The sequence below is a fragment of the Mesoplodon densirostris genome, chromosome 2 (genome assembly GCF_025265405.1).
Source record: "Mesoplodon densirostris isolate mMesDen1 chromosome 2, mMesDen1 primary haplotype, whole genome shotgun sequence".
Classification (NCBI taxonomy): domain Eukaryota; kingdom Metazoa; phylum Chordata; class Mammalia; order Artiodactyla; family Ziphiidae; genus Mesoplodon; species Mesoplodon densirostris.
In genome coordinates this window covers 863,214-971,826 of record NC_082662.1, presented here as the reverse complement: position 1 = coordinate 971,826, position 108,613 = coordinate 863,214, and the positions used below count along the sequence as shown (strand labels likewise).

The 108,613-nt window shown below is 53.7% G+C and overlaps 5 protein-coding genes across 5 annotated transcripts; 3 read left to right on the top strand and 2 right to left on the bottom strand.

Moving 5' to 3' along the window:
- Positions 1 to 2,317: 2,317 nt before the first annotated feature.
- Positions 2,318 to 12,170, bottom strand: GABRD (gamma-aminobutyric acid type A receptor subunit delta). The gene is made up of 9 exons (XM_060079329.1): positions 12,103 to 12,170; positions 6,508 to 6,620; positions 6,127 to 6,194; positions 5,812 to 6,032; positions 4,565 to 4,647; positions 4,033 to 4,170; positions 3,266 to 3,421; positions 2,835 to 3,046; positions 2,318 to 2,602 (listed from the first exon to the last, which is right to left on the bottom strand). The coding sequence occupies exons 1-9, from the start codon at positions 12,168 to 12,170 to the stop codon at positions 2,318 to 2,320; spliced, it is 1,344 nt and encodes a 447-aa protein (XP_059935312.1).
- On the top strand, positions 12,169 to 12,796 carry LOC132484674 (cuticle collagen 2C-like). Its single transcript, XM_060091530.1, has 2 exons — positions 12,169 to 12,452; positions 12,526 to 12,796. The coding sequence occupies exons 1-2, from the start codon at positions 12,169 to 12,171 to the stop codon at positions 12,794 to 12,796; spliced, it is 555 nt and encodes a 184-aa protein (XP_059947513.1).
- A 12,376-nt stretch (positions 12,797 to 25,172) lies between these two features.
- CFAP74 (cilia and flagella associated protein 74) lies at positions 25,173 to 101,039 on the top strand. Its single transcript, XM_060079318.1, is given in 40 exon segments — positions 25,173 to 25,239; positions 49,243 to 49,325; positions 50,162 to 50,246; positions 50,329 to 50,469; positions 50,757 to 50,866; positions 51,022 to 51,044; positions 51,689 to 51,759; positions 55,021 to 55,167; positions 56,216 to 56,326; positions 56,665 to 56,767; positions 57,183 to 57,340; positions 58,274 to 58,451; positions 59,499 to 59,681; positions 60,700 to 60,873; positions 61,192 to 61,310; positions 65,044 to 65,110; positions 65,506 to 65,595; positions 72,751 to 72,915; positions 73,983 to 74,145; positions 80,234 to 80,304; positions 80,708 to 80,830; positions 85,528 to 85,649; positions 87,918 to 88,046; positions 88,261 to 88,348; positions 88,812 to 88,985; positions 89,720 to 89,853; positions 94,319 to 94,595; positions 95,676 to 95,774; positions 96,542 to 96,681; positions 97,332 to 97,466; positions 97,623 to 97,732; positions 97,861 to 97,916; positions 98,026 to 98,145; positions 98,403 to 98,558; positions 99,227 to 99,353; positions 99,480 to 99,634; positions 99,889 to 100,025; positions 100,237 to 100,393; positions 100,607 to 100,741; positions 100,938 to 101,039. Coding segments are annotated over 39 exon segments (4,899 nt in total). The 5' UTR covers positions 25,173 to 25,239; positions 49,243 to 49,261.
- Positions 101,040 to 104,263: 3,224 nt separating this feature from the next.
- Positions 104,264 to 105,207, top strand: TMEM52 (transmembrane protein 52). Its single transcript, XM_060079309.1, has 2 exons — positions 104,264 to 104,729; positions 104,839 to 105,207. The coding sequence occupies exons 1-2, from the start codon at positions 104,264 to 104,266 to the stop codon at positions 105,015 to 105,017; spliced, it is 645 nt and encodes a 214-aa protein (XP_059935292.1). The 3' UTR covers positions 105,018 to 105,207.
- A 729-nt stretch (positions 105,208 to 105,936) lies between these two features.
- CALML6 (calmodulin like 6) lies at positions 105,937 to 106,897 on the bottom strand. The gene is given in 5 exon segments (XM_060079294.1): positions 105,937 to 105,983; positions 106,058 to 106,158; positions 106,235 to 106,379; positions 106,482 to 106,851; positions 106,853 to 106,897. Coding segments are annotated over 5 exon segments (708 nt in total).
- Positions 106,898 to 108,613: the final 1,716 nt, after the last annotated feature.

Below are 108,613 nucleotides of genomic sequence, written 5' to 3'. Positions count from 1 at the left end.
GGTCAGTGCTGGTCCTCCCCCTGCTGCAGGGGACGGAAGGTACCTGGGGCCCTGTCCCCTCCAGCCTTGGGGAAGAAGCTGTCCCAGGCTCAGGGAAGCATTTAGGAGTCTACGTGGGCAACACATGCATCCCGGCCTCCACAGGAGAACACAGACAAGGAAGCTGCCATCCCTGCTGGAATGAGGCGCGTCCAGAGCCCAGGCCACCTCCCCACCCGGCCACCTGGCCCAGGTGCCCCGGCTCAGGAAACGCTGCCACCCCTGCCCAAGCCAGCTCCTCTCAGCTGCAAACCTTGATCCGCCCTGGCCTTCAATCTGCTCGTGTCATCAGCACCGGAATAGAACTCGCATTTAAAGAGCATCAGCCCTTCCCGTCCCTCTCCTGGCCCTGTAAACATGTGGGCAGAAATAGCAGCCTGCAGGCTAGAGGGAGTGATTGTGGTTGCAGAATCAAGCGAAGGCTCCTGCCCGGGCGGGCGGGCCTCACTGCGTGGGTGCCCGAGGCAGTCACAAAGCCCAGCTTTAAATAGCTCCCTGTGGGTACGCGCAGCAGGAGGGCAGCCTGTGAGCCGGAAGGCGGCGGGGAGAGGCGGCCCCGGGGTGGCCAGGGTCCTGGCAGCGGAGGAGGGTCGGCTCGCTGGCTTCTGGACCCAGGTGAGCACAGCAGTTCCGGGAACCTTGAACCCACCCGCGCATCCGCCAGAGGCCCCGGTGCAAGGCAGGCCTAAGGGCAGGACCCTGGGTGCCAGGGGCAGGGGTGCTGTGGGTGGTCTCGGGCCCAGCCCAGTAGCTTCAGGACGCCATCGGGGCCTGGAGGTTCCATCCCCGGGCCACTCTCCATGTTCCAGGAGGAGGGAGCAGTGATGCTGCTGGAGACACACAGGCCAGAGGGCGCCCATCTGGGAAGGGGAGAAAGAGGCGTCACTGTCCTCATTGTCAGAGCTGGCCAGGCATGGCCTGGGGCCCTGGCAGACCCAGATCCAGACTCTGCTGCGTCTCGGCCACCCGCTTTCTGCTGCTCCCACGTCAGTCACTCTGGAGCCCGGAGGCCCCGCTACGTGGTCGGTCCTGCCCCCTGGGATGAGCCTGCCCAGCCCTGCAGCCTAGTCCTTTAGAGCAGGGGCCCAAGGGGCAGCCCGACACAAGGAGGCGTCCTCAGGAGGTAAGGGGGCTTCGAGCTCGAGGTGTGAGCCCTGGGTGGGACACAGGCCTCGGACACGGCTGCTCGCGTGGGGGGCCGCTGGGCCCTGCAGCCCTGGCTGGACCGACCACCTGGCCTCAGGGGTCACTCTGCCAGCTAAGCCCTGCAGTGGGTGAGCATCCCCAGCGCCTGCTCCCATGGCCTGGGGACAGGGCACACCCTGGACAGGTGGCCCAGCAGGGCACACTTTCTGATTCCCACAAAGTCACCGTCACGCGCCCCTCGAGGTGGTTTGCGGGGGCACCTCAGGGCCAGCGGGGTCGTGGCCTGGCTGCCACCTGATCACAGCAGGGCACTGGGCCTGGCATCCCCGACCCAGCTCAGCTGCACAGCTGCCCCTCTAGTCGCCTCTGTCCCCTCTGAGTGTGAGGACCTGCGCTGCTCTGGTGCAGGGTGACCTGGGCCCCTTGCTGGGAGCTGCGACCCTGTCACCCTGTGACACCACCCTGTGGTGGCAGCAGACGTGGGAGGGGGCTGGGTGTTCACGGGGACTTGGTGGTCTCTGTTCTCCCATCACCATGTACAGAAGGCACTGAGATGGCACCGCCAGCCGTGCACCCAAGGGACTGGGAGTGAGTGACTCTTCCAGCCCCAGCGCCTCCCCCCAGCCCCTCTGTCCTCAAGGCTCGGTCCCCAAGTCCCTCTGCCCTGAGCCCGTCGAGCTAGTGGGAGGACAGCCTTCCAGGCTCCAGCAGAGGAGGTCACAGTGAATTTAAGCAGCGGCCAAAGGCTCCGTTTTATTTCATGCTGGGACCAAAGGCCTTCCCGCTTTCTCACCGAGAAGATGAGCACCTTCCACGCCCGGCCTCCTCCCCCTCCGTGGTCCAAACCCACAGAGCTAAGTCCCAGAATCAGGATCCTTTTCAGAGTCAGACGCAAAGCTCCCTGGGGCCTGGTGCCTGCCTGGCTCCCGGGTCAGGAGGCTGGGCTGCTGGGCCGTCTTCCGTAGACCAGGGGTCCGGGTGAGGGTGGGGACAGAGCCTGGGGGTGCTGAGCGAGGCTGAGGCCTTCCTCTCCTTCTATGTGGCCCGTGGTCCTCCCCCCTGTGAAACACGCAGAGCCCCCCGGGGGTCCTTCCCCCAGGAGGTCCCGGGCATGGGACCCGCGAAGCCGGCCTCACATGGTGTACGCGGCCCAGTAGATGACGTTGACAGCGGCGAAGGCCGCGGGGAACACGGCACGGGCGTAGATGTCAATGGTGTCCGCGTCGATGGGCTTGAAAAGCGCACGGAAGCCCCCCTGGGCCCCCTGTTTCTTCGTCTCCTCTGTCTCCACCTCCACCGACCTGTAGGAACCCATGAGGTTCCCAGGCACGCGGCACTGCCGGCGGGACGCGGCCAGCTCCTGGGTGACGCCCGCGGCCGAAAGGGAGAAGAACACGATGGCATTCTTCACGTCCATCTGCGTGGTGGGGGGGAGGGCTGAGTGGCTGGAGCGCGAGGGCAGGACCCCCGGCCCAGGCCAGCGGCTCTGTCCTCAGAGCAGGCGGCAGAGGGTCCCAGGTTGAGCACAGGAAAAAGTGCCCCCTGCCCCGCCGGCAATGCTGACCCTTCCTGGTGCTGGGCGGGGGCACTGTCCTTCGTCCTGAACATGGGAGGCCCCCACCCCCACCCACCCCCACTCCCAGCCTCACCTCGACCCTCTGCTCCTTGACCTTGACCTTGGCCTTTTGCTTCTTCCGGTAGTCAGCGTTGAAGTGGGCGAAGGCGTACTCCACCAGGGCGGCAAACACAAAGACGTAGCAGATCCAGAAGTACACGTCCAGCGCCTTGATGGCCGATGCCCGCGGGAGGGAGGAGCGGGCACTGACCATCAGTGTGGTCATGGTCAGCACTGTGGTGATGCCTGGGGGGAACAGGTGGTGCCGTTACTGGAACCCCACCCCAACCTGGGTGCAGGTCAGGCTCCTCTCACCAGGCCCGGCCTGGCTGGCCACTGCCCCAGGACAGTGGGCCCGAGGGACTGCAAGGCAAGGCCTGTGCTCAGGACAAAGGGGGTTAGGGCCCTGCTCCCAGACTCCCTCCTTCCACCAGCTCCCTCGGGGGAGAGGCCAGGGCCCCGTACCTAGAGACACCCTGGCGGGCACTGCTGCCTGGCTAATCCAGAAGGAGACCCAGGACATGGCGACCAGAAGGATGGAGGGCATGTAGGACTGGATGATGTAGACACCCCGGTTCCTCCGGAGGTGGACGTGCAGGCTGAGCCGGGGGAACTGGCCGGCTGCCGGAGACCCCCGTTAGCACCAGGCCCACCACCCAGGGCAGTGCTCGGGGAGAGGGACGCTGAGCGGGAACTGGGGCCACTGCCAGCCTCCAAAGAGAGGAAGACCCTTGTCCCCACCTCCCCCCACAGCCTGATGGGTCAGGAGAGGGGCCGGCCCTGCGGCAGGGCCACCAGAGGAGGGAGAGGAGAAAGATTCCAGCCTTGCTGCTGGGCCAGTGGGCCCCTCCCAGAGCGCAGTGCACCCCTCTCCTGCCCTGCTTGTGCACAGCCCAGCTCGAGGAAAGAGCCAGCCTGGGCTCGCTGGCTCCGATGACCGGGCAGCAGGGGCGGGAGGGGCCAGGAGACAACACAGGCTTGGCCCTGGAGCCCCCCGGCACCCCTCAAACCCCGGGAAGCAATGAAGAAGTGAGGAGTAAGGCAGAGGAAACCTGATCCGGGCCCGCACTAGGGCTCATCCCGAGTGGCTCGGCCAGGCACAGCCTGCGCCGACCAGCGGTTTTCCAGTTGCAGCCTCCGGGGGCCCTCAGGGCCGGCTAGTGGCTCTGCGGAAAGCACTAGAAAACCACCAGCGGGGCTCACAAGGAAGAGGCCATGAGAGGCCGCGTTACCCGATTTGAAGTTCATCAGCTCTGTGGTGAAGCGGTAGCTGGTGATGGTGAACTGGGCCAGCTGCAGCCTGTCCAGCCCGTGGATCTGACCCTGGTTTTCGGACCAGTAGTAGACGATGTCCTCGGATGAGTAGCCGTCTGCAGGAGAGCTCACATGGGCCGCAGAGCCTGGCGCCCCCTCCCCAGCCCCTGGCAGCCCCCGCAAGACTGCCCTGCCTGTGCTGGGAGCCCGATACACAGAGGCAGGGAGCAAGGAGGCCTGGGACCATGCCTGGCACCTCGGAAAGGTGGGCAAGGCCAGATGAGCTGGCCAAAGGGCACGTCACCCTTGCCAGGGTGACCCGCAGGGGCCGCCATGCTGGCCCAGTGACACAGGCACGTGTCTTGTCTGGGCTCCAGGGCCGGCGGTCCTGGGCAGGGTGCTGACCCGCAGCAGGAGGGCCGGGTTGCTCGGGCCTTCCGGCCCCCTCTCCCTTCTCTTCCTTCTGTTTCTGCCCCCGCCCGCCCTGCCCCCGCGCTGGCCCACACTCACAGCTTTCCAGGTGCAGCATGCACTCCTGCTCGTCCATGGGGTACTTGGCCAGGTCCATGTCGCAGGCCACCGTGGAGGTGATTCTGCCCAGACAACACACTGGTGGGTCCCCAGGATGAGGCCAGCCCCCGGCAGCCGGCGTCTCTCTGGCCCAGCATGGCAGAGACGCTCCTGCACCCAGCCAGCACGGCCTCCTCACGGGGCGGCGGCAGGCTGCCTTTGGTCTTGCCCGCAAGCTGCTGGTATTTGGGTGGAAACTGGAAACTGTGGCCACTTTACAGATATCTGTGAGTCTTTCTTCAGGGATCAAGAACCAGATTTCATTCACTTTCCTCGTCCTTCAGAACAGCTGGCTGGCTAAGCCGGGCCAAGAAGGCAGGTCCAGCCTGAGCCCCCTGGTCTGCCCCTGGGGATGGCCTCTAGGCGTCCCCACTGACCATGCAGCCTGGGAAAAGGCTGGTGTTACCACGCGTGCTGATTTTCCAAGAGAATTTAGATTCTTATGTAAATCTCCTGATCTTTAAAGTGCTGGCAATTAAGTCCACTTTTAAAAGGCATGTGTCAGAAAACACACATTCACACAAATACATGTACACGTGTGTTCACAGCAGCACAGCTCACAACAGTCAAATGTGGAACCAGCACAGCTGTCCATCCATGGAGGAGCAGACACACAAAACGGGTGTATCCATGCAATGGAATGTCACTCTGCCATAAAAAGGCAGGACATTCTGATAAATGTCACAACATAGATGAATCTGGAAAACACTATACTAAGTGAAAAAAAGCAGACTCAAAAGGTCACGTAGCGTATGATTACTTTTGGGTGAAATGTGCTGAATAGGCAAATCCATGAAGATAGAAAGCAGATTGGCAGTTTGCAGAGCTGGAGAGGGGAGATGGGGAGTGACTGCTAATGGGCGCGGGGTCTGCTTTCGGGCGAAATGTATTGCAAGTGGGTAGAGGTGGTGTTTGCACAACATAGGGAGTGTGCTAAGTATCACGGAATTGTTCACCTTTAAATGCTTGATTTGATGTTATGTGAACTTCACCTCAATTTAAAAAGACAAGGGCACGCGTTAGCCGAATAGCGGCCTCTGCTGGCTTCCGGCCAGCAACCTCTGCTTCCTGCGCAGCTGCTGGTTGCCGGGGGATATAAATACCACTACCCCCCACCCCCCCATCCCCCCAGCTCCCAGCGGTGCGCTCCGTGGGGGGTGGGCGGGCAGGCAGCCGGCTGGGCTCACCGGATGCTATAGAGAATCACCCCATCGGGCTGCAGCCGGATGAGCTTGTTCTCCACCGTCACGTCGTGGAACCAGGCGGACTTGGCGTTCACGATGAAGGTGTCTGGGAGCCACAGCTTGTCCACGAAGCGGCTGTCCAGGCCCAGAGTCTCGTTGGTGTGGTTGTAGGACAGCCTGCTGTCGCGCCAGCTCTGATGCAGAAACACCGTCATGGTGTACTCCTGCAGGGGGGGACGCGGAGGCCCGGCCATCAGCCCCTCCGCTCGCTCCTGGGGGCACGTGGCCGGGGGCGGGGCGGAGGCCGGTGGGACCTACCATGTTCGCCTCAGAGATGTGGTCGATGCTGGCCACCTCGATGGCGAGTGCCACGTTCACGGGGGGGCCTGCGAGGAAGGAGCCAGGCCCGAGGCAGGTGGGGCTGAGGCCAGGCCCCAGCACCCCCGGCCGCTTAGCCAGGCCAGCGAATGCCCCAGAAGGCGGGACAGGGAACAGCCAGGGGCTTTGCAGGGGAGGCTGTCTTGGTGCAGACCAGCCTGAGGCCTGAGCAGATCCACCTTCCTAGCCGTTTCCCTGGGGGCTGGTGCAGGAGCTCGGGCATGCCCCTCAGGGGAGTGGCCTCTGCACCAGCCCAGAGCCAAGCAGGGCTCACACCCACACTGGACCCAGGGTCTGCCCTAGCCCGACGGCCACTCTCACCTCCGATGCCAGGCCGGAAGTTGCGGGCGTAGCCCTCTATCAAACCGTCCAGGTTGGGGAGCCAGGATATTTCCAGGTTGGAGCCGACATAGTCGCCAATGTCATTCATTGCCCTGGAAACGCAAGGCCCTCTGGTCACAGGCAGGGTGCCAGGGACAGAGCCTGTCCTGGGCACCTAGGCCAGGGGTGGACAGGGGGGAGGCCCTGCAGGCTGGACCTGACCAGTCCCAGGAACTCACGCCGGACACAGGGAGCCCCCGGGAGGTGCAGAACCCAGGACTCCTGGACCTCTTCCACTGGCCTCTATGCTCAGCTTACACCCCACCCACTCGGCCCTGAGGGAGGCCACCCAGGTCAGGCAGAGGCCCCCGGCTCCCTCCATAACCACCCAGCATCCCCACCCCTGGGGTGGGGCCGCACGGGGACCCACCAACACAGGCGTCTCGTGGCCCGCACACTCCGACTGCTGGAAGTCCCCCAGTGGCTCTGCCTGCCCCCCTCCTTCTGCTAGCCCTCTGGGAAACAGCGCCTCCAAATTCATGTCCACCCAGAACCCCAGAATGGAACCTTATTGGGAGACAGATGTCATCAGTTAAGATGAAGTCACGCTAGACTAGGGTGGGCCCTAAATCCATGACTGGGGTCCTTAGAAGAAAAGGAAATGGACACACAGGGAGAAGCCATGTGACCACAGAGGCAGGGATTGGAGTGATGCGGCCAGAAGCTGAGGGGCACCAGGGACTCCAGCAGCACCAGAGGCGGGAGAGAGGCGTGACCCTGCCGACACCTTGGCTTCAGACTTCTGGCCTCCAGAATTACGAGAGAATAAATCCCCCTGTTTTAAGTCCCCCAGTTTGTGGTCGCTTGTTACAGCAGCCCCGGGAACCTCACACGCCCTTGCTCCTCCAGCCCACGGTGCGGGGGGGGGTGCATTTCTCCTAAACCTGACAGCAGGGAATGAGGAGGGACTTTCAGAAGGAGCCTTCTTGTTTTTCTCTGAATCATCGCTGTCCCCAGTGGGCAGAGAAGGCCTCCAGGGCACCTGGGGCCCGAGCCCGTCCAGAGCCCGCAGGGGAGACAATGCGCCAGGGTGTGGATGCAGAGCAGTGGGGAGCTCTGAGGCCACTCCTTCCTCTCCCCGGAGTCAGGCGTGGCCGCGTGCCCCGGCGCCCCACTCTGGGCCATTTTGGCCACCGCGACGAGACCGCTGACCCCTCTGGGCTCCGGCGGTGTTGCTGTTGGCCACCCCTCCCTTCCCCTCCCCTCCGGACGTGGGACCGGCTGCCGCTGAGCCTGTCAGCGCAGCCTCTGTGTCCCACCCCCGACCAGCCCCCACTTGGGCCACCGCAGACCACATCCCCCTCCGCCCGTGGCCCCAGCCCCCTGCCTGCTTCCAGCTGCTAGTGCTCCCTGACTCCTGCCCCCCAGCCTCTCCCCTTAGACGCCTGCTTGACCCTGCAGACCCTCTGCCATCTGTCCCCACCTCTTGCTCCAGTGCTAACTCTGACCCCCCCCATGTCCCCACGCTGATTCCCCCCACCTCCACTGAACCCCCATCCCTCTCCTGGCCCTGCCCCGGGCCCCTGAAGGAAGCTGTCCTGATCACGCATTTATGCATCCACGCGTCCATCTGGCTAGTGTGACCCTTGGTGCCGCCCTGTTCCAGAGATGTGACTGAGCCGGGCAAGGACAGTCGCGGCCCAGGCCCATGCAGAGGTCAGTGTCTGCAAGGGGTGGCAAAGCAAGGGGCTTTGAGCATGAAGACGGTCACAGGAAGGGGAGGTCAGGAGCCCTCTGGCTGGGGAGAAAGGGACAGCCTCCCCGAGAAAGTGACATCAGAGCCCAAAGAGAGAGAAAGTGAGTCTGGGGCGAGGCAAGAGGCAGGAGGCAGGCGAGGGCTCCACGCGGTGGGGTCTGGGAGGGGCCTGCAGGGCGGTGGCAGGCATGGGGCAGAGAGTGCGGAGGGGGCGACCATGGGGCTCATCCAGGGTCAAGGGGAAACCGGCACTCCGAACAAGGAGCTGCTCGATTAATTAGATTAAACCTGGTTGCCTGTGAGGGAGGCGCATGGGAAGTGTCCTGAGGGAATAGTGGGGATAAACTGGGGGCCATCATGGAGGTTGGGGGGATGATGGGCTGGACGGGCCATGGAGACAGAAAGGGGCCTGGTCCAGACCGAGGGAGGGTCAGTGACGGAGGGGCCGGGAGCAAGTTCTGCCGCTGAGTTGGTGGGGCTAGGCAACCAGCTGGACTGGCCCCGGGATGCTGTCCTCTCAGGGGGTTCAAGAAGGCCTCGGGGCCGCCGGGGCTTGGGAAGCGCCAGCAAGGGCACCTGGGCCCCTTGTCTGCTCCACGAACCGGCCCACGAGGAAGGCTGAACGTGACCCAGGAGGTCCTCAGCCAGTGAGACCTGCAAAACCAGCTCTCCCCGTAAGCCCGCGGGGTCCCTCCAGGTGAAGGCTGGGTGGGGCGTGTGGACAGGGCAGGTGCTTTGGTAACAAAGTAAAAGAAGGAATTAAATGAAGCCCTGGCCCCAAGTCAAGCACAATTAAAAATGCAAACGGAGTTCACCCTGAAGGTCAGACGCAAAGGGATTGGAATGAGGCTTTATTTTTGGACCGGCCCAGCGGCTGGCCTGCTTGGAGCCAGGCCGTCAAGAGACACCACCCTTCCCCGCCTTGGGCTGGTGGCACAGGTGAGCACACCTGTCCTGGGCCAGGGCCTCACACCTGCTCAGGGGCACAGAGGCAAGGTCAAGGGCAGCGCCCACCGTGAAGCTCGCCTGAAAGTGTCAGGACACTGGTGGGTTCTCAGCTCTGCCGTCTCCAAGGGTGAGAAGGGAACAGGCTCCTGCGGTGCCACATCTCACGTGGAACAAGGTGGCCGTTTCTGCAGCTGTGAAGGGATGCGGGGGCCGGAGTGCCCTGGAGGCGGGGCTACATGGTGCTCTGGGTCCTGGAGGGCCCTACCCTCCTCCACTGGTTCAGGTAGAGTCAGTGGGGCAGGCGGGGTACCTGGTCCATGGGGGGCTCTGCATGGGGTCAGAATGTGGGGACTCTGACCCGCGTCCCGGGAGGGAGCGTCTAACTCCTCTGATGGCCCTGGAAGCCGGTGGTGGCCTAGGGTTGGGGTTTCATTAGAGGAACAGAAGCTCAGAGACACACCAGGCTCAAGCTCGTGGGACAAAGCAGGTGCCGTGAAATCACAGGCAGCTTCCGCCCTCCCGGGGCTGCTCCTGGGTGCCATCAGGCCCCCCCGCCCTCTCCTGGCCCCCCTGAGAGAAGCCCCACCCCTGTCACTTGCCTGTGCCCCTGGGGATGGAAAGGGAAGGTGGGTGTAGCTGAGCAAGGCAGCAGGCACCACCCCCAGGATCCTCCCACCCCCCCAACCCCCACCCCCGACCCTGCGCACACGAAGCCCACGGATCCCTGACAGCTCTGCTTTTAGAGCAGCCGCTGCAGCGCTGGCACCTCAGTTACCAAGGCGAACACCACGACGATCGCGCTCACGGGAGGTGAGGGCGAGGCAGGAGACGCGGGCACAGCTTCTCCAGGGAGACGGAGGTGCAAGCAGCCCGGGAAGGCCACCCACTCGGGTAGGCAGCCGGCGAGCTTGGGTGGCCGCTGCGTGAGCGGATCTTCAGACTCAGGGAAGCGTGGCCTTGACCCAACCCACAAATGCTGCACGGCTCACTCCCTTCTTATCCCACCAGGAGCCCCGGGATCTGGGCTGAGGGGCAGCAACAGAGAGGCCCTTCCATGAGCCCCAGTGCCCCCTCACACCGCCCCGGGGTGGGGACGAGGGAAAGGAAGGCACTGTTCCCCTGGTTTCTGAGCTGAGGGATGCAGAGCAGATGGGAAAGGAGGCCCCGAAGGCCCCCAGAGCCCAGAGGCTCTCGTCCCAACCGGGGCCTCAGCCTTCCTACACAGGCAGACAGGCTCACCCCTGGCCCAGCAACCCAGGAGCCAGATGGGGTAGGAGTTCAAAACACTGCAGATTTTAGAAAGGCAATATAATGCACTCATGGACTTGGGGAGGGGTGTGACTGGAGAATTTTCCAGCAGGAAATGTATAAATATGCCTCATGAGTAGCGTGAATACAGACAAAACAAGCAAGGCAGGCTTTGCCGCCAACTGAGTGTTGGTGTCAGACTTGGACTAAGACTTGGGGTTCAGAGCAACTTGGATTTCAGAACTGCGGTTTGCAGCTGTGGGCCTGAGCCAGCAGCTGACCCCCGGCCCCCAGCACCCCCCTCCACAGCCACACCTCAACGCTTTGCCTTTTCTGGGACCGTGAAGCAGGAAGAGGAGAGAGGAGAACGGCCCATTGGGCTTGATAAAGAACAAGGCCCCGGGACAGGGGCCACATCGGCACTGCCTGTGACTTTGACACGACAGCCAGGTCTACAACCAAAGCCAGACCTTCCTGGCTCTGCCCTCCACCCACCAACGAGTAAGCTCTGACCACACACACACAGAGCCGTGTTACGTGTTGTCCGAGTGACTACAGCCCAAACACGGGCCAGTGTTCAACGATGTCTGGCTTTTAAAGTCTTCGACATCAGTTGGTTGACCACAAAGTCTGGAATGCTGGGCGGGGGGCGGGCAGGGAGAGATGTTTTTGCTCTGCTTTTTCCTGCAGCCCCGGCACCAAGATGATTTTCAAAAAGGCCCTTCACAACTCCTATGGCAGGTAGCCAGACTCAGTGCTCGGGATGCTGGGCAACCCGGGGCCCACATCAAGTCCAGTCTGCAGAGACGCGAAAAGCAAGCTGGGACCATCCTGGCCCCTGGGAGCCAGAGGGAGGGGGCCTCAGCACAGGGACCTTTCTTCTTAGCCTCTGCCTTCACTGGGGAAGACAGGGCACCTCATCCCCTCTCCTGACAGTTAAAAAGAAATCCGGAGTCTGTCCCCTGCCAGGGGCACCTGGCTCCCCCACTCGCATACCCTGGAGTCGGATGGCATTAGAAATGGTCCCAGAAGGGAGGTCGACAACCACACCTGCCATGAGGACGCGCCTTCGTGTCCACCCCAGGCTGCTAAAGGCAACGGAAGCTGGTGCCCGAGGAAGGGGAGCCGCCTCCTCTCCCGTGTTCTCCGGACCCCTCCTTTCTTCCTGCCTGAAGCTGGGGCCCTGCTGAGAGCTCTGACCGCGTCTGGAAGGGCACCAGCAGCCAGGGATCGGCCAAGTGCCGGCTGGGGCGAGGAACCCGAGCTCAGCAGGCGAGCCCGGGCACCGGGGGAACTGCGAGAGGCTCTGACGCCCTCGACCGGCCCTGCGGCGCGGGTTCAGCACCGGGACGGCGGACAGCACCAGGGCGGCGGGGCTGCCAGAACCTAGAACATCGCCGCTGCCCGCGCCCAAGGGCATCTCCGTGGCGAGTTTGGAGAGGAGGGCCCGCGCGGGAGACGGGGTGGGGGAGTCATGGGGGGATGGGGGACAGACACGGTGGGAGCCTGTGGGTGCGGGCAGACGCGGGCCCCTTAAGAGCAGGGGTTCGCACGGGGCTCCATCCCGGCAGCCGGGGCTTGGCCGGCGCGGGACTCCCCACCGAGGGCGGACCCGGCGCAGCGCGGACCCGGCGCTCGCTCACCTGGTGCCGCGGTGCTGCTGCGCGCAGAGCAGCAGAAGCGGGGGCAGCAGCCAGGCCAGTGCGTCCATGGCCTCGGCCGGCTGGGCGCTGGGCCGGGGGCGGCGCCGGGGTCCGGCCGGTCGCGGGAGCTCGAGAAGTTGCTTAGCCGGCGGCGGCGGCGGCGGCGGCACAAGAGGGCGGGAGCGGGAGGGCGCGCGGCGCGGGCGCGAGGGCGGACGGAGCGGCGAGCCCGGAGCCGCCCCGCCCCGCGCCGCGCGGCACGGCCCCCTCCCGCCCCCCCCTCCAGCTCCGGCCGCCTCGCCTGCAGCTCCCCTCCCGCCTCCGCCAGACCCCCGCGCCCCCGGCCGGAGGTCCGGCACTGCCCGTCCCAGCGCCGCTGCCCTTGCCGGCCGTAAAGGGTCCCTCCGCGCGTCTATCCGGGAGGCGACTCAGGCGCAGGACCCGCATGGACGCGGCCTCTAGCTGCCGGCCAGGCGCCTGCGGACCGACGGGCGCGGCAGAACCTCGTCCCTGGAGCGGAGTCTGCGATGGGCTGTTTGTGGGGGTCACGGGTCCTCGGGAGCTGGTTCGCGGGGAGGAGGGTGCCAGCGCCCCAGAAGCCTTCAGCTTCTACCGGGCGAGACGCCCCCCCAGCACCGGCAGCTCCTTCCAAGACCCTGGCGCTTGCGCCTCGCCTCCGTCGGGTGGGCGGTGACGGGGCGCAGTGACTTCTCTGCCTGGCGGGTCAGGCTCCATCACACCTGACCGCAGGCCGACGGCTGGGCTCTGACGAGATGACACCCGTACCTCACCCCACCGCCACCCCCAGCGAACCGCCAAGAAAGCCAAGGTCTCCGCATTCTCTACTGTGACTCTTCTGAACATAAAACTCTACACAGTTTCCAAAAAAAAAGCTGACCACAAACTCTTCTCGTTTGGTCTCATTCATTCACTTCTGGACTCAGTACCAGTTCACGACCGAAAGTGAACGTCTCATGAAAACACTAAAAAATGGGCAAACTGGTCCTGGAGTGGGTTGAGTCCTGTGCGTGACTGTTGACACTGGCCAGAGCAGTTGCGGGGCGGGGGATGGGGAGTGTAGAAAGGGCTTTCCTGGGGCTTCCCTGGTGGCGCAGTGGTTAAGAATCCACCTGCCAATGCGGGCGACACGGGTTCGAGCCCTGGTCCGGGAAAATCCCACATGCTGCGGAGCAACTAGGCCCGCGAGCCACAACTACTGAGCCTGTGCTCTAGAGCCCACGAGCCACAGCTACTGAGCCCACGTGCCACAACTACTGAAGCCTGTGTGCCTAGAGCCCGTGCTCCGTAACAAGAGAAGCCACCGCAATGAGAAGTCCGCACACCACAACGAAGAGTAGCCCCCGCTCGCCGCAACTAGAGAGAAAGCCCGCGTGCAGCAACGAAGACCCAACGCAGCCATAAATAAATAAATAAATAAATTTACTAAAAAAAAGAAAAGAAAAGAAAGAAAGGGCTTTGCTGCTGGGAATTTCTAGCCCAATCCTGAGGGCCACGGATCAAGGGGGCTGGGTCTCAGCCTTCTTTCCTAAAGCCAGCAATGAGCTCTAAGACAGTCAGGCAGGTCCCAGCAAAAATGCCCCCTGGAGGGTCCCCCGGCCCCTCGGGTGCGTCCTCTGGGTACTTGGAAGCACTGCCCTGCTGTGTGTGTGTGAGCGTGTGCTCTGGACGTGTCTCTGGACACATTCCCACTTGTCCCCCTGTGCAGGCTTGATCGGAGGTTGAGGAGTTAACCGACATGAACGTGCGGAGAGCGGGGCCTGGCCCAGAGTGAGGGCCCTGAGCCTCACGAGGGTCGTTTTCATTATTCCTCTGCTAGATTGGGATCTAGTCTGTCTGCTCCTTTAGAGCAGCCCTCGTGTCTAACAGCCTCTGGTGTACGATAGATGCTTAATAAATGCAGGAAAATTTAGGCTCAGAGTCGCCCAAAGCCAGCACAGCTGGTGCGGTCAGACCCCCCAGCGTTCAGGAACACACACAGCGCTCGCTCTCCTGTCTTTCAGGCCCAAGCTTTGGTCTCTGTGCTGGTCCAGGCTCCAGCGCTTTCTCTGGGTTCACTGTCACACTCTTTTCTTGGATCTGAGAAGATCCAGGTGCTGATAGCCTCTGAGAAATATTGCTGACCTTGAATCACTTGATTCAGTTAGTTCAGGGTGAACCAGATTATTGCTATTTTCTACACTCTCATCTATTATCTGAGTCGTAACATTAATACTGAGGTTTCACTGGAGAACTCCCATGCAGGCATCTCAGCCGTAGCCCTGGGTGCTGGGGGCCATCGAATCACCTTTTCTTCCTCAAGCCCTGGAGAGAAGCACATTTCAAAGCCAGGACAGAGAAAGAGGCAAAGCAGCGACCTGCACACCCATGGGACCTGTGATACTGCCTGTCCTTCACAGCTCCTCTAGGATGCCCGGCTGTTCACTGACCTTAAATCAAAAAGCTTCATTTCTTCCCCAGAGTCTGCAAGTTTTATTTTGTTCTATTTTGTTGCTAATTGGCTTCAGTTTGGATCTCAAGAATGGGCATTTTCATTTTTCCTTCCTCGAGTTTTTTGAGAATTAGCTTGTCGCAATCCTGAACCTTGGTTGCATCCCACTGACGTGTGTCACTAGTCAGTCTCCTGGTCCTCATCTTCCGCTCCACCCAGACAAGCTCCAGCCGTCCCAGGATGGGGGAAGCCTATGCGGGGCAGCCCCACCAAAAGTCCACTTCTCCCCTCCCTTTGATAATTCAGGAAATGCCCCCAGAGTCAGAGCTCTGGGTACCAATCCCAGTCCTGCTCCTAACTGGCTGTGTGGCCTCAGGGAAGTGATTTCTCCTGACTTTGTTTTATTCATTTGCCAAAGGAGAGGCTGAGTACTGATGGGTTTCCTGGGTACTGGAAGTCCACAAGGCTGAACCCCATTACAGAGAACCTCAATGGGCTGTCTTCACTGAAAACAACAGTCTAACTTGTCGGTGCTCAGGGTCCCCCCTCCTGTGGAAAATAGTGTAGGTTATTCCCCATCTTTATTCCACTCCTGTGATTTTTTTGGGGGGAAGGCAGAACCCCACCCTCCAAGTGTGACTTTGCTGAAACTTTCCAAATCAATCAGATGAAGGGCCTCTGTCCATTTCAGGTGAGGTCTGTGCTCTTCTCCCAGATACCTGACAGCCCCACCCCCTTGGCCTGGCACTGAGAGCACGGGACAGGGGACCTGGTGCCAGAGCCTGGGGACAGGGATGAACAGGAAGCCCGAAATTCCACCCTGAGGCGTTTGGTCCCTGTAGGTCTACTTAACTCGTCCACTCGCTCGCCTTCCTCTTATTTCACAGGTAACACGACTTCTCCGGCGGATGATCCATGCAGAGCCCTCTGGTTACGGGCTCAGGGCAGCGGCTGCTGTACCTTCCTCCTGTTTAGTGCAGGAAGACATTATGCTCTCCCCGTGTGGCACTGAGCAGGGCCATCGCACATTTAGCCCTGGAAGGTACGGTCACTCTACTTCTGTGGTTGCCCCCCAGAGTCACCAACTCAGCACTTCCCTGGGCAACAGTGCCCTAGGTAGCACCTAGGGAGCTGCAAGGTGTGGTTGGTGAGTGTACTCGACTACTGAGATAATCAGCCTGCTGTCTTTTTTGCCTGTTTCTTTTGGGTAATGCTTTGCCGCATGCTCAGCATAGGGGAAGGGATGGCACCGAGTCCAAAGCTTGGGCTGAGAGCTGGCCCGAATCCATTGCAGCAGCAGGATGGGCCCCAGGAGGTACAGGTGAGTCACAGGGACCCAGGAGGGGAAACTGCACCAGCTAATTTTAAAATCCCTGCTTGATATATTTGTGAGGTTCTTTTATTATTTTCCTGGGAAAATGCACCAAACAGAAAATGGCAGCGACACAGAAAAATTTTCTTGAGCTTATTAGAGTGTAATTATTAATCCCATGATTTCCAGATGGAATCCATTCATTTGGAGAAGCAGAGGCAACTTAGCAGAAAGGATCACATGCAAAATCCCTGCAGCAGGCTGAGATCAACCGTCTACTCAAACAAAGGATACGCTGGAAACGGGGCTGCGCTTCGAGGCTGTTTTTGGTAATCAAGGCCCTGAGAACTAATAAACACCCGAACTTGTCCACTTAGAGAATTTTTTCTCCATGAGGTAAATAGACGTCCAAGTACAATTGCTCACGTGTAATGAGGAGAAGACAGAATTCTATTCTCGTATTTTATGTTTTTTAAAGTGGCAATTTGAATTCTTTCATGTGATGGAAAATGCTAAACACAGATTAACATACTTAACAAAGGGCTGCCTATCAAGTGAAAAAGACTCCTTTAGGTGCCAGCGTGACTGAATTGACTGACGTGAAAGTCCTGAAGGGGCTGCTGGCAGAGGGTCCCCATGGTGGCCGGGCGGCCCTGCTCCCCGGACTCTGTGAGGAAGGTGACCGTGGCTCCCCGAGACTCTCTCTGGTCTGATGAGCTGATCCTCTGGGCAGGATGCTGGAGAAATAAAAGCAGGAGATTTGCTGTAATCTTTTTCACATTCAATATTTGGATACTTTGATTAAACTTCCTTAAGAAAGGCCCCGACACAGGTCGATATTCATTTAACCAATATTTATGGAATTATTCATCGTACTCTGTGCCAAGTACTGGTCTAGACATTGGGCATGAATAAGATATAAAAGGTTCCCGTCCCCAGTGGCCTCAACTTCTAGGAGGAAGAACCTGGACAATCAGTGGGTAAACAAACAAAAGAGACCATTTCAAGTGTAATCTCAGCAAGATAACAATCATGGGGGATATCTGTGGGGACGGGCACTGTACACAGGGTGGGTGGGAAGACCTCTGTGAGGGGCAACATCTGAGCTGAGGTTTGGATTCTATTCTATCGCTTCTGGAGGAAAAGCCAGCCCCACCAAGAGCCAGGTAAGTGTTCAGGGCAGAGAACGGAATGTGCAAAGGCCCTGAGGCAGGAGTGAACTGGCCAGTCCAGACAGGAGCAAGGCCAGGCCAGAGTGGCTGCGAGGGAGGGAGGGAGGGAGGGAGGGCAGCAGAGTGAGGCAGGCAGAAGCCAGGTCACGTGTGGTCCAGTAGGGGCGGACTGATGTCTATGTTCAGCTTATTTTTAATTAATTAATTAATTGGCTGTGTTGGGTCTTCGTTGCTGCACACAGGCTTTCTCTAGTTGCGGCGAGTGGGGCTACTCTTCTTCGCGGTGCACAGGCTTCTCATTGCGGTGGCTTCTCTTGCTGCGGAGCACGGGCTCTAGGTGCACGGGCTTCAGTAGTTGCAGCATGTGGGCTCAGTAGTTGTGGCACACGGGTTTAGCTGCTCCACGGCATGTGGGATCTTCCTGGACCAGGGCTCGAACCCGTGTCCCCTGCTTTGGCAGGCGGATTCTTAACCACTGTGCCACCAGGGAAGCCCAGGGTCAGCTTATTTTTAATGAGCTTTATTGAAATACAGTTTACATACAATAAAATTCACTAATTTAACTATACAATTTGATGGCTTTGATATACATGGAGCGTTGTGTAACCACCACTGAAATCACGACATTGCCCATTTGCTCCACCTTAAAAGTTCCCTCCTGCCCCTTTGCAGTCACCCGAGGAGGTGACTGCACCCCAGCCCTGGGCCCAGATGACCACAGGTGTCTGCTTCCTGTCCCTACAGTTTTGCCTTTTCTGGACTCCCACAGGGTGATGCTGGTGCAGACGCCTTCTCACTTCCCACCCAGTGACCCCTGCCTCCTGCTGCAGCCTCCCGGCCACACGTGCTCTGCCCTTCAAGACTTGCTCCAACACGTTCAGGTCGACAAGGTTTGGGTTAGTTTTCTCCTCTTTCCTTCATTTTCAAATTCCTTTGTCTCTGGTTTGTCACAAGAAGCTGGTTGACATTTCTTCATTGCTCTGTAGGGAAAGTGTGTCTTTTCTCTGGGAGTTTTGAAGAGCTTTTCTTTGCTTCTCATTTTGATTAATTTGATTAGTATGAGTCTTGTTGTAATTGTCTTGTATTTATTCTGCTTGAGGTTTGTTGAGCATCAAGGGTCTGTGGGCTTACAGTTTTCATCAAATTTAGAAGATTTGCAGCCGCTTTCACGTGCGTTTCAGCCTCCTCTGGCTCCTCAAGGCATTAAACCCCACATCCCAAGAGAAAGCTCCTCGTAACCTCTCCCTGTCACAGGCTCGGGTTTGGCCCCGTTGCTCAGCCGCCCCTCTCCATGGCCGGGTCGAGGTGGTCACTCTTGCAAGTCCTTGGCGTTTAGCCCCTTCCTCTCCTCCCAGGCTCACGTGTACCCGATGAGGCTGCAACTTACCCCTAGTCACCAGCCTGGCAGCCAGGGGAGGCGTGGGACAGTTGCTGAGCAGGGCCCTGTTGTCTTGCTGGGGAGACCTCCACGGTGTCCTTCCAGATGCGGGGAGTGCCGGCTCCCCTTAGGGAGACGCGAGCCACCTTTCCCGCCTCTGAAGTTTCAGAGCAGCCTGGGAAGTCACAAACCCTGGGGCCTCCACCCAGATATCCCGCCCTATGAGTCAAGATTTCCCACCTGCCCTTGGCCCCAGAACCTGCCCTTGGCCCCCGGACCTGCCCTTGAACCCAGGACTCTGACCTTGGCCCCTGGACCTGCCCTTGGTCCCAGGACCTGATCTTGGCACAGCAAAGCTACCTTGGCTTGGACTCCAACACCTCTGAATCTCAGCATCTCTAGTCTGTCCTCGTCCTGCTTCCATCACCTCCTTTTCTCCACAGAAGGAGGTAAGAGCCTCTTTATAAACTACCAAGCAGCTCTGGCCTTCACTCTTAGTCTTTTGGGGTTTTTTTTTTCTTTTTCATTATTTTTAATTTGAGAAGTTCTTTTCTGTCAAATAATACAATTATGTGTTATAATCATTATGGTTTAGATACCGTTTTACTTTCACTTTGAAATTTTTTGTTGAGGTATGATTGACATACGTACATATTTCAGGTGTGCAACATAATGATTCCATGTCTGTATATACAGTAGACCCTTGAACGACGTGGGGCTCGGAAATCCCGGGTTAACTTACAGCTGCCCCACCTCAGCCACGGCTCCGCGGTCCTGTAGTACTGGAGTGCAGGTATTTGTTGAAAACAATCCATGCATAAGTGGGCCAAGCACTTCAGACCTACGTTGTTGAAGAGTCGCCTGTATTGCAGAATGATCCCCACAGTAACCTAGGTAACCGCCATCACCACATAGTTATGGGAGTTGTTTCCTTCTGATGAGAACTTCAAAGACCTACTCTCTTAGCAGCTTCCACATATGCACCACGGTGTTATTGACTATAGTCACCGTGCTGTGCATCACATCCCCACAACTTATTTCTTTTATAAGTAGGAGTCTGTACCTTTTGATTCTTTTTATGCATTTCACCCACCCCCCACCCCCCTGCCTCTGGAAACCACCAGTCTGTTCTCTGTATCTATGAGTTTGGATTTTTTGTTGGCTTGCTTCTTTGTCTTTTGTTGTTGTTTGCTTTTTGTTTTGTTTTTGGGGGTTTTTTATTGTTGTTGGTGGGGGGGGTTTCTGTTTTTTTGTTTTTTTGGTTTTTTTTAGCTACCACACGTGAGATTATACACTATTTGTCTTTCTCTGTCTGACTTATTTCACTTAGCATAATGCCCTCAAGGCTCATCCATGTTGTCACAAATGGCAAGATTTCACTTTTTAAAACAATTTTTAGGGCTTCCCTGGTGGCGTGGTGGTTGAGAGTCCGCCTGCCGATGCGGACACGGGTTCGTGCCCTGGTCTGGAAGGATCCCACGTGCCGCGGAGCGGCTAGGCCCGTGAGCCATGGCCGCTGAGCCTGCGCGTCCGGAGCCTGTGCTCCGCAACGGGAGAGGCCACAACAGTGAGAGGCTCGCGTACCGCAAAAAAAAGAAAAAAAAAATTATTATTTATTTTATTATTTATTTGTTTATTTTTGGCTGAGTTGGGTCTTTGTTGCTGCACACGGGCTTTCTCTAGTTGCAGTGAGTGGGAGTTACTCTCCATTGTGGTGCGTGGGCTTCTCGTTGCGGCGGCTTCCCTTGTTGCGGAGCACGGGCTCTAGGCACACGGGCTCAGTAGTTGTGGCTCGCGGGCTCTAGAGCGCAGGCTCAGTAGTTGTGGCGCACGGGCTTAGTTGCTCTGCGGCATGTGGGATCTTCCCAGACCAGGGCCCGAACCCATGTGCCCTGCATTGGCAGGCGGATTCTTAACCACTGTGCCACCAGGGAAGCCCCCCCATCACATCTTCTTTATCCATTCATCCACTGATGGACACTTAGGTTGGTTCCATGTCTTGGCTCTTGTGAATAATGCTGCAGTGAACGTGGGGGTGCAGCTATCTTTTTGGGTTAGTGTTTTCATTTTCTTTGGATAAATATCCAGAAGTGGAATTGCTGGATCACATGGTAGTTCTATTTTTAATCTTTTGAGGAAACTCCATATTGGTTTCCACAGCAGCTGTTTCAATTTACATTCCCACCAACAGTGCACGAGGGTTCCCTATTCTCCACATCTTAGGCAACGCGTGTTATTGCTTGTCTTTTTGATAATAGTCATTCTAACAGGTGTGAGGTGATATTGTGGTTTTGATTTGCATTTCCATGATTATTAGTGATGTTGAGCATCTTTTCATGTGCCTATTGTGTGTCTTCTTTGAAAAACGTCTATTCAGATCCTCTGCCCAGTTTTTAATTGGATTGTTTGGGGTTCTTTTTCCTACTGAGTTGTATGAGTTCTTTATATATTTTGGGTTATTAACCCCTTATCAAATGTATGATTTACAAATAGTTTTTCCTGTTCCATAGGTTGCCTTTTCATTTTGTGGACAGTTTGCTTTGCTGTGCAGAGGCTTTTTAGTTTGATGTAGCCCCATTTGTTTAATTTTGCTTTTGTTGCCTTTGCTTTTGGTGTCAACACACTTAGCTTCAATTGTTGGTTAAGTGTCTCCAGCTTTTCCTACCCCCTCAATGCAACTCAGTAACAGCCAGATCATTGTACTGTTGCCCCCCACAAACACACACGCTCCTCAATCATTGTACCAGCCACCTTCTCCCAATTTGTTATTGGTGGAAGTTTACCAGCAGACTGCCACCTTGTACCGGGCATCCACATATTACCCAGGATGGGATCCTCCTTGCCAGCTGGACAGTGAATGATCAGGTTACAAATCCCCATCATGCCATCTGCTTTCTGAGACCATTCCTGGTACCAGCTGTGTCCATCTGGGTCCTCCCGTAAGCAGACCTTGAGAGGGAATTAGGAATGCAAAAGATTTATCGGAGGCTCATGCCTATGAAAGATCAAGGGGAGGAAGTGGGACTGGGCCGAGGAGGCCTTCATTCCGCAGTCCTGATCTGACCCCTGTGGATGGAAAGGGGGGAAGCAAGACCGAGCAGGAGAACTTAACTCTAATGTAAACCTGACGAGGTTGTGGCCAACGCAGAGGGGGTATGGAAGGGCTCTGGAGCAGAGGCTGTGCATTAGAGAGTCCCATGTCGGGGGAGCTGGTCGGGCCCAAACGCCAGCCAGAGAGGGAGTGGGATCAGCTCAAACACTGTCCAACTACAGCACTGCAGCTGGAGGTGGGTCGCCAGCTGCCACTCTTCACAGCTACATGCAACTCCTTTCTGGAAGGGAGATCAGAGGGGTGCTCCCCCATGGCTGCTAGGAAGTTCTCAGAATAGTAACTTAGTACCCTAGCATCCTCCAAAGATGACCGATGAGGATTCTACGTTTAGAATGAACTCATGGATATTAACATATTTGATGTGCTTCAATCCTTTGTAAATAGTTACTTTTCTTTTCTTTTTTGGCCTTGGCTTGCGGCCGGATCTCCCCTACACTTAGATACTCAAAATTGTCCCTGGGCTTCCCTGGTGGCACAGTGGTTGAGAGTCCGCCTGCCGATGCAGGGGACACGGGTTCGTGCCCCGGTCCGGGAGGATCCCACATGCCGCGGACCAGCTGGGCCCGTGAGCCATGGCCGCTGAGCCTGCGCGTCCGGAGCCTGTTGCTCCAAAATGGGAGAGGCCACAACAGTGGGAGGCCCGCGTACCGCAAAAAAAAAAAAAAAAACAAAAAACAAAAAAAACTGTCCCTACTTTGACCAGAGGGAGCCCTGCAAGGTGGCTAATGGATCCTCTGACGCAGCACTAGAACCTTTGATAATTTCCTTGCTTTCTGTTGGTAAGATGCTCCAGGATCATCTTGTAAGTTTTCTGCCGCAGATCTGGAATCAGCCATTTTTTTCTAGGAAGCTCTGTTTTCTTTCTTAGTGGGAAATGGCGTGTAGGGACAACAGCCCGGGTGCTAAGAGCGCTCATCACTGCTGGACTGGTGATTGTGTTTAGACCAGTGCTGTCCAAGACGGCGATGGGCACTTCTACATCTGTGGCACCTAATACAGCAGCTACGAGCCGCACAGGGTTTCTGCCACTGAGGAATGGAATTTTTAATTTTATCTAATTAAAATGTTTTTCTTGTGGTAAAATATACAGAACTTAAATTTTACCATTGTAACCGTTTTTAAGTGTACAGTTCAGTGACATTAAACACATTCACATTGCTGTGCTACGGTCACCACCATCATCTCCAGAACTTCTTCCTTTTCCCAGACTGAAGCTCTGTCCCCACTAAACGCTCACCCCAAATTTCACCACACCAACCCCAGCTCCTGGCAACCACCAGTCTACTTTCTGCCTCTATAAATTTGACTATGTACCTCATATGAGTGAAATCAAATAATATTTGTTCTTTTGTGACTGCCTTATTTCACTCAGTATCATGTCTTCAAGGTTCATGCATTTTGTAGCAGGTGTCAGAATTTCATTCCTTTCAAAGGCACAATAATACTCTACCATATGTATCTATCACATTTTGTTTATCCACTGATGAACATTTCGGTTGTTTCCACCTGGCTATTGTGAATAATGCTGCTGTGAACATGGGTGTACGAGTATTTGTTCAGGTATTTAATTTTAATTAATTTAAATTTAAATAGCCACATGTGTCCAGTGGCTACCATATTGATAGTTCTAGACCTTCCCAGTGGACAGAGCTAAGAAATATATTTTAAAAGAAAAAATTATATTAGTTCATACTAATATTTCACATCCAAATCCAATATTACGGGGTTTTCCACTTTTTACATTTCTACCTCTTTGCCCAAATGAAAAATATTGGTTCCTAATATTACTATACTTATTTGTTTTACCCCACTTTGTATAACTCCAGAATAACAATATCAATGTTATAACAAAGACCAGGATTACTGCAAACAATTGTATAGTTTATAGTCTACTAGGTATGCACAAACTGTTGGGTTTTAAAGTCACTTGAAATGATCCTTTTCTGTTGGTTAAGCCACCAAACTGACATAGAGTTCGGTTCCTTTTTTATTATTATTATTTTGTTTTCGACTCTTTTGTTTTATGTCTTCTGTCTTATTTTGGGTTTTATAATTACACAGTTCCACAGCCAAATGTACAAGCACATTCAGAGAAATCTAGTTTCCACTGCTGTCCCTCCTGCCCCGGTCAGTAACCACTTTTATGTTACTTTATAACGTGAGAAAATAAGCAAGTGTATTCTTATGGCACCTGCCCCTTCTTAGATAAAATACTATACCCACTGTTCTGCATCTTGAGGTTTTTCCCTCAACGGTATGTTCTGGCTGTCACTCCAGGGCAGAGCATAGAAACAGTCCTTTCCCGGCCCTTCCGCTGTGCGACTGCACCTCACCCCGCTCTCGCTGGTGGACATGGGGCTCTTTTCAGTCTTTCGCTGTCCTTCTTTTCTTTAGTAGAAAGTACCTTAATCGTTAATATGGACGGGCTCAGAGAAGCAAAGCTGACAAGGAAGAAGCTCCATAATTTGGGTCGGGTGGGGAAGAGAAGAATAATTTCTCTTAGAAAAACTCCCCTGGGCTGATACGGTGACTCAGTTCTGTTCCTCAGTCCAGAAGGCAAGAGGCCTGGGCACCGCTGCAGGGGGATGAAGGCAGAGGTAACTGCTGTCATCTGGGTAAAGTCCACAGCTCTCAGAGGTGCTGCGCTTTTCACAAGGCTTGATGGCTCTGATGGATCTCACCATCCCAGGGTGAAACTAAGGGACTTCCTGGGCCCCACTGTGGCATCAGGAAACACTGGTCAAAGCCAGCCAGTGGCCAGCAGGGCCAGCGGCCTTGCAAGTCACATGCAGGCGGGATGCTGGAAGGCGCGGGGCCCTGCAAGGACGGGGGATACGTGGACTCACTCGAGGGCCCAGGGCCTGGCACTGAGTGCACTGGCGAGAAGGACCCTTCCCCGCATCTAGGCCGCAAACACACGCCCCTCTGGGCCCGGGCAGGGCTGGGGACTGGAGAATGCGCGGGGAAAGCTCAGTTCAGCTCCAGCCCAGCTCCAGCCCAGTGTGCCATATCGTGCCAAGCCTCTCATCTCGAAAAGTGAGGAACCCCGATTTTATGTGAACTCTCCTGTTTTTAAAATTGACAACTAGGGCTCTCCTGGTGGCGCAGTGGTTGAGAGTCCGCCTGCTGATGCAGGGGACACGGGTTCGTGCCCTGGTACAGGAAGATCCCACATGCCGCGGAGCGGCTGGGCCCCTGAGCCATGGTCGCTGAGCCTGCGCGTCCGGAGCCTGTGCTCCGCAACGGGAGAGGCCACAACAATGAGGCCCGCGTACCGCAAAAAAAAAAAAATTGACAACTAATCCGAACTTCAACCGGCTTGGCCCAAACCAGGGGAGGCAACCTGGCGTGCCGTTCGAGCCACCGAGCAGCGCTGGTCTCCTCCGCCACGGCCCGGGTGCCCCCGCGAACCTCCGCTCGCGGCCTCGGCCTCGGCCAGCGCCCGGGTCCCGGCGCCCCGGAGCAGCGAGCCCCCGCCTCCCTCCCGCGCTCGGGGCGCAAGTGGCCGCCTCGGCCTCACTGCGCCTGCGCGGGGGCGCGCCGCCGGACCGAGCCATTGCGCGAGTTGGGAAGGGGGGCTCGGGCACCCCTACACCGCGGTGGAGCCGTCCGTTGCCATGGAGCTGCCCGCTCCAAACCGCGCAGCCAGCCGCAGCCGAGCAGCTTCTCCGCCCGGAGCGCGCGCCGTTCGTACACCGGCAGGTCGGCTGAGAGGTGGGTCCCTTGGCCCCGGAGCCTGGGGCTGGGTCGGGGACTTTAGCCGCCACCCCAGGCACAAATCAGCGCCTTCATCGTGGAAGTTCTGCCCGACAAATAAGTGCTAGTGCGGGGGGTGGGGGTCGCCCCTGACCGGTCTCAGGGACCCCAGGGTGCCGTTCAGCTTGGGTTCTGAGCTCTGCTCCGGCTCCGCGCGGACGTTGCGATGTTGTCCTTTCACATCTAGGACACCGTTGAGCAAAACTCGAGGGGTCAGCCCGGCTGGTAAGAAGAGGGGACTCTGAGGGTCCGGGCAGAGGAAAGGAATTCCGAGGTCATCTCAGTTTGGTTTTTAACGGTTACCTGTTTCTGGAAATCTCTATTATTTGTTTCCCGTAAACGCATACTCGTTTTACGTGCTCACATTATGTATCTGGCAAACACTCCTTGACCATCTGCCGTGAGCCAAGTACTGAAGTAGGTGATGGGCGGACCGGCTCTGGTACCCACAGTCCAAAGAATTCCCTGATAGGTTATCCCTGCAGACCGTTGGTGAGTACGCTCACAAGGTGCTGCTGAAGGACTGGTTATAAAGCCAGCGTCACTAGTCACTACCCAAGTCCAGAAATAGAACCTGGTCAGCACCCCAAGTCAACCTATCCCCCCCCTTGCCCCACGCAGACCCTTCCCCGGTGACCATAGCCTGACTTTCTGATTCTGATTTCCTTGATTTTCTTTAGTTTTACCGTTTGTAAACAATATAATTGTTTCACCTGTTTTTAAACCTTATATAAATGGGAAAATGCTGTATATATTCTTTTTTAATTTTTGAAACAATCCCAAATTTATGTTAAAGTTGCAAGTTCAGCGTAAAAAACTTGTTTCCTGGAGCAGTTGAGGGTAAGGTGCCTGCGTGATGCTCCGTCACCTCCAAATACTTTCGTGTGCATTTCCTACACATAAGGGCGATCTCCAGTGTAACCACACACGACCATCAAAGATCCCGTAGAGTCACAAACCCGAGAGGGTCCAGTCTGGGACCCCCCACTGCACTGAGCAGTCATCGTGGTTCTTTAGTCTCCTTCATTCCAGAACATTCATCAGGCTTTCCTTGGCTTCGTGACCCTGACACTTTGGAAGGATTAGGCCAGTGACTTTGTAGAAAGCCCCTCTGTTTGCGTTTGTCTGATGTTTCCTCGTGATCAGATTCCCATTATGCGTCTTTGGCAGGGAAGTCACAGAAGTGACGCCACGTGTCACTCTCTGCTCGTTCCATCCTGTCAGGTGGCTCACAGTGGTCCATTGGTCACATTAGTGACGAGTTTGCTTTGATCACTTGAGGAAAGTGGTATGTGCCAGCATCTCGCCTGGGAAGTTGCCTTGCCCTTTGTAATGGACCAGTATTTTGTTGGGCAGTATTTTGAGGCTCTGAAGCTATGTCATCCCTTCCAGGCTTGAGCCAGTGGTGCACGCAGTGGACACCTACCCCCTCTCCCCGCCCCCCGCTTGGGCTCTCATACCCGACACTGGACTAACTGCCTTCCTCCACTCAGGCTCTGTCACCCAGTCTGGGCCGCTGTGGACCCTGTTTCACAGGCCCACCTGGGGCGGAAGCGGCGAAGAAAAGCAGCCTGTGCTTGTGTCTTCCTCCCTCAGTTGTGTGTAAGAGACTCATCCACGCTGCTGCCCGAGCTGTGGGTCACTCACCTCCATCACCACCTAGCTCACCACAGTGTGGCTCCCATGGTTGTTCTGCTGCTGATGGCTGTGGGTTGTTTCCGTAGCTACTGCTCTTATGAACACTGGGGTCTCGTTGTGCCTCCTGGTATTTATGTGTGTTAGGAGTGGAATTGAGTCTCCTCAAAAAAAAAAAAAAAGATATGTTGACATCCTAACCCCCGTATCTCAGAATATGACCTCATTTGGAAATTGGGTCATTGGGGATGTAATTGGTTAAGACGCTGTCATACTGGAGGAAGGTGGCCCCTCCTCCAATATGACAGACATCTTTATAAACGGGAATTTGGACGTAGACACGCACACAGGGAGACTGTCACATGGATTGGAGTTACGCTGCCACAAGCCTGGGAACCAGAAGCTAGCAGAGAAGTCTGGAATAGATCCTTCCCTAGCGCTTCAGTGGGAGTTGGCACCTTGATTTCAGATTTCTGGCCTCCAGAACTATGAGAAAATTCTTTTGTGTTGTTCTAAAACAGCCAGTTTGTGGTACTTTGTTATGGCATCCCCAGGAAACTAATACAGCATCTAAGTTTCTGTAGGGTAAACGCCTAGGAGAGGAACTGCTGAGTCAGAGGGCGTGGTAGACAGAATAATGGCCCCCAGAGACCGCCATGTCCTGACCCTTGTAACCCGTGAATGTGTTAGGTTACAGGCCCTGGGAATGTAGGTTGTTAGTCAGCCGACTCTGAGATGGAAGATTGTGCTGGATTATCCCGGTGAGCCCAGCGCAACTAGAAGGGCCCTCCTAGTGGAAGAGGGAGGCGGGGGAGAGCCAGAAAGAAAGCAGCCCGAGAAAGACCACCTGACATTAGTGGCTTTGAATTTGGTAGGGTGGGGCCTTGGCCGAGGCACGTGGGTGACCTCTAGAAACTGGAAAAGGCAAGAAAACGGACCCTCCCCCAGAGCCTCCGGAAAGGAAGGCAGCCCTGCCGACACCTTGATTTTAGCCCAGTGGGGCTCATTTCAGACTTCTGACCTCTGGAACTGTAAGCTAATACATCTGTGTTAAGTCCCTGAGTGTGTGGCAGTTTCTTACAGCAGCAACAGGATGCCAGTGCAGAGGGCGTGTGTATGTTTAACTGTACGATATGATGCTGAGCTCTTCTCAAAGCACCTGCCCCAGTTTTCACTCCCAGCGTTAGGGTGTGCGCCTTCCCACTGCTTCGTGTCCTTGGTGGCACCTGGTATACTCAGGCTCGTAATGTGTTACCGAGCCTGATGGCCGTGTAATAATAGTATGTGGCTTTACTCTGCATTTCCCTGATTACAAAGGAGGTCGAGCAACGTTGTTTGGTTTATCACCAAGAAACAGTTCGTCATCTAGCCGGGGCTCTGTTAAGAGTTACAGGGAGCAGGGCTTCCCTGGTGGCGCAGTGGTTGAGAGTCCGCCTGCCAACGCAGGCGACGCGGATTCGTGCCCCGGTCCGGGAAGATCCCACATGCCGCGGAGCGGCTGGGCCCGTGAGCCATGGCCGCTGAGCCTGCGTGTCCGGAGCCTGTGCTCCGCAACGGGAGAGGCCACAACAGTGAGAGGCCTGTGTACTGCAAAAAAAAAAAAAAAAAGAGTTACAGGGAGCACTATTAATAATGCCAGGAAAACAGGCATGAATCAAGCCATTTGGACGCCCTTTCCTGTAACCTGCCTGTTAGTCTCGCCATTTTGCTGTTGGACTGCCCATCTTCTCTGTTGAGCCATGGATGTTCCTTACATGTGTTGATGGTAAACCTTTTGGGAAATGTGTTGCATTTATCTTCTAATCCGTAGTTTTTCTTAAACTCTCCTTAGGGTGTCACCTGAACCAAAGTTTTTTTTGTTTTGTTTTGGGTTTTTTTTTGCGGTACGCGGGCCTCTCACTGTTGTGGCCTCTCCTGTTGCGGAGCACAGGCTCCGGACGCACAGGCTCAGCGGCCATAGCTCACGGGCCCAGCCGCTCCGCGGCATGTGGGATCTTCCCGGACCGGGGCACGAACCCACGTCCCCTGCATCGGCAGGCGGACTCTCAACCACTGCGCCACCAGGGAAGCCCTGAACCAAAGTTTTTAAGTGTACGAGGCTCCACCAGCTTTTCCTCTTGTGACTTAATGTTTTGATGTCTTGTTTAAGAAAAGCTGAAGGCATGAAGGCCCCTCCGCCTTCACTGTAGCAGTTTTGCTCTTCACTTATGAGTCTTTGGCCCCCAAGGAACTGATTTCCGAGGTGGACACCCAGCTTCTTAGCATGTGGACTGAGATGTCCATTCCCTGCCCGCCTCTTGCACACACATGCACACACTGCCCTGTCGGAGTTTGGGTTTTTTTTAGTGCCTCTGTGGAGCAATTTGGAGAGAACTGGCATCCTGGCCACATTGAGTGTCCATCACGTGAACATTCACCTCTCCATTGATTTAGTTATATTGGTTTTATTCTTGTTTAGGTTTTTGTTATGGACAATTGCAAACTCACCAAGTAGTGGTCCTGTGAACTGTCGGGCGCCCAGCCCCCCTTCAGTGGTCACCAGAATCGAATCAATCCTGGTGCTTCTACTGGTCCTCACTTGGAGCGCTTGGCTGATGTATTTTAGAGAAAACCCCGGGTGTAATAGTTCATCCGTAAACTCTTTAGTACACAATTCTAACTGATAAATAACTTATTTTTAGCATAACCACAAATTCATTATCAACCCCAGCCAGGTTAGCATTGATTTCTTAATAAAATCTACCACCACTTGGTGTTCATTTTCCCGCATTACCTCAGCAATGTCTTTTACAGTTTCTCACTTGATTCGGGTTCCAAACAGGAACCCCCCCTTGCATATGGTTGACTTGTCTCTCACGGCTTTTACATTCAAAACAGCTCCCCTTCCCTTTCCCCCCAAGGCATCCATTTGTTGAAGAAACTGGGTCATTGACTCCATTTATTCTTTTTTCTTTTCTTTTTTTTTTTTTTTGCGGTATGCGGGCCTCTCACTGTTGTGGCCTCTCCTGTTGCGGAGCACAAGCTCCGGACGCGCAGGCTCAGCGGCCATGGCTCACGAGCCCAGCCACTCCGCGGCATGTGGGATCTTCCCGGACCGGGGCACGAACTCGCGTCCCCTGCATCGGCAGGTGGACTCTCAACCACTGCGCCACCAGGGTAGCCCTCCACTTATTCTTTATTTAGGTCTCATTTCACGCCACCTGACAGGGCTTCATCATTTTCTCATCGGGGGTCTTGCTGCTTTTTTGTTGTATTTATTCCCAAGTACTTCATATTCATTGGTGTAATTGTAAATGATAAGTTTTCCAAATCTTATTTTCCCATTATTTGTTCTGGTAAATAGGAATATCATTGATTTTTATTACCGAATTTATATCTAGCAACATTACTAAATTGTCTCGATAACATTAACAATTTATCTCTATACTCGTTTGGATTTTCTACATGCACAGTCGTGTTATCTGGAAACAACTGTCTCCCCTTCCACTCCTCATGCCTTGTATTTCTTTCTTCTCTCCTTGTTCCAGTCAGGAGACCCAGTGGCTTCAGAGAGCATCCTTGTTTTGTTCTCAGTCTTAAAGGAAATGCTTTTAATGTTTATGATTTTTTTTCTTTTGGCCACGCCGAGCGGCGTGCGGGCACCTTAGCTCCCCGACCAGGGACCAGGGATCCAGCCCACGCCGCCTGCAGTGGAAGTGCGGAGTCTTAACCCCTGGACCGCCAGGGAGGTCTTAATAATGCTGTGATTAAGTATGACGCTTCCTGTGGATTATTGTTGGCAGACATTCTTTATCACATTAAAGAAATCTAACGCCAGTTCGCTACATTTTTAAAAAGTGTAAGTGGGATGTTGAATTTCATCAGTGTTTTTTTCTTCATTGAGTCAATTGTATATTTCTCTGGTCTGTTCGTGTGGTGAGTTGACTTGATTTCTAACGCTAAGCAAATCCGTCTTCGTCGTGATGTGTCATCCTGTCTACGTGTTGCTGGCTCTAGCCTGGTGGCACTTCACCTCAAGAGTGAGGCTGGTCTGTGATTTTCCTTTCCCTGTTTTCACTGCCAGGCTCTCGTAGCAAAAGTTAAGTGATTCCACGAAACAAACCAGGAAGTGGACCTTCTGGTTCTCTTTCCTGGAAGAAAGTGTGTGAAACTGGAACATTTTGAACCTCAAATGTTTCATGGACCTTAATAGGGAAGCCTCGGAGCCTAGAGTTTTCTTGGTGGGAACATATTTGAATTTTTTGTTTTAAATTTTTTTAAATGTTTATTTATTTATTTATTTTTCTTATTAGTCATCCATTTTATACACATCAGTGTATACATGTCAATCCCCATCTCCCAATTCATCACACCACCACCCCTGCCGCTTTCCCCCCTTGGTGTTCATACGTTTGTTCTCTACATCTGTGTCTCAATTTCTGCCCTGCAAACCGGTTCATCTGTACCATTTTTCTAGGTTCCACATACATGCATTAATATACGATAGTTGTTTTTCTCTTTCTGACTCACTTCACTCTGTATGACAGTCTCTAGATCCATCCACGTCTCTGCAAATGACCCAATTTCATTTGTTTTTATGGCTGAGTAATATTCCACTGTATATACGTACCATGACTTCTTTATCCATTCGTCTGTCGATGGGCATTTAGGTTGCTTCCATGACCTGGCTGTTGTAAACAGTGCTGCAGTGAACATTGGGGTGCATGTGTCTTTTTTTGTGTGTGTGTGGTACGCGGGCCTCTCACTGTTGTGGCCTCTCCCGTTGTGGAGCACAGGCTCCGGACACGCAGGCTCAGCGGCCATGGCTCACGGGCCCAGCCGCTCCGCGGCATGTGGGATCTTCCCGGACCGGGGCACGAACCCGTGTCCCCTGCATCGGCAGGCGGACTCTCAACCACTGCGCCACCAGGGAAGCCCTCATGTGTCTTTCTGAATTATGGTTTTCTCTGGGTATGTGCCCAGTAGTGGGATTGCTGGGTCATATGGTAATTCTATTTTTAGTTCTTTAAGGAACCTCCATACTGTTCTCCATAGTGGCTGTATTAATTTACATTCCCACCAACAGTGCAAGAGGGTTCCCTTTTCTCCACACCCTCTCCAGCATTTGTTGTTTGTAGATTTTCTGATGATGCCCATTCTGATTGGTGTGAGGTGATACCTCATTGTAGTTTTGACTGGCATTTCTCTAATAACTAGTGATGTTGAGCAGCTTTTCATGTGCTTCTTGGCCATCTGTATGTCTTCTTTGGAGAAAGGTCTTTTTAGGTATTTGCCCATTTTTGGATTGGGTTGTTTGTTTCTTTAATATTGAGCTGCATGAGCTGTTTATATATTTTGGACATTAATCCTTTGTCCGATGACTTATATGCAAATATTTTCTCCCATTCTGAGGGTTGTCTTTTCGTCTTGTTTATGGTATCCTTTGCTGTGCAAAAACTTTTAAGTTCCATTAGGTCCCATTTGTTTATTTTTGTTTTTATTTCCATTACTCTAGGAGGTGGATCAAAAAAGATCTTGCTGTGATTTATATCAAAGAGTGTTCTTCCTATGTTTTCCTCTAAGAGCTTTATAGTGCTCAGTCTTACATTTAGGTCTCTAATCCATTTTGAGTTTATTTTTGTTTATGGTGTTAGGGACTGTTCTAATTTCATTCTTTTACATGTAGCTGTCCAGTTTTCCCAGCACCACTTACTGAAGAGACTGTCTTTTCTCCATTGTATATCCTTGCCACCTTTGTCATAGATTAGTTGACCATAGATGCGTGGGTTTATCTCTGTGCTTTCTATCCTGTTCCATTGATCTGTATTTCTGTTTCTTGCCAGTACCATATTGTCTTGATTACTGTAGCTTTGTAGTATAGTCTGAAGTCAGGGAGTCTGATTCCACCAGCTCTGTTTTTTCCCCCCAAGACTGCTTTGGCTATTCAGGGTCTTTTGTGACTCCATACAAATTTTAAGATTTTTTGTTCTAGTTCTTTAAAAGATGCCATTGGTAATTTGATAGGGATTGCATTGAATCTGTAGATTGTTTTGAGTAGTATAGTCATTTTCACAATATTGATTCTTCCAATCCAAGAATGTGGTATATCTCTCCATCTGTTGGTATCAACTTTAATTTCTTTCATCAGTGTCTTATAGTCTTCTGCATACAGCTCTTTGGTCTCCCTAGGTAGGTTTATTCCTAGGTATTCTATTCTTTTTGTTGCAATGGTAAATGGGAGTGTTTCCTTAATTTCTCTTTCAGATTTTTCATCATTAGTGTATAGGAATGCAAGAGATTTCTGTGCATTAATTTTGTATCCTGCAACTTTACCAAATTCATTGCTTAGCTCTAGTAGTTTTCTGGTGGCATTTTTAGGATTCTCTATGTATAGTATCATGTCATCTGCAAATAGTGACAGTTTTACTTTTTCTTTTCCAATTTGTATTCCTTTTATTTCTTTTTCTTCTCTGATTGCTGTGGCTAGGAGTTCCAAAACTACGTTGAATAATAATAGTGAGAGTGGACATCCTTGTCTTGTTCCTGATCTCAGTGGAAATGGTTTCAGTTTTTCACCATTGAGAATGATGTTTGCTGTGGGTTTGTCGTATATGGCCTTTATTATGTTGAAGTAGGTTCCCTCTATGCCCACCTTCTGGAGAGTTTTTTATCATAAATGGGTGTTGAATTTTGTCAAAAGCTTTTTCTGCATCTATTGAGATGATCATATGGTTTTTATTCTTCAGTTTGTTAATATGGTGTATCACATTGATTGATTTGCGTATATTGAAGAATCGTTGCATCTCTGGGATAAATCCCACTTGATCATGGTGTATGATCCTTTTAATGTGTTGTTGGATTCTGTTTGCTAATATTTTGTTGAGGATTTTTGCATCTATATTCATCAGTGATATTGGTCTGTAATTTTCTTTTTTTGTAGTATCTTTGTCTGGTTTTGGTATCAGGGTGATGGTGGGCTCAGAGAATGAGTTTGGGAGTGTTCCTTCCTCTGCAGTTTTTTGGAAGAGCTTGAGAAGGATGGGTGTTAGCTCTTCTCTAAATATTTGGTAGAATTCACCTGTGAAGCCATCTGATCCTGGACTTTTGTTTGTTGGAAGATTTTTAATCACAGTTTCAATTTCATTACTTGTGATTGGTCTGTTCATATTTTCTGTTTCTTCCTGGTTCAGTCTTGGAAGGTTATAGCTTTCTAAGAATTTGTCCATTTCTTCCAGGTTGTCCATTTTATTGGCATAGAGTTGCTTGTAGTAGTCTCTTAGGATGCTTTGTATTTCTGCGGTGTCTGTTGTAACTTCTCCTTTTTCATTTCTAATTTTATTGATTTGAGTCCTCTCCCTCTTTTTCTTGATGAGTCTGGCTAATGGTTTATCAATTTTGTTTATCTTCTCAAAGAACCAGCTTTTAGTTTTATTGATCTTTGCTATTGTTTTCTTTGTTTCTGTTTCATTTATTTCTGCTGTGATCTTTATGATTTCTTTCCTTCTGCTAACTTTGGGTTTTGTTTGTTCTTTCTCTAGTTCCTTTAGGTGTAACCTTAGATTGTTTATTTGAGTTTTTTCTTATTTCTTGAGGTAGGCTTGTATAGCTATAAACTTCCCTCTTAGAACTGCTTTTGCTGCATCCCATAGGTTTTGGGTTGTCATGTTTTCATTGTCATTTGTCTCTAGGTATATTTTGATTTCCTCTTTGATTTCTTCAGTGATCTCTTGGTTATTTAGTAATGTATTGTTTAGCCTCCATGTGTTTGTGTTTTTTACATTTTTTTCCCTGTAATTCATTTCTAATCCCATAGCGTTGTGGTCAGAAAAGATGCTTGATATGATTTCAATTTTCTTAAATTTACTGAGACTTGATTTGTGACCCAAGATGTGATCTATCCTGCAGAAGAATGTTCCGTGCACACTTGAGAAGAACATGTAATCTGTTTTTGGATGGAATGTCCTTTAAATATCAAATAAATTTTTCTGGTCTATTGTATCATATAAAGCTTGTGTTTCCTTATTAATTTTCTGTTTGGATGACCTGTCCATTGGTGTAAGTGAGGTGTTAAATTCCCCCACTATTATTGTGTTACTGTCGATTTCCTCTTTCATAGCTGTTAGCAGTTGCCTTATGTATTGAGGTGCTCCTATGTTGGGTGCATATATATTTATAATTGTTATATCTTCTTCTTGGATTGATCCCTTTATCATCACATAGTGTCCTTCCTTGTCTCCTGTAACATGCTTTATTTTTATTTTTATTTTTTTTGCAGTATGCGGGCCTCTCACTGTTGTGGCCTCTCCCGTTGCGGAGCACAGGCTCCGGACGCGCAGGCCCAGCGGCCATGGCTCACGGGCCCAGCCGCTCCGCGGCATATGGGATCCTCCCAGACCGGGGCACGAACCCGTATCCCCTGCATCAGCAGGCAGACTCTCAACCACTGCGCCACCAGGGAGGCCCTAACATGCTTTATTTTAAAGTCTATTTTATCTGATATGAGTACTGCTACTCCAGCTTTCTTTTGATTTCCATTTGCATGGAATATCTTTTTCCATCCCCTCACTTTCAGTCTGTATGTGTCCCTAGGTCTGAAGTGGGTCTCTTGTAGACAGCGTATATATGGGTCTTGTTTTTGTATCCATTCAGCAAGCCTATGTCTTTTGCTTGGAGCATTTAATCCATTCATGTATAAGGTAATTATTGATATGTATGTTCCTGTTACCATTTTCTTAATTTTGGGGGGTTTGTTTTTGTAGGTCCTTTTCTTCTCTTGTGTTTCCCACTTAGAGAAGTTCCTTTAGCATTTCTTGTAGAGCTGGTTTGGTGGTGCTGAATTCTCTTAGCTTTTGCTTGTCTGTAAAGCTTTTGATTTCTCCATCGAATCTGAATGAGATCCTTGCTGGGTAGAGTAATCTTGGTTGTAGGTTCTTCCCTTTCATCACTTTAAGTATATCATGCCACTCCCTTCTGGTTTGTAGAGTTTCTGCTGAGAAATCAGGTGTTAACCTTATGGGAGTTCCCTTGTATGTTATTTATTGTTTTTCCCTTGCTGCTTTCAATAATTTTTCTGTCTTTAATTTTTGCCAATTTGATTACTATGTGTCTTGGTGTGTTTCCCCTTGGGTTTATCCTGTATGGGACTTTCTGCGCTTCCTGGACTTGGGTGGCTATTTCCTTTCCCATGTTAGGGAAGTTTTTGACTGTAATCTCTTCAAGTATTTTCTCTGGTCCTTTCTCTCTCTCTTTTCCTTCTGGGACCCCTATAATGCGAATATTGTTGTGTTTAATGTTGTCCCAGAGGTCTCTTAGGCTGTCTTTGTTTCTTTTCATTCTTTTTTCTTTATTCTGTTTCACAGCAGTGAATTCCACCATTCTGTCTTCCAGGTCACTTATCCGTTCTTCTGCCTCAGTTATTCTGCTATTGATTCCTTCTAGTGTATTTTTCATTTCAGTTATTGTATTGTTCATCTCTGTTTGTTCTTTAATTCTTTTAGGTCTTCGTTAGACAGTTCTTGCATCTTCTCGATCGTTGCCTCCATTCTTTTTTTTTTTTTTTTTTTTGGTTTTATTTTTTATTTTATTTTATTTTTTTGCCTCCATTCTTTTTCTGAGGTCCTGGATCATCTTCACTATCATTATTCTGAATTCTTTTTCTGGAAGATTGCCTATCTCCATTTCATTTAGTTGTTTTTCTGGGGTTTTACCTTGTTCCTTCATCTGGTACATAGCCCTCTGCCTTTTCATCTTGTCTGTCTTTCTGTGAATGTGGTTTTTGTTCCACAGGCTCCAGGATTGTAGTTCTTGTTGCTTCTGCTGTCTGCCCTCACTGTAGTTCCTGGTTTCCTCAGCCAGGAAAGGACACAGCGTCTCATAAGATGGAATTAGCACTTGGGTGAAGAAAGCAGTGTAAGAAGGGTGGTCAACACTCCATCAAAATCATGGCATCATTACATTTGAGCAGTGAAAATACTCCATTGCTTAATCTCCTTGAGTCTCAATATTCTTACCTCCCAGGCAAATGAAGAGACACTGGAATAATAAAGTTTATACTGAAGATAAATTCTTCTCACTCCTGCTGGGCCAGTCACCTGAAACTGCTTATATCACAATCGTTCGTCAGTCAAATCCACAGGGCAATTCTCCTCAAGCAACAATCAGGGGTCCATGGAAGCTGCTAGTGTTGCAGGGTCTCCTGCAGAGGTGGGGGTTGGCTGTGCCTCACCGTGAGGACAAGGACACTGGCAGCAGCATTTCTGGGAAGTACTCCTTGGTGTGAGCCCTCCCAGAGTCCCCATATTTGACTCTTGATTGAATTTCTTTTACGCCTGTGGGAATTTTCAAGTTTTTTACTTTTTGTTCTTGAAACAATTTTGGTTAGTAATATTTTTCTAATAATTTGTCCATTGTCTAAATTTTCAAATTTATTGGTGTAAAGTGGTTCATGACATTTTTACATTTTTTCATGTCTGTAGTATCTATAGTTAGAGACCCTTTTCTTCTTATATGGATGATTTGTTCTTTCTCTTTTTATTTATCAGTTTCATTAGAGATTTGTCAGTTTTATAAATCTTCTAAAAGTACAAACTTTTGGCTTTGAGGAACATCTCTATCACATGTTTGTCTTGCAGCATTAATTTCTAATCTTTTTTGTTTTCTTCCTTCTGCTTTCTTTGGGTTTATATCGCAGCTCTCTTTATAACCCCTTGAGTTGGATGTTTAGCACATTAATATTTAGCCTGTCTTGTTCCTGATATGAGCATTTAGGATTACAGATTCACTCTGTTCTACCTTGGCTACACTCAGTTTGATATATGATATTTTCATTATAACTCAGTTAAAAACATTCTATAATTTTCATTATGATTTTTTTCTTTGGCCCACGGGTTATTTAGAAGTATGTTTCTTATTTTCAAAAAATAAGGTGAATTTATAGTTGTTGATTTGATTTTTTTCTTCCAGTCTTATTGGAATATAATTGACATACAGCACTGTATAAGTTTAAGGTGTACAGCATAATGATTTGACATATAAACATCATGAACTGATCACCAAAATAAGTTTAGTGAACATCCATCGTCTCATATAGGTACAAAATTAAAGAAATAGAAAAAAGTTCTTCCTCGTGATGAGAACTCTTAGGATTTACCCTCTTAACAACTTTCATATATAACATACAAAGTGTTAATTACATTTATCATGTTGTACATTACATCATTAGTACTTATTTATCTTATAACTGGAAGTTTGTACGTTTTTATGCCCTCATCCAATTCCCCCTTCCCCAATCCCCCGCCTCTGGTAACTACAAATCTGACCTCTTTTTCTATGATTTTGTTTGTTTTTGAAATATAATTAGCCTACAACACTATGTTAGCTCCTGTTACACAACATAATAATTCGATATTTCTATACATTTTGAAGTGATCACAGGATATGTCTCATTACGATAGGTCACCATACAAAGATACTATATAGTTATTGTTATGTTCCCCTCACTGTACATTTCATCCCTGTGACTTGTTCATTTTTCAGCAGGAAGTTTGTACCTTCCGATATCTCTTACCTATTTCTCTCCCCCTCTCACTCCCACCCGCTCTGGCAACCACCTGTTTGTTCTCTGTATCTATGACTCTGTTTCTGTTTTATGATGTTTGTTCATTTGTTTTGTTTTTTTAGATTCTAAATATAAGTGAAATCATACATTATTTCTCTTTCCCTATCTGACTTATTTCACTTAGCATAATACCCTCGAGGTCCATCCATATTTTTACAGATGATAAGATTTCATTCTTTTTATGGCTGAGTAGTACTCCATTGTGTATATATACCACATCTTTTTTATCCATTCACGTGTTGATGGGCACTTACGTTGCTTACATATCTTGGCTATTGTAAATAGTACTGCAATGAATATAAGGGTGCATATATCTTTTCTAATTAGTGTTTTGGGGTTTTTTTCCTTGATAAATACCCAGGAGTAAAATTGATGGATCATATGGTAGTTCTATTTTTAATTTTTTGAGTAATTTCAATACTGTTTTCCACAGTGGCTGCACCAATTTACATTCCCACCAGCAGTGCAGGAAGGTTCCCTTTCCTCCGTATTCGGCCAGCGTTTGTATATCTTCTTTGGAAAAATATCTATTCAGATCCTCTGCCCATTTTTTAATCAGGTTGTTCAGTTTCTTGACGTTGAGTTGTATGAGTTTGTATATATCTTGGATATTAACCACTTATTGGATATATTTGCAAATATCATCTGCCATTCAGTAGATGGCCTTTTAAAAATTTTTATTTATTTATTTATTTATTTATTTATTTATTTATTTTTGGCTGTGTTGGGTCTTCGTTGCTGTGCACGGGCTTTCTCTAGTTGCGGCGAGCAGGGGCTACTCTTTGTCATGGTGCGCAGGCTTCTCATTGTTGTGGAGCATGGGCTCTAGGCACACGGGCTTCAGTAGTTGTGGCACATGGTCTCAGTACTTGTGGCTCATGGGCTCTGGAGCGCAGGCTCAATAGTTGTGGCGCACAGGTTTAGTTGCTCCATGGCATGTGGGATCTTCCTGGCCAGGGCTCGAACCCGTGTCCCCTGCATTGGCAGGCAGATTCTTAACCACTGTACTACCAGGGAAGTCCCTGGCCTTTTTGTTTTGATAATAGTTTTCTTCGCTGCACAAAAGCTTTTTAGTTTGATATAGTCCCATCTGTGTATTTCTGCTTTTGTTTCCTTTGCCTGAAGAGACAAATCCAAAAATTATTACTAAGTTCGGTGTCAAAGATCTTACTGCCTATATTTTCTTCTAGAATTTTTACGGTTTCTGGTCTTATATTTAAACCTTCAATCCATTTTTTAAAAATTTATTTATTTATTTATTTTTGGGCTGTGTTGGGTCTTCATTGCTGCGTGCGGGCTTTCTCAGTTGTGGCGAGCAGGGGCTACTCTTTGTTGCGGAGCACAGGCTCTAGACATGTGGGCTTCAGTAGATGTGGCATGCGGGCTCAGTAGCTGTGGCGCGTGGGCTCAGTAGTTGTGGTGCACAGGCTTAGTTGCTCTGCGGCATGTGGGATCTTCCCGGGCCAGGGCTCGAACCCATGTCCCCTGCATTGGCAGGCGGATTCTTAACCACTGTGCCACCAGGGAAGTCCTGTTTAATCCATTTTGAATTTATTCTTATATATAGTATGAGAGAGTAGTCCAGTTCAATTCTTTTGCATGTAGCTGCTCAGTTTTCCAAAAACCATGTATTGAAGAGGCTGTCTTTTCCCCATTGTATATTCTTGCCTCATTTGTTGTAGATTAATTTCCCATATACATTTATTTATTTGTGGGCTTTCTATTCTGTTCTATTGATCTGTGTGTCTATTTTTGTGCCAGTACCATACTGGTTTCATTACTGGAGATTTGGAATATAGTTTAAAATCAGGAAGTGTGGTTCCTCCAGCTTTGGAGATTGCTTTGGCTATTTGGGGTCTTTTCTGTTTCTATACATATTTTAAAATTATTTAAATTGATAAGTGCCATTGGTATTTTGATAGGGATTACATTGAATCTGTAGATTGCCTTGAGTAGTATAGTCATTTTAACAATATTAATTCTTCCAATCCATGAGCACAGTATATCTTTCCATCTGTTTGTGTCGTCTTTTTTTTTTTTTGCAGTACGCGGGCTTCTTACTGTTGTGGCCTCTCCCACTGCGGAGCACAGGCTCCGGACGTGCAGGCTCAGCGGCCATGGCTCACGGGCCCAGCCGCTCCACGGCATGTGGGATCTTCCCAGACTGGGGCACGAACCCGTGTCCCCTGCATCGGCAGGTGGACTCTCAACCACTGTGCCATCAGGGAAGCCCTGTGTCGTCTTTAATTTCTTTCTTCAGTGTCTTATAGTTTTCTGAGTACACGTCTTTTACTTCCTTAGTTAGATTTATTCCTGGGTGTTTTAGTCTTTTTTGATGGGATTGTAAATGGGATTGTTTTCTTAATTTCTCCTTCTGATAGTTTGTTGTTGGTGTATATAAATGCAACAGATTTCTGTGTATTAACTTTGTATCCTGCAATTTTACTGAATTCACTGATGAATTCTAGTAGTTTTTTGGTGGCATCTTTAGGATTTTCTATGTACAATGTCATGTCATCTGTGAACAGTGACAGTTTTACTTCTTCCTTTCCAATTTGGATCCTTTTTTTTTCTTTTTCTTGTCTGAGTGCTGTGGCTAGGACTTCCAAAACTATGTTGAATAAAAATGGCGAGAGTGGACATCCTTGTCTTGTTCCTGATCTTAGAGGAAATGCTTCCAGCTTTTCACCGTTGAGAATGATGTTAGCTGTGGGTTTGTCATAAACGACCTTTATTATGTTGAGGTATGTTTCCTCTATACCCACTTTGTTGAGAGTTTTTATCATAAATGGAAGTAGAATTTTGTCAGAAGCTTTTTCCTGCATCTATTGAGATGATCACATGATTTTTTAAAAATTTTATTTATTTATTTTTTCTGGCTGCATTAGGTCTTTGTTGCTGCGTGCGGGCTTTCTCTAGTTGCAGCGAGCAGGGGCTACTCTTTGTTTTGGTGCATGGGCTTCTCATCGCAGTGGCCTCTCTTGTTGCAGAGCATGGGCTCTAGGTGCACGGGCTTCAGTAGTTGTGGCTCGCAGGCTCTAGAGTGCAAGCTCAGTAGTTGTCACGCACGGGCTTAGTTGCTCTGAGGCATGTGGGATCTTCCTGGACCAGGGCTCAAACCCGTGTCCCCTTCATTGGCAGGTGGATTCTTAACCACTGCACCACCAGGGAAGTCCCGATCATATGATTTTTATTCTTCAATTTGTTAATGTCATGTATCACATTGATTGATTTGTGGATATTGAAACATCCTTGCATCCCTGGTATAAATCCCACTTTATCGTGGTATATGATCCTCTTAATGTATTGTTGGATTCAGTTTGCTAATATATATATATTTTTTTGTTGTTGTTGTTGTTGTTGTTATTGTTGTTTTGCGGTATGTGGGCCTCTCACTGTTGTGGCCTCTCCCGTTGCGGAGCACAGGCTCCGGACGCGCAGGCTCAGCAGCCATGGCTCACGGGCCCAGCTGCTCCACGGCACGTGGGATCTTCCCGGACCGGGGCACGAACCCGTGTCCCCTGCATCGGCAGGCGGACCCTCAACCACTGCGCCACCAGGGAAGCCCAGTTTGCTAATATTTTATTAAGGATTTTTGCATCTATGTTTGTCAGTGATATTGGCCTATAATTTTCTTTTTTTGTGATGTTGTTCTCTGGTTTTAGTATCAGGGTGATGCTGGCCTTGTAGAATGAGTTCAGAAGCATTCCTTTCTCTGCAAATTTCTGGAATTGTTTGAGAAGGCTAGGTGTTCACTCTTCTGTAAATGTTTGGTAGAATTCACCTGTGAAGCCATCTGGTCCTGGACTTCTGTTTGTTTGGAGTTTTTTTTTAAATAATTTTTTGTGGTAATCTCTTATGATCCTTTGTATATCTGTGGTGTCAGTTGTAACTTCTTTTTTCAGTTTAATTTTTATTTTATATTGGAGTATAGTTGATTTACAATATTGTGTTAGTTTCAGGTGTACAACAAAGTGATTCAGATATATGTACACATATATCCATTCTTTTTCAGACTCTTTTTCCATATAGATTACTACAGAATATTGAGTAGAGTTCCCTGTACTATACAGTAGGTACTTGTTGATTATCTATTGTATATATTTAGTAGTGCGTATATGTTAATCCCAAACTCCTCATTTTTCCCTCCCCCCACCTTTCCCCTTTGGTAACCTTGAGTTTGTTTTCGAAGTCTGTGAATCTGCTTCTATTTTGTAAATAAGTTCATTTGTACCATTTTTTAAAGATTCCACATATAAGTGATATTATATGACATTTGTCTTTGTCTGACTTACTTCACTTAGTATGATAATCTCTAGGTCCTTCCATGTTGCTGCAAATGGCATTATTTCATTCCTTTTTTATGGCTGAGTAATATTCCATTGTATATATGTACCACATCTTCTTTTCCCATTCATATGTTGATGGACATTTAGGTTGCTTCCATGTCTTGGCTATTTTAAATAGTGCTGCAGTGAACATTGGGGGTGCATGTATCTTTTCAAATTATGGTTTTCTCCAGATATATGCCCAGGAGTGGGATTGCTGGGCCGTATGGTAGTTCTATTTTTAGTTTTTTATGGAATCTCCATACTGTTCTCCATAGTGGTTGTACCAATTTACATTGCCACCTACAGTGCAAGAGGGTTCCCTTTTCTCCACACCCTCTCCAGCATTTATTGTTTGTAGACTTTTTGATGATGGCCATTCTGACTGGTGTGAGGTGATAACCTCATTGTAGTTTTGATTTTCATTTCTCTAATAATTAGCAATGTCAAGCGTCTTTTCATGTGCTTTTTGGCCATCTTTATGTCTTCTTTGGAGAGGTGTCTATTCAGATCTTCTGTCCATTTTTTTATTATGTTTTTTTTTTCTTTGCTGTATGTGGGCCTCTCACTGTTGTGGCCTCTCCCATTGTGGAGCACAGGCTCCGGACGTGCAGGCTCAGTGGCCACAGCTCACGGGCCTAGCCGCTCCACGGCATGTGGGATCTTCCCAGACCGGGGCACGAACCCGTGTCCCCTGCATCAGCAGGACGACTCTCAACCACTGCGCCACCAGGGAAGCCCGGGTTGTTTGTTTTTTTGATATTGAGCTGCATGAGCTGTTTGTATATTTTAGAGATTAATCCCTTGTCGTCGCTTCATTTGCAAATATTTTCTCCCATTCTGTGGCTTGTCTTTTCATTTTGTTTGTGATTTCCTTTGTTGTGCAAAAGCTTTGAAGTTTAACTAGGTCCCATTTGTTTATTTCGTTTTTATTTTCATTACTGTAGGAGGTGGAAGCAAAAAGATATTGCTACAATTTATGTCAGAGGGTATCCTGCCTATGTTTTCCTCTAAGAGTTTTATAGTATCTGGTCTTACATTTAGGTCTTTAATCCATTTTGAGTGTATTTTTGAGAGAATGTTCTAATTTCGTTATTTTACATGTAGCTGTTCAGTTTTACCAGCACCACTTATTAAAGACACTGTCTTTTCTGCATGGTATATTCTTGCCTCCTTTGTTGTAGATTATTTGACTGTAAGCGTGTGGACTTATTTCTGGGCTTTCTGTCCTGTTCCATTGATCTATATTTCTGGTTGTGACTTCTTTTTCACTTCTGATTTCCTATATTTGGGCTCTCTCTCTTTTTCTCTTCATGAGTTGGGCTAAAGGTTTATCGATTTTGTTTATCTTTTCAAAGAACCAGCTCTTAGTTTCATTGGCTTTTCTGATTGTTTTTTAAAGTCTCTATATCATTTATTTCTGCTCTGATCTTTATGACTTCTGTCCTACTTTGAGTTTTGTTTGTTCTGCTTTCTCTACTTAGGGTTAGGTTTTAGGTGTTCGGTTAAGTTGTTTATTTGAGATTTTTCTTGTTTCCTGAGGTAAGCTTGTATTGCTATAAACTTCCTTCTTATAACTGCTTTTGCTGCATCCCACAGATTTTGGATAATTTGCTTTTCATTTTCATTTGTGTCCAGGTATTCTTTTAATTTCTTCTTTGATTTCTTCAGTGATCCATTGGTTGCATAGTAGCATATTGTTTAGCCTCCACATGTTTGTGTTTCTTGCCGTTTTTTTCTTGTAGTTGATTTTTAGTCTCATAGCATTGTGATCATAAAAGATACCTGATAAGATTTCAGTTTTCTTAAATTTATTGAGACTTGTTTTGTGGCCTAACATGTGATCTGTCCTGGAGAATGTTTCCTGTATACTTGGCTTTTTTTTTTTTTTTTTTTTTTTTGCGGTATGCAGGCCTCTCACTGTTGTGGCCTCTCCCGTTGCGGAGCACAGGCTCCGGACGCACAGGCTCAGCGGCCATGGCTTACGGGCCCAGCCGCTCCGCGGCATGTGGGATCTTCCCGGACCGGGGCACGAACCCGTGTCCCCTGCATTGGCAGGCGGACTCTCAACCACAGCACCACCAGGGAAGCCCTCCTGTATACTTGAAAAGAATGTGTATTTGCTGTTTTGGGATGGAATGTTCCAGATAGATCAATTAAGTTCATTTGGTCTAATGTGTCATTTAAGGCCAGTGTTTCCTTACTGATTTTCTGTCTGGACGATCTCTCCATTGATGTAAGTGGCCTGGGAGTCCTAGAGTAGGAGTATCAACCAACTGGTGGGCAGGGCCAAGGTCCAGGGGGTCCTGTGGCTGGTGCTGCCCACTAGTGGGTGACGCTGGTCCTGGGGCTGGTACTGGGCAGTGGTGAGCAGGACTGGGTCCTGGGCCCTCAGGTGGACAGCGCGAGGTCCCGGTGCGGCTGTGGGCTCAGGAAGTCTTAAGGCAGCCAGCCTACTGGCAGGTGGGGCTATGCCCCTGCCCAGCTCACTGCTTGGCCTGAGGCATCCCCATACTGGTGCCTACAGGCTGGTATGCAGGGCAGGTCCTGGCACTAATAAGCCAGAGGGAGGTTCTGAAGTGGCGCTTGCAGCACCCGTGTCCTTGTGTTAGAGCGAGCTGCCCCCAGAATAGCTGCCACCAATGTCTGTGTCCCCGGATGAGCTGCCCTTTCCCACAGCCTCTCCAGGAGGCTCCCCAAGATCAGCAGGTGGGTCTGACCCAGGCTCCTCTCAATTTCCTGCTTTTGTCCTGGGTCCTGAGCACGTGAGGATTTGTGTCCTTTAAGAGTGGCGTCTCTATTTTGCACAGCCCTCTGGCTCCCCTGGAAGGAAGCCCCTCTCACCTTCAGAGCCAGATGTTCTTCGGGCTCGACTTCCTGGTGCAGGACCCCAGGCTGGGGAACCTGACATGGGGCTCTGAGCCCTGACTCCTTGGGGCACACCTCTGCGGTTGTGATTATCCTCCCGTGCCCAGCTTACCCACCTGGGGGTTTGGGTCTTGACTACACCGCAGCTCCACCCCTCCTGCCCAGCCTGTTGGGAGTCCTCCCGTACATCTTCAGTTGTAGACAGTCTTCTCTTCTAAGCGTCTGGTCTTTCTCGTCACTAGTTGCTCTGTGAATAGGGTGATTCTCTTTGTGTCCATGGGAGAAGGTGAGCTCAGGGGTCTTCCTACTCCCCCATCTTGGCTGCTTTTCTCTATGTTATTGATTTGGGCTGATTAATTTGGTCAGAGAATAAGCTTTGTATGATTTTAGTTCTTTGAAATTTGTTGAGTCCTGCTTTGGGGACAGTAGGTAGTTTTGTTTGTTTGTTTGTTTTTTGCAGTACACGGGCCTCTCACTGTTGTGGCCTCTCCCGTTGTGGAGCACAGGCTCCGGACGCGCAGGCTCAGCGGCCATGGCTCACGGGCCCAGCCGCTCTGCGGCATGTGGGATCTTCCCGGACCGGGGCACGAACCCGTGTCGCCTGCATCGGCAGGTGGACTCTCAACCACTGTGCCACCAGGGAAGCCCCAGTAGATAGTTTTTGTAAATATTCTGTGTAATGGTTTAAGGGAGCACTTAAATTTCCATAGTTGTTTTTGTTCTATGTATGTCTGTGGGGTTCAGTTTGTTAATGATGTTGTTTACATGTGTGTCATTAATGACTTGTTTTGCCTGGTTTTGTTGTCAGTTCCTGAGAGAGGTGTGTTCAAATCTCCCGCTAGAGTTTGTACTTCTGACTCTTTCTCCTTGTTCTGCCAGCCTTTGCTTTGTCTATTTAGTGGCTGTGCGTTTGAATACACGTGGATTTACCACTGTTTTATCTTCCTGGTGAGCTGAGCATCTGGTGATGACCTGACCCTCTTACTGCTGTTACTGCTTTTTGCCTAAAGTATTTTTGTCTGTTTCTAGACAACGCCACCAGCTTCCTGTTACAGTTTCTATATAGGCCATCTTTGTCTGACTCTGAAAATGTAGTGCTTCTGTACGTTATTGCTTTAGAATTCTCTTTTAAACAGTAAAAAGTGGGCTTCCCTGGTGGTGCAGTGGTTAAGAATCTGCCTGCCAATGCAAGGGACACGGGTTTGAGCCCTGGTCCGGGAAGATCCCACATGCTGCGGAGAAACTAAGCCCGTGCGCCACAACTACTGAAGCCCGTGCGCCTAGAGCCCATGCTCCACAACAAGAGAATCCACTGCAATGAGAAGCCTGCGCACCTCAATGAAGAGTAGCCCCTGCTCTCTGCAACTGGAGAAAACCCGCGGGCAGCAACGAAGACTCAGTGCAGCTAAAAATAAATAAATTTTTTAAAAATAAAAAATAAATAGTAAAAAGTTAGATTTTTGTTGTTTTTGTTGCTGGTGGTTTTTTAAATCTAATTTGATAAGATACTTTTCTTCAGCTTGGTCACTTCATCTATTTGTATTCTTGTCTTCACTTAGATTTTGACCTGATAATTTCATAATGTCAATTCTTCAAGACCCTTAAGACAATTAAAATACAATTTTTCCAGCATTTTTGGTTATTTGCATGCTGGCCAGCCAATTCTCAAACAGAAGGTCCACGTGCTTCTTAAGCACATTTTAGCAAATCTCTGTGTTTGATCCCACTTCACCCGCACGTCAGAGGCGCCCGGCTCCTGACCCCCAGGTTGTGCGATGCCCGCGGGGCCTTGGGGCCCCTCAACGCGTGCCCTTCCGCACGCTGGGTCCTGTTGTGTTCCCTCTGTTCTTCTCGCGTCTGCCTCATCCTTGTAGACTTGTGTCCTGAAAACACTGAATCCTGCCACGGTTGTTCTAGTGAGGATGTGAGGGGGATCAGGGACTCCCTTTCTGGAACCAGCGTCTTCAGCTGGACATTCCGAGTGTGTGTGGTTTGATGTTGTCACTGCAGGTGGAGCTGCGTGAGACGTCCCTCCTCTTAGCAGAGTGTCACCCATGGGGGGCATTGGTTACACTGTGTTTTGTACGCGATGTGATGAGCGCATGGAACTCACGAGCCCAGGGCAGGACAGGCTGGACCACTTTGTAAGCATCTTCTGAAAGTCCCGCATCCACCGTCCGCAGGCTGGTAGACTAAGAGGTGTCTTCAGTTGGGAGGAATATTGTTGGTATTTTACAAGATGCCTCAAAATTCTGCCTCTCGGGGCTTTAATGCACAAAGGGTTTTTTTTGTAGCATTTAAAAAATAAATGACTGGCATTGAGTTATTAATGATTTATCAAGGAAACATTATTAGGTTTTGAAAATATTTTTCAGTGACTTATTCTGGAGCAGTTGCTAAATTCAGCAATGAAAACAAACTGGTCTACAATTTCAGCACCTCGTCCATAACATCAACATTTAATATCAACGTCTGTACCAAGTTCTACACAGGCATCTCCCAATGTTCCCGAAATGATTATTAAACTGTAATGAATATTCTGAAACCCCTTAGCAGTTGTCTCTGGACTCTGTGCCTGCATTTTATGGAGATAACATGTACACGCTGTAATGTACACACAAATTAAATGTTCACCAGTGTGAGTTTGACACTTGTGGACACCTGTGTAGCCACCACCCAAAACAAGATGCAGACCGTTTCCGTCCTCCGCCCAGTCCCTCGTAGCCCCCGGCCGTCCCCATCCCCGGCCTCTAACCCAGAAGCTGCACCTCATTTCCATCATCACCCTTTAGTCCTGCCTGTTCTGGGTCTTCATACGTGCTCTTCTGTGTCTGCCTTCCTGCACGTAACGCGGTGTTTCTGAGATTCATCTGTGGTGCTCTGTGCGTCAGACTCCGTTCTCTTTATCACTATTATTCCTTTGTGTGAATGTGCCAGAATCTGTTTCTCAGAATCCGTTCTCATCATGATGGACATTTGGATTGCTTCCAGTTTTGGGCTGTTGTGAATAAGGTTGCTGTGAGCATTCCTGTACAAGTTTTTTTGTGGACATACTTCTGTTTCTCTTGGGTAAATACCTCACAGTAGGATTTCTGGGTCCTATGGTTAGTATATGTTGACAGCATCTAGGGTTATGGTTTAGTATTTAGTATTTTTGATCTGGGGCATTCTAACAGATGTGTAGTAGTGTCTGGTTATGGTTTTGATTTGATTCCCTAGTGACTAATGATGTTTACAAAGTTCCATGAGCCTATGGTCACTCGTGCGTCTTCTTTTGTCGTGTCTGTTCTAAAATTTTTGTCCCTTTTCAATCGGGGTTTGGACTTTCTATTGCTGTTATTTAGGAGTTCTTTATATATAATCTGAGTACAAGACTTTTGTTACATATATGTGCTGCAAATATTTTTTTCAGATTCTGTGGCCTCTCTTCATTTTCTTAATGTCTTTTTACAAGAGAAATTGTTAACTCTTATGAAATCCGGTTTTTTAGTTTTTTTTAAATGTGTCATCTACGTTTTGTAAAAATTTTTGTAGCTAATTTCTGCCTCCCAAGATGGAAGAAGATGCCAGCCTGTTCCCTAAGAAGCTTTTGGACGACGCCCCCCTCACGGAGGATGGTAATTAAGAAAGGTCTTTTCACAAATAAGACACATTTCAACACACAGAAGACAAACAATGTGCTTAATAGTTGCCCTTTAATTTCCTTTTTCCAGAGAGACTACATCTTTTAAACTCATATTTTTTCTCAAAAAAGGTAGCTTATATTATTCTGTGTTTAATCAGAAGAAAGATCCACATGGCTGAGACTTTGAAGTTCGGTGGCCGACTGTAGTTTCCCAGTTTTTTGTTATTGCTTAAAATGGCAATAATGGGGCTTCCCTGGTGGCGCAGTGGTTGAGAGTCCGCCTGCCGATGCAGGGGACATGGGTTTGTGCCCCGGTCCGGGAGGATCCCACGTGCCACGGAGCGGCTGGACCCGTGAGCCATGGCCACTGAGCCTGCACGTCCGGAGCCTGTGCTCCGCAACGGGAGAGGCCACAGCAGTGAGAGGCCTGCGTACCGCAAAAAAAAAAAAAAAAAAAAAAAAAAAAAAATGGCAATAATGAACCTGTTGTATGTAACATGAAGAGCCTGGTTTAAGTGCAGGCAGCTGGATTTCACGTCTGCCTCTGACTAGTATGCTCTGATATCTCGTCATGTGGCCTTTAGAAAACTCCACTCTACACTCATGAAACAAGGGTGGGAAAGACAATAGTGTTTTGCTATTATTATGAAAATAGTTTTGACTTTGCAGACCCCTTGGAAGGGTTCCCTGGGCCACACTTTGAGAACCACTGCTCTGAGCCGCCATCCCATCATTGCCCAGTTTGCGTGTGTCAGGATTTACCCCGGAACTTCAGGCTTGAAGGTCTCCATCTGCATTCTGTTGTTTTAACTCTCACTCTATTTCTAGAAACAGATGAACTGGAGGATCCGGAGTTTGTGCTGGGCTCTGTCCCTGGGGAGGCTGAGAACAAGGCGGACCCAGGAAGCTCCTGGTAATTAACCCAGGGCAGGGGGAGGGGGAGGGGCAGGACGCACTCCCCACGGGATGGCAGCGGGCGTCCTTTCCGTGTTAAGTCCAGGGAAAGAGCAGGATGCAGACAAGAGGAAGCAGAGACCAGCCGTCCAGGACAGAACGCAGGCCTCACTCCTGCGGAGGGACCTGAGCCACCTAGACCAGCTGCATGAAGAGAAAGACCTTTTCATTCAGAAAACGAGGTGAGCGGGGCGGGCCGGGCTCTGGCCGGGGCCCATCTGTGCGGGGTTTGCTGCCCTCCACTCCTGTCCGATTGGTGGTGACACTGCAGTGTGTTCTCCAATGTCTGCGAAGAAAAATTTCAAACACAGAAAAGTTGAAACTTGAAGGCAAATTGATGACATCGTGAAACTTTACTCCTAAATGCTTGAGATGCCCGCAGGAGAGCCTGTGCCAGCTGCCGGCCCCGCCCCGATCGGAGGGCCTGGGGTGCAGGGAGCCGTTTACCGATGTGGGCTCCGACTTTCAGGGCGGAGCTGCGTGCTTGCCTCCGGAGGATGGGGCCCCTCGCCAAGCAGCAGGAGAGTGGGGCGGCCGGCCTGGCCGCGGAGGGAGCCGCCGGTAACACGTAGGTCGGAGGTGGGGCCCTGGGGCCGGCGGGCGCGGGGGAGCGGACCCACTTCCCGGCCGTGTGGGAATCGGGCAACCCAAGTGGACATCAGGAGTCAGGTGGCCACGAGTCAGGAGGGGCGATCACTTTGAGGCAGGTGGCCAGGGGAGGCCTCCCTGAGGAGGGGACCTGCAGGCTGGGACAAGAGTGGTAGGGACAGCGGCACAACGGCTGGGGTGGGGCGGTGAGTGCAGGGCCCAGGGCAGCAGGCAAGGATGCCAGGTCATGTGCCTGCAGCCCAGAGCCCTCTGGTCAGTGTCCCTCCAGGCCGCTCTCCGAGAGATGCCCCGCCCGCTCCTGCCCTTAGAGGGGTGTCTTGCGGGGCGGCACACCTCTCTGTCCTGTGCCCACCCACCCACCCTGGTCATCTGAGCACCCCCATGAAGTGGCTACACCTCAGAGTGTAACTGGGCTTGGGTGACCAGGAGGGCAGAGGGAGATGAAGTAGATCTCAGAGTGGGCTCGGCCAGGAGGGTCTCTCAGGGGCTTTTTGACCCCCAAGATGCTTCTAGTCGTTAGGTGAGTGTGCTGGGTCCTTCCTGAGGGGCTGGCAACCAGGGGGCTGGCTCCCCATCCTTGGAAGAATGAGAGGCCAGTGGAGAGGGGGCGGGAGGGGGCGGGAGCGGGGTCAGATCCCCGAAATGGGCCCAGGAGAAGTCTTCCTTCGGCCACAGCCCTGCCCTCCCAGTTGGCCAGTTTAGACGAAAAGTCAGGCGAAGGCATCGCTGAGCCTGAAGGCCGGCAGCCCCTGAGGCCCTGACCCACCTGCCCTCTGCAGGGCAGCATCCCAGCGCCTGTGCTCAGAGCTGGGGAATGAGAGGGACCTGCAGGCGAAGATGACGGCCATGCCGCAGGAGAGTGTGTAAGTCCAGGCCATTGAGCAGGGACGGGTTCGAAGATGAAGAATGACATTTTGTGCTTGACTTTCAAGCTGCCTAAAAATTGAAAGGTAGCTGAGACTTTCCATTGTTTAAGTGTTTTGCGCATTCTCCATGTTTGCCTGAGTTCTCAGGAACTGTGAAATCATCTTCTTTTTCCTTTTTTCCTGCTCTTTGAGCCTCCAGAGAACGACCAGCAGGATTTTTAAAAGAGCCTCACACCTTTTCTGAGAGCGTCCCCTCCCCCCACCCCGGCAAGGAGACACTGTGCTGCGTCAAACCCTGTACGTGGAGCTTGTCTTGGCAGCTTCCTCTCTGCACCAGCTGGTCCCCACCAGCGCCGCGAAGCCCCCGGGGCCCTGCCTGTGTCGGATCACTGTATGGTCCATTTAGTTTTTTTAAAAACTTCTAAATTTTGAAACAATTTCAAATTCACAGAAGAGTTGCAGAAATAGCACCAAGAACCCCCGGTGTCCCCTTGCTCTCCCCACCATCCCGGTGACACTTCATACCCGGGGGGTTGCATGGGGTCGCCCCACCTCCAGTAGGAAAGACCCTCAGTCTTCCTGTGACGCTCGTGACATTGATGGTTTTGAAGCATCTGGGCCAGGAAACGTCCCCCGAGTTGCCTGTGTGTGATGTTTCCTCAGGGCGGCGGTCTAGAACCCCCCGTGTGCTGCCCGCCACCCCCCCCTCCCCGCCAACAAGGCGTACGATGGCCACCGGTCCCATTTCCAGTGGGGGAACTTTGGTCGCTTGATCGAGATGGGGTGTGCAGGGTTTTTTTTTTTTTGGTTTTAAGGTTTACACATTTTTAAAAAATATTTATTGATTTATTTGGCTGTGCTGGGTCTTAGTTGAGGCATGCGGGATCTAGGTCCCTGACCAGGGATCGAACACAGGCCTCCTGCATCGGGAGCTAGGAGTCTTAACCACTGGACCACCAGGGAAGTCCCTAAAGTTTACACTTGTAAAAAAAAAATTAATTTTATTTATTTATTTAGGCTGCACCAGGTCTCAGTTGCAGCATGTGAGATCTTTAGTTGCAGCATGCATGTGGGATCTAGTTCCCTGACCAGGGATCGAACCTGGGCCCCCTGCATTGGGAGCACAGAGTCTTACCCATTGGACCACCAGGGAAGTCCCATGCAGGGTTTCTTCAATGCAGAGTCACACTTTTCCTTTGGAAACTAACATGGAATTTGTGGTACATACTGTGAGAGTGGAAAACCCCATCCTCATCCCTTTCACGCTCTGGTGTTTGCATTTATTGATGCTTCTCGCTTGAATCAGTTATGATGATGGTTGCCAAAGGGCGATTTTCTAATTCCGTAATTCCTTCTAAATGTACAAGTTAGCGTTCCGCTGTAAAGAACAGTGTTCTCTTCCCCATGTTTCTTTACGTGTCAGTGTAGACTCTTCGGCTTCTGTTCTATGCAGTGGGTTATAACCTGCTCCATGATTTTTTTAAAATTAATTAATTTATTTATTTTTGGCTGCGTTGGGTCTCCACTGCTGTGCACGGGCTTTCTGTAGTTGTTGCGAGCGGGGTCTACCCTTCGTTGCGGTGCGTGGGCTTCTCATTGTGGTGGCTTCTCTTGTTGCGGAGCACGGGCTCTACGTGCGTGGGCTCAGTAGTTGTGGCATTCAGGCTCAGTAGTTGCGGCTTGCGGGCACCAGAGCGCAGGCTCAGTAGTTGTGGTGCACGGGCTTAGTTGCTCCGCGGCATGTGGGACATTCCCGGACCAGGGCTCGAACCCGTGTCTCCTGCATTGGCAGGCAGATTCTTAACCACTGTGCCACCAGGGAAGTCCCATCATCATTATTTATTTTCATGCTCCAGTCACCCCCAATTGGGCCAGTTAGCACCTCTTTCAAGCAGGCTCCCTGTCATTCTTCGAGTGCTTTCTGGGGTAACGACGTGTTCCTAGCCCACTTGTTTCCTGTCTGCCGTAGTCCTAGACCTAGCCGGTTGTCTGGACCAAGCCAGAGCGTTGGTTTCTCACAGGGGAGAGTGGTGTTTAGGGACCTAGGGCTGGGCGCCAGGTGGCCCCACTGGGAAGCACGAGCATGTCTCTGTGTGTCTGCGTTAGAACCAGGAGTTGACACCCGTGATTCCAGCTCCAGCAGACCCAGAGGCGCACCCTCATCTCCCCGTCTGATGGGACACTTCTTCTCCCACAGTCGGAACCTGTCTCCCATCACCTTCAGTGTTTTCACTCGCTTCTCCTCCTGCCGAGTACCAGTCTGCTGACCCTGCCCCGCTGCGGCTGGCCCTGACCCCCCATAGCCCACCTGCCTGCCCCTCCTCATGTGGGCGTGGCTGCTGCCCATTTACTTTCTTTTTAATCAGCTTTACTTAGGTCTAATTTACATGCAGGAAAATGTATGTCAAACGTTCCTTGTGCATCCTGGCCGTCAGCAGTGCTGACCCCAGGTGACCGCGGGTGTCCTCTGCCCCTTAGTGTTAGGTGTGGGCAGACCCTGCAGTGTTTAGCCCCCGTGCCCATCTCCTCCATGCCACACAGCAGCCGTGAGAGGCATTCATGTCCTCGTGCATGGCCGGTGTCTCCCTTCATGGCCGTAGAGTCCACTGCTGTCTGCTTCACCACTGAGCAGGGCAGCCCGGGGGTCTCACTGGCTCCCGTTGGAAGCCCACCTGGCTCCCCTTCCTAGTCAGCATCCCCTTGGACAACGTAGTGACCCCTTGAACCTATTCTTGGGGGGACGTGACTTCAGGGCCCTCCTGTGTTGCTGCCAGAGTCTGTGTGCCCAGGCTCAAGGGCACCCCAGGCCGCAGGGACGTCGATGAGTCCCCCCAAGTGTGGGCTGAGGGCAGGCTGTCCGCAGGGGCTTCCTTCAGGGTCACGTGTGAACTTGGGGCTCGGTGGCTTAGACGGTGTCACTCACGGTCCCTGAGCACCTGCTGAGTGCCAGGCCCCGATGTAAGCATGTAGGGTCAGCAGTGAGTACAACACTTGGAGTCCCTGCCTGTTTTCACGGGAATGAGAGGCACGTAAGCAAAGCATGAAGCTCGTGGCAGGTGCCATGTGGCATGGTCACTGCGTCCCTGGGCCCAGAGAGCAGGTCTTCAGGGACAGAGCAGGGCAGTGTTGCAGGACACAAGGGGCCTGGATGTTGGTCAAACTCGGTGGCGGAGCCCTGGAGTGGATGCTGCGTGGGGGGCGTGGCCCGGCTCTCCAACCCCTTTGCCAGCGTAAACAGAAGCGCCTCCTGTTTGCAAGGAGCGCCATGTGGCACATCGAGATCCAGGAGAGGCAGCTGGAGGACGCCCGCAAGTCGGCCCAAGCGGAGGCCCCGGCTGCCAGGAAGTGCCTCCGGGAGAGGGGGGCCTCGGGGAAGGCAGAGCGGAACCGGCTGCTGCGGGTGCGGTAGGTCCAGGCCTGGGGCGCCCCCCCCCCTGGGCCCACGCCTGCGGCCCCTCTGCCCACACCTGCAACCCCTGCATCCCACGCCTGAGCCCCCCCGGCCCACGCCTGCGACCCCCCCTCGGCCCACGCCTGCGCCCCCCTCCCGCCCCACGCCTGCGCCCCCCCCGCCCCACGCCTGCGACCCCCCCCGGCCCACGCCTGCGGCCCCCCTGCCCACACCTGCAACCCCCCATCCCACTCCTGCGCCCCCCCGCCCCACGCCTGCGGCCCCCCTGCCCACACCTGCAACCCCCATCCCACTCCTGCGCCCCCCCGCCCCACGCCTGCGGCCCCCCTGCCCACACCTGGAACCCCCCATCCCACTCCTGCGCCCCCCCGCCCCAGGCCTGCGCCCCCCCCCGCCCCACACCAGCGACCTCCCCCAGCCCACACCTGCGATACTCCTCAGGCCCACGCCTGCAACTCCCCCCAGGCCCATGCCTGCGACCCACCCCCCCGCCCCACGCCTGCGACCTGCGACTCCCCCCAGGCCCACGCCTGCGCCCCTGCCCACCCAGCCCCAGCCTGGGCAGAGTGGCTTGGGCCACGCGCACTCCCTGACCTGATAGCCGCTTCCCTCCTGGACGCCCTGCCCTCTTCCCGGCTCTGGCCGCTCCTTGTGGCCTGTCCTCCTGAGGCCCCGACACCGCCCATTCCCCGCGGGCAGCTGCTTCTGAGGGCGGGGCCGGTGGAGTAGGTGTGCTGCAGGCCGGGGGATGCAGCGCCCCCCAGGGGCCCCCCGCCCTCGCCCTCGCCCTCGCCCCTGCACAGGGTCCTCACAGGTCCTCCTGCTCTCCCACCCCCCACTTCGTCCAACCCGTTGCCAGATCTTCCTGCTGCTTCCGTGGTTTCTGAGCCTGTGGATACCCACAGGGTCCCCAGGGCCCCGCCCCCTACCAGGCACAGCGCAGGGCCCTCCCGCCTCATGCACTTAGCCCTGGTCCCGGGCCCTCTGCGGCCAAGCCTGCACAGGACGTGTCCCTGTTCCCGCTGCCCCGTGTCCCTGCAGGAGGTCCGTGTACCTGCAGAAGGAGCACGGTCTCAGGCACCAGAAGCTGGTGGAAGATGCCCAGAAGAACCATCGGAAGGCCGTGAAGTTCCTGAAGGCCTCCCTGGGGAGGTACAGCGGCTCTCTTCTCTCCCGTCACCCCCACCCCCGCCCACACAGGGGAACCTGAGAAAGTGGATCAATTGCCTTCGTTTTGAAACTCTCCGATTTTATCATTGAGCCGTCACCTCATCACCCAGAAAGAATAAATGTGTGTTTTCAGTTTTTAGCTGATAGCCGTTAGTTTCAGACGAGGACTCCAGTCTAGAGAAACGGGTTTCACGTTTCCCCGTGGTCCACGCGCAGCCCAGCTCTTTCCCACTTGCCTTTAACATCATCGCACTTGGCTGCTTCCTTGGGGCTCCTCCCCACCGGTGGCCGCTGGGGCATGAGCAGGTCCTCCCCGCCAGGGTCCGCGAGCAGGAGCGGAGAGAGGAGCTGGAGACCCGCGAGCACACGCGCAGGCGCATGGACGCCGTGCTGGCCCTGAAGAACAGCATCTCCGCCAACCGGGTAGGACTGGCCCCACCTCCGGACCCCCTCAGGATGCGCTCACCTGCCCTGGGACAGGCTCCCACGCTCCAGGGGGACCTGGGCTCGGCGAGGCGAGTGCTGGAGCCCTGGGCCTTCCCAGGGGAAGTGATACCCCCCGGGGCCTGGGGGGCAGTTAGACCAGGGAAGCGGGGAGGGATGCGCAGTGAGCCGCCAGCCCAGTGGAGACCGTGGGGCTCTGGCCTCGGGAAGCCCCTGAGGATTTGGGGGAGGGGGCGGCTGCAGGAGGCGGGTGCAGGTGGGAGCAGTGGTGATTTCCACAAACGTTGACCTCCGGCGTCTCTGGTACGGTTTGAGGGCACCCAGCCCACAGAAAGCTCCACTGCGCACGCGCACACCTGCGGATGCTGGCATCTCCGTGTTCTCTATTCCCAAGGAGACACTCCGGAAATTTCAAGCATGGGGCCAGGCCAAGGCAGAGCTGGAGGAACAGAAGGCCCAGGCTGAGAAGGAGGTGATTCTGGCTCAAGGTGGGGATGCCTTCAAGCACTTTTGCCATCAACGCCGGCGCCAGGAGCTGGAGGCCCAGAACCGGTGAGGGCCTGGCAGGGCAGCATCCTAGAGCGGTGGGCGGGTGTGTCTGTCACAACCTGCGGCGAGGCTGCCCCTCTCCCTGGGCCTCCCCCTCCCCCTCTCGGCCCCCTCCCCCCCGCATCCTGCAAGCCCCGCCCTCCACACACTGCTCTCCAGCCCCAAACAGGCGGGACCTCTCCTGGGCCTCAGGCACAGCCTCCACTGCCCCTGCTGCCCTGGGCATCCCCCGCCCATGACCTCCTCCCTCCCAGAGGCTGCGGGCGGCCGGGGCTCACTTTCTGGGCTCCCCCAAACCAGGGCTCAGCGCTGCCTCAGTCCACACTGCACCCCGTCATCCCCTAAGTACCCCTCGGCCTGCAAGTTCCCCGTTCTCAGCTCCCCAGGCTGCACCCGACCTGAGAGACAGGGGTCCCCCCGGGGACTTCCCAAGATGCAGGAACGAGGTGGCCGCCTCTCCTGCCTCAGCCCCGCCGTGCACACAGGGTTCTGTCATTTCCTCTTTGTCCTGGAGGGCCTGTCCCTCCCCCCACAAGCAGCCCCGCCCATCGTGGTCACTGTCAGCACCTGCCCAGGTGTGGCCGCCCGGTCCTGTCACTGGGGAGTCGCGGTGCCCTGAGGGCCATCCCCGGCGTTGGGTCACCGCCCACCCGCAGGGGTCCCGGGCGCATCTCCTCCTGCCTCGAAGCCCTTAGTCCTGGCAGGTGGGAGGCGCCAGCGGCTGCCCCTGTCTGAGCCTCAGGGCGCCCCGCGGCGCCTGGGAACCCGGAGCGGGGGACGCGGCAGCTCACCGGGTCGAGGTTTGTGGCGGGGACGGCGCCGGGCCAGAGGTTCGTGTCCTGGGTCTCTGGCCCGGCCGCCCGCCTGGGCTCCCTCCGTCGGCTCCTGCGGGCCGAGCCTCTCGGGGTCCGGGCGCAGCTGGCGTTTTCCCCGCAGCGCCTTCGAGGAGGAGCAGAAGCTCAGGAAGCACAAGATTGTAAGTCGGATCTTGAAGGAGGAGGCCGAGGAGGACAGGAGGAAGCAGCGGCCCTCGCCCCCCAGACCCGCGGGCCGGCCGATCCTGAGGGACCAGACCTGGAGCTACGTGGCCGCCTTCCATGCCGGGAAGAGCACGGCGGAGCCGCCCTGCTGGGCCCCGGTGAGCGGACGCCCCTGCTACGCTGGACCGCACCGGCCAGCCCAGAGCAGGACCACGGAGAGCGCTCCTGCCCTCCGCCCCTTTGCCGGGTGCAGGCACAGCCTCTGGTCGCCTGGCGGCCCCAGCCCTGGTGCCCGTGTTCCATGTCCCTCGCGGCTCCCCCCTGGTCTCCGGCGCCTTGCCCGCCTGGGCAAGCAGCCCCCCACCGCCACATGTCCCCTGAACAGGATTGTCTTGGGCCACCTTACCTGTCCCCAGATGCCAGAGCCAGGCTGGTGACCAAAGGCCCATCACGGCCCAGGGGAGACGTGTGCCCCCGTCCACCCCCAACGCATGCTTGCCCTGGAGCCGGGCCGCTTCCCTCCATACCCGCACTCAGTCCTCTCATAGAGGGCTGGCCCTGTGCCGGTCGCCCCATAGGTGACCTGCTTACCTGTCCCTGAGGGTGTGGGGTAGGGACGTCGGGACCCCATCCTGAGTCCGGCAGCCCTTCTGCTTCTGCCCTGTGCGCCCCCAGCCTGAAGGCCCAGGTCACTGGCTCCAGCAATGCGCTGCCAGCCGCGACCCCCAGGCTGCTTCGTGGGTGGCCCCCGCGGGGTCCCCGCTCTGCTCGCGGTGGCCCCCGAAGCCGTGCCTCTCTGTCCTCTCACCCCCAGCCATGCTCCTGCCCTTCTCCGCGTGGGGCCTTTCTCACGCCTGCAGCAACATCGCCCTCCATTCTTGTCCCTGTGCCAGCCTGATGTCCCCGGAGGGAGGCCCCGTCTGGCCCTAGAGCAGCTGAGAGTCCGTGAAGGGGGTTCCAGGGTGTCCATAAGTCAGAGTGTTTCGTGGCTCTTGTGGGCATTAGAGACCAGGCTTTCACGATGTGTGAAGACGCTCATGCTGTAAATAGAAGTCGCAAACCCGTGTGTGCTCTGGTCTCTGAGTGCAGAGCCGGGCTGTGTTGTCTGCCGAGGCCCTGGAGTCCCGAGGGTTCGTACTTTCTTCCTCCCAGTCAGTACGATCTCTGTTTTCTAGAATAAGCTGTTGCGTTCCTCTCCCCAACTCCAGCAGGGCAAGTCTGCGTCACCCCAAGTCTCTCTGCTGGTGAAGGCCGTGTCCAGCGAGTCCGTCCAGATGGACGGGGGGAGCCTTGGCCGGGAGGCGGGGACGCTGGCTCAGCCGGAGATCCCCGGGCTCTGGAAGGAAGACTACAGGCCGTACCAGGTAGCCCCTCGGACACATGGCCACATCCTTTTATCCGTCTCCCATGTCTCCACCCTGTCCTGGCGACTGTGGCAGCCCCCCTCGCGGGGGCTGCTCTGCGGTTCCTCCCAGCCACCTCCCTCCCAAACAACCACAGGGCCGGTGGTGGCCACACCCAGAGGGATGCAGGCAGGGGGCTCGAGGGGTGAGGGCCGAGTCCTAATTCTCCAGCTGACTACTGGGGAAATGTGTTGCTAGAAAAAGGCATGAGTTCACACCTTTGACGGCCTTTTGTCAAGAAACACGCGCTATCCAGAGCACGGGTCGTCCTGGTCCTAAAAGGGCAGGCACAGCTCTGGGGGCCGAGAAGTTAACGAGTGTCCACTGCATGCAGCAGGACACAGGCTCTGGCTCTGTCCCTGCGTTGGTCAGCCGAGGCCCGCGGCCACCTGGAGGACATCGCCTGCCCTTTGTCTGTGTACAAGTTGGTTCCCATTGCTCTGAGGGCAAAGCCATTTTGGTTCCGCTGGTTCTGAGGAGGCGTGTGTCGCTGCTCTGCTCAGGCCCGGCCACTCCCTGGGGAACACCGGTCAGCAGGCCGGCTCCCACCCAGGACAGCGAGGCAGGAGGATGCCAGCCCCTGGGCCGGCAGGGGCGCCGGGAGCCAGGCCCCTGGAGGGTCCCTCTTCAAGTCACTAAGCCGGTCAGGGAGGCACCTTTATTTGTGCCACTGAAAAAATGTTGCTTCCTGTAGAGCTTTTCAGGAACTTTCTCTCGGCCTGATTTTAAATCGAGAAAATACCCCTCTGCCATTATTTCCTGGAAATCCGCCGGATCCTGGATAGCTCTGCTCGGCCCCTTGTTTCTCCCCTGACCCTGCCATACCCCCTCCCCCACCTTTCTGGTGCCCACCCCACCCTGGCCCCATGCGGCCGTGGTGGCCCCCGGCTGCAGGCTGTCCATTTCCTTTACTCCCCAACTGACCTCGGGGAGGCCTGGGGGGGCTCCCGAGCCGGCCACTGTCCCCGCAAAACCCCAGGTGCCCAAGGAGGACATGGACCAGAAGCCCGTGGGCGGAAGGAAGATGGACAAGGACATCCTGGCGCACACTGTGCAGCGGCTGCACAGCGGGGTGGTCCACAAGCAGGTGGCATCCAGGCGCGAGTTCAGAGGGTGTCCCTTCAACAGCAAGCCCAAGCTCATCCACTTCAAGGTGAGCCCAGGATCCTCGCCTGGGGCTGAGGGGACAGGGCCCGGTCTCACATGAGGGGTCAGACTCCAGCCCCAGGAGGGTGATTGTCCTGGGGGGCTGGGATGTCACGCCTTCCTGGTCCCTCTGGAGGAACCAGGCACCACCCGACCCTTTGCTGAGGGACCCCCACCCGCTGGTCCCCAGGAGGCCGCTTCCTGCCCGAGGCGGGGGTCCTACGAGACCATGGAGGGTGTCCCCATCTCCCAGGCGGGAATGTCAGGTGCCGAGAAGCATCCGCCAGAAAACTTGGAGCAATAACTTTTTATCTGCTTTTCCTAGGACTTTGATATCGGCAAAGTGTACAAGAAAAAGATCACGCTGATTAACGCCACCTACACGATTAACTACTGCAAGCTGGTGGGCGTGGAGGAGAGCCTCCGGGACTTCATCCACATCGAGTACGAGGGTGGGGGGGAGGCGGGCGGCGCGGCGGGCGGGTGCTTCAGTCCCTGCAACTGTTATCAGAGCCTTTTTATTGGACCCACATTTGGGGCACAAAACCTTCCGCTTGGGTCCCGTGGGCATTTTGTCAAGCGGCTCCTCCGCCTTCCTGAGGCCAGCCCAGTTTTCCCTGATAAAGGGCTTGATGTTTTCCCCTTCACTGTGTTTTGAGGTTGACCACCCTGGGTACGATTTCCCTGGAGGGCCTTGTGCCTTTTCAAGGTGAAGAAAAAAGCCATCTTTTATTTCGGGACTGTGTACTTGAACTCTGTATTTAAATTTTTTTTCTTTTCTTTGAATTGTATCCAATAATTCTTTTTTTTTTATTGGAGTAAAATTGCTTTACAATGTTGTGTTTCTACTGTACAATGAAGTGAATCAGCTCTATGTCTACATACATCCCCTCCCTCTTGGACCTCCCTCCCACCCATCTAGGTCGTCACAGAGCACCGAGCTGAGCTCCCTGTGCTCTACAGCAGGTTCCCACTAGCTATCTGTTTTACACGTGGTAGTGTATTTATGTCAAACCTAATATCCCAATTCGTCCCACCCTCCCCTTCCCCCCACTGTGTCCACATGTCCGTTCTCTACGTCTGCGTCTCTATTCCTGCCCTGTAAATAAGTTCACCTGTACCATTTTTCTAGATTCCATATATATGCATTAATATACGGTATTTGTTTTTCTCTTTCTGACTTACTTCATTCTGTATGACAGACTCTAGGTCCATCCACATCTCTACAAATGACCCAATTTCATTCCTTTTTATGGCTGGGTAATATTCCATTGTATATATGTACCACATCTTCTTTATCCATTCATCTGTCTATGGACATTTAGGTTGGTTCCACGCCCTGGCTTTTGTAAATAGTGCTGCAATGAACATTGGGGTGCATGTGTCTTTTTGAATTATGGTTTTCTCAGGGTATATGCCCAGTAGTGGGATTGCTAGGTCATATGGTAACTCTATTTTTCATTTTTTAAGAAACCTCCATACTGTTCTCCATAGTGGCTGTATCAGTTTACATTCCCACCAACAGTGCAAGAGGGTTCCCTTTTCTCCACACCCTCTCCAGCATTTATTGTTTGTAGATTTTCTGATGATGCCCATTCTGACCGGTGTGAGGTGATACCTCATTGTAGTTTTGATTTGCATTTCTCTAATGATTAGTGATGTTGATAAACTTTTCATGTACCTCTTGGCCATCTGTTATGTCTTCTTTGGTGAAATGTCTATTTAGGTCTTCCACCCACTTTTTATTTGGGTTGTTTGTATTTTTTAATATTGAGCTCCACGAGCTTTTTGTATATTTTGGAGATGAATCCTTTGTCCGTTGCTTCATTTGCAAATATTTTCTCCCATTCTGAGGGTTGTGTTTTTGTCTTGTTTATGGTTTCCTTTGCTGTGCAGAAGCTTTTAAGTTTCGTTAGGTCCCATTTGTTTATTTCTGTTATTTTCATTACTCTAGGAGGTGGGTCAGATGTATTTAAATTTTTACCCTGTTCCAGTGTTTCAGGTTTCTTCCTCGAGACCCCGCTGATATCTGACTTGGGTCCTCTTTTGTGTCTGATTTTCTTTCTGGTCCCTGTAATCCTTCCTTCTTTCCTGTTTTGTTTTCCCCTCACTTTCCTTGTAACGACCGTTGCTGTGTCTTCCGCGGGACCCTCTTTTCTGCTCCTTGAGCGTTTTGGCTTTGCCGTTAAGAGTTTTTTCTCCTCCCCGCCCTGGTTTCTCCAGCTTCTGTCCTCAGCTTGGAGGTCCCGGGGGCTCTGGAGTTTCCAGTTCTGCACGGTTCCTGCTGTGAGTGCTGCAGCCTCCAAAAGGCCCTGCCCTCTGCCCCCAGGGGCCTTCCCGGGGCTGCTCCCTGAGTCCACAGCTCTGGTCAGCCTCCCCGCGAAGGACACGCTGTCCCGTTCTGTGCCGACTGTGGCCCGGACGCGGGATCTGCAGAGGCTCACGTGTTTATCGCCCGCGTGTTCTCTGCTTTCCAGGCGTGCTGACAGCGGGGGGGCTTTCCTGTGTTGCTGGTTCTTCCTGTTGAGCTGTGGGTTTCTGGAGGAGTCGGCAGAGGCCCAGAGTCGGGTGGTCACTGTCACCTAGGCCACCCTGAGGCGCCCCTCCCCAAGCCTGGAGCAAGAATTTTTTATTGGCTGCATTTCCTCTCCACGCTTTGAGGATCCTACTCCCCTGTCTCCTGTTTTCTGCTGTTGCTGTTCCATCCGATCCCCTGTCTTTGTAGTTTATCGAGCTTTTTCCTCAGGTTGCCGTGAGCTGGCCCTCCCCTTGGGGTCCTGCATGTCTACCACAGTGTGTCTGGTGTGGACTGACCTTTCCTAGGGCTGCTTAGAACTCCCTGTGCTTCCCGATCGGAGGATTCAGCTCTTTGAACAGCTGTGGACCTTTCTCCGCCCTGTCCCTTCAGATGTCGCCTGCCTCCCATCCTCACAGACCTGCCCCTGTGCTCCGATGCGAACCCTTTGTCTATTCTGTGCCCCCCACACCTCCTGACGCCTGTGTCACATCCCCCCCGCCCTGTCATCTCCCTGAGCAGGTTTCTCAGTGTTTCCTGGGGTCTGTCCCTCTGTTGAGTACTTCTCTCCTTGGTCGTATCTAATCGGCTGTTGAAATTGCTTATTATGTGTCTAATTTCAGTTGCCGTATTTCCCATTTCTGAAAATTCTAAATTCTTTTTCGGATCAGCTGGTATTTCTCGTTCTTTCTCATGTCTGTAATTCTCTGCGTCTTTCTCCTGACGTCCTTGGAGTCTGGCCCCGCTCCTCTCCGTGTTTCGGCTGGTCTGTGCGCGGACTTTGAAATCTGGGTTCTGATCTTCCCATGCTGAGGCTCCATCCTCGGGACTCCGTTAGTCTGACATCAAAATGCCTCCCTCCCAATCCGAGGAGTTTTGGATTTGCTTCTGCCTGGTGCCACCAGGACACTGCCAGCCAGGGACAGATTTTTATATTAAATTTTTAGCTTGTGTACTTCTATACAAAGTACAGTAGGTAAAATCCAACCTTGTGAAAATGGACTTTGTGTTAGAAATTCTGTGGGGGCTTCTTTTTCTCACCCAAATCCAGACCACGTCCCTCCAAGTGTACCCGGGAAGGTGGGGCTGTTTTTCTGGGTCTTTCACTGAAAGTGGGGCTCAGAGGGCTCCAGCTGAATGCAGGGCCCACAGTCCCGGCTCCTGACCTGTCTCACACACCTGACCTTGATTCTAAAACCCTAGATCCTTGGTTCAGGCCTGGCACGTGTCCTCGGGGGGACTGTGACCACTGCTCACCCCAGAGCATCTGTCCCTCTGGAGTTGGCCCCTGGGGACTTCCCTCCTCCCTCCTCCCTCCCTCCCCCTCCCTCCCTCCCCCTCCTTCCCTCCTCCCTCCCTCCCCTTCCTTCCCTCCTCCCTCCCTCCCCCTCCTTCCCTCCCCCCTCCCTCCCCCTCCTTCCCTCCCTCCCCCTCCCCCTTCCCTCAGCCCTTCACTCACACGACTGACACTCAGATGTTCCTCGAGCGTCTCCTGTGAATTGAGTCCTGGCGAGGCAGCAGAGGGGCTCAGCACCCAGGACAGGCGAGAGGGAGGGTCCCAAAGCCCCGCTGGGGCGCCAGCTGTTTGGACAGTGGCTTCCAGCTGGGCTGGCTCCACGGAGGCAGGATGCTCACCTCCTGCCTTCATCATTGTGCCTGCAGCTTTGACCCCCCTGGTCCCATGTCAGCCGGCATGTCCTGTGAAGTGCGTGTCACCTTCAAGCCCATGGTGAGTGTGGAGCCCAACACCAAGCCGTGGAAAAGGGGGTTTTCTCACCCTGTCGCAAGAGGGTGGTGGGTGGAATCGGGGTCTCCGCTGCCCGCCAGGCTCCACAGAGTGCTGTGATGGAGGAGGGACACACCTCAGAAGGGGTCACGCAGGCCCCTGTTCGGCTGCTTTATGCCCAAAACGTTTTGGAATGTTCCTCAATGCCAGCAGGGTGACAAGGCGGCTCCTCTGTGTCGCTGGCTGCCAGGTGTGACCGCTCGTGGTAGCGGGTCCAAGGGGGCGCGCGCTCTGTGGACCCCTCCCTCGGGCGGGGGTGGTGGCTGTGACTGGCGGACAGCACGTGTCACTGCAGAAGGCTGCGAACATGTGGGTGATTGGGTGGTTTTACTTCTTAGGTAAACAAAGATCTGGAAGGAAACATCTCGTTTCTGGCTCAGACGGGCAGGTTTTCTGTTCCACTGAAATGTTCAGCGAAGAAATGCTCCGTGAGTTCTCGCCAAGCGTCCGGGTTGGGAGGGTGGGCAGCCGGGGCCTGAGACGTCCAGCCTGGGGAGGTGGGCACCCGCAGCAATGCTGGAAACGTCCAGGCGAGTCCTGCGCTGGGTGGAGCCCATATTGCAGGAACCCTGGGTCAGAGGAGATCCTGAAAGCTCTGTGGGGTCCCTTTGATTCCTTTCTTTTTTTGAGCTATAGTCGCCATGCTGCATCTCACATCCCCAGACCTTATAACTGAAGTATGTACCTTTGGACCCCCTTCACCCATTTTGCCCACTCCCACCCCTGCCTCTGGGAACCACCATCTGTTTTTGTATCTGTGAGTTCCATGTTGTTTAGATTCCACGTATAAGTGCGATCATACAGTATCTGTCTTTTACGCCTGACTTATTTCACTTAACTCAGTACCATCCAGGTTGTTACAAATAGCAAGGTTTCCTTTTTAACGGCTGAATAACTTTCCATTTTATATGTACCACATTTTCTTTATCCATGCATCCATCGATGGCCACTTAGGTTGCTTCCATGTCTTGGCTTCTGTAAATAGTGCTTCACGGGCTTCCCTGGTGGCGCAGTGGTTGAGAGTCCACCTGCCAATGCAGGCGACACGGGTTCGTGCCCCGGTCCAGGAAGATCCCACATGCTGCGGAGCGGCTGGGCCCCTGAGCCATGGCTGCTGAGCCTGTGCGTCTGGAGCCTGTGCTCCACAACAGGAGAGGCCACACAGTGAGAGGCCCGCGTACCGCAAAAAAAAAAAAAAAAAATAGTGCTTCAGTGAACATGGGCATGCAGATAACTCTTCTGATGATACCAATTTCATGCCTTTGGATAAACACCCTGAAGTGGAATTGCTGGATCATATGGTAATTCTACTTTTAATTTTTTGAGGAACCTCCATACTGTTTTCTGTAGTGGTTGCACTAATTACCTTCCCACCAACAGGGCACGAGGGCTCCCTTTTCTCCACGTCCTTGCCAACACTTGTTATTTCTTTCTTTTTGATAATAGCTATTCCAACGGTATAAGATGATATCCCATTGTGGTTTTGATTTGCATTTCTCTGATGATTAGTGATACTGAGCACCTTTCAGGTACCTGTTGGCCATTTGGATGTCTTCTTTGGAAAAATATCTATTCAGTTCATCTGCCCATTTGTAAATCAGATTGTTTTTTGTTTTTGTTTTTGTTTTTTTGCTCTTCAGTTGTGTGAGTTCTTCATATATTTTGGATATTAACCCTTTATCAGGTGTGTGATTTGTAAATATTTTCTCCCATTCCATAGGTTGCCTTTTCATTTTGTTGGTGATTTCCTTTGCTGTGCAGAATTGATTTTTTCTTTTAATTAAGAAAAGTTTCAAAGTAATGAAGAGCAGAAAGAATAGTGCAATGTATATCCATATACCCACTTCCAGAGTCCAATCATTGTCAACATTTGCCACGCTTGCTTCAGCTGTCTACCTGTCTGTTTTTGCTGGCCCATTTCAAAGTGAATTAGCAATATCACAACACTCAACACCCATCCTTATAAAATGTCAGCATGCATCTAGAATAAAATTAACCACATTCCTAGCTATCACCTATCACCCAGTGCACATTCAAATGTACTGAAATGTCCCCAAACCAGCTTTTATAACTGTGATTGTTTAAGCTGGGATACAGTCAAGCTCACACATTGCATTTGATTATTAGGTTCTTAAGTCTCTTTATTTTAGGCTTTAGTTGTGGTAAAATACACATAGCATAGAATACACCATCGTAACCATTTTTAGGTGCACAGTTCAGGGGTATTAAGTACTTTCACACTGTTGTGCAGCCCTCACCAGAACTCTTCGTTTTGCAAAACCGAAGCTCTGTCCCCATTAAACACTCCCTCCAGCCCCTGGTGACCTCCATTCTGCTTTCTGTCTCTACAAATTTGATGACTCTAAGTACCTTATATAAGTGGAATCACATGGTATTTTCCCTTTTGTGACTAGCTTATTTCACTGAGCACAGTGCCCTCAAGGTCCATCCATGTTGTAGCCTGTGTCAGAATTCCCTTCCTTTTTCAGGCTGATTGCTATGGAGGGCTTTGCTTCTGTCATTTTGCTATTTGTTTTCATTGCCGTATAGCTCTTTTGTCCCTCATTTCCTGCACTACTGTCTTCTTTATGTTTAGTTGATTTTATGAAGTGAAGTGTTTAAATTCCTTTCTCATCTCCTTTTTTTTTTTTTTTTTTTTTTTTTTGCGGTATGCAGGCCTCTCGCTGTTGTGGCCTCTCCCGTTGCGGAGCACAGGCTCAGCGGCCATGGCTCACGGGCCCAGCCACTCTGTGGCATGTGGGATCTTCCCGGACCGGGGCACAAACCCGTGTCCACTGCATCGGCAGGCGGACTCTCAACCACTGCGCCACCAGGGAAGCCCCATCATTGTAGCTTTGATTTGCATTTCCCTGATGATTTGTGATGTTGAGCATCTTTTCATGTGCTTGTTGGCCATGGGTATGTCTTCTTTGGAAAAATGTCTATTCAAGTCCTTTACCCATTTTGAATTTGGTTGTTATTTGTTTTGTTGTTGTTGAGTTTTAGGAGTTCTCTGTGCATTCTGGGTTTTAACCCCTTATCAGATATATGAGTTTCAAATATTTTCTCCCATTCTCTGGGTGGTCATTTTACTCTATAGAAAATGTCTTTTGATATAAAAATTTTTTCAATTTTCATGAAGTCCAATTTGTCAGTTTTTTCTTTCGTTGCCTGCGCCTTTGGTGTCATATCTAAGAAATTATTGCCAAATTCAGTGTTGTGAAGAGTTTACCCTTTGTTTTCTTCTAAGGGTTTTATTGTTTTAGGTCTTATATTTAGGTCCTTGATCCATTTTAAGTTAATTTTTGTGTATGGAATTAGGTAATTCTTTTGCATGTGGACATCCACTTTTCCCTGGACCATTTGTTGAAAAGACTGTCTTTTCCCCCATTGAATGGTCTTGGCACCCTTGTCAAAAGTTATTTTACCATATATGTGAGGGTTTATTTCTAGGCTCTCTGTTCTACTCCACTGGTCTATATGTCTGTCTTTATGCCAGTGCCACACTGTTTTGATCACTGTAGCTTTGCAGTAAGTTTTGAAATGAGGAAGAATGACTCCTCCAGTTTTGTTCTTCCTTTTCAAGATTGTTTGGGCTATTCTGGGTGCCTTGCGATTCCATATGAGTATGAGAATGGATTTTCCTGTTGCTTTAAAAAATGTCGTTTGAATTTTGATAGGGAGTGCCTTGAATCTGTAGATTGCTTTGGGTAATATTGATTTCTCAACAATAGTAAGTCTTACAGTCCATGAATATGGGATGTGTTTCCATTTATTTATGTCTTCTTTCAACAATGTTTTATAGTTTTATTGTACAAGACTTTCACCTCCTTGGCTAAGATAACTCCTAAAAATTTCATTTTTTTTATGTCATTGTAAATGGATTTGTTTTTGTAATTTCCTTTTCAGATTGTTCATTGTTCATGTACAGAAATACAACTGATTTTTGTGTTGCATTTGTATCTTTTACTTTGACTTTGTATCTTGCTACTTTGCTGAATTTGTTTATTAGATCTAACAGCTTTCTTGTGGAGTCTTTAGGATTTTCTGCATATAAGATTATGTAATCTGCAAACAGAGATAATTTTACTTCTTCCTTTCCAATTTGGATACCGTTTTTTTCTTGACTAATTGCTGTGGCTAGAATTTCTAGTACTATGTTGAACAGAAGTGGGGAAAGCAGGCATCCTTCCCTCATTCATCATCTTAAAGTAAAAGCTTTCAGTCTTTCACCACTGAATATTATGTTATGTTATATTGCAATATTATGTTATGTTGCTTTCATATTTGGCTTTTATTATATAAAGGTAGTTTCTTTCTATTCCTATTTTGTTGAGTGCTTTTATTATAAAAGGGTGTTGAATTTTGTCAGATGCTTTTTCTTCATCAATTGAGATAATTGTGTGGGGTTTTCCCCTCCATTTTGCTGATGTCACATACTTCATTGATTGTTATTTTTACATTCAACCATCCTTACATTCCAGGAATAAATTCCACTTGGTCATTGTGTATATTCTGTTTGCTAACATTTTTATTGAGGGTTTTTGCATCAATATTCATAAGGCATTTTGGTCTGTACTTTTCTTTTGTTGTGGTATCTTTGCCTGGCTTTGGTATCAGGGTTATGCCAACCTCCTAGAATGAGTTATGAAGTGTTTCTACCACTTCAGTTTTTTTTGGAAAGTTTGAGAAGGGTTGGTATTCTTTAACTGTTTGGTAGAATTCATCAGTGATGCCATCAGGTCCAGGGCTTTTCTTTGTCAGTAGATTTTTTATTATACATTCAATCTTCTTACTAGTCATAGGTCTATTCAAATTGTCTTATTTCTTTCTGGTTCAGTGTTGGTAGGTTTTGTGTTTCTAGGAATTTGTACATTTCATCTGGGTTTGTTGCAGTTTGTTGGTACGATTGTTTATAGTACTCACTTACAATCCTTTTTACTTCTGTAGAATCAGTATTAATGTCCCCACTTTCATTTCTGATTTTAGTAATTTGAGTCTTTCTTTTCTTAGTCCATTTAGCAGAAGTTTGTCAATTTTGTTGATCTTTTTGAAGAACCAACTTTTGATTTCATTAACTCTCTTTATTTTTCTATTCTCTCTTTTGTTTATCTCTGCTCTGATCTTTATTATTTTTTTCTGTCTGCTAGTTTTGGATTTACTTTGTTCTTTTCCTAATTTCTTGAGTAGCAAACATAAGTTGTTGATTTGAGCTCTGTCTTGTTTTATGTTTTGTTTTGGTTTTGGTTTTGGTTTTTTGGCTGCACCATGCGGCTTGCAGAATCCTAGTTCCCCGACCAGCAATCAAACCCTGGCCCTCCACAGTGAAAGTTCAGAGTCCCAACCGCTGGACCACCAGGGAACTCCCTGTCTTGTTTTTTAACGTAAGCTATGTAATGTAATGTAAGTTTTTTCTTGAATAAATTTATTTTTTTTAATTTATTTTTGGCTGCTTTGGGTCTTCATTGCTCTGCACAGGCTTTCTCTAGTTGAGGTGAGTGGGTGCTACCCTTCGTTGCGGTGCAGGAGCTTCTCATTGCGGTGGCTTCTCTTGTTGTGAAGCATGGTCTTCAGTAGTTGTGGCACGCGGGCTCGGTAGTTCTGGCTCACGGGATTTAGAGCGCAGGCTCAGTAGTTGTGGCACACAGGCTTAGTTGCTCTGTGGCATGTGGGATCTTCCTGGATCAGGGCTTGAGCCCATGTCCCCTGCCCTGGCAGGTGGATTCTTAACCACTGCACCACCAGGGAAGCCCCTGTAATGTAAGTTTCTTAATGTAAGCTATAAATTTCCCCTTTAGCACCCCTTCCACTGGATCCCATAAGTTTGGGTATGTTGTGTTTTTGTTTTCATTCATTTTTATTATTTTATAAGTTCTCTTGTGATTTCTTCTTTGATCCATTTGATGCTTAAAAGTGTGTTGTTTAATTTCCACAATTTTGTGAATTTTTCAGTTTTCTTTATGTTATTGATTTCTAACTTCATCCTGTTGTGGTCAGAGAAGGTACTTTGTACAATATCTATCTTTTTTTTTTTTTTTTTGCTGTACGCAGGCCTCTCACTGCTGTGGCCTCTCCCGTTGCGGAGCACAGGCTCCGGACACACAGGCTCCGCGGCCATGGCTCGCGGGCCCAGCCGCTCCGCGGCATGTGGGATCCTCCGGGATCGGGGCACGAACCCGCGTCCCCTGCATCGGCAGGCGGACTCTCAACCACTGCGCCACCAGGGAGGCCCAATATCTATCTTTTTAAGGATGTTGAAACTTAGTTTGTGGCCTAACATATGGTCAAGCCTGGAAAATGTCCTGTGTGCACCTGAGAGAATAACATGTGCTGTTGTTGGGTGGAGTGTTCTGTATACGTCTGTTAGATCTCATTGGTTTATTATGTTCCTAAGTCCTGTATTTCCTTACTTATCTTCTGTCTGCTTGTTCTGTTTGCTATCATGAGAGGAGGAGTATTGTAGAACTTTCTATTTCTCCCTTCAATTCCATCAGTTTTTGCTTCATATATTTTGATAGTCTGCTGTTGGATGTGTAACTGACTATAATTGTTATATCTTCTTGCTGTATTGAGTTTTTTATTAATATATAACCATTGCTCTTTTTATTATCTCCATAGTTTTGCCTTTTCCCAAAAGTCATAGAGTTGGGATCATACAGTTTGGAGCCTTTTCACATCGGCTTCTTTCACTTAGTTTAAGGTTTCTCCATGTCTGTTTATGGCTTGATAGCTCATTTCTTTTTAGCTGGCTTGACTTTTTTTTTTTTTTTTTTTTTTTTTTTTTTTTTTTTTTTTGCGGTATGCGGGCCTCTCACTGTTGTGGCCTCTCCCATTGCAGAGCACAGGCTCCGGACGCGCAGGCTCAACAGCCATGGCTCACGGGCCTAGCCGCTCCGCGGCATGTGGGATCTTCCCAGACCGGGACACGAACCCGTGTGCCCTGCATCGGCAGGCAGACTCTCAACCACTGCGCCACCAGGGAAGCCCGGCTTGACTTTTTTTTAAAATATATTTATTTATTTATGTATTTATTTTTGGCTGCATTGGGTCTTCGTTGCTGCACGCGGGCTTTCTCTAGTTGTGGTGAGCGGGGGCTGCTCTTTGTTACGGTGCGCGGGCTTCTCATTGTGGTGGCTTCTCTTGCTGTGGAGCAAAGGCTTCAGTAGTTGTGGCTTGTGGGCTCTAGAGCGCAGGCTCAGTAGTTGTGGCACACAGGCTTAGTTGCTCTGCGGCATGTGGGACCTTCCTGGACCAGGGCTTGAACCCGTGTCCCCTGCACTGGCAGACAGATCCTTAACCACTGCACCACCAGGGAAGTCCCTGACTTTTCAAAACTTGCACTCAGGTGCTCCCAAACTGTCACGATCAGTCCACAGGTCTATGATTTCTGGGATGTGGATTGTGTCCTGCGTTGTGCAGAGGCCCTGCCTCCCCTCATGAGCCAGAGGCAGGCCTCACCTCTGAGCGTGAAGACAGGGCCAGAGCTCCTGTGTCCCCTCAGGGGTGCAGGGTGACAGGTGGGAGAGGAGACCTTGCTGTGAGCCTGGTGCGGTCACCCTGGCTCACTCGGGGTCTTTTGGCAGCTGTCCCTCGACAAGGAGCTCATCGACTTCGGCAGCTATGTGGTGGGTGAGACTGCATCCCGGACCATCACGCTGACCAACCTCGGGGCCTTGGGCACCAGGTTCAGGTTTCTCCTGGCATCAGAGTGCTGTGAGATGGACACATCCCCGTCGGTCTTCAACACAGTGAGTGTGCTACTGCTCCTGGTCAATGCCGTGACTGCTCAGCCAAGGGCAGCATGTGGCATCTCCCGCCCCGAGACACAGTCCCACGAGTGTAAAGGGGGCCACGTCGATGTGGGCAGGAGAAGGCCCAGCAGCAGGATGGCCTCCGGTCAGTCTAGGTAGAAGAGATCTGTCTCTGTAAGGAGGGCACCTAGGGCAGCAGGATGCTGTCCCGTCACACGTGTTGGCAAGGTGGTGGCCAAGTGCTCCAGGCCCTAAAGTCCCAGCCTATGGGGAACGGGCGGTCCAGCCCAGACACCCCAAGCTGAAAAGCACAGCAAACCCTGCCCCGCACCTGCACCTCTCCCAAAGGTGCGAGGGGGGCCCTGGTCCTCTCACGGGAAGGCTGTGCACGTGTGCTGCTGAGGAAGCGGAAAGAGGTGGGACCCCATCGGTGGAGACAACTTCCAGCACAGCCAGTGGACCCTGGGGGGGATTATTTGGGGGTGAGGACAAGCGCCTGGGCCCTCAGGGCTCCCCACGGGCACCAGCCGTCTCCTGGTGGGTGTCTGTCCGGCTGGACGGCAGCTCCACCCAGGCAGTGCCCTGTGTGTCCCCCCGTGGCCCCTGAGTTGCATGTGGCAGGCACTCCATCGGTCTGTTGTGAGCCCAGGGGAGAGGACTGGGGGTCACTGACCTCTGGGAAAAGAGCAGAGGTGGGGTTGGGCCGCTCTCAGCCTGCTGGGATCTGAGCTGAAGCCAGGAGAGCTTGGGGCTGGAGCCTGGGGGGCCCAAGCCCATGCTGGGGGAGAGCAGGCGTCCTGGAGGAACTTGGCTGTGTGCGCACATGCAGCAGGCTCCGGGACAGGGCCAAGGAGGAGCCCGCCTGGGTGAGAGGGGCCCTGAGCCCCGGACGAGCCCGGCACGGGTCGCCAGAGAGCCGTTGAGGGGTGCCGTGGGAGCCTGCGGCCCCCAGCCCGGATCACAGCCAGGCTCTCAACGTGGCCCTCCCCAGATGGCGGGTCTGGACGGTTGATGGGAAAGGCAAGTGGAAACTGCCAGTAAAGGTGTCACGTTCTCTTTTTCAGAGCAGTAGCTTTACATATGAAGACAAAGGTTTTTACAGTAAAGTCGCCACCAGTTTTTCCGAGCAGCTGACGGCGGGCAACGAGTCCGTGCCCGCAGACGTGCCGAGCTGGGAGGAGTCTGGAAAACTGGACACAAAGGAGAAGGAGGAGGGGCGCCCCGCAGGTGAGCTGGGCCCGCGGCCTGCGCTCAGCACGCAGCCCTGGGCCACCTTGGCAGCAGGGCCCCGAGCCCCAGCCGTTTGACGGGCAGAGGGGCTGGCAGGCCGTGTCGGAGGGCCCCAGAGGGACAGATTCCGGGAGCCACTCCAAGCACGGTTGCGTCCGGCGAAGCCCGGTTGTGCCAGTGTGGTGCCAGGGGGCTGGGCAGTGCAGGATTTTTCCAGGGCTCCAGTTTTAAGTAAATAAGAAAATATTCATACTTTTTCATACTCAAATATTCATATATAGTATTCATACTCAAATATTCATACTCAAATATTCATACATAGTATTTATATATTCAACTACATACTGGTTATGGAGTGGATTAAAATTTGCATCCATATTTAAGCTAACAGAAGACTTAAAGGAAATGCCCAGCTTTGGACCACCAGGCTGGCCACAAGGGGAATTGCCCTCCTCCCTGCCCTTGGTGGCCCTTCTTGGGACATCTGAGGAGTCCTACCTGATGGAGGGAGGGAGGGGATGGGGAAGGGGCCGGGGGCTCTGCTGATGGGGTCGCTGAAGGCCCCAGGCTGGCTGGGGCCACCCTGAACTCCATCCGGAAGTCAAGTGCGTATAACACGTGAGGACAGTTTAAAGAAGAGCCAGGGGGCCTCCCTGGTGGCGCAGTGGTTGAGAGTCCGCCTGCCGATGCAGGGGATACGGGTTCGTGCCCCGGTCTGGGAGGATCCCATATGCCGCGGAGCGGCTGGGCCCGTGAGCCATGGCCGCTGGGCCTGCGCGTCCGGAGCCTGTGCTCCGCAACGGGAGAGGCCACGACAGTGAGAGGCCCGCATACCGCAAAAAGAAAAAAAAAAAAAAAAAAGAAGAGCCAGGAAGTAGGCAGCCCGAGCCCAGGCGGAGCTTGAGGAGGACGAGGATCCATGCGGCCGCGCTCACCGGACACACCGCCTCCCCCTGGGACATCCCTCTGGCGTTGTCTTCAGCATTTCCTTGCCTCCCTTTGCTTTTTCTATCCATGTTCACGGTCAGAAAGGACTGGATTTCTGCAGCGTTGGAGCCGCGGCGAGTACATCCTGAGTTGTTTGGTTGCTTAGCGTTGAGCTCTGTGGGGCGTCCACGTGGACTGGACGGGGCTCCTCCTCTGCGTGGCGGCTCCTCTCACGAACATGCCTCGGTCACAGGCCGCTCCCACCGGCTCACATCAGGGGGATTTCACGGCGTGGGCCGTGCGCGCAGGGGCTCAGGCAGCGTCTCCAAGTGTGTGAGTCTCCCTGGGGCGTGTCTTTGCCGCATCGCGGGGGACACGCGGCTTCACTGTTACTACTACATCTGTTCTTGTCCCGCGTGGCTGCAGCTGGGACTGCGCTACCCAGTGCAGCTGCCACTAGTCACATCTGGCTATTCAGATTTAAATTAACCAAAATTAAGTAATAGGAGAATTTCCTTCCTCCTTCCTGAGAGCCACATTTCAAGAGCCCACAGCCACCCGCGGCCCCGTGGCTGGGTCCCGCTGGGCAGCTCCGCGGGGTCAGCCTGGAGGCCTGGAAAGGGAGGCTCCCCTTTGCACTGCTCACACCACCAGTGCGGCTGCCTGTCTTTCCAGGTGCCTGTTTACCATTTGTATTTTCTTTTGTATGAAATTCCTGTTAAAGCTTTTCACCCACTTTCCTACAGGGATGTTTGTCTTTTCTTAGGAGTTCTTTCCAGATCCTGTATGCTTAGCCTTTGTCAGTTAGGAGGCTGCAAATATTGCCTCCAAGTTGAAGTCGTGGCTTGTCCTTTTACTCCCTTTATGATCTCTTAAATCAGAGTTCTTAATTTAATTTAATTTAATTAATTAATTAATTAATTTTTTGGCCATGCCACGTGGCATGTGGGATCTTAGTTCCCCAACCAGGGATCAAACCCGCACCCCTTGCATTGGAAGTGCAGAGTGTTAACCACTGGACCGCCAGGGAAGTCCCAAAGTTCTCTTTATTTATTTATTTGCCTGCGCCGGGTCTTTGTTGCCGCACGCGGGATCTTCATTGCGGCATGAGGGATCTTTAGTTGCATCATGCAAACTCTTAGTTGTGGCATGCATGCGGGATCTAGTTCCCTGACCAGGGATTGAACCCAGACCCCGTGCATTGGGAGCAAAGAGTCTTAACCACTGGACCACCAGGGAAGTCCTGGAAGTCCCAAAGTTCTTAATTTTAATGTTTGCAAGTCTACCCATCATTTCTTTTGAGGTGTGTGTTTTATGCCTTTACAGCAACTTTTCCCCTATCCCAGGGCCATAAGGACATAAGACATGGCTCTTACGTTTTGGGTCTGTGGTCCAGCTAATTTCTGTGTGTGATGTGAGGTAGACGCCAAGGCTCTTCTTTTTCCCACGTGTCTGTCCCATCATTCCCGCAACACAGGTTGAAAATACTTTCCTTTCCCTGGTGGATTGATTTGTTATCTTTGTAGCAAATGCATTGAAAGTGTGGGTATACTTCTGGACTCTGTATGCTGATCAGTTGACCCATTTACCTCTCCTGACCCAGCACCATCCATCTGGATTATTGTAGCTTTAGAGTTAGCCTTGAAGCCGTGTAGTGTTAAGTCACCCAACTTTGCTCTTTTTTTTGGCAAGGTATTTGCTTTGGATATTTTAGGTACTTGCATTATATGTTTTTTTATGTATAAATTTGTTTATTTTATTTTTTATTTATTTTTGGCTGCGTTGGGTCTTCGTTGCTGCACGCGGGCTTTTTCTAGTTGCGTCGAGTGGGGACTACTCTTTGTTGCAGTGCACGGGCTTCTCATTGCAGTGGCTTCTCTTGTTGCAGAGCATGGGCTCTAGGCATGCGGGCTTCAGTAGTTGTGGCACTCGGGCTCAGTAGTCGTGGCTTGCAGGCTTAGTTGCTCCGCGGCATGTGGGATCCTCCCAGACCAGGGCTTGAACCCGTGTCCCCTGCATTGGCAGGCGGATTCTTAACCACTGCGCCACCAGGGAAGCCCCTGGGGGACTGTTGATAAACGTTGGTGTGAACATGGGATGCAGGGGTGCATGGGACCCCTGCCTCGGTATTTTTCTAATACTCCAGGAAAGCAGCTTTCAAAAGACCGTTTTTGTAAACTCACATGTGGCTTCAAGACCTACTTTAAATCTACAATAATCAAGACAGTGTGGTCCAGATAAGGACACATGGATCAGCGGATCAGAACAGACATTACAAACTGTGGAGAGAGGAGAGACGCTGGTGTGCACACAGATGGCTCTGTTCCCGGGGGCACAGAGGGTGAATGGGTGGGGCTCCCTCCTCACCTCCTCTGCCTCCTGTGCTGGCTCAGGGGGGTCAGCTGGTCTTGACCCCCAGCACCACGCGTCGGGAGGGGCCACCTTCCTAGTGGAGTTTGGGCCACCCCCCACGGGAGGCTCGTGGGGGTCCTCACATCAGCTGTGCAGCTCCCAGCGTGGGCCCCTGAGACCTGCTGGCCCAGAACCTTCCCCACGGCTGCAGCGTGGGGCACGGCAGGAGTGCTCAGAGCAAAGTGTCTGCCTCAGAGGGCTGCACACGTGGCGGACAAGTGCATCACGAGTATGAACTGCCACAGAGCAGGGCAGCAAGGGGGCAGCAGCGTGGGGGCCTTGCCCTTTAAGGTGGCGAGGGCGTCACCCTGATCTTTGAAAACCATCAGCCAGGGCTTCCCTGGTGGCGCAGTGGTTAAGAATCCGCCTGCCAATGCAGGGGACACGGGTTCGAGCCCTGGTCCGGGAAGATCCCACATGCCGCGGAGCAACTCAGCCCGTGCGCCACAACTACTGAGCCTGTGCTCTAGAGCCTGTGCTCTGCAACAAGAGAAGCCACCGCAATGAGATGCCCGCGCACCGCAGCGAAGAGTAGCCCCGCTGGCCACAACTAAAGGAAGCCTGCGCACAGCAACGAAGACCCAACACAGCCAAAAATAAATAAGTTTATTTTTATTTTTTTTTATTTATTTACTTTTTGGCGGTACGCAAGCCTCTCACTGTTGTGGCCTCTCCCGTTGCGGAGCACAGGCTCCGGACACGCAGGCTCAGCGGCCATGGCTCACGGGCCCAGCCGCTCCGGGCATGTGGGATCTTCCCGGACCGGGGCATGAACCCGTGTCCCCTGCATCGGCAGGCAGACTCTCAACCACTGCACCACCAGGGAAGCCCAATAAGTTTATTCTTAAAAAAAATAAAGAAAATGAACCAAATAAAACTTCTAGCAGTAAGAATATGATCACTGAAAACAAACAAAAACCCAATCACTGGGTTAAACTGTGGATTAGACACTGCTGAAGAGACAATTAGGGAACTAGAAGATAGAGATGGAAACATGAAAGAAGCAGTACAACACGTGTACTGTCAAGGATGAGTAAGGAGCGACTTGTCCACTGGAATCAGGAAAAAGCAGGATTTAAAGAGCTACTTGCTGAGAATGTTCTAAAATATCAAAATGCCTCTAACTCCAGGAAGTGAGTAAATATCCACTCTGTGACTGACAGAACAGAATGGATGCATGGAGCAGATACACTGCACACATAATTAATGAAAGTCTTCCTAATCATTAACAAGCCTGATTGTAGAATTAGTGGAAGCTCACCGTATTCCCAGCAAACTGACCAACACGATTCTACCCTGGGTCACCAAGTGACCCCAACCAGCATCCATGCAAGATGAAGCAGCTGACCCCAGGGTCTGGCCTGGACTCAGGGCATAGGGAAGGACCCCGTGGGCCCAGGTCTGGGCTCTCACCAAGGTAACTCCTGAAGCAGACAAGGACGCAAACAGTGTGGTGGTGGGATCCAACTGGCCCACTCGCCCCCACCCAACCTGGTGACAGTCATAGCTTCTGGCTGCATGAGAAGTCTGCCACGTTGGAGGAGCCAGAACTGGGGGCCTCTGCCTTTACAACCCCAGGCCCCAGAAATGGTGCAGACCGCCCTGTGGTAGCCTGGGGCAGGCTGCAGCAGTGCACCTGGGGTCTCCACGGGGCCAGCCTGGCAGCCCAGCTAGGGAAGGACTCAGAAAGGACGCTGGCCTTCACCTCCTATCAAACTGGGTCTGTTCACGTGCAAAGTCAACAGGAAGACCTTCTCAGATGAGAGCAAACAGCGCCTGCCCTTCCTGATGGGTGGCCTGCCATTCTTAAGGCGCCCCCCCAAATCCCGAGGGGCAGGGCGGGATCCATGGCCCACCAGTGGGGAAGAGATGTTCAAAACATGTAGGCAATGTGCACACAGACAAGGCTAAATGAGTGTGAAAATTAGGCTGCGAACATTTTATTATCACCTGAAAGTGGATATTGTGTTACATTTCCAGGGCTCAGCAGCCCCCTCGGGCTCCGGCGGGTCCCTGGGAAATGGCTGACCCCCTCCCCACACCCCACCCTGGCCCAGCCCTGACACAGCACCCTGCTGTTTCCTCATCTTATCACAAACCCCCTTGAGCCCACTTTCCACTCATCCTGCTTTGAAGTGAAGCCCCAGATGGTCCACTTTGCGGCCGTCCCGTCCCCGATGCGCTGCTCTCAGGCCTCTGCACCCACTGGGCTGCCCTGGGGCCAGCATCCTTCACCCACCCCCTTCCCTGTGCTGGGGCTTTGGGCAACTAGGGACCCTCTCCCACCCCAGCCTCCTGCTCCAGAGGCCACAGTACCCACTGTCCAAGTCCACCTGAGAAGCCCCAGTCCTGGGGCTTGAGCTGGGGGTCCCCGAGTTCCTGAGGTCCCTGACCAGGAGATGGCCACGGGGGGAGGGGGTCTGCGGGGGCACATCCACGTGAACCTGGGGCCATAGTGATAGCCTCCTGTGGCCCCTAGCCCTGGGGAAGGGTCGGGTAGCAGGAGATGGTATTGTCAGGAGGAGCTGTCTGTGCAGGAGGGCTGGGGTGGCCCCCACGAGCCCCAGAGCAGCACCTGGTCTGGGAGAGGGAGGGGGCCGGATGGTGCCCAGTGCCCCAGCTCCCCATCGGGCCTCACGGCCCCGGGAGGCCAGGTTGGGGGTGGCCACGCCTCAGGTGGGGGTGGCAGAGCTGCCCAGCCATGCCTGGCCAGCCTCACACCTGGACCCTTCTCTTCCAGAATCAGAGGGAGCTACCTTGACCACCATCGAGACTGTACCTCCCAACGAGGGACAGACAGAGTTCTCACTGGGAGAGGTCAGGCCCACCTCCTTCCGGCCCCCAGGGTGGTCCGTCCCTCTGACCAGAGCCGGACTAGACTAGTCTGGCCACTGGACTCGCCTCCTCCGGGCAGTTAGCTGTCTCAGCTGGTGTCCGGCTGCCCCGTCTCAGGCTGGGGTCGGGCGGGTCCAGAGCCGCAGAGGCAGGGCCCTGGGTGCCCCTAGTCCAGCTCAGAGGAGACACCAATGCAGGGCCTCCCCAGCCAGAGCGTGGGGGCTGTGCGAGTGTGTGCGTGGACCGTGTCATCCGGAGAGCGAGTGCACACACGGGGGCTGCCACCACTCGCCCCCGCAGTGACCCGGCCGCTGTGAGGCCACGGGAGACACCGTGACGGGAACGTGGAGGCTGAGCGGCCCTGCCCACCTCTCTTGCTGCGCAGATGACAGAGGGGGAGATTGGCCCCTTCAGCTCCATCAAAGTGCCCGTCATCTTCACCCCGATCGTCCCAGGAACGGTCTCCACCAGGTTCAAGGTCGTGTTTAAGAATCAGCAGTGCCCGACCGTGAGTACCCTGCTGCTCCCTGGGCACGGGTCCCCGCCCTCCGTGTCCCCTCCACCACGACCACGTGAGGCTGCTGCCCACACTGCCCACGCTTGCATGGCTAGTCAGTGGCACACATGGCTGGCAACATAGCCAACACACGCATACCTGTTAACACACATGCACACACACACACACACCTTGCACTTAATCACTAGGGATGTCTTCCTTAATTTCCCAGTAATTAAAATTTGTCATCATTACTTTTTAGATTTATTTATAAGTTTATTAAATTGAGTTATGCTCAGACAATATAATCTGCAAAGTCTTTTTTAATTTGTTAGTTTTCTTTGTGACCAAAGGCAAGATTGATTTTATAAATATGATATGTGCATATGAAGAAAGTGTATTTAATGTCTGTAAACAGATTTATTAGCTGGATTATTCACATTATTCATGCCCCTCCGTGGGTTTTTTTTTTTCAAGTCATTTGCCAATTTTTCTATTGTGTTTTCTTTCTTACTGGGATTCTGAGTTTGTGGAGGTATTTTTTTTAGTTACAGGTGTACAGCATAGTGATTCAAAAATTCTATAGATATATTCCATTTAAAGCCATTACAGGGAATTCCCTGGTGGTCCAGTGGTTACGACTCGGCACTTTCACTTCAGTGGGCCCTGGTTCAATCCCTGGTCGGAGAACTAAGATCCCCCAAGCCGTGCAGTGCAGCCACAAAAAAAAAAAGTTATAAAATATCAGTTATAGTCCCTGTGCTGTCCCGTATATCCTTGCAGCTTATCTATTTTTTTTTAATATTTATTGATTGATTTGGCTGCGCCGGGTCTTAGCTGTGCCATGCAGGATCTTTTAGTTGCGGCGTGTGGAATCTAGTTCTCTGACCAGGGATCGGATCTGGGCCCCCTGCATTGGGAGTGCAGCCTTAGCCACTGGACCACCAGGGAAGTGCCTGTAGTTTATCTATTTTATACACAGTAGCGTGTGCCCCTTAATCCTCTACCCCTATCTTGCCCCTCCCCTGACCCTTCTCCCCACTGGTACCGACAAGTTTGTTCTCTATATCTGTGTCTCTTTCTGTTTTGTTATATTCATTCAATTGTTTTATTTTCTAGATTCCACATATAAGTGATCACATACAGTGTTTGTCTTTCTCTGTCTGACTTACTTCACTAAGCGTGATACCCTCTAGGTCCATCCATGTTGCTGCAAACGTCAGGATTTCATTCTTTTCATGGCTGAGTCGTATTCTGTTGTGTATATGCACCACATCTTCTTCATCCATTCCTCTGTTGATGGACACTTAGGTTGCTTCCATATCTTAGCTATTGTAAATAATGCTGTCATGAACATTGGGGTGCATATATCTTTTCAAATTAGTGTTTTTGTTTCTTGCAGATGTATACCCAAGAATGGAATTGCTGGGTCATATGGTAGTTATATTTTTAGTTTTTTGAGGAAGTTCCATACTGTTTTCCACAGTGGTTGCACCAGTTTATATTCCTACCAGCAGTGCATGAGGGCTCCCTTTTCTCCACATCCTCTCCCATGCTTGTTATTTGTAGACTTTTTGATGAAGGCCATTCTGACAGGCGTGAGGTGATATCTCATTGTGGCTTTGATTTGGATTTCCCTGATGGTTGTCAATGCTGAGAATCTCTTTCTGTGCCTGTTGACCATGTGCATGTCCTCTTTGGAAACATGTCTATTCAGGTCTTCTACTCATTTTTTTTTAACTTGTTTATTTTTTATTTTTTTAGCCATGCCACACAGCATGCGGGATCTTAGTTCCCTGACCAGGGATCAAACCCAGGCTCCCTGCAGTGGAAGCGTGGATTCCTAAGCTCTGGACTGCCAGGGAATTCCCTTCTGCTCATTTTTTAATTAGGTCGTTTGTTTTTTGATATTGGGTTGTATGAGCTGTTATATATATTTTGGATATTAACCCCTTATCATTCATATCATTTGCAAATATTTTCTCCCATTCAGTAGGTTGTCTTTTCAGTCTTGTCAGTGGTTTCTTTCGCTGCACAAAAGCTTTTATGTTTAATTAGGTTCCATTTGTTTATTTTTACTTTTGTTTCCTTTGCCTTGGGAGACAGATCCAAAAAACTACTGCTACAATTTATGTCAAAGAGAGTTCTGCCTACATTTTCTTCTAAGAGTTTTATAGCTTCCGGTCTTACATTTAGGTCTTTAATTACATTTTGAGTGTATTTTTGTGTATGGTGTTAGAGAATGTTCTAATTTCATTCTTTTACATGTAACTGTCCAGTTTTCCCAGCACCACTTGTTGAAGAGACTGTCTTTTCTCCATTGTGTGTTCTTTCCTCCTTTGTCATAGATTAGGTGACCATAAGTGCATGGGTTTATTTCTGGGCTCTCTTTCCTGTTTCATTGATCTATGTGTCTGTTTTTGTGCCAGTACCATGCAGTTTTGATGCTTGTAGCTTTGCAGTATAGTCTGGAGTCAGGGAGGGTGATTCCCCCAGCTCTGTTCTTCTTTGTCAAGATGCGTTGGCTTCCCTCCATGTTCCTTCCACACATCTATATTCCCTTATGACCCGATCTTTGACAAGTTCCCCTTACACTTTTTTTTTAACATCTTTATTGGAGTATAACTGCTTTACAATGGTGTGTTCGTTTCTGCTTTATAACAAAGTGAATCAGCTATACATACACATATATCCCCATATCTCCTCCCTCTTGCATCTCCCTCCTACCCTCCCTGTCCCACCCCTCTATGTGGTCACAAAGCACCAAGCTGATCTCCCTGTGCTATGCGGCTGCTTCCCACTAGCTATCTATTTTACACTTGGTAGTGTATATATGTCCATGCCACTCTCTCACTTCGTCCCAGCTTACCCTTCCCCTGCCCCGTGTCCTCAAGTCCATTCTCTAAGTCTATGTCTTTATTTCTGTCCTGCCCCTAGGTTCTTCAGATCCATTTTTTTTAGATTCCATAAATATGTGTTAGCATACGGTATTTGTTTTTCTCTTTCTGACTTACTTCACTCTGTATGACAGTCTCTAGGTCCATCCACCTCACTACAAATAACTCAGTTATGTTCCTTTTTATGGCTGAGTAATATTCCATTGTATATATGTGCCACATCTTCTTTATCCAGTCATCTGTTGATGGACACTTAGTCCTGGCTATTGTAAATAGAGCTGCAATGAACATTTTGGTACATGACTCTTTTTTTTTTTTTTTTTTTTTTGCGGTACACGGGCCTCTCACTGCCGTGGCCCCTCCCATTGTGGAGCACAGGTTCTGGACGCACAGGCTCAGCGGCCACGGCCCACGGGCCTAGCTGCTCCACGGCACGCGGGACCCTCCCGGACCGGGGCATGAACCCGTATCCCCTGCTTCGGCAGGCGGACCCTCAACCACTGCGCCACCAGGGAAGCCCACATGACTTTTTGAATTATGATTTTCTCAGGGTATATGCCCAGTGGTGGGATTGCTGGGTCGTATGGTAGCTCTATTTTTATTTTTTTAAGGAACCTCCATACTATTCTCCATAGTGGCTGTATCAATGTACATTCCCACCAACAGTGCAAGAGGTCTCCTTACACTTCTAACAGAGGGCTCTGTTCAGCTGCTTTATTGTTTCATGCATGAGGGCTTATAGTTGCTTTCTTATCGTGAATTGTGCCTTTCACCAGAACCAAACATCCCCCTTCATCCTGCTGCTCATGGCACCTCTATATCCAGCTGATCCCACAGTAACAACAGGGCCACTCCTGCTTTCCTCTGCTTTACCTTCACCTCATATCCCTTTGTCCTCCCCACCCCCCCCCCCCCCGCAATATTTATCCTTTCTTAATGACTTCATGTGTCCTTTAAGGAGCCAGGTTTTGTCTGTGGACCCAAACTAATGTTGTCTGCCTTTAGGGGGAGAATCCAGTGCATTTGCAGCATAATATTGACTCACTTTGTTTTACTGCTTCCATTAGTTTTGTCTACTATTCATCTTATCATATTGTTTCCTCACTTTCAGTTTTCTTGTTTTCATTGGTTTGATCAAGTTGCTACTTATTCCTTTTTTCCTTGTTATTTGGAAATTCTACTTTCTATTCAGTGAACAGTCCCCTCCCCTTTCCCAGCCCTTAAATCCCACATGACTTTCTATTTCTTTTTTTAATAAATTTATTTATTTTATTTATTTATTTTTGGCTGCATTGGGTCTTTGTTGCTGTGCACGGCTTTTCTCTAGTTGTGGTGAGCGGGGGCTACTCTTCAGTGTGGTGCATGGGCTTCTCATTGCAGTGGCTTCTCTTGTTGCGGAGCACGGGCTCTAGGTGTGAGGGCTTCAGTAGTTGTGGCTTGCAGGCTCTAGAGCGCAGGCTCAGTAGTTGTGGCACACAGGCTTAGTTGCTCCGCAGCATGTGGGATCTTCCCGGACCGGGGCACGAACCCGTGTCCCCTGCATCGGCAGGTGGACTCTCAACCACTGCGCCACCAGGGAAGCCCCCATTCTATCTTTTTAAGTTTAAAAAATTTGAAAATAAAAAGGATAGTTTAAATTATATGACGTAAAAAGTGCCATAGATCTCCAAAACATGGCCAGTTTAATTATTAACCTTCCAGTTTTTGTAAGAGTCACAAAACACTGCTGCTGAGCTCTGAATTAGTGCTCACGGGCACCGCCTGCTCTGCCGATGGAAATACGTGTTGTCGGATTTTCATGTTCAAATTCAGTTATATTTCAAAGTCATCGGCGTTGCTATCGACGTGCCAGTCTGGGTGCCAAAGCCCAACGTAGACCTGAAGATCTGCATGTACGACCGGCTGTATCAGGACTCCATCCTCATCCGCACACGGTGAGCCCTCAGCGGGGGTGAGGTCACAGACCTCGGGGTGGGGGTCACCTGAGGTTACCCCGAGGTTCTACTGGAATCCTAGGGCTGTCACAGGAGGGAGGCTGGAGGGCCAGAGTCAGACAGAGGTAGGCAGATGCTAGGCTGCTGGCCTTGAGGATGGGAGAGGGGCCACGAGCTGAGGGACACGGTGCCTCCAGAAGCTGGAAAAGCCAGGAAGCGATTCCCCACGGATGCTCCCAGGGGACCAGCCCTGCCCGCAGCTGGGCTTCTGCCCCAGGAGACTGTGTCCGGTTCTGACCTCCAGAACCGTGAGAATAAGTCAGCGTTGTCACCCCTGCGTCTCTGGGGAGCTCGCCCCCAACATGGCCGGGCCAGGCCCCTCTCGGACACAGACAGGGAAGGAGGCGTGTCCTCTGAAGGAACGTGGACGGAGCCCCGAGACAAGCATGTTTCATTCACAGTGTTTCACAAGGGCATCTGGACACCACAGTTGTCATTTCTTTTTTATGCTCCTTTTAATTTTTAGTGAAGTTCAATTACATGGAGAAAAGCAGGCAAATCCTACAGTTAGAGCTTAATGGGTTTTCAGTAACCAAACACACCTGCGTACCTGGCAGGCTGCTGACACCCGGGGCCCCGCTTCCAGCCCGGAAGGCGTGGCAACGGGCGGCCTGGGTGGAAGCGGACGGGCACGTGCGCCAGCCGCTGGGTCCCTGGGCCTCAGCACTGCAAGCGTCGGGGGCCTGTTCTCACCGGGGAGCTGGGAACTCGGGACAGGACTCAGGTGGATTTGTTCAGGAAACTAGGTTTTGCAGGGCTCTGGTCAGTTTACCTCGGGACACAGAGTGTGTCCACTCCTGGGCAGGGTGGTGACGGGGAGCGGGGAGAGTTGTGCTTTCTCAGCCCCCCCGCCCCAAGGCACAGGCTCGACATCGTACATTCGTTGAGTGATTTTATTATATTTTTTTAAAGATTTTTTTTAACGTGGACCATTTTTAAAGTCTTTATTGAACTTGTTACAATACTGCTTCAGTTTAATGTTTTGCTTTTTTGGCCGTGAGGCACGTGGGATCCTAGCTCCCCAACCAGGGATCAAACCCACACCCCCTGCACTGGAAGGCAAAGTCTTAACCACTGGACCACCAGGGAAGTCCCTGTTGAGTGATTTTAGAATTCAGCTTCACTCACTTGTTTAGTGTACCGGGTTTACGGACACAGGTGTAGCAAAGGAGCTGGTTCGCAATGACCCTGGTCACATGAACAGCTGCTGGAGGAGGAGCCCAGCCAGCACGGGAACCTGGGCGGGGCTGCTGCCTGCCGAGGGCGGGAGGGCCAGTCTGGGCACATTCCGTGGCAGGGGACGCCCAGGGCTGGGTGACCCTGGGGCCAGAGGTCACTGAGGGGAAGGGCTTGGTGACACTGGGGGTCAGAGGTCAAAGGGGCCCCCTTTTACTCCTCCTCGGCCAGGACCACCCAGGAGCCCGTGGATCTCCCAGGGGTCCCTGTCTGGCTGTGGGCTCTCCTTGCAGAGGGTCTCAGCCCTCAGGGTGGGGCCCCAGCAGCCACGAGGCAGGCAACAATCATCCCAGGCGGTTAAGGAGGGGTTGGAAGGCCTGGGAGGCTCTGGACCATGGCCCAGGGTTCCCGGGCAGCCCAGGAAGGGGCTCCCTCGCAGGCGTGGGGCAGCTTGCCCACCACCTTTCTTCCTGGAGACTGGAAGGCAGGAGGGGAGGGGCAGCGCACCGATGGGGGCTGTGGCCTGGGGTGGCTTGGATGGGGCGCCCCACGTGGCTGGTTGAGGGCACATCTGGCTTCTCTGGCTGGCCCTGAGTTGAAAACAGGGACAAAAATTGGGGAAACTGCGGTCACTGGCCAAGGCCTGGCCGTCTGGGGACCTCCCGAGCATCCTGCAGGGCTCGTGCTGGCACGTGCCCATGCCTGGGTGGGGAGGGCAAAACTCTGGGAGGGCCGGTGCCCACCCCCCAGGTCCCTGCACCCAGCACCTGCCCGGCGAGGGTCTTCCCAGAAAACACTAGGTTTCTGAGAACCGACTGGGCGCCTTTCAGTTGCAGTGTTTTTATTTGTGTGGATTCCTCAGCAGATGTCACTTCAGGAAAACCTGCCCTTGGCAAGCAGGGCTCTGAAGACTCTCCGACAGTAGGGGGTGGGGAGCATCTGGGAGAGTGGGCCCTGGGCCTGAGGGGTGGGTACAGGTCGACCCTCAGGGACCAAACGCAGTGTCGCCGGCCTGGCCCTCGGGCGCTGCAGGTCGAAGGCTGCCCTGCGCCTGAAGTTCGAGGTGTGCGAGGGGCTGCAGGGCCACCTGACGCTCCTGCCCGAGACTGGCTGTGTCCAGGCCCTGTCATCCTGCTCGGTGCGGCTCAAGTTCCTGCCCAGGTGCGTGGCGTGGCGGGGTCCCTCCACCCGGTGGGGGGACTCTGGGGTAGAGCCGGAAGCTGGCTCGATGCCCATGTCGTGGCTCCTGTGTTTCTTAGCTTTTATGTAATTTCTGGCTCTCGTCTGACTTCAAAGCACCCTCATAGTTCAGCATTTTGTCGTTTCGCAAATATAAAGAAGACAAGAACATTCAAGTGCCTCCTGTCTCTTTCAGACGCTCCCTCCCGGAAGATGCCGGGAAGTATTTTGACAAGGAAAGCAGAGTCCTGGAGGCCCCGGTGACTATCCGGGTGGCTGACCAGGTCTGTGTGGGGCACTTCTGGGAGCGCGGGCACCCTTGGGGAGCAGAGGGCATGGAGGGGATGGAGGGAGGGCCTTTGTGGATCAGAGAGAGGCCCCGAGTGCTGTCCAGGGCCAGCAGGGCTGTCCCCAGGGCACCCAAACACACACGTGTGTACAGTCCACCCCACACTCAGATCCAGGTGCCCAGGAGTGTGCACGTCCTCCGTACACACGCCACGCGTGAGCACATAATGCACCGCACACGTAGATGCACAGGTGCACATGTGTGTGCACACACGCACTCCTGCACCCGCCCGCCCATGCTGCCCGTCCCAAGCCAGGGGCCAACAGGGAAGGGGTCGTGTCCCTGAAAGGTGTGCCGTCGGCCATCAGCTCACAGCCGGGATGGTGCTGTTCTCATTTTGGGAAACACTTGCATAAACTGACCTCGGTGACCGGATGTTCTTGCCCTCCACACTTCAGATCAAACCCGTGGGGTTTACTGTCCACGCCATAGTCACCACCTCGGACCTGGAGCTCAGCCCCTCGGGGGTGGACTTCGGCTACTGCACCATCTATGAGGCCGTCAGGACCCAAGTCAGCCTCTGCAACCACTCCCTCCTGCCCCAGGAGTTTGGGTTCGTCGGGCTCCCCAAGGTGACTCGTGTGGTCAGAGCGGGAGGTTTGGGGCTTGGGCTGCTGCCCAGGATCCAGGCGCCTGAGCCATTCCCGGACTCCACACTCACCTCCAGGCACCTCGGCCAGGGCGTCTCTGTGGCCGTCCCTCTCCTCATGCCCGCGGCCCCATCCCCACCTCACCCTGCCTCTCTCGCCCTCTGTCCGCCCGCTGCGCCCGCAGCATCCAGAGTCCTCTCCCCGCCCTTCCTTCCGGGACTCTTGCCTGCCTGGCCCTGCAGGGCGGCCAAGACGAGGCCCAGGCCTGGCTGTCCTCACTCCTCTGGGGCCACGCCACCCAGGACCCCGCTGCCCACCCACATATATGCGGACACAGTCACACACACAGACACACACACGTGTACATATGCATGCAGACACATACACACACTCATATCCACACGTGCTCACATGCATGCAGATGCACACACATATACACACTCACATACACACAAGCGCTCACATGCAGGCAGACACACAGACATGCACGCACACCACCCTCACACACAGTCGTCTGCACACATGATCACATACACAGGGGCTCACACCATGTAGCACACTTACATGCATCTTACATCCATGTAGCCACACACACATTCACACTCGCTCACACACTGCTACACCCCGGCCACACGCATGTCCATGCCGGCTCCCTGTGGCCCTCCCAGCAGGTCACTGAGTTTTCACTTTGGCATCCATGGTCTTCCGTTTGCCAGTTTGTGGACATCCAGCCCAGTGACGGGTTCGGGACCATCCTGCCGCTGGAAACTCTGCAGCTCGATGTAATCTTTCAGCCCACCAAGGCCAAGGAGTACAACTTCGAGCTCGTCTGCAAGTCAGAGATTAACCGGTGAGCTTGGCAGGATGGGGCGCATGGAGGGCCCTGGCAGCCAGCTTGGGAGGAGCCGCCCCTGGCCATCCAGGCTGACCACAGGGCTGGGCAGCAGTGCTGGCCTCAGGAAGCTTAGACCCAGGTCCGTACGCCTGGGATCCAAGCTGCCTTGCAGACGTGTGTGCTGTGCACATGTGTGAGTGCACCTGTGGGCGTGTGTGAGCGTGCAACGCATCCCCTGGGCACGAGCCCCGCTTGCCCTCATGCACCGTGTGATGGGCCAGTCTCTGGACCTCCCTGGCCTCCGTGTCTACCGTGAGAACTGGGGCTAAGAAGGCGCTGGGGAGGGAGAAATGTACTGGACGTGGAGGGGGTCTGGCATGAGGGCCGGCTCTTGTTGCTACTTGGGATCATCAGCCTCTGGTGAGGAGCGTGGTGGGCCTCCCGCCCCCGTGGGACCAGCCCTCCTGCCCCTCTCCTTCCCTTCCTCTCCAGTCCCCACCCACGTTCCAGCCTGAGCTGCTGTCTGGTCCTGGCTGGGGGCCTGGGCAGCCCTGGGTAAGGTCGGGCTGGCGCCCTCCTCCAGCCGGGCACGTGGCCGTGGCGGGACAGGCGGGCCCAGGATCTGACACACCTGAGGGAAAGCAGGAAAGGCTTCACGGTCGTGATCTTTGGGAGCGAAGTGCAGAGTCAGAACCCGCGGAGGAAGCCAGGCGCCAGCCTCTGCCGCCCCGCTGCGTCCTGCTGCCCGCCCCTCGCCTCGGACTTAGGGACCCGTCCGTGGGCTGGGCCCCTCTGAGCTTGTTCACAGCTCTCTCGGCCTCTGGAAGACAAACCCCAGGGAGAGAGGGGCTTGTGAGATAACCTCGGTGCTCGGGGCCTGTGGTAGGAGCTCCATAGATGTTTGCTGATTGAATGTGCGTTTAGTGTTTCTTCAAGAACCATCTACGTATAAATTGAAACTGCCAAAAACTCAGCCAGGAACCGTCTTGGGGAGGCTAGGAAAGCTCGAGCTGTGAGACCTCAGGGATTAAAGAGTGCATGCGGAGCCCAGAGGAGATAGATAGATAAATAAATAAATATTTAGGCAAAAAAATTTTTTAAACATGACAGAAAAGGAAACAAAAATGGGCTCTCTCTCTCTCTATATATATATATATATATTTTTTTTTTTTTCCCTAGGAAGGCTTTATTTTTCTGCCAGGCAGAAGGGAAGGCACAGCAGGCTAGCGCCTCAAGAACAGTGTCGTGTCCCCCCCCACCCCACCCCCGCCTTCGCAAAACAGTCACAGCTGGCATCAGGCAGCCCCGTAACTGGGTCTTTTTGTCTCTGGATTATTGTCCTGCGACTTTTTTTCTGAAATGCAAATGCTACAAGGGGTGATTTGCTACAGGGGAGTGCAGGATGTAATTCACATAGTGTTATAGAGTAATAGGTTAGCTTTGTGAAGTACAAATCTAGTTACAGACAGACACTACAGATTAGTAACAGTTAAAAAAAAAAAAACAACTAGGAGTGATTAACTCTTTCAGGCCAGTTTATGTTTCTTCTCTAGCCTGTTCACTGCTCCCTTTATTTTCCTTGTTCTCAGGGGAGGGAAAACTTCATTTCTATGTTTGCTGCAGACTAAGTCCCCACTGCTAGTTCATTCCCAGGGATGACAGCCTGTCTTCTGTAGGGATGACAGCCTGTCTTCTGTAGCTTCTTCAGGCTGGCAAGGGGCTCGTAGACCCTACTTAGTTGGGGTCATGTAGATCTCGCCCTGTCCAATTAAGGGCCCCAGGGTGACTTCTGCTGTTGTTTTGGCAGGATCTGTTCTGAGAAATGGCTGGAATCTTTGCATCATCATTATCTTGATGAAACCTATTGTAACCTGATAAGGGTCCTTCCATCCAGTTTGGAGATAGTCCTTTAAATTATGTCTTTTCCAGGATGTATAATGCCCTGGTTGTAGGTCATGGGGCATCTGATCAGATCTAGATGAATTCCTCCCTTTTCAAGTTCCCGAAAATACCTTGAGATTTCTGTACCTGTTAGTGAGGTAGCCTTCCTAATTTATCTGATAAAGCTGCTGGGCACCCAAGAGTTTCCAGTCTCGTAGGTGCTGACGGGTGCGTCGCGACTTCCGTATGCCCTCTTTCTGGTCCTCCAATATTTAGTGTTTTCTCGGAGTGGAAGTCCAGGCCGGCACGGGCAAGAGAAGAGAAGGTGTCCTCAAGGCAAAAGAAACCTCGGCAGCTGCTAGGTCAGCCTCTCCCCCGTTCTCCACCGCAGCCTCGGAGTTCCGCAGCCAAGTCGGCGGGCTGGGTGTGATCAGGCACAGCCCTGCGGCAGGGAGTCCGTGGCGATTTGGACTCAGAGATATCCTCCAACCCTCCGCTCTCCTGAAGGAGGATGGCATGGAGAGAGATTCCCGAGCTTCCCATCAAGCCAAGGGGCCCTGTGGGGCCCAATAAATATATTTTTAAATGCAAAAAAATTTTTTTAAAGTTTAAAAGCTTCCCAAAATGAAAGATGCAGATGGCTTCACTGATGAGTTCTTCCAAACATTTAAAGAAAAAATGATGCCAATTTTACACAAATCTTCCAGAGAACAGGAGATGATGGGAAATCTTGCTGCCCTCAGCCCAGTGCTGCTGCTGCTGCTGCTGATGTTAATGATGATGATGATGAAGATAATGATGATGATGGAGATGGAAGTGGTGATGACAGCGATGTTGATAATGATGATGATGGTGATGATGATGGTGATGGTGATGATGATGATGGTGGTGACGGTGATGATGGTGATGGTGACGATGATGATGATGGGGATGAAGGTGATGATGGTGATGACATTCCGGAGGTCAGCCACACCCCCAGAGCAGGGCTGATTGTCCCCTTGGCCTGGCCCCTGTGACGGGCACCAGCTGCCTGTGTGACCAGATAAAAGAAGCTGGAGGCTCGCACGCAGCTAAGCAGGGAGGCCAGGCATGTTGCATGTCTGCCTCTGAGGTCAGGAGAACATTCCCCACACGCTGATGGATTCATCTCACCTCGGTGGTTTTTGAGGGGGAGAGAAACATGTATAGCGTGCACGGAGATAAAAGCATTTTCTCAGCAAACGTGGCACTGGGTGTCCTGGGTGAACCCACTGCCTGCAGGTCACAGCAGCTGCCTGGGCCTGGGTGACGAGACCTGACGGTCTTTCCCTGCAGCAAAGTGGAGCAGGACCTGAGAGAGCCACGGGGGGCTCCTCAGAGGGACATCGGAATACGCATGGTCACAAGAATGGAAAGGAAGAGGCTGGAGGGGACTTGGGTGGGCCCCCCACCCCCAGTTCCCAGGTCAACGGAGCAAGGCCACAGGCCACGTCCCTCACAGGCGCTTGAACCAGCCGGGAAACAGCTCCATCACCTTCCTGAAGTGACTCCAAGCAGCTCTTACTTTTTATATGTAATGATTATCACATTCCATACATTTGTGTTTTTTCAACTAATTAATTTCTAACAATAACCTCAATGACATCTCCACCCAGAAGGAATTCTTTTAACATTTAGAGCCTGTGGTCACAGGACACAAAAATATACATTGAAATATTTCAACCTATGAACACATTTTTGTTACGGACAAGTATGACAGGGCCATCGACATCACCTCATAAAGCATTAAAACATATGTAATTAGGATAAAATCCAATGGCACGAGTACAATGGAAATAGGAGTTCAAAGAAACATGGAATGTAAATTTTCCACTGGTTAAAATCCCAAATATATGTTCTTTTTTTTAAAAAACGGATGCTGGCAAGAATCAATTCACGGGGTCTCCCTGGTGGCGCAGTGGTTGGGAATCCGCCTGCCAATGCAGGGGACACGGGTTCAAGCCCTGGTCCTGGAAGATCCCACATGCTGCGGAGTAACTAAGCCCGTGCAACACAACTACTGAGCCTGTGCTCTAGAGCCCGTGCTCTGCAACAAGAGAAGCCACCACAATGAGAAGCCCATGCAGCACAACTGAAGAGTAGCCCCCGCTCGCCGAAAGTAGAGAAAGCTGCATGCAGCAACGAAGACCCAACGCAACCAAAAAAAAAAAAAAGAATCAATTCACTATGGTATATAGATTCCCATGTTTATATTTAAAGAGTAATTTATCAGGTTTTTAAAAACATTTATTTATTTGGCTGTGCCGGGTCTTAGCTGCGGCATGCAGGATCTTTAGTTGCAACATGTGGGATCTAGTTCCCTGACCAGGGATCAAACCCAGGCCCCCTGCATTGGGAGTGCAGAGTCTTACCCACTGGGCCACCAGGGAAGTTCCCTATCAGTTTTATTTTTTAAATGTCAGTGAATATTTAAGGAAATAAGCCAGAAATTACCTGCTTTGCAACTGTTTAAACTTGTGATTAAAATTTTAACTATCTAATTAAAATGTGCACAGGGGCACAAAGTATTTTCAAAATTTACTAAAATTTTGAGCTGAGCTGCCCACGCTGTCATTTCTAGGTGCTTCAAGCTGACGTGCCGGGCTGTGGTTGTCCACCCGCTCCTGGAGCTGTCCCACTACCAGGTCAAGTTTGCGGCCACCTCCTTGTACGACACGTCGGTGGCCACCCTGTACGTCATCAACTCCCGCCTGAGCGTGAACCCGCCGACGCCCTCGGTACCCCGCATCGGCTTGGAGGACGCATCCCCCGTGGGGCCCACATCTTTCGAGTTCCTGCTGCCCCCAGACTCCCCCATCACTATCTCACCCTCGGTGGGCACCGTGTGGCCAGGAAAGGTGGGTGTGGGCCCCACGGGTGGGCCGGGGCGGGGCCAGCCCAGGGGGCCGGTCTCTACTCTCCCTGGACCGCAACGATTCAACCAGACAGCAGACGTGGAGATCAACCTGGATGCTTATCAGACCCAAGCAGGCCACGGTGCCCTCCGCCCAGCCCGACTTGGCCCCAGAGGTGGGGCACCCACGGGCAGCTGACCCCACAGGCCCCTGGCTGGAGGCTCCAGCAGCTCAGGCTGAGGGAGGGTGTGCAGCCTGTGCATCTCACAGCAGATGGGCACAGAGGCCACACAGCACCTGGTCACCAGGAGCACAGGGTGCCTGTCCACTGGCTGATTGGCGAAAGGTTTCCCCACCACTGCTTTTGCTGATAAAGCAGAAAGAGCCTGGGCCTGGAGGCAGAGGCTCCCTGGGGCCATCACAGCCTCTCTGAGCTGAATTCCTTACCTTCAAGGGTCAGGGGTGACAGCCACTGTGAGGGGACTCAGTGGGGAGGGGCACATGCAGGTCCTGGACGCTGGCAGCATTTCAGTAAGTGAGTATTGAAATGCATTTTATTAAACTTAGCAAATTCAGCTTAAGTCATGGTTTTCCTCTCCAAGGGGGTTACTGCAGCCGTTACCCACCCCTGCTCCCTTGCTGCGCTGAGCACGGGGCAGGCCGTGGTGAGTGAACCCCCTTTGGGACCCGGGGCCGTCCCAGGGGGTGGACTGCAAGGTGGATGTGCTTCAGAAAGGGGGACAGGTGAGGGTGCAGGGACTCACCCCCAAGTCTCAGTGGCTGAACACAAACGTCCCCTTCTCACTCATGCCCCGTGGGCAGTGGGCTGGTCCATCACAGGACACACACCCCCGCATGGTGAGAGGGGCTTGGTGATCATGTCTGCAGCCACCCCAACTTCCAGGGACAGAGGTCAGGAAGGACCTTCCAGAAGGGCTCGTCTAAGCTGAGACCCCAAAGAAGAGATGGGGGATCACCCCAGGATGTCCAAGAGCATGACCAGGGGATCCTGGCGGCGGCGGCATCAGGGTGCTGGGGGGCACCCACAGGGGCCCCTCTGCCCTCCGGCCTCTCTCTCCACAGAGCTGCCTGGTCCGGGTGGCCTTCCGGCCCGTGCTGCCCAGCAAGCTGATCCACCAGGAAGCCTTACAGGCCCTGACCAAAGAAGCTGAGGCCAAATTGGTACATGGTTGGGGGAGGGCGGAGCCTGGGGGTGTGCTGCCCACTGTGCACCAGGCTGCTGCACAAAGCCTTGAGAACAAACCCCACCGGCCTTGAGGCTGGGGGGCCGGGGGGTCAGGAGCCCTGGGCAGACTTTTCTGGAGCCTTGTGTGTGTGGAACTGTTTCAAGAGGTTAACACTTTTTCTTGGCAAGGCTCCTCCCTCCCCTCTTGAAAGCATCGCTAGGCGAGGTGGATCCCCAGACGGTGGTCCCAGGAGGGTGGGCCAGGCCCCTCTGCACTGGTTAGCAGGGGGCTTGCCCTTACAATGGAGGGGGAACAGATGAACCTCAAAGGGGCCTGTGAATCCTAGCAAGTTCAGGCCTGGAGAGGCAGCCACCACCAGGCTCCTGCCAGGAAAGGACGTCCAACAGAGCTGGGCAGTCACAGCCCAGGACCTGCCTGCTGCTGCCGTGGGGACACAGAGAGCCTCGCGACTCCCCACGGCCTCTGGCTCCTGAAGGGGCAGGGCCTGCAGCCTGCCGGCAGGGCAGTGAGGCTGGGGGCAGGGCACAGGGACCAGGACCCCCAGTTCGGCCAGCCCTCCACCCTGCCCCGCCCCGGGCCTCGGTCTCCCCGATGGTAAAGACAGACATTGGGGTCTCCGCACCTGCCGATGGTGTCCCCCAGGGAGCCGCTTGGAGTTTGGGCCCCTGGGCTCCTGCCCTGGGTGGTCTGCCGGGAGGAGAGTCCCCGGGGCAGCCCCACAGTTGGCCTCCCGCCTCGCAGTCCCAAAAGGACACGGCCACCCAGAGGAAGGACCAGCGGAGACAGTCCTTCTCTATGCTGCGGCTGCAGAACCGAGACCGGCTGTTCCAGGCCTCTGCCTCCCAGACCCTGGAGCTGCAGAACGAGGACCTCACGCCCAGGTGGGCCCGTGAGAAGGCTGCCCCCCACAGAGACTTCCTCCACCTGGAGCCGAGCTGTTTTGAGCCTTGTGACTGGAAGGCCGGGGTGGGGCTGGCTTCAGGTACAGCTGGAACCAGGAGCTGCCTTGAGTCCCCTCAGGCTCTGCCTTCCTGGGCACCTGCTCACCTCCTTCCCCTGGGGCCCTGGGGCCCAGGGTCCCTGTGAACAACCTCAGGCCAGGGGCTGGGGAGATGCTGAACCCCTGACTCCCATGTTCCCAGCTCAGCAACCCCAGCCTCCCCAGCTACCAAACGAGCTCCAGAGAACTCCAATGGGCTTGAGCCACTTGCCAGCCCTGGACCCTTGCCTGTGGCTCCAGGAACATGGCTCTCTGGTTAGGTGCCTGACCAGACCCTAGGGGAGGGGGGAGGCCGCCACAGCAACCAGGGAAGGGGTGAGAAAACCAGCTGGTCAGACAAAACTGGGACAGCCACAGCCTGGGCCACAACGTGGCCCCCCAAGGCTGCCACCCCATACCCTCTGGCCCAGGGCCCTGGGGAGCAGGCATGGCCTTATGGACCCCTCCATGGAAGGCAGCGCGGGGCCCCTTGGGCCGCTGGGGGCAGCCTAGGGACAGGGGTGTGAGAGCACCTTGCCGGTTCCACTGCAGCTCCCAGGAGTACCAGGCTGCGCGGGCCACCCTGACCAGATCTTTCCAGGGGAAGTTTGACAAGTTCGTGGTCCCCTGTGTTGTTGCCAGTGGTGACACCAAAGACAGGAAGGGGACGGAACCCCTGCGCTTCAGGTGCGGTGCTCTGGGCAGGGTGGGGCGTGGTCGGCCAAGAAGTCACTGTGCCCGCTCTGCAACGCCCCAGATCTGGGCGGGGCCAGCATGGGGTCAGGCTGAGAGGGCAGGGCATGCGGCGCCCACTCGGCCCTCAGCAGCTACCCGCCATCTCAGCCCCCACAACACCGTGTACCTGGAGCTGTGGTGTCCAGCGGTAGCACCATCTGTTGTGGTGACGTCCGACAAAGGCAAGACCACCGCTGACTTCGGCGACATCGCTGTAGGTGTGTTCTGATCGGGCCCAGCCCCCCACGGCCAGCCCCCACCCATAGGGACCCAGGCACCCCATTGCCGCCTGGGCTCCCATGCCCCACCCCCGGGCCCGGGCAGTGACCCGGCTCCCCCATTTCAGGACAACGCGGCATAAAGAAGGTCTCCATCCAGAACATCTCCCCCGAGGGTCTCGACGTATCCTTGTCCACACCTGGCCCAGGCGGCCTGCTGCAGGGGGACGAGGACGTCTGGTGAAGGGCTGCGGCCCCGTGCTTGTCACCCGTCCTTGACACTGGGCCGTCAGCTGGAGTACTCCGTGCTGAACCCCAGCGGCCCCTTTGTCCTGCTGAAACCCGTCAGCAAGCTGGCGTCTGGAGAGACCCGGGCCCTGCAGCTGTCCTTCTCCCCCCGTGAGAGCATCCTGGTGAGTCCTAGGCCCACCCTGAGCCGGGCTGCAGCCCTGGGGCTCCACGGCCCCATTCTCCACTCTGCACACCCGCCAAGTGCCCAGGCCCGGGGAGCCGCTGGCCCTCCGGGACCCTGGCCTCGCTGGAAGGAGAAGGCCAGGGAGCTCCAAGCCACCTTAGGTCCCGACGCCCCGACCCAGCTGCTCCGAGACGGAGCCCCCACACCTGCCTCTGACACGTGTCTGCTCCACGCTAAGGAACGTGGTCTCCCCAGGCCCAGGAAATGCTGGAGGTCATCACCAAGAGAGGCACGCTCTCCCTGGCCCTCGTGGGCACAGGCGTGGCGTCCGTGACCACGTGCTCCATTGAAGGAGGCGTCCTCAATATGGGCTACACGATGGCCGGAGAATCCACCTCCGCGGGCTTCAAGGTGGGGACATGGCGCCTGCCCCGCCTCCTGGGAGGGGTCGTGCCCCAGGAAGGGGTCAGCCCTGCCTTGGTCAGGGAGCCAGTGCGGGTGCAGGCCGCTCCCACCCCACCCCCCGGCAGCGGTCACCTCCACGGCCCTCTCTAGCAGGAGAAGCTGAGGGTGCACACCCTCGTCCCCCACCTCCCCGGTGCCTCTGCTGCCCGGGCCTCCTGCCTCACGGCCTTTGCGTGGGCTGCCCCACCTGGGCTCGGGGGGCGCTCAGCTCAGGCACAGCCCAGGGCAGGGGCCGTGTGGGCTCCCCAGCCGGGGCAGGAAGGCACGCCTGGCTCTTACTGCTCCCCCAGTGTCTGAGGGACATGCCAACCTTAGGATGAAGCCACCCACAGGACACCTGCTTCCTTGCCCGGTTTAGTCCAGGTGCTGACAGCAGAGCCCGGGCCAGGGATTCCAGGAAATGTTTTATGGGGGGATGGGGTGCTCTCAGGGGAAGAGGGTGAGGGCGGAGAAGAACCCCGGGCAGGGATGCTGCTCCGGCCGAAGGCCAGCCTGAGCCTGACCGCCCAGGGTGTGGCCCAGCGGCAGCGCAGGGAGCTGAGACCTGGTTGCAGCAGCCTGTCCATCGGTTGGCCAGTCCAGCTGGTCCAGTGACTGAGCCCTGCTCCTTGCAGCTGCAGAACAATTCCCCGCTGCCCATCAAGTTCTCCGTGCAGCTGGACAGCCTCTCCACCAGGAGCGGAGACCAGCACGGGCTGCCGCAGTTCCTGGCCTCCCCGGCCCAGAGGACGGAAGTCGTGGGTGAGCTTGGCCGGCTGGGGTGGTGACCGCTGCTGGCGGGGGACTGTGTGGGGCGTGGGGGCGCGGGGTTGGGGGGCGCTGGGCGCTGCAGGGGGAGCCGGACTTGCCAGGCCGCCCTGCCCCCAGGCACTCAGAACTACAGCGGCCAGAGTGTGTTCAGCGTGGTCCCGGTGCAGGGCGTTATGGAGCCGGGCAGGGCGCAGGACTTCACCGTGACCTTCAGCCCGGACCATGAGAGCCTGTACTTCTCTGACCGGCTTCAGGTCGTGCTCTTCGAAAAGGTGCAGCTCCAGGAGCCCAGCCTGGACCCCTGCTCCTGGCCCAACCCGCCCGCATCCGCGTGTCTGAGGCCCTCGCCCTCCCCCGAACAGCCCCACATTGGAGGCCTGTTGCCTGGGGGCTCTGCATCAGGTTGGGGGTCATGAGGTGGAGAGACCAGAGTCCCGGGTCCCACAGGCCTGCACCCCAGCACTGCCCACTCCCGGAGCCCCATTCGCAGGGTCGCGGACCGAGTCTGCTGTGCTCCTGCCCCCAGAAAATCTCCCACCAGATCCTCCTGAAGGGCGCGGCCCGCGAGCACATGATGTTTGTGGAAGGCGGAGACCCCCTGGATGTGCCTGTGGAGTCCCTGACCGTGATCCCTGCCTTCCACCCCGAGCGCAGACAGGGTGAGCCCTCTGAAGTCCTGGGAGCCCCAGTAGGGGCAGGGCGGCAGTAGGAGGACCAGTCCTGCTCTGACCGCACCCTTGGCCCTGGGGGCCTGCATGTAGGGCCGGCATTTCTGGCCCATCCCCCAAAGCCAGCTATCCTCACCCAGCCCCGCCCACTATCCTTGCCTGACCCAGCTCCCCAACTCCCTTGGTGGTACCCCCACTGCCCTGAGCCCCCAGCCAGGCCCTCCCTCTCCAGAAGCTGAGGAGCTGAAGCCCATCCTGGTAACCCTGGTCTATGTCCAGTTGGACACGGACACGCCGGCCCCACCTGCCACCCGAGAACTGCAGGTGGGCTGCATCCGGACCACCCAGCTGTCCCCAAAGAAGGTGACCACAGCACTTCCCTGGCCTGCCTGGCACCTCTGCATCCACCACTGCCTGGGCAACCCAGGCTCCTCCTGGCCTTGCCCCCCGATAGGTGTGGGGTGGGCAGCCTGCTGGTCAGGGCTGAGAGGGCAGGTGCTGGGCTCCCTCATCCCCAGTCCCGCTGCCTCCCGGGAGCTGTGCCCGCCCACCTGCTGACAGCACCAATGCCTGCAGACTGTCGAGTTCAGCCTGGACAGCATCGCGTCCCTGCAGCACAAGGGCTTCACCATCGAGCCCTCCAAGGGCTTTGTGGAGCACGGCCAGACCAAGACCATCAGCATCTCCTGGATGCCACCCATCGACTTTGATGTAGGTGCCTTGGACGGCGGCCAGGGAGCCTTCGAAAGCCACAGGCTGGGCAGGATGACAGCCCTGCCCCCACCCAGGGAGGGGACTGCAGGGGGGCCCTGGGTGGGTGAGGTGGGCAGCGCCACGGCCAGAAAACATCTGTCCGCTGTGCCAGCTGACTGAGGGTCCCCCTCCTTCCCCGCCTCTCCCCTTCCAGCCGGACCACCCACTCATGGTGTCAGCCCTGCTGCAGCTCAGGGGGGACGTGAAGGAGACCTACAAGGTCCTCTTAGTAGCACAGGTGGTGACCGGCCCCTGAGGCCACAGGAGTCTCTCCACGGAGCCCCCTCGGATCTTCCTGCCACATTCAAAGCCCTCCCCCGGTCTGTGGAACCAGCAGAGCCACCCAGGGGCCTGGGACCTGGACATCCCTGCTGGGCAGCTTCAAAAGGTTGGCCCCCTGCATGGCCCCATGGCCGGGGCACCCCAGCTCCACAGGCATGGCCACCTCCTGCTGCCCTGTCTCCAGTGAGTCCAGGGCCAAGAGCTCCTGTCCCAGCCCCACACTCAGAACCGGCAATGAGGCCAGTCCTGACCACAACCTGCTCCCAGCCTGAACCCCTCGGAGCCCCCAGCCCCACCAGCACCCGCCCAGCCTTTCAAGGTCCTGGTGGGGGGAAGAGCTGCACCCGCCGACCTGTCAATAAACCCTGTGTGAACCTGTGCATCCAGGCCTGCAGTGTGGGCCGCGGTGAGCCCTGCGGTGAGCTGTGAAGGAGAGATGGGGACACAGGCCCAGGGGGGCAGCCCCTGCCCCCACCCTCCCTCACAAGTCAGTCCATAAAACAGTGAACTCGGCCTGGAAGACTGAGCCCTGGGGGAACAGCTGTGTGTGTGTTGGGGGGGGTGGCTTGCTGCGGGGCTGGAGTTGAGACCAGCCCACACCCAGAGAGGCCGGTGGGGAGGGAGGGGGCCAGCAGGCTCCAAAGCCCAGGTGGCCCCTTAGGCCCCCCTGCTCCTCCCAAGTTCCAGGGTCCCTGATGCCCCCAAGCGAGGAGCGAGGAGCAAATGTCGGGGACACGCCCTCACTGTGTGCTCCCTCACAGCCCAGCCAGGGTCTGGGGACACCCAGCCCAGGAGTTTGGTTTTCCGCTTTTCTGAAGTGAGTCCGGGCTCAGCCTTCTGGGTCCTGACCAGCTCTTCAAGGGAGAAGCCCCCCAACTCCCAGCCCATGAGACCCTGTTGGGAGCTCAGAATAGTGCCTGCACCCAACCCCTGCCTTCTGGAGAGTGGCAGGTTAGACACTGTCCCCACAGAGCCCACCCATCTGGGCCCCCTGTGTACACCCCAGCCCGCCCAGCCCGCCCACGCCACCCCCGTGCCTGCCCCCAGGCGAACACTCGCAGCCTTCCCTGGCAGGAGTGGAGGGCAAGGTGCATCCTGGGAATTTCCTGGGCACAGGCTTCAGGACACCAGTCTGGAGCCCTCACCCCACTTCCTCGGTGCCCTTGGTGCCTGGAAGTCTGCCATCTCCCTAACCTTGAGCCAGTGACGGTGGCCACAGAGCAGCATTTTGCAGGACTTCAGTCTGGTGGGCAGACCCAGGTCCTTTCCTAACCCTCACAGGGGCTGCTCTCTCACTAGGTGAGAACAGAAGCCAGGGTCCTGCAGCCCAGGCCAGGCCCCAGAAGGAGGTCCTCCCTGGAGAGCACGACCCCTGCCTCCCCCTCAGGCTGGCCCATGGGAGGGGCAGGCCACTCTCCTCTAAACCCTGGCCTGGCTCTCAGGGTTTAGAACCAGCGGGCCCTGGTCCTCACTGCCCAAGGCCCTGCCTGCACTCCTGCCTGCTGGCTGGACCAGTGCCCATCCTCCTCCTTCCCACTCCTGAGCCAGGCCTCCAAAGCAGAATGGAGGCAAAGGGTGGCCAGGAGCCAAGCTCAGCCAGCCTGGCTGGAGCAGGGTGGGCAGGAGGGGCCCTGGGGGCCATAGTACAGCCTGGAGGTGCTGGACAGCTGCAGGACAGAGGCAGGACAGAGATCATGGAGCAGGTACCTGGCAGATCCAGGCATGAGAGAGCCAAGCCGAGGAGGCCCTGCCCTCAAGGAGCTGCAGTCACTTCCCCTCCAGTGGGGAGATGCTTGTGGAGTACGTCCTGAGTGCAATGAAGAAAAACACGGCAGGGTAGCTTCTCCTCCCACCCTCCCCAGATAAGGCACGCCACCCTGCACCTTGCCGTGCTGACCACCTCCCTTAGCCTGAGCGCCGGATGGCGGAGCGGAAGGCAGAGGTCAGCGAGCGCCCGCAGCGAGCATGCACACTAAATGTAGTTGAACAGCGCGCTAGGAACGCCCCAGCGTCTTGACTGCTGCAACCCTTACCTTGAGCACGGGGGTGTGTGCGAGGCGTGGCCACGTGTGTCCTGGCCGCCACCCTCCGAGGCCACACCCTGTGCAGACCGGGCCACAGCTGTTCAGGGTGCGCTCCGGTCCACCCCAAGCCCGACTGCAAGAAGCCAACGGGGCGAGACCGCCCCCCACCCCGCGATCCTAGGCTGAGGAAACACAGACAAGACGGACCTGCTGGGAGGGCCAAAAGGTGGGGCTTGTGGGCGGGGCTTGTGTGGGCGGGGCCCTGGAGCGGGGGAATCTAGGGCCTGCCCAGAGCCTGCGGGGTCGGGGCCGCTAAAGGGCGCGGCTAACCTTGGGCGGAGGGTAGGGGCGCGGCACGTGGGCGTGGCCACAGGGCGAGCCCTCCAATGGACGCGGTCTCAGGGGGCGGGGTTGGCGCTGGGAGCGGCCTAGGGGCGGGGCCTCCATAAGGCCTCGAGGCTAGTGGGCTCGCGCTTCCCGTCGGAGCTGAGCATGTTCGCTGGCGCCCTAGGTGACCGCGGGCTCCTGCTGCTGCCACCTCTCCTGCCGCTGCCGCAGGTGGGTCGCGGGGCGCTCGGCTCGTGCACCGCGGGGCGGGTCTGCGCTCGGCGCGCCCTGGCCCGGGCTCACCCCTGTCCCCACAGGTGGCGCTGGGCTTCGCGGAAGGCAGCTGCGACCCCTCGGATCAGTAAGTGGTGCGGGGGAGGGAGGGAGCTGGGGCCTGGCCCCACCCTGGGGGAGGCTCGGGCGGGGCGGTCGGCCGGGTCCTGCCTCGCCTGCTCCAGGTGCCCCCGTCCCCGCAGGTGCCCGCCCCAGGCCCGCTGGACCAGCCTGTGGCACGTGGGGTAAGTGGAGGCCGCGGCGCGCAGCCGGGTGCGACGGTTCTCCCCCGGGCCAGGCCCACCAGAACCCCACCCCGCCTGGCTCCACGGCCGAGGAGTCGCCAGCACTGTCCCCCTCCTGGGCCGCTGGTGGGAAGGCGCTGGGGCCCTCAGAGCCTGGCATGCCGACACCAGCCTCCTCCCCCAGCACCAGGGGCGACCTCCTGCGTGGGTCCTGCCTGAGTCCCCCATGGCTAGGGACACCCCCGGGGCCCTTGGCAGGACTTCCCTTGGAGCCTGCTTGCCCACCTCCCACTCCCTCGCTCCCCGCCCTGTGGGAGGCCCCTGTGAACATGGTCATTGGTCTGGGCACAGGACTGTGCAGTCGGTCTGGGACAGCGTGTCCTGGGAGTAAGCCCAAGGCCAGTTGTGGCCAGCCCTGGAGAGACAGCCAGAGCAGGCCAGCAGCAGGAGGCCAGGCCGGGCCGGCAGGAGGTCTGCGGCCTGGAGAGAGAGTCCCTGGTTGTCTTTTACCCTATCCATCGCCTTGTCTTGGGCAACCGAGCTGTGACTGCCCCCAGGGAGCAGGCGGCCAGCGGCCGGGGGTCGGTCCAGTGGCAGATCTCGCCCCCCCAACCAGGCTTCTCCTGCTCGCTGTCCTCCTGCTGCTGCTGTGTGGGGCCACGGCCAGCTGTGTCCGGTTCTGTTGTCTCCGGAAGCGGGCACACGCCCAGCCACACCTGCCATCAGCACCTGAGCCCTGCGACCTGACAGCCATCCCCGCGGACAGCGACAGCCCCATGCACAGCACTGTGTCATGTGAGTGCCAGCAGACCTCGCCCGGCGGCCCACCTGCCTGAAGGGGCGGCAGGGGACTGGTGAGGGCCAGAGCCACCCGTCCCCACAAACCCATTCTGGTTCCCTGCAGCCTACAGCTCTGTGCAGTACCCGCTGGGCACGCGGCTGCCCCTGCCCTTTGGGGAGCTGGACCTGGACTCTGTGACCCCTCCTGCCTACAGCCTGTATGCCCCTGAGCTGCCGCCCTCCTACGATGAGGCCGTCAAGATGGCTAAAACCAGACAGGAAGAGCCACCCCCCTCCCAGTAGCCCAGCCCCCTACCTGAGGCCTCATGCCTAGAGACCCCTCCAGGGCCCCAGGAGTGGGGCCGCAATGCCCAACACCCCTGGCTGTAGCCCTGGTGCCCCGCGGAGGGGGCAGGAAAGCTCTCCTGAGCCTTCCGATGCCACCGGCCGCTCTGTCCTCACAGGGGACTGTGCAAGGGCACCCCAGCCCACCCTCACCATCCTTCCCTCCCGGGAAGGCCAGCCGTCCGGCACATTGCTGCAGCCCTGGCCTCGTTGCTATGTAACGCTGGGCATCTGAGCCAGCCAGCCCTGTGTTGGACACACACACACACACACACACACACACACACACACACACACACACACACACGCACGCACGCACGCACGCACGCACGCACGCACGCACGCACGCTGCTACGTTCAGCCCTGGCCCCTGGCCCAGGCCCAGCAGGCCCTCAGCCCAGATGAGGCCCCACAGACCTAAGCCTCAAGGCTGAGGGCCTGCTGTGATGTCTACAGCTTTTTGGAGAGAGAGTGAATAAAGTTTCTATCTAAGTGATCTCCATATGGAGGAAAGAGCTCCGGGAGGGGCCCTCGGGCAGCCGCCTCCCAGGGCAGGCAGGCAGTGTGAGTACGTGGTCCTCAACCTATGCCCAGCCTGGCCTTCCGGCTGGTGTCCGGAGCCCAGAGCTGGGCTGTAGGCAGTGTCAGGTGTCCCACAGAAGTGATGGCCCAAGTGTGATGAGCAGCTCAGGAGAACCCTCTCCCTTCTCCAGACCCGCAGCTTTGCAGCCCCTTTTTCCAGCCTGGGGACAGTGAAGCACACACGAGTCTGGCTGGAGCGTTTATTGGCCACGGAGCTGGCGTGGGGTGGATGACAGGGTGGGCAGCAGGGTGATGGCAGCAGGCAACGGGCTTCCCACGGCCGCAGTGGCTGCTCCTACTGGACCAACTTGAAGGACTCCCCAGTCATCATGGCCACGAACTCTGAGAGCAGAGGGACAAGTCAGCAGCCTGGCCCGACCCGGCTGCGGGGCTCCCGGATCCCATTCCCCACTCACCCTCGTAGTCGATGGTCCCGTCCCCGTTCTTGTCGGCTTCCTTCATCATCTGCTCGGCCTCCAGCTCACTGAGGGGCTCGCCCGCATTCATGAGCACGTACCTGCAGGAGCCTGCCCTGAGCGGCAGCCAGCGGGCCCTCCCCCCGCCCCCGCCCCCGCGCCCGGCTCCGGCCCTACTTGAGCGTGTCCCAGTCAATGTAGCCCTTGCTCTCCTTGTCGAAGATGCGGAAGGCCGCCCTGAGCTCACTCTCCTGGTTCTGGGCCTTCTCCCAGTACACCCCCATCAGCGCCAGGAAGCTGTCGCAGTTGAAGAACCCTTTCTCTGCAGGGAGCAAGCGGCGGGCGCCCGAGTGAGGGCGGCGAGCCCCTCCCCACTCACACCCCGGTGGCGCCCCCCCACCCCCGCTTCCCCTGGCGGCCTCACTGTCTTTGTCCACATCCTTGGCCATGGAGGCCAGCTCGCTCTTGGTGGGGTTGATACCCAGCAGGCTCATGAGGCGCTCCAGCTCGTCCGTCTTCACCGCCCCGTTGCCCTCCTCGTCAAACATCTCAAAGACCCCCTTGTACTCCTCGATCTGCTCCGCTGTCAGGCGCTCCGTCTGTGGGGACACAGGCCCAGGCTTACCAGGGGCCCCTCCACCCCTCAGTCCGGGGGAGGCTGGAGGCCCCAGCCCAGAGCAGGCCTGAGGCCAGGCCGCACAGGGATGGGTCTTGAGGGGAGAGCAGGGCTCCGCGAGGTCACTCAGAGGGGACGGAGCTCGAGGCAGGGGCAGGCCAGCCATGTGAGAGTGCAGTAGGGGCAGCACTGGACAGCCAGTGAGGCCGGGGGAGGGACACCATGGACCAACGGGGGAGGAGCCTGATCTGGGGGCCAGGGTGAAGGCCCCAGCCTGTTCTGGCATCCCGGAGGGATAGTCCAGGGCCGGGCCACCCCACCTGCCACCGCCCCAGCCGCTTTCCGAAAGGGCTGCTCCGGCCTGGCCCCCAGAGCAAGGGCGGCACCAGTGGCTGGCAGGGCGCGGCCTCGGGCCCCCCAGTCCGCGCTCTCCGCCCAGCCTCATTGGATGTCTTCCTCAGGTCCCCAGAGACGCTCCCACCTTTGGTCACGGCCCCAGCCTGATCCCGGTGTGCGTAGAGGCCTGCCTGTTGTCCTCTCTCCCTCAGGCACTGCCTCCAGCTCCCTCTGGACCGCCCAGCCCAGCCCATGGGGGGCTCTGCCGGGCGCCGGGAGCAGCCTTACCATGTCTGTGGCCGGCTGAGGGGACACTGCACGGTGGCGCTGGAGCTGCTTTGGGCAGAGTACAAGGGGCAGAGGGGGCGGCTGAGTTTTAACGGGCGCAGCTGCCCGGGGTCCCTGGGGTCCAGATTCCAAGAGCCTTTTATGGCCAGGAGATCCTGTCAGCCCTATTTTGGGACAGGTTGGCCCTTCCCCACGTGGCCCTTCCTGGCCTGAGCAGCCCCTCACCCCAGAGATCCCTCTCTGACCCTGGGTCCCAGCCAAGGCCCCCCTGGGCCACAGCAAGGATGGACATCGTGGGCTGGGGCAGGAGAGGGGCTGTTCCCTTCTCCCCAGTGAGCCCCTTCCCCCCCACACTGTGCAGCGAGAGGCCCCACGGGCTGTCATCACTTCTTGGTGAGAGTTCTTGTTGACGGCCCTCCCTGGCCAGGTGTCGCCCTCACGTCCCCAAGGACCCAGGGCCCAGCATGGTGTCAGCACTTTGCAGACACCCTCTAAAGACAGATTCAATAAACAAATGCACTGGGGTCCCCCTCTGGCCACCCTGTGCAGAAGGGGCTGGGGGTCCACAGTCCCAGGAGAAGACAGCTGGCCACGAGCTAGGGGCGAGAGGATGCGGAGCAGACGGGACCCGGGGGCCGGACTGGCCATGGGGAGGCCAAGCCAGGTGTCCTCTGGGCGGTCAGGGGCTATTCTCAGGGAAACCTGACCCCCTTCCACTCAGAAAAGCAAAGCTGGCTCCCGAGGGAGCCCTGTGGCCTGGCTGTTTAGTAACAAGACGCCACAGCAGCACACACACCCCTGCCTATGTGCGCTCAGGCGGCTCTGGCTTCCGACCCTGGGCCCAGGTCCCTGTGCTTCTGTCCAGGCAGTGACCTGCTGGCCTGGCCACGGCACTCGGAGGTCTGTGATTACAAGCTGGGGCTGAGGGGGCTCCTCCCATCCCGGCTCCAGCTCCTGCCCCCAGCGATGGTCACAGGCCCCCACTAGTTCCCTTCACCCCCGTGCATGGCCCCCAGGGTCACGCACACCGACACACATCTGCCTCGGCCCCATGGCCACCTGACGAATCTAGCAGGCGAGGTATGCCCTGTACCCCACCGGCCTGGCTGGCCCTCCACCTGCCAGAATATGGAAGCCACAGGGACATTTCCTGCTGAGGCCCAGGACAGCTGCTGAGGCCGCAAGATTTGTGCTGATGGGGACAAAATGGCTCCAGCGGGCACCGGGCCAGCGGCCCCGGGCCAGGATGGAAGAAGAAACCGGCTCTGGGTACCCTACCTTTGTCCTGGTTGCTCCGGGCCGTGGCTTCAGGCTTT

Coding starts and splice junctions, on each gene's coding strand:
- TMEM52 (XM_060079309.1), top strand. CDS start 104,264: ATGGTCATTGGTCTGGGCACAGGACTGTGCAGTCGGTCTGGGACAGCG. Junction 104,730..104,838: donor CATGCACAGCACTGTGTCAT/GTGAGTGCCAGC, acceptor GGTTCCCTGCAG/CCTACAGCTCTGTGCAGTAC.
- GABRD (XM_060079329.1), bottom strand. CDS start 12,170: ATGGACGCACTGGCCTGGCTGCTGCCCCCGCTTCTGCTGCTCTGCGCG. Junction 6,621..12,102: donor CAGCAGCACCGCGGCACCAG/GTGAGCGAGCGC, acceptor TTGCGTTTCCAG/GGCAATGAATGACATTGGCG. Junction 2,603..2,834: donor TCAAGGAGCAGAGGGTCGAG/GTGAGGCTGGGA, acceptor CCCACCACGCAG/ATGGACGTGAAGAATGCCAT.
- LOC132484674 (XM_060091530.1), top strand. CDS start 12,169: ATGGCCTCGGCCGGCTGGGCGCTGGGCCGGGGGCGGCGCCGGGGTCCG. Junction 12,453..12,525: donor CCCCGCGCCCCCGGCCGGAG/GTCCGGCACTGC, acceptor TCTATCCGGGAG/GCGACTCAGGCGCAGGACCC.